This window comes from Ptychodera flava, chromosome 22 (genome assembly GCF_041260155.1).
Source record: "Ptychodera flava strain L36383 chromosome 22, AS_Pfla_20210202, whole genome shotgun sequence".
In the NCBI taxonomy this organism is placed as follows: domain Eukaryota; kingdom Metazoa; phylum Hemichordata; class Enteropneusta; family Ptychoderidae; genus Ptychodera; species Ptychodera flava.
The window spans coordinates 3747797-3891975 of record NC_091949.1 but is presented as its reverse complement, the minus strand read 5'-3'; the positions used below and the strand labels follow the sequence as shown (position 1 = coordinate 3891975).

The following is a 144179-nucleotide window of genomic DNA, read 5'->3' as shown; positions in this document are numbered from 1 at the left end:
AAGATTATAAGCGGGTGTGAACTCGAACTTACGGAAATATTGCACAGTACGGATCACTTCTTATTATTGTCAATTTGTCTCACGTCCATCGCTGTAACCGCAAAAGAATTTGTAAGTTTTCACACTTGAAAAGTCTGAAATCATGGGTGAAAAAAATGTGCCAACAAAAGTATTGATATACTAAGCTTGAGGATTAGCGGGTTTCACAAAATAAATAAATAAAAAAAAAAAAACAGTATAAAAAAAACAAGGCCAAAAACCTAATTTGTCAATTACACACTTGCCAATTTAGTTGCCTCGTCCTTTTTTATTTTACTTTTCAAAAGTGTGCATTTCTTAGTACCAAACTAATCCGTCAAAGAAGACTTGGATAGTTCGCTTTGAACTTTGGAAAACTTTCCTAGCTAACATCAGATTTTCAAAAGAGGTCGTCTAGTGCACGGTTATGTTATTCTTTTTGCTCACTTTATGATTTATTACCAAGGTAAAAAAAAATAAATTGTGCTGTTTCTATGACATGGTTTTCAAAAATAGGATAGGAGGGTCGGCAGGGATTTTTTTCCAAAATATTTTTATTTTTAAATATTCATTTTTCAGGGGTTCAGGGCGATCAAACACTGGCCACAACATGTCAAGAAAAATGTATCATACATATAAAAAGAATAAAACATAAAAACATCCTCGTTCAAGCAAAAATCAAACGCCAAGTAACGAACACGTGATTTTACGGGGTTTTTTTTCTCTTTTTATACTTCCGTGTTTACGTAGCTCTAAAAAGTTTAGGTAAAAAATAGGGTAGGTCGGGTTATAGGAACAGCACATTTTTTTTGTTCGGCCTAATCTTAGTAAACTTACTCTTATTCTACTGTTATTTCCTTAGTAAACTATGAACAATATGTTTAATTCATTTTGCTTCCACCGAAGTTGTCATGGTAACTTCGAATTTCCTTGAGCTTTTTTATAAACATAAATGATACGCCGCCGCGCAGACATTTTTGTCAGTTCTTAATCTCGAAAAGCGTTCGAAAGCAGTCTTTTGCTGTGAGATGAGATTTACGCACGACCTGAACAGGCACTAGTCAACCTTGACGAATTCAACGGCGATACCCAAACTTGATGACCTAGGGCGCAGATAATAAAGGCGACTCCTCAACGACCCAATTAGAAGATATCATATGTGTACAGACAGTACCCGTAATCCACCTCTAATATGCATGCGTCGTCTTGTTAGCGCGTCCCCGCTTTTCCCGGCGAGTCACAGCTATCGATTAACGCAGTACATTAGAAGCGCGCGTTGTTATTGAAATCGCGTTCTTTTTGCCGATATTTCTATATGGCTTGTATTGAGAACGTAGTGCCTTTGTCGGCTCCTTTACTCAGTTCGTCTGCTATCACCAATACGCCGTTATTATCTTCCTATCTCCACACGCGACTTTATGAATTTTTTCTGACAATACGAATAGCCCATGGCAGGTTGAACTAACCGCAGTACATATCAAGTTTCTCGTTGGTTTATCAGCCGAACGTGCTCAGAAACGAGATCCGGTTTCGACTGGGGCTGGCTCAAATTTCATTTTCTCTGTTATTTTTCTGTATTCCGGGAGCATTCCGTCCTCTAGCCGATGGACGTCGCGTCTGCAATTATGACAGGGTTGGAATTGGGACCATTGGAGTTGGTTTATTAACGCCCTGCAGAAATAACGAGGGCATTTACGGCACGCCGTCACGCAGCAGAACTTATCGACTAAATCCTAATGACCTAGACTGAACGGCAGTAAAATGTGACACATCAATATCGATTTATCCCCGGAAAATTGCAATTGATGCAACCAACTAAACCCCGCTGTCTCCGACGCGGTAACGTTGCTTTCGCCATTCCAAGAAGCTGCCAACCTCCCTCACTGCGAATAACCGCTCAGCGTGAGTTTCGAAGATTTACGATTGGGCGGGAAAAGTGACGCGCTGAAGAAAAAGCCCAGACAAAGACAGAACTCGCGGGGACAATCAAAGCGGGTATGAAAGAGCGGTCCCTGTTGTTGTTCAAATGCAAATTTTACTTTAAAATGCGAGACCGGTTAAATCGTTTAGGGATCGGGACGGAAACCCTTTGCCTTCGAAGTGAATTTGAATAATGCTTACAGACACGAATTCGGCTGAAAATAGGAACGGATCAACACAAACATTCGGAATGCCATCAAGACTCGCCCTATTATGTTATTTAGCGAGCTGGCATGATTTATAGGAAGCAGGATGGATGATGATCGATGGGGCAGGGACAGTAGCACCATATACACTGAATAGCGCTGCGTACACGTAGAGCCTGCCACAACCAACAACAGTGATAACACCGCTTGCCGCCGACACGTCACCGATGCGATGGAGGTACGGAATCTCACGGGAGGCGATCGCGTTGTTGCTAATTGAATGGGGCTGACTAATAATTTATATTTAGTACGTTTTATTATTTACAGAGGGGTGGATACAGAGTACACCACGTCGTTGGAGCATTTCTCACTCCGCGGAAAAAAATAGTCAGTGGTCAACTTCGTTATTTATGAAATGGCCTATCGCTGGAACTTAGCATTCATAAAACATTTTAATGCTCAATTCGTAATGGAGTTAGACCATCAAATGACATCGTTGCTGAGGAACAAGGCAAATGTAAAAACAACAAGATTTGAGCGTCCCATGTTTCTGCTTAATTGTTAATCAAGATTAATTTTATAATCATAATAAATATCTGTGCATTAAACAACTTTTATATATTCTGGTCTATGGTTATCCTCGAGGGCAAGCCTTCCTTCATTTTGCCAATTTTATACAGTTGAAATAAACTCCCTTATAATTTTGAGTGACAATGGCCAACTCTTGATGTTGAGATGCAGTACGATTTACTCGCAATACAACTATAAGCCTATATCGCATAGTTACACCATTTACATATCCAGTGCATATCGGGGAAAGATCCAAGTTACTGACAATAGTCACTTGTTGTACGGAGAAAACGACGTTCTTTTTGTAGTAGATGCCCTTTGTAAAAGCCGACAAGGTCGACAAGGTGTTTGAATTCAAAGTTGCAAATACTAACAGTATAACCAGGTTTCCCGCCATTAGTCATTGAAGAGATCATTATAACTTCTGCCGAGCGTTGTGGCATACCCTTCACATTTGCCGCCTTCGCTGAGTCTTTCGCATCGTTGACGTACAATGGTGACGTAGTGCACATTTTTTCGATTCTATGTACGCACATCATTCCTATTTCGTTGGAGGTGCCGTGAAACAGCGACGGAAACATGATTTTTATCTCTTTGCCTTCGGACTCCTTCGGCACAAGCAATCTCAAAACCATTGCCCACGTCATCAAGTATAAGCACGGATCAATGAGGCTATTTCCGTGTGTTTCCAGTCTACTGACTCGAAAGCTGGCCAGCACTCAACATCAGCGTGATAACACTGTGATCTCAGGCGTTTACAAAAAACTCAAGAGTTGTCGAAACGAATGATTTTAATTTAGCAAATTTCGTCAATTATAACAGTCATTACCAAAGTGAAATGGCGACAGTTGCACTTAAATTAATATTTTCACACTTTTAATCACTAAACAATGGAGAGCGAGACAGCCCAGACTTTGCTGAAAATACGAAGATCATCATCAATATGCAGTATTTGTCGAGGAAAGATACTTGGAGACGACAAACTGCCACGCCGAAACCAAATGTTAGGCTTTACAGAAACGTAGCCAAATATCATGCGATGATCGTACCAGGCTGGTGATCGATGCTCTTTTGTCTGTACCGACGCATATCTGTCTAAAGAGCAGATAAGATCTATCTAGAGCTAACGTCCCTCAGATATCAGCGCGACACTTGGCCAACTGAAAGTTCCCGAACCATCAAATGGTTTCTCCTAACCGTGCCGCTGATATCATCTGTGTCGGATCTAAATACCACTCTAGGGAGAGCAATCCCAAGTACCTCTTGATGCTTCACAATGGCTAACAGAGGAAAGCGGATCTGTATCGTATCGTTCACGGCGATAAAATGAGGCCTTCCGCGAGCGTCGAACTCTCGCGGTATTAATCGAAGTGTTTATGAATACTGTTATAATTATTTGATCTGTTCTGTCAAACGTTCAGACTACTACACAAATATACCTTTACTGTGTTCAGAAGCGTTCAGTTATCATTGACCGGCAACTCGTGCCTCTCTCGAAGTAATTGAACCACCTATCAAATCAAAATTGACATTGTGAGGCCCCTTAGAAGATGATAAAAGCAATATACCCAACATCATTCCCTTCATCATCCAAGATTCTGCACGTTACATTCTAAGACCATACCTATTTTTTTCACTTTCTTTGTACCAAAGCTCGATTGCTTGACCACAGATACGTGCCCAACTCTTGATTTTGGTCCAAGGACTTTACGTTGTCGGTAAACAAAACATTAAAAATGAGTATTTAAACTGCATATCCAAACTGTATATTTTCCCATCGATTCATTTTCCTGGAAAACTGCATTTTTAACACCGTCCTATTATCACCAAATGCCCGGGTATAAGGCCAAGTAGGGACGGGCATGATTAATATTCATCCAAGGCTCGCTGCTCCTCGGTAAGGGAAAGTTACGGAAACAAATGCCCCACTGAGACACTATTGCCGCCATGTGCATAAAATGCCCAACTAATGAGAGGATAATATGACCACTGCTCGGCAAGTACCACCTCACATATGTTTTACAATATGTTTATGTATTTAATATCTATTTAAGAGACTTACCATACAAAAATATATACGCTATACATTTCTTACTTATCCGGTTTTCTATATTCTCAAGGATAAATTATGCATCTGTTTCTTGTAAAACTGTTTGAAATCAACATAACACTCATATGCAACAGCACAAAGAGAACTTCTAAACAACACTGTGTCTTTGTTTAAAATTTAGCTTGTCCGTGTTGTTTGCCTTACCTCAGCTTTCCCAATTTTTGGCAAGACAAATAATTATGATATGTCAGAGCAGGAAGCTAAGACAGATAATACTTGTATTCAGAAGGTGTGAAATGACATGTGCAGAGCATCACCCCTACATTAGCTTTATCCCGCAACGTTTTAAAAACAAGGTTTTTTGACTTCGTTGACATTTTTAGAAATCAAGTGCCCCCCCCCCTGCTTTGCGGAAAAAATCATGACCCCCTGCAGCTTTCCAATTTCAGGTGAACACCCCCTCCCCAATTGAGCCTGCCCATCCCTGCCAACATATCAGAATCATATGCTCCCTTACTTTGTTCATCGTCCGTACGCCGACGCGAGCAATGACGTCACGAAACAACACTATCTATAGTATACAAACATGCGAACTTTCCACACAACACTAACAAGGCAGAAAGAATGATGGGATTGTGTTGTGCGCGGGGATAAATATAGTACTTGCGGTACCTTCCTCTTGTAAACATTTTAAATATAAGAAAACAGACAGATATGCAGCAATTGATAAGGAACCGGGTCATGTTACGGGACAAGTACAGTACATGGTGAAATAGTTCGATCTATAGTGCACGGATGAGTGTGAACGTTTTCCATATTCAATGCCCAACACGGGATTTTGTGTTCAGTCTCGTTACTGTAATATTTAGCAACTATTGTTTTTATGTTTCAATGTGTTCATTTTGAACATAACTGGTTCCGTGTCATTTTCGGTTGAGATATTGATATGTTTATTGTTATCCTTTCCTGTCATCTTTTGCTCGGGGTCTAATTAGCCGTGACGATTGGAATAAAAACATGGGTAATTTTCAAATTCATTTCACCGTTCCTTGTACGTGCGTTTGATGTTTGTTAGTATAAACGCTTATGGTGAAGTACCGGCAAAAAGCACAGGGCAAAATACATCGCACGCTATTAATTCTCATGACTGGTAAGACAACTTAAAAGCAATTGCAAGGTACACGTAGGAGCATACCCACACTGTTTACCCATACTGTTGATGTGGAGCGATAGCATTTGAATCATGTCACGGGTAAGAAATCGGCGTTTCGACAGAGTAATCAATCAGAATGAGGGGGAGAACGGGGGGAGGGGCTGACGCAAAAGTACGCAACCCGACCGGTCGCAGCCGCGCTCGTAAATTCTCTTTGAAGTGTCGACCGAAGGTCGCATGGTGCATAGCAAGGTTTCCGACGTCCCGGTGAGACTAGACCGGAACCACAAACACACGCAGAAAAGACATATAAATTTTCAGCGTTGAATTGCCAGCGCTCCATTTATAAGGCAAGTATCGTTTCCACGACCACTATTAATCATAGATAGAGGAGCGGATCGAGTCATTTATGGCGAGTTGCAGGGATAATAGCTAGCCCTAAAGTCTTAAAGAGATTCTTTCAGAGGCATCGCCGTCCAACCAACGACTATAAATAACCGTACTCTCTAACGTGAACCGATCGGAACGGCGCGAATCTGCCGATGCGTAGGTTTTGGGGATATTGTTTGCTTCCACTAGTATGTGGTTCAAGTGTTGTGCTTATATATTCACGAGGTTAACGCAAACAGTATCACGTAACCTCGGCATGAACAGCTTGAACGCAAAGCAGCCGGATTTTTTAAACCAATTAATGCGGAGCGGTCTACGCGGAGCTACAATTTGTATCTATGCCGAACGACATCACTGCGCAGACTATCTGTTCCACAGTATGTGCATGCATGCGTGAAGAACGAAATTGTTAGCAGCCATGCGTAGATTTGTGAACGTAACTGCCTGGCGCGGCTGACGTGCGCTGCATGCCAAGTAGTATAATTATGTCTCCAAGGTCTTCGAAAGCAAGAGGACACCGCTATATGCGTACGGTTTCGACCTTTCACGTCTCTTGTATAGACAATTACTCGACTAGTCTGCCTAACAACATTTGAAAGGAGACATCTCAGCCGTTGCCCGTCTTAATCCAGCTGTTTACCGCCGACTTTCCCAGCTTGCTCGTGAAAATTTCTTCCAACCGTTTTGTGCGTGAGAAAATATTCTTTTATAAAACAAAATTTCGAAAGCAGGATGATTCAAATACTAGGGTTAATAATAGTAATGGAACATTACGAAGACAGCCATTGTCATTGATTCCATCAAAACCTAAAGAGCGAAAAACATATCTCCTCACCTGAGGAACTAAACATTACCTTCCATGTGTTCCTTCAATGCTTCAACCCAACGGTATCGAATGTCGTCGGTGAAATTAAAGAATGAATTAACATCACCTAAAGCGTGCTTGGAAAGCAATCTCTGAACTATATGTTCAGTCACATTTGGTGCGTATGCTTGACGGGAAGTAGTCAAGGATCACAGCCATTTAACACGCTCGTCTTGGCTCGCATTCACATATTAAGGCGACATTCATAAGAGCAAAGGAAACTCAGATCTCTTTGGAAACCCCAGGTCGCCACGAGCAGACCTAGAGTGGCGTCTAACAAACAAGTCGCCCCAACTGAACACGACACACAGATGAAAGTTGTGAATAACAAGTCTGAGCCAGATGTGCTAGCACAGCGTGAAAAGCAGACACAGGAGTGAAAACTGCGTAGACGTTTTTGACCGTCGCTGTTTTTGTATGGAATAAAATATAGCATGGAAACGATATTCCGATGCCTCTTGAGAATGAGAGAGCCCTGGAGACAATATCCATGATATGAAATGGAATAAATATTGACAGCGTCGATGGATGTCGTGAGAAGCCGTTTGCGTGCCACCGTGCAGACTGTGGATTGCACGCAATGTAACCTACATCGTTTGACAACACAAAAGATAAGACTGAATGTTGCTCTCCATCGTGAAACCTTTGAAAGAGGGTGAAACGGGCGGAAACGAGAAAGAAATCCTGGTAAAACATTTAAAATAATATCATCAAAAACAGCAATAAAATTATTACATCGACAACTTGATAACTTGGTTCTCACTTCATTGTTTTGTGAAATCCAATTGAGTTCACGGAATCTGATTGCAAATTTTCGGTACTGACAGTACCTTCAATATCAACGCCTTCAGACACATGAGTAAATCCGCCCATTTACGCCGCCTTGCAACCTGAATGTAAATAGTTGAGATTTCTAAGAATACCGCAGCCGTCGTCTCGTCGTGTTGCACGGTCGAATTAATCAGTTTTGATTGATCCCCGCAGGAGGCATCTATCTTTGCGTCCACCAGGAAACGAAGATCCAACCGACGCACCGGTGCGAACGCGGCGTCTCCATGGCAACCGGCCAGGGAATTACGAAAGGCGGTCGAAAGGTTCGTCTCAGTTATAACGTGATTTCGTGCATATATCAATGCCGTGAACTACTGCTCATTACGATAATTGGTAGACTGAAATTTAATCACCGTAAATTGTACGTACGTAGTCGACCATGAACAACGACAAGAATATTTATTATGGTGGGTGATTGGAAAGTAGGAACTCAACCGCTTATGTGATCACCCAATGTGATTCGTCATCATCGGTGTGTGTTATCCACGTGGATATCAATTATGATGTCATCATTTGAATAAATATTAAAATCACCCTATGTCAAAATATAAAACACGATTAGTGTTAAAGAAATTAGTGTAAGGTATTTTCAATTTCTGTTCTCCTGCAATCTTTAGGAAAGGCTTATACCAAAACATTCAATGTGTCTTAAAAGTGAAAAGATAAATTTCATACGTGTATATGGAAGCGAGTTGTTTGGAGTGTGAAATGGAGTGAAATAGATGAGATATCCGTAGTTTTGTGCGATGTAAACCATAAGACAGTGTAATATTGTCTAAAACCTCTACGTGGTTTTGGTAGGGTACCCTCAATACTTAACCCCTCCCCCCCCCGCCAAAAAGGGGGTAAAAACCAAAACATGGTTGTTGATGTACCATGATAAAACTACGGAGAGGTTCCGAACAAAGTATAGTACGGAGAAACGACAGAAAGAATCAGACTATTGCGAACTTAGCAACACTTATGGTATCAGAAATAGAACTGCAAATTACGAAAATATACTTAAAGTTAAGCATGGATCTTAGGCCAAAGAAAGATATCTGTTTCAAGATATTGAAGTTATTAACTTTATCAAAGCCATAAAATCACTGTCTAAATGACGTAACACAAGTACATAATAAACTGTGACGTAGAGAAAGGCAACTAGAGAGAGGCATGCGGACTATTTTCAAGACTGTGGGGATGGCTTGCAATCTCATTGGTGGTCTGAAAGAGGTAGCAGACACTTATGACACATCTGAGAGAAGGAACAATCTTACAAACAAATAAGGTCAATGGACATACGAATCAATCCGATAAAAGACACTCTCAAGAAATCAGAAAAGATAACTCATTTACAAATTATTATGAGCGGCGAACTCCCTGGTAACAAACCTCCCTGGTATCAAAAGCCATCCTCAGAAATCCAACAGGACAGTAGACACACTGACAAATTTATCAAGGTGGTGGAAACACTTAGAAATTTGTCAGTTCGATGGACAAACTCTCCACTCAACCGGATCAAACTTACAAACACTTAAGGTACAGCAAGATCAATGCGCACCCTCAACCGCACAGTGAGAAAACCAGGGAATATAATTATAGGGTAGTTGGAGCGCGATGATTGCAAGCAATTACTGAAGGCGTTGGCTAGCTCAGAATACATTATGAACGAGGGAAGAACGCCTGCAAAAATATTGATCGTATAACATCGCCAGTTAATGTATTACTGAATTGAGGAAATACGAACGAACAAACTAACACGTGGTGTAATGCGGTTCTTTTCCTGCATGTACCATTTCTTCATGTTTAAAACTTCTTGTTTCAATTTTACGCTTTCCTTTCGTAAGAACAACTAACTTATTTTTTAATGAATTTTCAAATTGTTTTCAGACAATAACTTGAAATGAAGGCCTTGTAAACGTCAGCTTAAGAATATCAGTTATCTGGATCAGATATCTGGCTGCAAGAACTATTTTCTCTATCTCTGACGAACGAACGACTTTTAAACATTAATTGCAACTTTTTATTAAGTTATTTTAAGTTATTTTGCATCCGTAAACATATTGTAGTTCTTAGACTGGAGTTTAGAATAGCCTGATCGTAAAAAAATTTATATGCCGTCTCTGCTGTTAAAAGTATTGCAAGAAAAATGACTATATCTGTATTTTGCTGGTCGATGAACAAAAATAAGTAAACAAACAAAGAAAAGAGTAAAAGATAAATCGTGATTTATTGTGTGATCATTCGATTGTAAACCAGGTAATATACATGTTCATATTATGTTCGCGGTAAACTCATTATTATTCAATGTAATCAAGATATCATATCAGTCGGAGAGCGATCCTTACAGAAGAGAATGTTAAATTGTCACTTTCTCGAACGTGTCTTAATATTGATATGCTAACTGTGTCAAATATAAGCAATAAGGACCGCCCAACGAATATATATGAACATATACACTATCTACTTCCTAGCTGCATATATTTTCTCCGTTGCAAGCACCAGTGATAGCAAATATGTGAAAATAATTGACGATATTTCGGATAGTAAGGCCAGGATGAATAATTAAATTATTCCTCGGAATCACCGCTTCTGCCTCAGCCAATTTGGATTTTTTTTTTCAAAATTGACGATGGCAAATATTTTTAGGATATTTTTGTTGTGCATATAACACTGACTGTATGTAACGCCTCTATTGTTGTGGACAGTTTGTAAAATCTAGACTCCAAGTCATCAATAACAATGTAACTAGTGGGAGATTTGTCTGGTTCAAAAAATTAAAAAATTCGCTCACCACCTCTGTAGCTTGTCAAAACAAATCAGGAACAATACTTTTTTTCTCTGGCCTAAATGGACATTGGACATGAAGCAATACGTTTGTAACCCTGGTCTTTTATATTGATTTTCCATATCCGTTTATATACAGAAGTGAATATATGAACTCTCTATCACATCATAGAAATAAACATTGGATGGCAACACGTTAAAAACCAAAATATTTGAACAAAAATATTAATCAGACAAAATGTTTAGTTCCTATCCTTACGTTCAATGTTCAACCGTCGACGCCGATATATTGTGTAGTGATAGAGAAAGAAATTAAATATTGTATTGTATTGTATTGTATTGTATTGTATTGTATTGTATTGTATTGTATTGTATTGTATTGTATAAAGTCACTCTGTACGATGATTAAGAACAGGGGTGAGAAATATTGATAAAAATGGACTGGCATTTTTCAAATTTTTATTGGAAGACAGATATATTAATGGGAAAAAACTTGGGAACGCGTTCATGATGTGGCGCTTTGATCTCCTCGAATCACCTGGTCTACCTCTGTCGTTTCGACGTGACGTAATAAAAAAGTTCTACTTCTAATACATATCAAGTGGCAGAAAATCACGAAATCTACCAAGTATAAGCGTTAGTGATCTAGCAGGGAATGGCATTCTACTGTTAATACCTAGTTGTGGTTTTGTCTGACTCCCATGACCAAGAAGATGATTCAAGCGAACAATGGAAAGGAGACGGTATTTTCTCTGTGACGTTAGTTGTTCAAATTTTGCAATCTTCAAGGACAGAAACTGCTGTGTTTTCACAGTTATGTCTGTTCAGTGTAAAAACGTCACCAGCTTATTCAAAGCTTTAGAATGGCCATGCTATCATAGTAATGCTCTCATTCTGCCTGTAGCCACTATGATTGCAGTTTTTTCATCTGTAGTAAAAGTGTGAGATAGATACTATGACAACGGCAAATTTTACCCTTAAAATACCTCAATACTCAATTTACGAAGCAAACCCTAAACTAACAGGCAATAATTACTCCAGTAATATAATTTTGTTACATCGATTTGACAAATCACTTGAAATATAATTGTAAGATTTTATGCGTCTCCCTCATACCCTTTACACTTAAAAAGGTCAGCCATTTTGTTGAGTAAGATCAAATTCAGCCAGTTCTGTTGCTTTTGATGGCCATGGACGCAATAATGGCTTCTCATATAGCGACTACAACGCTCGCATGACCCTGAATTGGACCGGAGATAGAATATGGGGGATTAGAAATCATCTGCTTGCAAAATCTTTACAGAGCGGATAAACGTTAAATTTTAGTAATGTTGAGCAAACTATAATGTATGTTAATTTGCGAAATGGTGTTAACATGACAAAGTTGGAAAGAAAATCAACTACTGATATATGACGAACAAATGTAATTAGTCACAAATTATTTTAAACCACTTTCGTCCTCGAAAGTTTCTATATTCAAGGTGTCGTCATCAGTCTCATACATGAGACAAGAAAAGCCACGAAAGATATGAAACTAAGACGTAGGCAAGATCCAACACCTGTAAGTTAAAACGACTCGGAGCGGCATGTTCGTATTGACTACGTGGAATAAATCGGAAACGTTTTGTACGATGGCAGAGCACACACTACGACGATTTGGACAAAAGCAACTGTTTAACAGTTTGTTGTTGTTATTGTTGTTGTTGTTGTTTGTCATTTCAGGTATCAGGTCAGATGACCGAAGTTTTGTAAAATTATACAAAGCTGACGCACTTCCTCCGATAAAATTGCGATAGGATCGCTCGTACAGCTTGTAAGGAGAACGCTAACTGATGCAACATAGTGCTTTTGAAAGACTGAACTTGATGACGCAAAAAATAGGATTCTTTGCCTTGACTGTCAACCTGCTCCTTCCTCCAAAACTCCCCACTTAACTCGTAACATATTTTCCCGTGTTTCCTCATCTACCTCTCTTCCTCCCTTCTTCCGATCTCTTTCTCCTTCCCTCGCTCCCTCCTTTACACACTCTCTCTCTCTCTCTCTCTCTCTCTCTCTCTCTCTCTCTCTCTCTCTCTCTCTCCTTTACTCGCTTCTCTCTTACGCCCTCACTCCCTCTAACACTCATATACAAAAGACACGCGAGAAATGTAAACGACAATCGCTTATTCTCCAGGTTTAAGTAATCTAAGCTTGGAATACGACTCATGCAGGTTTTCGATGCATTCACCACAGAATATTGTATTGTGACATGATTAAAATTTCCAAGAAATTTTAGATAAAAATCGCCCGTGTCATTCGATTGTACCTAGAGAGAACAGTGAACGATCTGGAATTAAAATCATGAAAGGCAAAGTCGCAAGAACATGATATTACCACTGTCAGATAATTTTAGCCGTTTCGATCCTCTCTGTCTGCTGCATCTCCGGCTCGTTCAAAATTTTCGAAGACATGAAAACATTTGTCGTTTTGGTGAAGAGAAATGGATTCGTAATGCTGTACCCTTGGAAAATTTCGCTAACGGTTATGGAAATTACTTTAGAGAATGAACAGATAAGATCAACGACTTTTAGTACGGTTAAGTCGCAGTGAAGCACTACAAATCGTGCTACCTCATGTCACGAATATCGCTACGAGATGTAATTTCTCAGAGGTGACGTCACTGCCCACTGTCATGCTCCATAGCTTACCTGTCACGCACGAAATTCGGCAAGCGTCAGCTGACGTGCGATAATCCTATATGAGGGACGTAGGGTACTTAAACAGTTGCTACGACGTGATCAGCTTACGAGAAAAGCCTCATCGCTGTAAGTTGAGTCGTGTCTTTTGTGGTCGTGTGAACGAGACGGCTGGCGTTCGCGTGGTTTTGCAATTAAAACTGCTGTCAACGACCTTACAGCGGGTGAATTATCGAACTCAGAGCACGACATTGCCTGTACTGTAGAATGTAGTTAAGTGCACACACTGCCCTCAATGGCGCGTTTTCATTTAAATTCTATGTGCAAGGCGTCATCCTAATATGGCCCTTCCGTTACTTCATAAAAATATTTAAGGAAAAGGACATCATTTTTCAGGAGAAAGGAATTATTTTTCCGCTGTGCTTTTATATCTTCAGCGGCTTTACCAGGAGTAAGCACCATTGTGAGAGTCGGAGAATGTTCCACTCGATCAGGTTTCATTTGTTATCCATTCTAAAGTAACGACAAAAAACGCTATGAACCGATGGTCTATCCGCAAGTAACCAAAGGTTCGTGTTTGTTCAACTGTAAACAAGGAACGCAGAGGGCTGATCTAATGCAATATGGTTCAAAATGTTGTTGATGACAGCGTTCATGCTTTTAGAAATAAACAATTGGTGAAAGCGAGCACGGCACCGCACTGCTAGCCAATGAAAACGCCGATTTTGTCGATACTGCTTCGCCAGTAGACGGGCCACGTCACACGTGTGGGCGAGTTCGAATATACGATATTTAACTAAATCGGGACCAATTCAAGTAGCGATTTGTGAAAAGTTGACGGTAACCAGCCAATCAATCAAAGTCGGAGAGGCGGGAGTACGAACGCGCCGAAAATGATAGTCCAGTGACCTCTGATGGACAAACGTTGTGGAGATTCCACGGATGAAAGTTGATGAGATTACCAGATTGTAGGGACCGTAGATAATTTTGTCACTTCTAGTCAAGAGATTCGAACAGTTGAGAGTCTTGAAACGGTATCTATGCGTCAAAGTGCGACAGACATCAAAATCAACTTTTGAACAAGAATTGTCTGCTTGTTACAGTAGGTATCTTCACAAATCCTAGTAGGTGCACTTATTTTTCACAAGTTAATTTAAATTAATCTACACAAATTGAAATAGATTAGAAATAAATGGTTAAATAAATAAATTATAAATGATATTGAACGAAAACAAGTCAATGAGATAAAATCAGTGAAAACAACGAATTAATACATTATCATTATTAGAATAAATAAACAAAATGCAAAGTGATAAAATGATAGACAAAGCTTTAACTCTGAGGAACGACATTTTTTAAATATATGACGGTGTTTTAGTCGGTAGTAATACATTTCGTCAATCACGGAGAAATCGAAGTAGTAAATGTATTATACAGAAAGATAATCTTTCACCAAGATGCAACGATAATCATTGGCATACGAGTCCCTGGGGGACTTTTGGCCTTACGCAGCAACTAGTCCAACAGTCTCGGACTGTGAGGGCCAGCTATTGCCAAATTGACAGACTCTCACCGAAGATTTTCTAGGGTAAGCCAATTAGTCATTTGTAGGACGCCATATCAGTTCATCTGACAAAAAATTTCCGCTCTAAAACTTGCTCTAGGTTTTGTAAATGAAATCGTCTACACTGCTTCAGCCCTAATATTGGCCGATATTACCATACACATGTGTTTGACCAATCTACCCTGTCAGAAACACCGGAAAAATACCAAATTCTGATGGAAATTGGTAAAATTGTATGGATTCCGTAAATACAACTGTTCTAATGCGGTTAGATATCTAAGATGGGTTTGAGATGCCAACGATGTACCTACACAGGGTTACCAAATCTATGGCGGCCTAGTTCTACGCGTGGCCTTCTGGCGTTTCTTTTGTTCTTCATGTAACTAACTGAGTGACTGCTCGTGCAATAGTATGTGTCGTTGATTAATATGCATTATCAACGTTACGCTCTTACCATGACACACTTCCATTCCCTCCCTCCCTCCCTCCCCTCCCCCTCCCTCCCTCATTTACTCACTCACTCCCTCCCAACAAGCTGACCTGTGGCTCCAAGGCTATCAGAGTTTTGGGACTACGGCATACCAAGTAAAGGATCTGAACAATGAACAGTCAGACTCTAACCTTCTGAGGTTATCCAATAAACGGCTTCATTCTAAGACAAGCTTAGTCAACTGACCAATGGGAAAGCTGGGCAGTCAATATAAATCTAGCTGTCACTAACCAGTGTAGAATCTCATACTTCTGCTTCGACGTCCACTTGGCATCTTACAGAGGGCAAATTCGAGTTTCCTCGACACACTCACGTGATATGAATGCAATTACTATTTGAGAGTCGTTTTATCATACTTTTATTCAAACAAGGTTTATGTTATCAAGTCCAGGCTGCCAAAGCGCCAGAATTGCGTCAAGTAAGACACCCAAGAGAGGTGTAGAGACAAACACGGTACGAACCTCCAGGTAAACTGACAGAGTTGAAAGAGTTACTAGATAAGGCTTAAATTTATATCATCCGTATATGCCTGTCAGCTCTTAATAACCATTTGACTCCACACAAACTAGATCATCTTGTCCTCTATGTAGCGTGTAAGTGAAATTCGATTAACAGACTTGAACGAATGAAAGCAGGGCATCTGGGTAGAGATAGTCACAAAATGATGTAATATTTGATTTTTATGGCATGAATATTAAAGGACATGATAAGCGTGAAGGTTAAGTTAGAGAAGGGTAAGTCGGATTAAATGGGGATGTCATCTGAAGCATATTTTCATGATTCGTCGATGGTAAATGTAGAGTGAAGACAACTCTATTCCTATTAAACTGAACGTAGGGATGCTGATGATACCCTCCTTACGACGCCGTAAAACAGTAGAAACCAAGTTCACGTTGATCCTACGGGTTCAATGCGTCAGAAACTGCGCGCAGGAGGGTAATTAACCTCCAGGCTCAAATGATACGATGGATAACTCTCAATTACGGCTTAATGTTATCCATTACGAATATGTATGAGAAAAAACTTAGGGACCGATCCTCATGGACTAGCTCAGATTAACACATTGAACTGGACGCATTGGCCGCCTTTTGAAAGCAAAATTTCATGGAAAATCCTTGTTCTCACCACAGAGTAACATTAATCATGGCTGAAGATTGCAAAATGCAAAATTTTTGCCGTGTCATTAATAGAAGGAAACGTTTCCACAAGTGAGGTAAAATCCAGAACATCACATTTGTATTCACGAGTCTCTATCGCGCAGCAGATAGCCGAACAGAAACAAGAAACGCTAATTAAGAAGGCAGCGATATCTTATAAATCCAACACTATATTGGACTTCATGATATCGAACACATTCTAAAAATAGTGTCCGGTACGGTACCGCCATCTGTATTGCGTTTGATTCGTTAATGTGGATGGCATGGCGCAGAAGCACGATTTAGTGGTTCGACACAACGTTAAACCTACTACGATTACCGCCGCTGTATTTATTCGTCCATAAAGCAGGCGATTGATGCGGACGGCATCAGTTTGCATGAGTAATTTGTACGTTGAGGATATAACATTACAAAGTGGACCGTGCGTGGGATGTTGAGTAATTGCTTTACAGTTACCGACTGCTTCACAACGCACATGTGTGACGACGTCAAAGTTTAAATTCCGGCGTTTAAGTTAGTTGGCGGGCCGACACAATTTTACACCAGGTTGGGTACATTCATATTCACGCCCCTGGATAAATAGAACCAGTTTAATGATCGGGCTTACACTTGCGACCCCTTTTAAGTTGATTCGAAATTTGCGAGACTTGGAGACTTTACATTTCAACTTCAAAAGAACCGAATTCATCTCGAATGCACGGATAAGCCAGTGTTGACTACGAGCGAGAGAAAAAGTTTGCGAAGATAAATTGTCATATTCAGAAGAGTTGCTGTAGTTCACTATTGTAGTGAACAATTTATTCTACAACAATAAGTTTGTGCAATCGATAGCTTTTCCACTCGATTTGTGTACATCGTACTTGTTCAATCTAACCGTGTGAGTACGAACGCGAACATAGAAGACTGGCAATACCGCTTTGTTTATCTTCTATATCATCTATGTCCCCGATCCATTTTTGTCATTTGTTTGACGCCATGGAAATATCACTTGATTAAAGTCTATATCGCCGCAGACTGACAAGCGCAGAATTTTCATTTATGTCTCCTTGTCGCTAGAGTATGCTTCGGTCAGTCGTTAAACACAAGAATATATAGACGTCGTAGACAATTTGTCTTTCCATAAAATGTGTGTTTCGCATTTCCATGACGAGAAAAATGATGGTTTTATTGAGCCTGAAAAAGATGGCGACCATTAAATAGATGACTTAAACAGTGTTTGATCATGACGTAAAGGAAGACTTTAATCCGAGATAACAGTGACGCAATGGCAGCATAGTCTGACCAAGATTTTCCAGGACACAACAATATAATCATCGCTTTATTCGGATGCCATGAAGTACTCGTAAAAGTTCATAAATAAACTTTTGGACACTAATGTGAGCGCAAATCAAAGAAACCATATTCATTTTAAGAACTGGCAATATAAAGACAAATAAAATTTACAAAAATAAACAAACACCTCGGTTTTGAACGCCACATTTGCAAGGTCTGTACATGTTTTGAAAAAAAAACTTGCGCTGAAATTTGCGTGGATGTTTAGCACACAAAACAAATGGCACAGGGTAATGTTCTTCCTTCAGTAATTGCTTGTCGTCTGCAAATACTGCTCTCCAGTCAGTACTAAACTGGAAGCAGAAATTCACCAACATGCATACATCTGTCATACTTGAGGTTCATATCTCCATATTTTGGCCGTACGCTTTGAAAGGTTTCAGCGTAAAAGGAATACTGTAGGCTTTACGCAGGTGCAGCCAACGGAGCTATTCATCGAAAAAGCTATTCCAGGAGCAATTTTTGAGGGCAGGGGAAATTTTAATTTTGCTAGGGCAGGCGACATGTTTTTTGGGTGGTAGGGGAGCAAATTTTAGGGCAGGGCGGATATCGGTTGATTGTCCTGGGGACAGGGCTTGGCGAAAAACTTTTTGAGGGGATTGTTTCCAGGGCAGGGGAAATTGGCAAGTTTTTTTTCGACACAGGGCGAGGGAGCTTCAAAAATTCACAGTGGGGAGGGGAAACAGGCAAAAATAAGCGGGGAGTGGGTAAAAATGAAGTTTGAGTGTGCGAGGGTAAGTCGAATAATTTTCTGTTGGGGGGGCAAATTATGAACAGCTAATTAATTACCCTCTTGACTTAAAAGTAGTCAGTTAACATTATTTGTCATGCACAATATATCTTATCATAGTAAGGACCTTTTTAAAAGTGCATTGTTCGTTGGCTGCACCTGTTTACGTTCCGCCATCAATGGTTTCAAGAGACGAAATCTCTGTCGTGTGATCTACCATTTTTGTGTCAGTTTTTTCTTCTAAATGCTGAATGAAATAGGTGAAATCTATGGTCAGTTTAGATCTTCTCAGGTTGTACGGTAAGTAAACTATATAAATATATCTGTAATGTAGATCTGGCATCTCATTATAAGCATTATTTTATTCACAAGCAGGGCGTTAGAAGAGTTTATGCAAACCATATCACGGAATGTTCAGGTCAATACACAGTTAACTTAGAAAGAAACAAAACAACATAATGACATTAAATGCAATAATCCGTCCTTTCCTCTTTTGTTGGCTCCGGTCATTGTATGTATGTATGTATGTATGTATGTATGTATGTATGTATGTATGTATGTATGTATGTATGTATGTATGTATGTATGTATGTATGTATGTATGTATGTAGTATGTATGTGATGTGTGTGTGTGTGTGTGTGTGTGTGTATGTATGTATGTATGTATGTATGTATGTATGTATGTATGTATGTATGTATGTATGTACGTACGTACGTACGTACGTACGTATGTATGTATGTATGTATGTATGTATGTATGTATGTATCTATGTATCTATGTATCTATGTATCTATGTATCTATGTATCTATCTATGTATGTATCTATGTATGATATGTATGTATCTATGTATGAACGTACGTACGTATGTATGTGTACGCATGCATGCATCTATCTATCTATCTATCAAGCTATCTATCTATCTATCTATCTATCTATCTATCTATCTATCTATCTATCTACATATACAATACATACATATATACACGCAGTCATAGATAGATAGATAGATAGATAGATAGATAGAGAGATAGATAGGTAGGTAGGTAGGTAGATAGGTAGATAGGTAGATAGGTAGATAGATAAATAGATAATTACACAAATTACTTCAAGTACAAAGTAGTTATATCTGTTACTGAAGTTTGATGAATCTAACCATATTAAAGATTGCTAGATGCATGAAAATTAAGTAACATATATAATTACTTTCAAGTTGAGGTACTTTGTGTTATCATTTATAACGCTCTTAGCATCGAGCACTGTAATTTTCCACAAGGACATCAGTAAAGTTATATATATATATATATATATATATATATATATATATATATATATATATATATATATATATATATATATATATATGTATGTATATATATGTATGTGTGTGTGTGTGTGTCATAGGACAACAGATGGCAAAACCCCCAGTAACCATGGCAACGGGCAACATTTTATCGAAGCATGGCGTTGCCCTAAATATCATGTGTTCAGTTGTCTTGCTGACTTTTTCAGTCGGACGTGATATCTGGCCACGCTCACACGATGGTTTGGGTAACGGAGATGATTAACAAATCCAGCCGGCAACATGGAAGGTTTCAGGGCGTACAACTGCCCCAGGGAGTTGCCATAGTTAACGAGTTTTTGCGCTCCCTCTGATCTTTTAATTTTTCGTCGCGCACAGAACGCATCCATGAATTAATCCGTAGTCGTGGATGTGTCTTGGGAGAGACTCTGTTTGATCTTTTGGACCCAGTTCAAAGCAGCCTTATCCAATTTATGGGCCCAGAGACATGCGCATTGCAACGGTACCGTCTAAAACCAATGCGCCGAGGAATCTAAAGACGGAGCGTGTTTCTGTCGTTTGTGAAAATGGATGGATTTGTATCTCAAGGCACTTTTGTCTCGTCGGAAAGTCGGAGGGAAAATCTTTGCTCCTAGAGGAGTACACATATGACATCGATCGCGGAACTTCTGAAATGTGAAACTCAAGGGGCGGCCAGACGTTAAATCCGGTCTTGTTTAGCTTCATCGTCTTTTTTATCAAAGGAATCTCTTCCACGTATCCAAAACCTTAGTGATAGATGTTTTAAAACACTACACCCAGCATACGTCAGTGACACCATTCTAACATTCTTCAAGACATCTCATCGAAACGATACTTCCAAGGTCCTATGAAACGTCTTCCGATTTCAAATCGTGTGCTTTGATATTTGTTGAAATGATGTGTTTTGTGACTTTTAAACAAGTAAAGTTTTAATAATGAGCACACGCTTTGTCCCATGATTCATCTCTTTCGCAAATCTACTTAAATTCGGAACGTGATGTCGAGGCGCCAGTTTCGCGACTTTCACATCAATAGCTTGCTGTAGCCGTCAACACGCGACTCAAATATGCGTCGGAAACGTGTGAAAGAGAACACTACGGAAGCCAGGTTGCCTAGGGTCATAGTAGTCTCACGTCTTTAATTTTCTCCGCAAATTCCAGCTGCTCCAGAAATTTCCGATTAAGATAATTATCCTTACGTCCGGTCTCCATGGCAACTCACCGAGGAAAGCTTTTTCAAGGGAATACGGAATTGCCGCCACGTATTAGTTAGAGTCGGTCCATTATACCGCGTCTACAGGACACAGTGTGACTTCAAATGGACTACTGCGTGACAAATACATTCCGGACAACTCTAAAGGAATCATTTTAAATGCATACATGTGAGTTTTGAAATCTTCTACGTGAAAGATGTGCTTCTGATCCAGAGTGCTTCATGATTAAAAAAATGGGGAAAGGTCTTGGGTTTTATCGATGATTTTCAGATTGTGTAGACGACGAATGCACAAAATCTCACCATTCACAATTGATCTTCACACCAATTCGCTAATTGCATCGCTTGAAGGAAATGCGGCACGGGTTAAGTTTAGAATCTACCATCCTTGTAATCTATACTCGTCGTATCTTCTTTGTAATCGCTTCACCGCCGAGTTAAGCGAAAACTGTTATCATTGACCCAAAGGTTGACCCCAAACACACCATATTCCGACAAGATAACACAATTTATGGCCGCCGTCACTTCTAGCAATTCCAGCAACTCCTAAATTCGTATTCTCAATTCAGTTTTTACTTCACTAATCCCGTTTTACCTCGTCGATACATTTTATATGGTTATAAAGAGTGTTCGTAGGACAGAGCGGCGTGCCATGATGGATAGAGCTGTTCTATCTTTTTTTCCCGCGTATTCGATACTAGGAGTCTTATCATCGTTCACAATACAAGACCCTAGGCTGCCAAAGCTTGGAACGCCTCTGCATCTTGGAAGATGTCAATGACGTCACGAGTGAAGTCGCCATCTTCTTCCTTTAGTTGATCGAGTTTACTTTGTTACTTTCTTTGCCGAAACTGGCGTAAACGTCGGTTTTTATCGAAAATTTTCGGACCTGTAGCCCTGTCTAGTCAGTTTTTAAGTACATGCGATAGTACTGTATAGTCTTACTAACGTGATATGATATCGATTGTCAAAAATTAAAATCATATACAAATTCAAATTTGCATACTCCAATAAGAAAACGAAAATAAACTTGAATGATAGATATTCAGCTGTTGAAATAGAAATGTCATGATAATTTTCTTGTTCTATTTGTATGTAAATTAGAGTTCCAATGGCAATGACCACGTTTTGACCTCTGACCTTAAAATTATCTGTGTCGTTCCAGGAAGTAAGTGATGTGTGCGTCAACCATAAGTAGTCATTGCTGGCTTTTATAACCTTTCGTAATGAGCAATAGAAAAGTCGTATTACTTATTGGCATTGATTTAAAGGGAAACTGTCGTCGGAACTGCGCCTGTGCGAGTTTCTTCTTGTTTACAAACAATGTATTTCGTGCATGATATCTAGATGTACCTCATCATCATAGCTGCAACATTTAAATTATACGATGTAGATTATGACAGACATGTTTTAACTTTCATCAATCACCATCGTACCTTGGGGCCGGGTAGTGTGTTTGCATTGGTTGTATGGGTTCCACACGACCTTTGAGCGCTATTCCGACGACTGTATCTCTTTAAGCCAACTTCATATCGAGTTTTCAAAGGAAAGTGTTCAGAGTTGCCAATAGGGAGACACACGCTGTCTTTTAGGTTGGTATTTTTTCAAGTGTCTATACTGCTGCAAAACTCAGTTAAAGATTGGTCAGAACTTTGAAACTTGCTGAGCTGACTGAGTAACTAAGAAAACATGCCACGAGCACCGTTCAGGAACAGAACTTATAATGTGAAAAAAATGATGACGTCATTTTTTCTGTCGACCAGATATACAAACTAAACAAACCTGAGTTTAGAGTGCAACCAGCTTTTATGTAAGATATGTAATATACATCATACATAATAAAACTTGGCGTATCCGCGTTTGATTCTGAGAAGGCATCACATAACATAGCAAAAACACTAGGTAATAAATATGTTGAATTTATCATCTTGAAACGTCATTCTGCTGGTCAGCATTCACTGTCTTTTCTATATTTGATCGTTGTCACAGGAAAACATCGGGCCACAGAAATAGTGAAAATAGCGTATCTCGTTTTTGCTTTCAACTATCAAATAAAATTTGTAAAACTCGTTTGTCATTCAGATATTTCGAGCATTGTCACTTGGGACGAGGGACATTAAAAACGACCTTTGAACCCGATCTACGTTTTAAATCGGTCACCAAAGACTTAACTCACTGTTACGTATACCCGGGAGATATTAGACGCAATCTTTACCAAGGATTATCCATCATAGGTTTTACAGTCAGTCTAAAGTGGACTTGTAAAAAGAAATATGAGATCATTTATTTGCAAAATTATTTCCACAATTTATGTCCAATAGATTGTGCCTAATAGATTTCGAAACATGGTATTAAATCGCCATATGCCCTTCAAGGTGTTTCAGTAACAAGGTACAAGTATATTATGACTACAGGTAGAACTTTCCATTGAAGAAAATTTTACTAAATACTATCTTCACGGTTTCAAAACTGTTGATGACCGGAGGCCACTTCCCTTCTAAATTTATCACAAAACAAAATTCATGGATGGAGAAACGGATTTTTAATCCGAATAAAACTGTGCCTGGATACAAGTTTGTGCCAGATTAGCAAAAATTCTCGGAAATGTGTAAAATGATTTTATTGCTTTGAAGTCTAGATTTGTTTAATTTTTATGCTACCTGTTTATAAAGATATTATAGTATTACCGGTTAAGTCATGGCCAGAAGCGAAACATCTTAACTGCAATTAGTTGACAGATATCCAGCATATTTGAAGAGATTTGCCTTGCATATTTTTATATTTTATACCTTCGTCCCGTGGTGCACCTGACAGAACAAGTACGATTGCCAGGTATCATAGAAAGTAGCTTGATAGCAAATTTCACGGTTTTACCAAACCTGAAAAATCAACTTTGCGTCGAAAACATACTGACTCATTTGCTTCCGTCCTGTAGATTTTAAAACGAAATGAAAGTTTGTTAAACAGTTTCCGAGCACAAAATATGTTCAATACTTCGACGAATATTAAGTTGGCATCAACTTGTCGCTTTCAGCGACTTGCAGAATTGTAAATTTAATCCTTCATATGGCAGAAGTCTTCTGGTCCGAGTAGTAGAGAGCATTTCCTATACCAGCTCGTATGCAGTCAGAATTATGCCCCTAAGATAATGCTGATTTATAAGATGGCATGAAATGACCTTAGTATTACCCTGCCTAATGTTTTAGCTTTTCTAACTGAAATACAGATGCCTAGAACCCTATAAATACGACGGCTTACAGAAACATATTCCAAGAAGCAAAGGGAGCAAGTTAGATTTAGGGCCCCCTAAGTAAGTTTACCTGGATACCTTAGGAAACGCCTTGTGATACTACCAGCTTAAGAAATGACAGAAACCGTTGTGAATTATTAAGTAAAATCATGACTGCTGTTTCGCAGAGAAAGTCATATTTTCTCACGAAAAGTCGAATACAGAACGCTTTCAGATGTGAGCATGTGCGGTAAACTTTTCATTGAAAGTGTCAATCTGTACTTGTTTACTGCCGTAACGTTCTTTTTATTTATTACAACCACCATTGTTCCCAAGTATCACATTTGATACAACTAGAAATCTTCATTTACTCCGATATCCCATTCGACATCACAGGTTAAGTCTGACAAGGTTTGCCACGCGTGACTTGCTGTTTCTGACAAAATAAGGTTTTTGTCAGTAATGGGTGTCATAATTTTGCTTTCTGGTTTCTAGACATTTAGACTTTACAAATAATTCATTTAAATAAAAATATTTTGACATTTGAGAGGGTAACGGATAAAGAGCATTGGCCTGACTGTTGCACGGAACAATCACATTACAATGTTTTGAAATATGCAATGCTATGTGATCACGTGACAAGGTTCTAGCAAGGCTCGTTATATGTGGATACGCCATACGACAAACACCTGCAATACCGATAATCTTAATAACACTGTTCTGATGGTTACCTTTTCAAAATAATGCAACTTTCCTTCATTTATCCTCAGTCTATTCGGTTGTTTGACTTTTACTATGCCGACCGTCTCCAAATTCATGTCGTTTGTGTTTAGCCCTGCCGTGGTTATACATGTGGTTGGTAACCTAGCAACAGCCTTGGCTATAGTTGGTAACCAAGCAAATTGTATTTGTCATGATGTTGCGTTCATGATGCTAGTTACACCTACAACCACACTTTACGAACCTTTTTAATGAAATTCTATTTTATGAGGAGAGAGAAAACTTTACAGGCATTGGCGTTAACTGTGGCAATTCATAGGCGTTATACTGCACAATGTCTCCTTGCCAGTGTGAGGAAGACAAAACTAGAAAACCAAAACAAAGTACCGTCACATTCCATTCGTTCAATGTCACATTTTCTGTTCGGAGGTTTTATTTCTGTCTGTCCTTCTGATATATTCTGTCAACATTTAATCGTAATCTCGGAAACCAAGGTAAAGATATAAACATAGGGATAAATCAGTCGATGAAATTATTTGTACAAGGTATCTTATCCTTAAGGTTGAATAAGTTTTCACGTTGATGAATGACCCAATGCGAAAATAAGCAAGCCATGTGATGGTAGGCGTACTTGTCCATTTGATGTGCGTCGATTTATCATCAGGACAACCGGGTTGGTGAAAAAAAATATTCCGATAACTTCTGATGGAACCTGCTACATGAAAATGCTTTATTTCTTACAACATCGTAATCGCCAAATAAGCGAGGATAAAATTTCCTGTCATTTCTATTGCATCAGGTTTGTTGAATTTTCTACCATATTCTTGTTGGTACCGAACAGAAAACGACCAAACCATAAAATCCATAAACACACTTTGAAGCAATGTGCTCAACGTCTCTGTGAAGAGCACACCCATCCCTGCTCAGCTAAAGATATCATGCGCCCACACAACACACACACACACACACACACACACACGTATATACATATCTAATTATATATGTGTGCTTGTGTGCTTGATTGCAATGTATGTATGTATGCATGCATGCATGCATGCATGTATGTATGTATGTATGTATGTATGTATGTATGTATGTATGTATGTATGTATGTATGTATGTATGTATGTATGTATGTATGTATGTATGTATGTATGTATGTATGTGTGTGTGTATGTGTGTGTATGTATATATGTATAACTGTATGACTGTATGTATAACTGCATGTATAACTGCATGTATAACTGTATGTATGGCTGCATGTATAGATGTATGTATGTATAAGCTTACCTGTGTGTACAACTGTATGTATAGATGTCTCCACAGTGTCCACTAATACATTGAAATTTCGAGACAGGAGCCAAGGTAAATAGGGGATCGGTATATTCGAATTTCGATCAGCTTTATGTTTAATAATGACTAAATAATTAAAGGCAGCGTTTTATTTTGCCGTATTAATGACAACAATGTTGCATAAAGTCTGTGAAATGTTCCGCTTTACTCAGGAGTACGGCTGAAACATGTCTAAATTTCCCTCCAAATATATAATTCCTTAATGACTTGGGCTAAATGATGTTACCTCAACCGCATTAACGACATGTCTAAAGTATATGCACACTGAGGACTTTTGAAATTTTAATGGTTGAATCGCCGCCTAATTCTCAGCGTGGGATAAAGGTTTGCGATTCCCTGCGGGAGATCTATTTTAGCATCTGAAACGAGCAGTAATCTCTCGATAAGTCATTACCATAGTGCCTTTAATAATGGTTCGTCTGGGGAGTATGGCGGAGTGTTTACCCTGCATAAAATGATATTTCCGTACAGGGAAATTTAGAGATAAAATAAGATGTGCTGGCGACATAAATATGACATTGAGTGAGGCAGTTGCGTACATTCTGTGAAAAGTTGTAAGGCACAAAAATCGAGCGTTGTATCGAGTATCTGCATATTATTCGACGACTGTCTGTGTGTGACGAGAACGCCTCGCTGCCTTAGGCAATATGATCACTGCGTCGTGCGCTCCTAGTTAGTTCTTTGTTGGTTGGCTATTGATCTGCTCTACTAATGCACAGAACATGTGACGTTGGCGCGAATTTTTTAGTAGTGCGCCGATACGTTGGTTGCATTAGAGCAAATATTGCAAATCGAACGATGTCTCTCACAATTGATTCGGAAATTGCAAGAGATTTAATGAACGGAGCTACCGACGTTCCGAAAGGGAAAAATAATTACGTTTAACGAGAGGAAACGATATTGACTGTGAGATATACATAATGGGTTGAAATGTGCCCTGCGGCGATCAGTTGAAGAGAGGACACTAAAATGGGTGGAAATGGTTCTGAGGAAACCGACGGGCCTTAAATACAATCGTAGACAACGTTTAAGAACCTCTCTTGTCCCCTTTGAACTCGATACGCCGCAATATTTCCGACATTTAACTCACAACTGCGTTTCGAAGACGCATCGTTGTCGGGCCAAACCTTTCATACCTTGCCGATTTAAATTTTTTAAGCTATCGCTGCAGCTAATTTGCGATTTTCACGACACGACTCGCTGATGCCAATTGCAGCATTGAGCCGGAAACTATACATCACATAATAGTGAGAAATTATCGAGTCGGATATTAATTTGACGTCAGAACGTTTCAATAATCCGACGAGGACAATGCTTTAAGACGACTGAAATTTCATTTCGTTTTTGGCTAAAATTATGATAACTTACACATTTTCCATGAAATGCGTTGTTATATAATGACAGACTAGCCTGTGACAAGTTCTTTTTCTCTCAACCGTGGTAAACAAACGTCAGACCGCAAGTGGGAGCGGTGTCGGTCACGCAGTCTGCGTGATTACGTCTGAAAAACGCCTGACTTTTTTGCGCTCTTATTAAACGCATGCGTAGAAGTGTAATTGAAACTTGGAAAACTACGTAAAAGCATCGCACCATGGTAATCAGCTAACATCGCTATCGATCATGGGAGGAAAAGGTCTTAAACACGAACGTATTCAATGAATGTGTATTTCAGCGATGTCCCTAGAGGGTAGCTCTACGCTCGTCACTCTAATGAAAGCAGAAAAGCCGACAATACCAAGCCATAAAATTACAATTCTCCTAGGAGATGGAAACGGCGATACGTACGTGCCCTAGTAGCCGCTATGCTCTCTCCTTCGGCTAAACATTACTAACGTACGTGGCGTTGTTAAACACAACATGCCGTCAAATTGAGCCCAGTCGAAAGATAAATGCATGGCTACCCGCTTTAGCGCAAGGAAGACCAACGCTGTGTTTGCTATTGTCACAGTTCGCTGAAACCCGCTGCTGTTCGTGACTAACAGAGAAAACAGGATCGAATCGACGAAATCGTTGATATCACCCACCAAGTAAATTTCAATATTCTGTCACGATGACTCTAGGCTTCTCCACAAAGGACGCAGAATTTCTAGAAAACAAGATAATCAGTCCCGTCAGTTGCCTAGCAACAGAGGATATATTACTCGGAAGACCGAGACCGGTTTACAACGCTCCAGTCTGTTTTCCGGCTCTTTTCGATTAAGCTGTAATAGCGGGTCATCATCTCTCTCGCACACATTCAACGCACGTTGGACAAACGCAGTTCGTCAACCAATCAGAATCGTTCAAACTAAGCCATAGCGTGCATCTGCTTACGAAATGGACCAATCCAAATTATTCTACGTATCAAAGCACTACGGTAACCAAGGGATTAAAGGATCACTTAAGTTTCTTCCGATCACACACTATGGTGATTCAATCGGCGTTGTAAATCATTGCTTCCAAATTTACAGTTGGCGCCTATCACGATTGGTTTGGCTCGTAATACGTGATAAATAAGCGTGTAACGTTGCACCGCTGCCGTCGACAGTTGTTCACCCTATGACAGTGCTGTGTCGTTCCGTCGAAAATGTGCTACAATTTTTCTGACGACCATAAGTCTGACAAAGATGAATAATTAATATTTTTGACAGACATTCCTTCGATTAAAGCCTGTAATTTATTCTCGGCCATGTTCAAACGCTTGCTGAGTGAAATACGTTCAGAGAGTAGCCTCGCACCACGTGCCCAGTTTTGTTATACTGAACCTCACCAAATACCTCATGCATTGATTAAGAGTCAATCATAATTAACACATTAGGTTTTTATTACACTTACATAAAATGACATTTAAAGGTTTGTTGAACTAGCGTAACTGTTTGTCGAAGTACTCTTTTAGCGATACATAGACAGACATGTATCTCAAAACACGTGGCGACAGGCATGAGTCGTGTTTTATTACTCATTGGTAGCTTTTATGGACGAAAAATAAATGTAATGGCGAGCACATAAAATGATATAAAATGCACAAAGTGTAGCAATTTCAAAAAGATTGGTCCCATGATTAATGAAAAGCTATTAAAGATATAGATCATAACTGCTCTCAAGTTCACTGTTTTGTCCCAATCTCTCCAAGTTAATTTCACTTAAACAAAACTCTCTGTGACAAAGAAATAAATTAGTGAGACAATTCGCCATGTCGGCCGAATCTCAAGGAAACAATCCTATCTTCAACACCTTTCTGACCCTCATTGTAGAAATTTAATGGTAATTGCTCTTGGACGGGAGCAACTTAATGCTAGCGGCATGATCCCAAATGCAAAGACTGTCTCTACGACAACGGTTTGCCCAAAAAGTGATCTCAAATGTGCGGAATTGAATTGATATTGCATTATTTATCGGCACATATGTACCTTTCACAATGAATCGACGTAAATGGAATTTACCGACCGTCGTGGTGTTCTCGAAAAAATCTCTGATAATTTGAGAAGTAGACTCCTTAGGTATCAAACCATCATGGTCAAAAACCCTCACACATTACGGTCACGTGGTCAACAATCCTCACATATTACGGTCACATGGTCTTCCGTCCAGCTCGTCCAATGGCAATTGACGTCGACACTTTTGCACACACTTTTGCGATTTCTGCAACTAAAGTGCCCTTTGTTCGTTTGAGCGAACTTTGCAAAAGTAAGTCAATTGCGATAAAAGCTGAGAGCATAGTAGATGTAGTTTTTGAAGAATGTGTTAATATGAGACTTCGTTGCAGAAAGAGGGGAAGTAGGCCTAATCTTAGGGAGTGGGGGAGGGGGTATTCAGAAAAGATTGTTACCATTGGACAACCGGCAATTGATGTGAAGAGAAAATGTTCCGTTTGAAATTAATGCATGTCTACTGCGTGTTGTATTCTGCGTCTAGCGTTTCATGCTCAGTTTAAGTTTGAAGAGCGCCGACTCCTGAGGGTGTTTATTATCTTAGACGAGGTAGACACGACAAGTCTACCGTCTGTGTGTCGCCAACGGCCATGTGCTTTAACGTAATGCGAGCATAACCTAAAATGACATGGAATACCCGGATGTGAACCACAGCCCAAGACTGCCAAGCGTATCGAATGCATGAACAAGGAACGCATATAATACGAAACCAATCAGTGACCTCAAGGCCGTAAACAGAGAAGTCAACAAGTCCCACAGTCCATTGCGACAAACATGGACAAAGGTCGTGGGTATCGTGCATGGGCATACTTTTTTCCACAATACGTGCTTTGCACCGAAAGTATACCCTGCTATTTTGTATTCGATTCGCATACGCCAATAACGAAGCTTTTCTTTACCTTCAGAGACTGCACTGGCGCCAAGAGCTGGCACCTGACCTAAACTATTAATCGGCGAAAGCTAGAAGTATATTTGCTTCTAGCATTTGAGCTTCTGGCACATGTAGACACCATGTGATTATTCATATGAAGTTCTTATAATATGGCAGTGCAATCAAGCAAAGTTCTGATCATTGATTTTGTAAACCCATTCAAGTTCCAGTGAACTACAGTGGTTGAGCGACATAAAAAACACGTAGGTTTGGCATCAAAATGATTGTGGAAGCGGATGGGAGGCGCTTTATGGGTGACATGGCCTTGAAAGCAGGTTAAGCTAACTTACAGAGGTAACTTATCAATTGACAGCAGACGCGTTGTGTTGACCTTTTGACCTCAAGTAGCGTGTTAACGTGTCAAAAATAGCGTGACCGTAGTCATATTTACGTGCAGCCGATGTCATAGTCGTTATCTTTATGATCTGCGGTCCATCACAAATCATGTCGCGTCTCTTTTATTGGCGCTCAGATAATCTCTCCACCTTTTACGTTTGTAAAGAAGCGTTGATTTGTTTTTCAGACTGGATAATACCAGTAGTTACGCTCCAGTTGTCCGAGTCCACCTTCGTGCACGAAAATCGACGCTATAGATGTTGCGGAAAACATAGGCGTCACCTTACCACGCGGGAATGTTCTCTTTATCTCCTGCAACCAGGTGACGGTTAACGTATGTGTTCTGTGCTTTTACCCTCCTGGAAATGTGCTTTAGACGCACGGCTCCTCTTAATCCCGAGGGAACGCACATACGCCGGCATTACCCAATGATCCCATCGGGTATTCTGCTCGTGACGCCGTCGGGTGCGAGTTCAAATCATTGAATCAGTGGAGATTTGCCACGTGGGTTTGGTCCCCACGGACCTCGTATTAAATTGCAGTCCTGGATGGTTGTATATTGGCAACCCTGTTGGACTGAGCGTACAAGTACGACCAAGTCAGCCAAGTGTAAACTCTGTTTTATACAATCAAAAATGTTCAGTCCCATTAGAAATGAACACGTCCTTCCTTGAACGATGTAATTTTAAACTTGAAAAGATATAAATGACACTGCCCTGATTGAGAAAGGTGTTCGAAATTTACCTTGCAACAATTAAAGCAGGGATTTTAAAAAGTGATAATTTCTGACTTAAAGTAACCTTTTTTTCTTTGAAGACGCTTTGGAGGGTGAGATTTGCGCCAAAATGGACCAGGAGCATGTCTTTCTGTCAGTGAATGAGACACAACAATTTAATCCTATTTCTATGATGGACGTGGCCTTCCAGTTCAAAAGAAATCTTGCCTTTTAGCCTACAAAGCAAAAACGAGGATACTCGTGATGTCAAATGTACTTTATTCTATCCTTGGCGATCGAATAAGCTTAGCTGGCAGGGGTTTAGCAACATCACGCACTATTTATCACGAGCGAATTTAGACACTATGTATTTACATGAAACTTTTCGAAGCACATTTCCTGGATGATATCACGTTGATCTGAGATTGCTTCTGAAAGTGAAAAGTATCACGCGTTGAAAAAAAAAAGGTTATTTTAAAATAGCGATCACAATATTCCAAAGGTGTCTGCGATAATAAACATGGATTTCGCAAAAGTATGTAGGCCTATAGGCTTCTGCAGACTGCAAACCGGCAGCTTTTAGTTCACGTTCTCGTCACAATTCGCATTTAGCTTAGCATTCAGGCGACACAATAAAGCCACGATCTTTGCAAACAGGCAGCAAGTAAAATGATTGTATGAACCGGCCCGGCGTGTCCCTATTGGTCTGTACGAGTACGTGGCATTGATACGGAATACAAACATTGCATTGATCGATGACAGTGCAGCTAGACGTTCGCTGATTGGGTTTCAATTCGGGACAATCTCTTGTAGTGACGCAGAGACGATCAGAGATTGTTTTTCTCGGCAGCTCTGTAATTTTCAAAACAGTTCACATCAGATTTGATTTACAACGTCAACAATTGCATGATCTCGAGACATCCTCAGATGTAACAAAGTCATTTTCATCTCAATTGATTGTGTAAAACACCAACCGATCTTCCTTAAAACTGTCCTCTTATTTATCGTTATCCACATCCCTATTTCAAACTACAATTTTGTGTTGACGCTGAACGCAATGTAAAAATACCGGAAGGGAATACTGTTTATTAAGCAACTCTAAGTACCACTCTATCAGAAAATCGCGAAATAACATTTCAAATATTATCATCTAACCGTAATATTAACAAAATGTTCAGCACACTTAAATGCTTGCTATCATTATTATGTCATATTTATCAACAGTTATCAAAAGGCGTGGCAAAATCGTCTTGAGGTACAATAAAACAATCTATCATCGTAGGAAATCGTGACCAGGCATCATGTTGAGCGACGAGTTTCACATTAAGCAGTCGACAACGAGGCAGACAGTGGCAATCATCAGACGTTCAAGGCTTGCGCTGAATTCAACATCCGGGATAGTTTGCCATTAAAAACGTGAAAATAGGAAACTACTAGTTTGATGTATGCACAAAACCTTTGCAATATGAGTCTATCTGTTTAGTTTTTAAAGATCAAAAATAGCATAATGAACGAAGGGCCATAAAGAAACGCTACCTGAACGAGGCTATATTATAGAAGATTTTGAAGATTTCGTGATTTTTGCAAGTAACGTGCCAATATCGACATTTTCTGAGAAGCCAATAGTTGCCTGGCCCGATAAAAGGCACCTTCACCACATTCCAGATTAACCCACGCTATTCTCTCGGTTTTACTGTTCCCGCGAGGATAATCTCGCTCAAACTTGCTCATCAATTTTCCCTTGAGGAAACCGTCATATTTTGGCACGCTTCCAAGTCGTCGGCAAATTTCCTTTAAATATTAATAAATTCAAAGGCGCTTTTCCCTTCTACCTCACGCTTTCTGGAGCATGACATCTCCGTATTTATGCAAGTATCCTTCTTTCAAATAACCGCAATCGTTCTTTGTGCGGACTCTGTATAATTTATGTATGTACAAACACCGTGGAGCCGTGTAGTCTGTGATATTTCAACGTTCCTCCTATAGCAGATTCTCAGTAGCCGTATAAATTATTCGTCTAATGCACGAACGTTGCAACGCTGCTCAGCTCTTCTTAGCGGCTTCCATTAAATTTTCTAACCAATAGGCGAATGTATTGAAGATGCTGCTGTACTATGCAGTATTGAGGATGTTGCTCAAGTATGCAGACTTCTCAGTTAGCTATGTCAAAGCAGGTAATAGATGGTGCTAGCTTCACCAAATTAACTCAATCATTTTTCCTTCTTTGCAAACAACTTCAAGTAAGGATGGCAGGATGTCGTGGCAAAATGGCATACACGCAAAAAATTAGGGGCAACCAACCAGTCAATTTTTAGAAATTACAACCATGGGTAGTTTTACATGTAAATATATAACTATTCCAAAATTAAACTTTGGACGGGGAAATGATGGAAGTTCTCAACTGTCCTCCCACTAAAATTTTGAAAATTCTCGATTTTTTCATCTCTCCCTACACAAAACTCCACTCTGCCCTGCTCACCTCTACAAAAGTTCTCAGTCATCTCTTTACCATATGCTTTCCCAAGCCCATTTGAAAACTCCAGAAAGCAACCTAATCGTACTCCCTGCTCGCTCATTGGCTTTTTAAAGTTGCCCCTGAGCAGTAGAATGGAATTACTCCTCCCGCTAGTGACCGAAAAAAATTGCGCGCCCGCCCATCAAGAAATCGCTTACGAACAGCTTTATTGGCTGCCCCTGAAAAATGTTGGATATTTCGTGACATAATTTACCCATGCTTCGCAATGGTCAGTGATAATTGTTGATCACGTGGTGCCGTATATTGTATACCTTGACAGTTAGCCAGCGGACATAAAGAGCATGCTAGCGAAATGGCAGACATATACAGATAGGAGCGACAGATGATCAGCTGATATTTACAAATTACGTCTATCAAGCACTCTTACAGTTGTAGCTATCAAAACAATCTAACTATCGCGTATCGGAATATTAGCACAACAAATATTTATATAAATATTACAATATAAATCTCTGCAACTTATTTCTTAAAAGGTAGATGGCGATAAGTAAGAGTGTCGACAAAATAGGAAATGGTCCCTAAATTGAAGTTTCACAAGCCAAATAATCGCAGGGAACAAAATAGTGGCAGCAAAAGTTCTTGAACACTGATGGCGCACTTCAAATGAGCGAATGGATATGAACCTGGCAAAGACATGCGTTATCTACGTGGGAATTTGATCGGTTTGATAAATAAAATGCTTTTCTAAGCATATTGAGGAGACACTATTTTTAGGGTGTTTTTTTTCTGAGAAATTTATCTAATTTTGATCCTGGCTTATTATGAAGAACTGGTGTGTTCCTCACGCATCTTTTTCATCTGTTCTGGGCACTGACAACCTGGTGGTTTGGTTTACAAGGGAAACACGTTTTGGAATTTTTTTTATTTTTGAGGTTTTCAGCAATTATTTGCCTATTAATCAGACTTTTGTCTTCAACAGACAAAAATTGAGAATTCTGTATACATTAAAGACAATTAACATTTGGATACTTTAAACCCACACTACTATCACTTTGTAATATATTAGTTGTTTTTTTATAAAATAGAAATATATGTTCTTCTACATACAAAATGCTGAAATGTTACCTGCCAGAGCCTTGCTCCAACTCCAGGGGAAGGTGGAATGAAAAATAATCATATATGTGTGCAGGGATGTAAATAAGAGACAGTAGCAGGTAAACATGTCTACTTCTCAAAATTGAATGCATCCTCCAATCTCTCAACTTCATTACTCAGTTACACAATGCCAAACTTTCAAAATTTTACTGTTTACTTTTGAACTTAGCTACACCACAGCATGTGTCAGAAATGTATGCCAATGATTTATGATTTGTCAAAAAAACATAGGATCACATGCACTCTGTCAGTCAATATTCACTGAGCCTTCTCATAGATGTCTTATTTCATAAAAGAACACTAATATTGTTGTTAAAAAACACTTACATATTGTCAAAGGTTGTTACATTTGTCCATGCTATTGTCATGTATAATAGAAAAGTGAGCCTTTATGTATTTCAAAATTTACATGAGATCAATTTTTGTCAAAAGTAGATGTTGACTCATAACCTAGAGAAATGCATGGCTTAACCCCAAAAGCTGTGAATGTGTAAAACACCGATCTCAAAATATCCTCATTTTCCAAAAATTATCTTTGAATAAGACCCATTAAAGGCTGAAAAAGTGTATAACACTATGATAAATGTCGAAAGTGGCATATAAATTCAAACCTTTTAACATCATTTAGATTTCCAGCCATTTTCAACAAACTAATCATGTGACAGAGAAAATAAAAATTTACAGCAACAAAGTTTGGCCATCGTGTGTTGTACATTCAAGTGAATGGAATCATACTTGTTTCCTTTATGATCAGGATGTGTATGTGGAGGAAATACTGCATTTTGTGTTCTTTTCTGTGGAGCACCATTTTATGAGTGCGGTACCCATTTACTATTCAGCCTGTTAAACAGGTACGTATGGTCCAAAGCAGCAAGCAGTGATACTTCTATACATGTCCTTCAATAAGCACATTTACACAAACCAACTTCCTTTTGAAATATAATTTTTACTATAACCCAAACGGGATTCCAACCCCCACACACTCATGGCAACATCGCCTAGCAGCTAGGCCTCACACAAAACCAGTCGGCTACCGTTTCCAACCCAAAATAACATCATGAAATTAATGCATACATTTTGCAGCTATTGGGGCTTTAAAGGGAGATTATCCCATCTGCTGATGCTTGACTTTCTTGTTGATAAAAATTGCATCTTCCAAGAAATTGCCAATGAATGTCAAGCAAATAATTTGAAGAAAAATTCAGCATTTGCTGCATGTTCATAGTTTCTCAGTTTTGTAGCATTTCAATATTTTGGGGGACGGTAAGGGTGATGTACAATAGACCTAGTGGGGATAGTAAGAAGTGATGGACAATTGGCCTTGTGGAGGGATGGTAAGGGTGATGTACAATAGGCCTGATGGGGGACAGTAAGAGTGATAGACAATAGTCCTGGTGGAGGGATGGTAAGGGTGATGTGCAATAGACCTGGTGGGGGACAGTAAGAGTGATAGACAATAGTCTTGGTGGAGGGATGGTAAGGGTAATGTACAATAGACCTGGTGGGGGACAGTAACAGTGATAGACAATAGTCCTAACGGAGGGATGGTAAGGGTGATGTACAATAGACCTGGTGGGGGACAGTAAGAGTGATAGACAATAGTCCTGGTGGAGGGATGGTAAGTGTGATGTACAATAGACCTGATGGGGGACAGTAAGAGTGATAGACAATAGTCCTGGTGGAGGGATGGTAAGGGTGATGTACAATAGACCTGGTGGGGGACAGTAACAGTGATAGACAATAGTCCTAACGGAGGGATGGTAAGGGTGATGTACAATAGACCTGGTGGGGGACAGTAAGAGTGATAGACAATAGTCCTGGTGGAGGGATGGTAAGTGTGATGTACAATAGACCTGATGGGGGGACAGTAAGAGTGATAGACAATAGTCCTGGTGGAGGGATGGTAAGGGTGATGTACAATAGACCTGGTGGGGGACAGTAAGAGTGATAGACAATAGTCCTGGAGGAGGGATGGTAAGGGTGATATACAATAGACCTGGTTGGGGGACAGTAAGAGTGATAGACAATAGTCCTGGTGGAGGGATGGTAAGGGTGGTGTACAATAGACCTGGTGGGGGACAGTAAGAGTGATAGACAATAGTCCTGGTGGAGGGATGGTAAGGGTGGTGTACAATAGACCTGATGGGGGACAGCAAGAGTGATAGACAATAGTCCTGGAGGAGGGATGGTAAGGGTGGTGTACAATAGACCTGGTGGGGGACAGTAAGAGTGATAGACAATAGTCCTGGTGGAGGGATGGTACGGGTGATGTACAATAGACCTGATGGGGATGGCAAAGATGATGTACAACAATAACAATGATCAATTTCATGTCAAAGACACTGATACCTTAATTTCTGCATTAGAAAATAGTTTGCCATGGTGAAGTTTTGACCTGAAGTTCATTACCCATCATGCTTCATCACACCTTGGCATGAATGTGTAGTGTTTATTCCCATCCACTACTTGGTGTACCCTACCAGTACATCTATATGGATGCTGCCCTCTAGAGACAATTGAGAACACATTATTTCAAGATTAAGGTCATTCACTGCAACTGGCATACATGAAGCACATTTTTGTACTATATTTGGAGACATCAGTTGAATGGGGAAAACACAATGTGACACATTTATGGATAAAATGTTAGGTTTTTTACCTGTATTATTTCTGTTGTTTTATAACATCGTCTGTGTGTAAAATGAAATTTTCACATTGGAATAAACAGAAACATCACAATTCTGATCAAACTTTGCGTTCTAACCAGATGAAGACCATCTTATTGAACATCTCAACAGACGAACCATCTTATCATATGTGCCTTCTGTGTATATTGTAACTGATATTGAGTAACACAGTGGTGCCAAGACAGTAAATCCCAAGCCATTTTTCTACCAAGTACTCTATCTTAACCACACCTGTGGGTATTGATGTCCACTGATAAAAAATCCATCACAACAAAAATTCTTTCCAAAGACAAAAATTCAACTATCACCACAAGAAACCCTGACAACAGGTACAACTTTATGATACAATATCCCCCTCAGTGATGTGGAAAGACTCTGTATTTGTTTAAGTATACACTAACATGCAATGGTTCATGTTATTACGCTGTCTTGCCCCAATCATATGTTCATGAGAGGGATTAGCCGTAGGTTATTTGCATACAAGAACAGTACAGGTGTAAAATCTATGCTGGGCCACTGAGTGAACAGTCGCTTTACAATAAAAGCCGTGTTTTACATTGCATATGCTATGTCCTGTGTGTTCTGTTACAGGTTTTGCCGTGTTTTACATTACATATGCTATGTCCTGTGTGTTCTCTTACAGGTTTTGCTGTGTTTTACATTACATATGCTATGTCCTGTGTGTTCTGTTACAGGTTTTGCTGTGTTTTACATTGCATATGCTATGTCCTGTGTGTTCTCTTACAGGTTTTGCTGTGTTTTACATTGCATATGCTATGTCCTGTGTGTTCTGTTACAGGTTTTGCTGTGTTTTACATTGCATACGCTATGTCCTGTGTGTTCTGTTACAGGTTTTGCTGTGTTTTACATTGCATATGCTATGTCCTGTGTGTTCTCTTACAGGTTTTGCTGTGTTTTACATTGCATATGCTATGTCCTGTGTGTTCTGTTACAGGTTTTGCTGTGTTTTACATTGCATATGCTATGTCCTGTGTGTTCTCTTACAGGTTTTGCTGTGTTTTACATTGCATATGCTCTGTCCTGTGTGTTCTGTTACAGGTTTTGCTGTGTTTTACATTACATATGCTATGTCCTGTGTGTTCTCTTACAGGTTTTGCTGTGTTTTACATTCCATATGCTATGTCCTGTGTGTTCTGTTACAGGTTTTGCTGTGTTTTACATTCCATATGCTCTGTCCTGTGTGTTCTCTTACAGGTTTTGCTGTGTTTTACATTGCATATGCTCTGTCCTGTGTGTTCTCTTACAGGTTTTGCCATGTTTTACATTACATATGCTATGTCCTGTGTGTTCTCTTACAGGTTTTGCTGTGTTTTACATTGCATATGCTATGTCCTGTATGTTCTGTTACAGGTTTTGCTGTGTTTTACATTCCATATGCTATGTCCTGTGTGTTCTGTTACAGGTTTTGCCGTGTTTTACATTGCATATGCTATGTCCTATGTGTTCTGTTACAGGTTTTGCTGTGTTTTACATTGCATATGCTCTGTCCTGTGTTTGCCATGGATCAGAATAACTATTTTCATACATATGATAGACTGGGCTAACTAATGGACATCTGATAGGACATTTACTCATTCAGAATTAACCTTGAACCTATCCCTAGCCTTGGCCAACACTGCTTGATGTAAACTGTCAAGGTGGTCAATTTCCATGCAGTTACATTAACTATCCTGAAATGGCCAAAATTGATGACAAAAATAAAGACAAAAACACAACAACAGATTTATCTGAAAATTGACACTTTCCCTCATTCACCTTTAGCTTCTGTAACTAATTTATTCATAAAACAAAGTGATAAAGATATCAGAATACTTGAAAAATAATCCAACAACTGATTTGAGCATTTTTAACCCTGATTCACTACCAGGCTGTGAGTGCTGGATATATAAAATGTAAAATATATTCTTATCAAAGCTAGTGATACTTACATGTACACCTTTGAAAATAAGAAGTCAACATTTGATTATTACGGTATAACACGCCACACGCTCATTTCATGAAGCAATTCGCTAAAACACATCACGTGATGAGAGAATAGATATGACTAGTCCCTACTGGTTCGAAAAAAATGTCGTCAGAGGGTATTTTCTAAAAACTATTTCCCTTGGGAAACAGTTTTTGAAAAACACCTGGTGTTGTCTGCAGCTTTGAAAAAATGGCTGGTGATTAGAAGAAGAAGGCCCAGGATAAACGAGGAGCCTCAGACTATTTTCTATGTCAATAGCATAGGAACCTGAAGAGCTTATTGAATGCAGAGATTCAAGTGCAACTGATGATGTTATACAGTACACTAAGTACATTTTTGCTTCTTTTTGTAAAGAAATTGGCACTTCTGTTCCTGCTGTAGAAAATCGCCCAGTAAACTTCTCTGGATGTATTGTTTCAGTGCCTATACAACACAACGACATTTAAAACAATAACATAAAACTAAAAGCATAAGCATGTGATGTGTTATAAGACATCTACAACCTGGTCTTTCTTCGGGCCGTAGTGCCCGTTTATTATCCCTTCTGGCCGTGCGTTACCAGCAACACATCGCTATACCTGTCGGCCTATGGCCTTGGAGAATAGTGCTGTGGTTCCCATAATGCATGGCCCCTCAGGGTAATAAACAAGTGCAACAGCCCTCACAACCAGGTAAGAGGTGTTATTATAGCAGCTTGAATACATGCTATGTCATTGAAATAAATAAATAGCTCTCTACGAACTCTGCTACTTGACAGAAATTATGCATTGTACTTAATTATTAAAATAACATTCCAATCATTATATACAATCATCATTTTGTAACAACAATTCTGCATAGTTGTAAAATTTTATGAAAGTCAAGCAGGTACAGAAGAGTATTTACCATTGCTTGGCCATGAGTTTCATGATAGAATAAATACTGAAAAAACAGTATAATTTACAGTGGGCTGCAAAACTGCATGACACAATAATGGACCAAGGGATTTGTCAAATTAAATGAAATAAAAAATCATGGCTGTTACCAGTGCCAATATACATTTAGAGCCATTTCACATCTCCTCAGCAAATCACCAGAAAATTTAACAAATTTTGACAACAAAAAGTATGCACTGCCTCCTCTCTGTCTTTCAATGCTGATGATTTGAACTAAAAGAATACCCACTCAAAGTACATGAAATTTCTCTGATAAAATTTTCAGTGACATGACTGGAAATATTTGAAATTTTACACAATGTTTCTCATGTTGCATTGTTGCTACTTAAAAGATGCTACAAATCGCCTCATGGTTTGCCATGAGGTACCAACTCTACCATCATATGCTCAATAGTAAGACGACAAAACAATGTATCTTGTTACAAAATAAAAGAATGTAAAAAAGTTTCATGGATATCTGCAGGGTTGTGTTAAAAACATGGAAATTATGCATCAAGTTTAGATATTCACACAGCTATTGTTTGGACTTCAACATCATATGGTGAAACCAAGGTAGTGATATAATGGTAAAAACTGTGAAGTATTTATGTTTTCCTAAAAGATTAAGTTTGTATAACAATTTATACAGACTTTATTTATTACCCACCATGGTTTCACAGAAATGACCTACTGATAACTGAAAACAATAATGCTGCAGAGTTTTATATGTATTTTACATATTTTCCTAAATTTGACTTGTGAATTGTCTGAGTTGACAACATTTTATTTGCTTATCACTTTTTTAACAAAGGCAAGAATACTTGATTCTTTCAGTTCATTATGCACTTAAAACAACATATTTGATGACATCATCCATGTTGTAGGTGGCTAAGCTATAAAATATTAGTTTTTACAGATTCACTCACTTCTTGCTGCAATGCAGCTGATGTGTCCTCAATGGTCTCACCATGCAAGGTGAGGCTCATAGAATAAGCACAGCTAAACTTGCCAGCAATGCTGGTTTGAAAGAACCATATTACACTTTGGAAAATTTTCTGAGTTTGTTGTACAGTAAGAAAGGTTACACAGTTGCAAACCTGTCAAGAGAGTGAGATAGCCTAAAACTTTGCAATTCAATTTGGAAAATAGGGAAAAATATTTCAAAAATTTAAATAAAATTTCATTTATGTTTACTTTAGTTGATGCTAAAATCATACTAACTTAACATTGAAGTTTCAGCCAGCCAACTTTGACACAAAGAAGTAGATTTTTGATCTGATCAACAGAATCAACATGCAAAGCACAGAAGTGTTATGATTCAAACCAGGGCATGTTTACTGTGCCTAACAGACCCTAGTTTGCTGGAAATAAGAACTTTCCATGCATATCTGGCATTGACAGTGAATCTCTGATAGTTCTGATCAAATTGATGTTGATGTAACTGTTTTATGATAATGGTACCATAGAATATGGTCTAAAATGATGAACTGTACAATGTTGTTGTGTCCACATACAATCAGAGGCTTATGCACTAAATCTTATTGATGTTTATACATTTTGATAATCACCAACACAGTAAACTAGAAACTGACCATGTGGAATTGTAACTGTCATTACTGAGGTAACAGATGAAAATCTAGCTGGTAGAATAACAAATGGAATCTTTCACAGCTCAAAAGACTTTCAATACATAACACTAGTTTGTTGGAGGTTTTAATGTTGAAAATTACGATTAATGACTGTTTTATCAATGCTTTTCTAAAAACTACAACCCCTTCACTGTTTTGTATAGCAAATTTGCAGTATACTTTAAATACAGTCTCACCATCAGATTGAAACAAAATAACATTTTCATAAACAATAAACAAATAATATTATGCTTTCTTAATTTATTTTTTTTTCAAAACTGAGGCTATAAATTCTATGTGGCTTTTGTAATGATGTAAGAGAAAGGTATACCATGGAGTGAAATTTCCAAATTCTCAGATGAATTTTTATTCTATACAAATAAATCATAAATCAATCAACTATTTGATATGTTTTTCATCTAGTCTTGAATGTACAATAGCATTGGATTCATACAACACATGGAATAACAACAAACTAAATCATAAGCAGCAATAATTTTCTGTTGGATTTCTAAGCTTGCCAAGACTTACGATCTGCAAAGTTTTATACGACATGCATCTGTTGAGTTCAATGTATGCAGTTTTATGAGCCAGATGTAATGACCAGGTATATGAAAAATAAACATTTAAGGAAGTGAAGGGTGACTCCCGTGATTTTATGACAGTGTTTTTGCTAAAGTTTGGGAACACAGGTATATTTTTTATGGTGTGGCAACCCCAGTGCCATTTCTGTTGTCCTCTAATATGATTGCATTGATATACCATAACAAAACCCTAGTAAAAGTTACCTATGACAGCCCTTAACGAAACCACTGTGTTAAAATGTGACATATTGTCCAGAAGGAATTTCATAAAAAATGTGTGTACACTGTAGTAAATGAATTCATTTGTGTTCACAGGATACAAGGGGCTGAGACAACACACGTGGCAGGATAATATGGTTGGAAATATCACTTCCTGCTTGCTATATTGACCTTGCAGACAGGCTAATCAGAACCAGGCACTTTCTGTTTAGTATCTCTAAATACCAATGTTAATTTGCGACTCACTTCCTCAGAGATCGTTGTTACGGATAAACCTGTTGCCTTCAGAGTGTCTGCCATAGTAAATATATCGACACTGTCCAAATGTGCCTGAAACAAAAAAATATAACAAACTAGTTAGTAAGCTGCTCTTTGAAACTTGGAAACTTTCAAAAGAAAACTGAAAACGCACATGATCTCTAGGTTATACCACAGTCCCTCTATCCTCCATCCAGAGGGACTGTGGTTATACAGTGTGGTTTAGCCATAGAATGTCAGACAGCAAAACACTATTTATGGATTTTGGTGCAATATAAACTTTGCTGATTGATTGATTTGGATAATATGATACGGCCCAGCTGGACTTTCTTTTGAACTCTTATTAAACGGTGTAAATGTAACCTCCCTTGAATGTCGGAAAATTAGAATGAACAAGTCATCGTTGATGACACAGTCCCCACTTGTTAATGGGTACTTTGATTACATGTCCTCAGAGAGGATAGAGTCCTCTTCATTAATTAGGTCTGTGATAAAAATACTTTGATACAGATAGCGCTCAATGGCCAAGAATGACCTACATACAAAAAAGACCTACATAAGTATGACATAGGTTAATGTCCTTGTACCAACTTTGAATAAAATCGTTTGAGATATGCCTGAGTATTATGGCTCTGTACATGAAAAAATCGTAACAAAATGGCCGCACGGCAGCCATATTGGATCGTATCACATAACAAATTGACATGCATATGTATGACAGTAGTCAATCTCCTTGTACCAACTTTGAATAAATTCGCTTGATACATGTCTGAGTATTACGGCTCTGTACATGAAAACATCGTAATAAAATGGCTGCCTAGCGGCCATATTGGATCGTATCACAAACCAAATAGACGTACATATGTATGACATAGGTCAATGTCCTTGTACCAACTTGGAATAAAATCGGTTGAGATATGCCTGAGTTTTGGCTCTATACATGAAAAAATTGTAATAAAATGGCCGCCAGGCGGCCATATTGGATCGTATCACAAAACAAATCGACATGCATATCTATGACATTGGTCAATGTCCTTGTACCAACTTTGAATAAAATTGGTTGAAACATGTCTGAGTTATGGCTCTGTACATGAAAAAATTGTAATAAAATGGCCGCCTGGCGGCCATATTGGATCGTATCACAAAACAAATTGACATGCATATCTATGACATTGGTCAATGTCCTTGTACCAACTTTGAATAAAATCGGTTGAAACATGTCAGAGGTATGGCTCTGTACATGAAAACATCGTAATAAAATGGCCGCCAGGCGGCCATATTGGATCGTATCACAAAACAAATCGACGTGCATATCTATGACATTGGTCAATGTCCTTGTACCAACTTTGAATAAAATCGGTTGAAACATGTCAGAGTTATGGCTCTGTACATGAAAAAATCATAATAAAATGGCCGCCAGGCGGCCATATTGGATCGTATCACAAAACAAATAGACTTGCATATCTATGACATTGGTCAATGTCCTTGTACCAACTTTGAATAAAATTGGTTGAAACATGTCTGAGTTATGGCTCTGTACATGAAAAAATTGTAATAAAATGGCCGCCAGGCGGCCATATTGGATCGTATCAAAACAAATACACTTGCATATCTATGACATTGGTCAATGTCCTTGTACCAACTTTGAATAAAATTGGTTGAAACATGTCTGAGTTATGGCTCTGTACATGAAAAAATTGTAATAAAATGGCCGCCTGGCGGCCATATTGGATCGTATCACAAAACAAATCGACATGCATATCTATGACACTGGTCAATGTCCTTGTACCAACTTTGAATAAAATCGGTTGAAACATGTCTGAGTTATGGCTCTGTACATGAAAATATCGTAATAAAATGGCCGCCTGGCGGCCATATTGGATCATATCACAAAACAAATCGACGTGCATCTGTATGACATATGAAGTAATCCTTGTACCAAGTTTGAATGAAATCGCTCCTTGCATCTCTGAGATATCTGCGTGAACGGACGGACGCACGGACGGACGGACGGACGCACGCACGGACGCACGCACGGACATGACCAAACCTATAAGTCCCCCCGGACGGTGTCCGTGGGGACTAACAAAACAAAGATCTGTTACCAGTCATGAACACGTGTGAAAATCATTTTCATAATGAAAGGAAATCAGATGCAAATCTGGAAGATTTGAGACATCAAACACTTCTTCCCACCTAACAATATTATGTCTACATCACTACTCGGTTACATCAAGCTTTATCTCAATGGACATTACATTACCTCATTAATCATTGCCTTGATCACAGTAATCATAAACTCATTGAAAAGTCTTGCAGTCAAAAGGTTGATTGAACACGTATAAAATATCTCAAAATCAGCAGAGATATATAAAAGTAGTTAAAAATAGCGTTGGCAACAATAACCATAAGAACTAATTTTGTAGGAGCACAATCACCATTCTGCCTCTTGTGGCTCAATAACTCAGAATGGCACAGTCCACCATTGAGTGTGCCAAGACTGGGACTGTACAGATGACGGCAATGGAAAACTGTGGAAGTGAACTTTGACAACTACATGTAGGCAATATGACAGCAATGGAAAACTGTGGAAGTGAACTTTGACAACTAGGCAATAAGATCTACCATGATTAGACCTTCTTCACCAGTGTGTGCATTGATCTTGAGAATTTCTATATATTGTCTAAATTGTATCTGGGGTCTGTATGCTCTGTCAGTAATTCTATGATTTACTCAGAAATGCAATTGATCATCACTTGAATTAAGCGATGCAATAATTAATATTCATTGATCAGTTTGTTCTTAATTTTTCAGCTTTTACTTAAAAAAATCACAAATATTTTGAATAATTTTTGAATACAAGTCATTGACAATGACATAGTCCCCACTTGTAATAGGAGTATTAGTCTTGATGGGGCAGGGAAATGTGGTCATTAAGAAGTATCACTGGAGTGTATATGTTGAGATCTATGGGCACATAGGTCTATGTCGTTGTTCCCAATTTGAAACACATGAGGCATGTCTAAGTTATGGTTCTAAATCGGGAAAAAAGATCAGACCTCTAACTGTCTTGGCCAGCCAAGAAATACATATGCGCATAATACTGAGATACAAGATGTGACATCTTAAGGCCTAATATCCTATCAGAATTGGAGGGTATAGATATAAAGGACATAGCACTTGTGGTTACGTATTTATCGACATAAACGTATATTTCGGGTCAAAGGTCATCAAGGTCACATGACATTTGGTCACAAAATTTCTATCCTATAGTTATCCCTATATACCAAAAATCAGACATCCAGCTCTATGGGCTTGCTCAGAATTAGATATACGCATAATTAATGAGGTACAGTATGAAGCATCATAAGGTCTCCCATCATACCATATATGAAGGGTGTACCACTTGTGGTTACTGAGTTATGGAAAAATATGTATATTTGAGGTCAAAGGTCACCGAGGTCACGTGACATTTTGTCAAAAAAATTGTATTGCTAAGTTATCCCTATATACCAAAAATCAGACCTCTAGCTCTATTGACTCGCTCAAAATTAGATATGTACATAATTAATGAGGTACAATATGTGGCGTCATAAGCTGTCCCATCATACCATATATGAAGGGTGTACCACTTGTGGTTACTGAGTTATGGAAAATATGTATATTTGAGGTCAAAGGTCACCGAGGTCATGTGACATTTTGTCAAAAAAATTGTATTGCTAAGTTATCCCTATATACCAAAAATCAGACCTCTAGCTCTATTGACTCGCTCAAAATTAGATATGTACATAATTAATGAGGTACAATATGTGGCGTCATAAGCTGTCCCATCATACCATATATGAAGGGTGTACCACTTGTGGTTACTGAGTTATGGACAAATATGTATATTTGAGGTCAAAGGTCACCAAGGTCACGTGACATTTTGTCAAAAAAATTGTATTGCTAAGTTATCCCTATATACCAAAAATCAGACCTCTAGCTCTATTGACTCGCTCAAAATTAGATATGTGCATAATTAATGAGGTACAATATGTGGCGTCATAAGCTGTCCCATCATACCATACATGTAGGGTGTAGCACTTGTGGTTACTGAGTTATGGAAAAATATGTATATTTGAGGTCAAAGGTCACCGAGGTCAAATGTAAAAAATGTGAAAGAGGCTCCCCACCTAACTATCCAAAATGTTTTTGTGTCGAGTTTGTGTTTGATTCGTTGCAAAAATGTGTTCCTACATTTTATCCGATTGTTTGTGTTAATGAAATGTTTGTTTCGCTTCGGATATTTGTAGGGAGGTTTGGATTAGTGTGTACGGCAATGTTTTGTTTGTGTGGGGAAAGCTTATAGGCGAGACGCAGCCGGACCTATGGTGTTACAATGTTGATAGAGTGGCCCTTGACGCTTGCGTTTCGAAACCCGAGTGTGGTTTCTCATCAGTCGCAGTGTAGATTCTTTCCTTAGTTTGTGTTTGTGAAATTTATTTTAATGCATTTTAGTGGTCTTGCTCTTCGAGTAGCGAGGCAAGTATATTAATTTTTGGATCTCGTTGTGAATCCGTTTGGTGGTTCGGTTGTTTGTTCTATGTTTCTTTACTTCTGTAAATTTTGTTTTGACTAGTGTGTCTTTTAGATTTTTCGAAGGTTTGTGATTTTTTGGGCAATAAGTACCACTGCGGGGTACGGATTTTTATGTTTTATGGATCAAGACACTTCTACGTATCATGATCAATGTGTTTGTTGTCGTACATTTTGTTAAATAGTTCGTGTACTTTGTTTATTGTTTGTTCTGTGTCGTCACTGTCTTGTTGTGTGTAATACTGAATGTTTCGTAATTGCCTTTCGCATTCGTGTACGTAATCTTTTGTGTTGACAATGACGATACTCCTACCCTTGTCGAAGGGTTTTCATGGTAATTTGTCTATTGTATGCAAGCTGGTTTATCGCGATTCTTTGGGCACGCGAAATGATTTGTTTCCTTGTTTGAAAGGGTATCTCTAGAAGTGCGAGTTTAGCAGCTTCAGATAGCTTTCAAGTTTTGTTTTTTGTGTTGTTCGTGGAGTCCAATTTTATGGATATTTATTTATTGTTTTTTTCGGTAGTTCTCTTTTTGGAGAATTTGGTGGCCCTGAAAGGGCCGTTTGGTATGGGTTTTTGTGTAACTCTTGGTACGTTTGTTTTGGCGATGTGCCTTGTTTATGCTTCTTTTCGCTGATTCGATGTGTTTGGTGAGTAGCTGTTTTGCCTTTTTCTTCTCACCAGCGTCGCTGATTTCGTTGATTGTATCGTTGGCTGCCTGGATCGTGTTGTCGATTCGTGTGTTGTTTTCTTCCTGATGCAGTGGAAGATAGTTGTTGATTGACTCAACAAATTTAAAACCACTGTGTCTTTCTTGTTGACGCCACTTTGTTGTAAGAGCTTCGTCTGGTTTATGGCCCGGTAGTTGTGCTCTTACGTTGAATTGCAAGCTTCGTGGGACCACTATTTCTTGACATTTCTTTTTGACATTTTGTCAAAAAAATTGTATTGCTAAGTTATCCCTATATACCAAAAATCAGACCTCTAGCTCTATTGGCTCGCTCAAAATTATATATGCACATAGTTAATGAGGTACAATATGTGGCGTCATAAGCTGTCCCATCATACCATATATGAAGGGTGTAGCACTTGTGGTTACTGAGTTATATATATATTTGAGGTCAAAGGTCACCAAGGTCATATGACATTTTGTCAAAATATCTGAGATATCTGCGTGAACGGATGGACTCACGGATGGACTCACGGACGGACATGACCCAATCTATAAGCCCCCTGGACTTCATCCGTGGGGACTAAAAACTGTGTCACTGCATCCTTTTTGCAATATGAATACGATGAGAAACTATTTTCTTGGCCTTATACATGGGAGTCTATGGAGGTGAAAACTAAAAAGTCCTCTAACACGACCAAATTTGATCGCATTGTGAAACAAATCGACGTGCATCTGTATGGGGTAGGGTACTATCCTTGTGCAAAGTTTGAAAGAAATTGACCTGGGCATGTCTGAGATATCTGCGTGAACGGACGGACGGACGGATGCACGCACGCACACACACACGCATGGACATGACCAAACCTATAAGTCCCCCCCGGACGGTGTCCGTGGGGACTAATAATAAGTGTTGTTAACTTTACAGCACAAGTGAGATCAAGCTGATGCAATGTACATCTGTACTACATGTGTATATGTATATCTGCATAGTTCAATTCTGAAAAGTCAACCCTAATAATATATCTGTTCAAATAACTGTATTTTCGCATATCCCAATGAAATCCCTGTTAGCTTAGAGGTTGGGATAATCAACAGTTTTCTTTGGTGACTATTTAATGAAAGGGCTAATGTTACTCAAACAAGAAACTTGAAAAATATGTGGAATATGAGGAGTGTAGAGAAGTAGAGTAGCTGTTTTTGATATATGCGCATATTTGCTTTGTTAAGAGGAATTGACAATCACTCTTGTGAGACAATTTTGATTAGGATATTGGAAAAGACAGAGCAAAAGCAGTCTCAAGGGGGAAGTGCAGTATTTGGCACAGACTAATATTTACTGTAACCAAACAAATTTGTGTTGACATGTGGATATGACAGGTGAGATTCATTATGAATTTTACACTTCTCATTCATCATCTCCATGGAAATAATCAGCTGTAGAAACTGATAAGAATGAACCCATAGATAGAGATAGATAGGGTACAGTATGAGAACAGGAAGGGGCTTACCTCTGTGTTGACCGCCCTCTTTCACTGAGCCTGGTAAAGGTGTGTAAGGACTTGTAGGAGGGGATTGACTGTCCTCACCATCAAACTAAACACAAAGAAATAAATGTTCAATATATTATTTCAACAGACAAGGTTGAGTTCAAACATCTTGATGTTACAAAACCTATTAGATTTCTTACAAACACAATAAGAAAAACAAAGTTTTCAAAAAGAATCCAAATGATTAATAGAACAATGATTAATCCAGGTTTGAATTTAGAACATGCTAAGTATGGCTTGCAGATTTTGTCCAGTCTGATACAAACAAAATTGTTGTAGTGCAAAGGTCATGAGCATACTATTATTCAAATATTTCAGATTTATTCACACCTTGATTTGGGTCTTCTCCAGTCAGCCGTCTTGCCTCCACACCCCCATCCCCAAGATAATCCCTTCGTGACAAATGCCTAGTACTGTGATGATAATTTTGTTACCGCACCCATAGACTGGACAAACTCTACTAGCAGTATTTCTCATGTGATGTGCATGGTTCTTATTGTACTGCTACAAAGAGGAACTACATGTATGGGTCAAGATTGTGAGCTTTGAATATTGAAGCCCCAGTAGCTGTATCTTTTCACATTTTACATATCCCCACCAATCGTTGGAAAGATGTTTGGGATTCCAGTCAATAAGTCATTTTGTCTTTGAAAATGTCAATATTTCAATCCTTGGTGATGGCCTTGGTCAATTTAATTTCATGTGCTTACTTTATGTGTATTTGTGACAGCTATATTTGAGTTGTAACTCAAAAATTATTTAGTTGTTAAAATCTACATTGTGTGTTCATCACCAATGTTTGAAAAATGTTCTGTGGTCACATTTCAGTAAGCAATTTTACATAAGCTACATTTGATCTCAATCCATATGATCACAAAAAGATACAGCTCATGGGGCTTTAAATCAAATATTTTGATAAAACAAATGTTGGGAAATGCATTCCAGATTATTTTTGAATATGATTTGGCCTACTTGCAAGAGATGAGATAACTACAACTCCATAGTAATTGATATGGAATTATTAGCATACTACAATCATATGTATGAATGGTCCATGCATTTTCAAACATTTTCAAACGTGTGACTGGAAAATACAATTTTGCAAAGTGTTCTTACAGTGGACTTATTCTGTGCATAATCCAGAAATGTAACAATGTACCAGATACATGAATTTGGCTACCAGTATTTATAGCAAACTGGGATTACAAGTAAACTTACTATTTCTTCTGGTGGTTTAATTATTTTCATGTAGGAACCTACTCGCTTCGCCTCTGCTCTTTCTGCTGTTGTCACCGGTTTTGAATCTAAGAATTTCAAATTGTTGAGCCTAAAGATGACAAAAAACCTGGAAGCGAAATGATAGAGTTATTTCTCACTTGAAAGTGACTAATCACATGTTATTTGACGGTGACTGCAAAATAAGATTCAGTTTATAAAATACAGCGAGAACTATAATATAGTGTCGGCTGTTCTTGTCTGAAAACAGCCATTGTGAAAATACCTGATATTACTTTATAATAAAACAGAACTCACAATAAGAATGTGCGATTAGCATGTAAACACTGATATAGGTGATTTAAAATAATATGTTTGGCTCTGCAATAGGCAGGTAGGGCCAAAAGTGTTTGGAGTATCATTACTGATATTAATAGATTAAAATACATAAATTTCATATCCATTTAAATTGAATGCATTTGAGAAACACTCAAAGTGCTTCATTGGTCAATAGTCTCCATTTCCTTCTTTGTATGCTGAACTTTTGAATGAAGTAAATTTTTTCTCATTCCAAAGTTTACTTGATTTTCGAACATGATCAAAAAACGTTATTTTTTGGTCATTAATTTGACATTGATGTAGCAATAGAGATGCATAAGAATACACAATTTTGAACAATTTTCGTTCAAAAAAAGAATCCATTATTTGCTTGATTCATAGACATGCCATATCACCAGCCAGAGATTTTTTGTTTTAAAGAAGAAGGCATGCAAGTTGATCATATAAGGTTCTCTATAAACAAGTAAACCAATTTTATGTAGAGTTCTGTTACATTGTCAGTGCTGGATAACAGGTAAGAATGATTGAAATTTATTCCTCTACTTATGAATGCAGTCACCATCTAGAAATCTAAAGATATATTTTCCCATTTTCTACAATTCATTTGGACACATTGCGTGCTGGACATTTGCATACCAATCACTGTGACTATGGCAGCAACTGTATGTTCCAATAGCAAATATCAGCAAACTCTGAACCTACTGATAAATTCTGAGGCCATATCAATTTTTAAGACAAAAATAGTACTTTTACAGTAACGCCCAATCTGTTAACCCACTGTATCCTGTCCAAAATTTTAATGTAATTATTCAAAATAATGGTTATGAAACTATTATTTCAACTCATATATGTAAGTTCTAAATAGACCAATGTTTTGGCAGAACTTTCCTTAGTGCACTACATTTCAAAATTCGGTCACCTTCTTACAGTGGCCCCATATTAGCAAATTTGGTCCTGTTAATGAGGACTCAGAGATGGAAATGTTTATCAACAGCTCAGTATCCAACATGGCAATCTATTGTTGCTTTCAATGTACACAGTCACTGACTATGAGAACTAGTTGCTATGGTTACCTGTATCGTTGATAATCTTCTTCATCTTTATCAGAGGAAGACAGTTCATTTGGGCAAGCTATGTTTCCAAGGAGACTGAGGTAAGTTAGTGATGGAAGGTTGTCCCGTACCTTGGCAACAAAACCATCAATATCTGTAATGTAACTCTGTTAAGAAATCAATTGTAGAACACTGAAAATAGGATTAACCCACCATCTATCATTTTTATTAGACATTTCTCCTTTCTTGTTACTAAAAAATCATTCCTTCTTCACAACAAGGCTTCTTTGATAAACTGAAGATATCTATAACATCATCAAGGCAAAATATTACAAGTTTAGAAGACTGACCATTATTTTGGTAGTCTTACTTCCTAACATTTCATTTTAATTGTAGCCTGGATAGGATATTACACAATCTATGTCAGGGTCACTGTAGTACTTTGTACAATGTCATCCATCAAGCAACAGACCTGTATCAGCTACCCAAGGTGAACCTCCCAGTATTGGGTGGGTTGTTTTACACATCTGCACATTTTATGACATCAGACCAATCATAGAAATCAGGCTGCTCGAATGTCTGTGGTTTATGGATGTTATAAAAATGTAGAAATGGTTCTGTACAAGTACAGAATAGACTGAACGAAGTTCAGTACACCAGTGTCATTACATGTATTACAGTGTGTACAGTGTATGGTAAAGGGCAGAAACTATACACCTTAACCTGGTAGCAAACAGCAAACAAATACCAGTATCTTGCATAGATTAGTATATCTTATCTTTCAGAATGACCCAATACATCATGAATTACACTATGATCACATGGGATACCACACGCTGCTAATAATGACACATGCCTATCCCTACAGTAGTACATACAGTGAAAGTATCTCAAACACAGATATATATCCCAAGATTTCTGATCTATATTAAAGTAATAAATAGCAAAATGGCAATGCATAGTATCATTGATATCCTGATTAGTCTAATCTACATTAAAGTACTAGTGTATAATAAAGTACAGCTGGTGTTAGTTGTGCTGCAGGCAGCCTGCATGGAGTGCTATACCAATGATTTACAACAGTGGATGTTTGTATCTCCATAATACTGGGGTCACATTGGTATAATGCTAACTAAAGGTCACATGGCCCAGCCTCTCCTGTGGTTGATGAATGACAGAATGTATATTGAGAGAATTATTTCAGAACACTGTAAACAGGTACAAAGCTCAACTGCTACATGCAAGAAATGATAGTGGCAGATGATGTTGTTGTTCTTATTGAAAGAAGTCCAGACACAATACTTCCATGCAATATATTTCATAAAATGTCAATGACACTATTCAGTTGTGGAAACTGTGTCAGTTAAACAATGTTTGAATGAGCAATGAATCATTTGATGGGTCAATCAGATATGAAGGACATCTCAAGAATTCCAATCACATACAATGATGGAATAATCTAGTCTTATTCACTAGAAGGATAAATTTTATAATCATACTTGTACAGCTGTAATATCATATTTATTGATATGTTGTCAATATTACTGAAACAACTACACTCAAAATCACCTTACTTTGCAAAATCAAAGTTAAATACATATGCTGATATTCAGATAGAGTATTAAAGGAGTTAAATGCTTTAATATTTCCATGTGATCAGCAAACACAACTTGGAACTCTAGATACATGCCATGTGGGCGAAGATAGCTAGAAACTTGCAAGACGTTGTGGCAACCTGGAACCAGCCACTTGCCAGTGATATCAAATGTATTATCCCTTTTCCTGCACATAGTGTTCGTTCCTATGAACTCAGCCGGTTTGTGTTGTAACATTACATGTCCCAGACACCACATTTTAACAGCTTGTCAACTTTTAAACTCCTAAACACAAATAATGTTTTTACACTCATTCTGGTTAGATTTACACCTACACAAACATTGTGATTAAAACCAGCTTAAAGGGAGGAAGTTGTCCAATCTGTGGCTGTGCTTATATAGGACCCATACTGTGGGTATGTACACACAACATATCCCAACATCCCTTGTGCAAATCCAAAATTCTAAAATGGCAGCTGTATTGAAAATGGTGACAGCTACTGAAGTAACTTCTTTTAAATGAAATTATAACAAAGTTTATTTAGGCAAAGTCTTGCAGTAATTAGAAAGCTACAAAACTGGTGACCTATAAACAAGTATTAAACACTGAATTTGCGTCACATTTGCTTAAAATTCATCACCACTTTCTGGGAAGAGGTAATGTTTATCAATAAGAAACAAACAGGATGACAAATCCCTTTAATCCTGATAGTTACAGATCATGGTATCAGTCTTGTGTGTCATGATGATCTCAGTTCTACGTATCTTGGTTTTAATCTTGATTATGAATGACATGACTTTGATTTTATATATTGCATTTTTAAACCATGTACATCAAGTGTTAGATCTGACAGCATCAGTAGAACACATCTGTATTCCCTTTCCTGCAGAGTCACAGAAGATAAGAAACATCTGATGTATCATATATATATATATATATATATATATATATATATATATATATATATATATATATATATATATATGATCTATACTGTATATGGGATCTATATGTATAGGATCTATATCTATATATGGGATCTATATGTATGGGATATGCCTGTAAATGGGATCTATATGTATAGGATCTATATCTATATATGGGATCTACCAGTATATGTATAGGATCTACACCTGTATATGGGATCTATATGTATGAGATCTATATCTATATATGGGATCTATATGTATGGCATCTATACCTGTACATAGGATCTACTAGTATATGTATGGGATCTATACCTGTATATGGGACCTATACACTATGTATGGGATCTATACCTGTATATGGGATTTATATGCATGGGATCTATACTGTATACGGGATCTATATTTATGGGATCCATAGTGTATATGGGATTTATATGTATGGGATCTATACCTGAAGAAACTCATCCAGCTATTAACTCTGGCTATTCTAAGCACTGATTATCTAACTGTATGAAAACGAAAGTAATCACATCCACATGTTCAAGTTGGACGCCTTACCACATTCTTACCAACTGTGTAGCATTTGAATGTTCACGTAAACTTAAAAGGATATTTTGTTCTTGTTTAATGTAAGTGTCCGTAAATTGGTCATGGATGGAAACTGGAGATTGTCATCTAGATCATTGTTGTCCAGAATTAGCTCTTCTAGTTCAGGAAACTTCTCTATACCAGAAAGTGTCCTGTCAAGAGAGGTTGATAATTACAGAAAGTGTCCTGTCAAGAGAGATTGATAATTACAGAAAGTGTCCTGTTAAGAGAGGTTGATCATTACAGAAAGTGTCCTGTCAAGAGAGGTTGATAATTGAGGTGGAGCTGCATGTTGCCAACACAGTTTTTTTCAAAGCAATATTTCTCATCATATGTGACAAGGAAAGCCCCTCATAATATATATTTTCAAAAAGCAGCCTCTAAAGTTTAGTATGATGGCAGTAGTTACTCGAAAGTTTAAGTGAGTGTATATTTGGGGTAAAAAACCTCAATTTTGGTAGAAAATTTAAGTCAAAACTTTACGCTATTTTCTGAAATGTAATATTTCACTTGAAAGAAGAGTATATGTAGAAAAAAACGACTATTTTATTTTGCATTATTTATCCTCATTCTAAAATGGCAAGGGTTTAAAGACTGACACTCAAAAAAAGTGATTACAATTATGATCAGCAAAATTAAAATGCCTTTTTATTCAAAATATAAGAACTTTATTGCCAAACAAAACAGTCGTTTTTTATGTAGCATTTAAAGAACATAATTTGAACATTTCAGAAAATTTGACTCTGCCAGAGTCTTTGAATTTTGAAATTGGGAGGAAAAAGAAGCCAGGAAATCGGGTGATTTGCATACATTTGCATAAATTAACACTTCTGTATCACGCAACTTACAACAGAATAAGTCCATTGTAAGAACACTTTGCAAAATATGAATCCAACCAATATTTTAATCTTGGGTTAACAACTTAAATAAAATTGAATGAATACTTACGAAAAAGTGATTTTTGATCAAAATTCGCTGTGTTGGGTGCAGGGCCCCCTTAATTGATTCATTGGTGTTCTGCCATGAATGAAGGCTCCATTTGTTTGACCTTACCCATCAACAAACAGTAATGATCACTTTTTTTATTTTCTTCCTTCATTATTTATGTACTATATATCTTCTATCCAATGTTAAAGTGGGAAGTATATGCAATTTATGAATTCAAAATTGTGAAAAACTGAGCATGGTATCTTACCCCAAAAATTATCTTTTAGAAAAGTAAAAGACAAGACTCAAAATTCATAAAAGTTTTACAAACTCCACAACACTAGAGGGTTATAAAACTATAAATCTCTGAAACGTCGGGTGTAATAATAGCAAATTTGACAAATTTATCATTCCATTCATTCACATTTAACCTTTACTGTTAAAAGTCTTAATTTTATGTTATAGTATTGGGAGAATGTGAAAATTCCATTCACTGTATAAACTTGGAATTAATGGTTTTTTCATTGATTCTCATGAAAAAACTGTCACTCTTCAACATCATTTTATGAAAAATGAAACATGGTGACTCCATCTTTTTTCTTAAATGTTTTATTATTTCATATACCAGACTTTAAAAATCCCTAAGTCAGAAATACAACAATACTTTCAATTTCTCTGATTACACATCCTTCAGCTTGTCAACAGAGCATCTGTACATGTAAAAATGCATTGTTATTGTTTACCTTTGAATTCAGAATTCACTTGTCAACAATAATAACGCAGTGCGTACAAATACAGATGATTTGACAGGCTAAAATACTGGGTATCTCAACATTAATGCAGTGTATACATATACAGATGATTTGACAGGCTAAATACTGGGTATCTCAACATGCACGGGGAGGAGAACAAGAAGCTGTAGTTGACATAAAGAATAAAAATATTGGAAAAAATCCTAAACGCTAAAGCTACCAGCCCTTTAAGGATGATTGAGTCTCTGAGTTGTTACTATCAATTTTCTTTATTTTTTCTGATTTGGAGATTAATATTCAACATTAAATTTATGACAAAACACAGTACTGTATGTCCGCTTAATTTCTCATCTAGAAATATGTATATTTCTCCCCTTTGGAAGCCAGAACTCCTGGACTTCCTGTATTTGTGGCCCTGGCTATGTCTACTTTATTACAAACAAATTTCTTATGATGAGGACTGTAAACATCACTTGGTTATGTGGAAATTTTCCCTTTAACAGTCTGTATCACCTTTTGTGCTGTTTGTGCCTATAAAGCCACAGTAATGACTAATGTGTAATTCCACTTTGTATCACCTCATTGAAACATTCAAACCTTCAGAAAACAAGACAGTTGCACAATTCTCACTACAGTTTGATACTGAGCTGTATACACATTGATTTCTGTTGTTTCATTCCTATGATACGCAATTTACTTGTATAAATTACCTCTTTGGGTGCGTTCACAAAACACAGTTAGGGGGAGGGGGGCTGGAGGAATGCATGGGGGGTTCGAAAATGTTTGGTAGTAGAGGGGGGGGACTTGACAGTTTTGCTCTACCTATGGGCGGGACCTGAAATTTATTGGTTCCCTCTTTTACGATTCCAAGGTTTGGTTGGAAATTCAATGAAATTTAAAAAGATTTTACAGAATTTAATTGTTTTAATGTTAGTCATAATTATACAAGATCTAGAACCAGTTCGTATCATTTCATTACTTTTGTCTCGAAAACTAAAAATGTATGAATTTTTGTTATAAAGCAAACAAGTAGGCCTAGTATCGGGTAGAAGCTGCAACTGTTGATGAGTTTTTCAATACTTCTATGCAATTATTCAGTTTGTTGACAAAATCCTGCATATAGGAATATTGGGTGATAATGGAATAAGAGTCAAGACTGAAAGTATTTGTCAATGATACAAATGCAGGATACATATTAACAGGCTGTATTGGCAAGCTGAATACTGGACAGTTCAACACACTGTAGGGAGTAGAATAAGAATGCAGTTGTATAAACTAAACAAAATTATTGTCAAAATCATCAAAGTTAATACAGCTACTGCCCTGCTACTGCCTACAGGCAGTGTCACTGTTACTGTATACTATAGCAGTAGTGACAGAGATAGCTCTGACTATGAAGTAGCTGAAGACGAGTTCGGGTAATGTGACACTCATGACGGTGAAACATATTTGTACACAAGATCAGGCAAGAAAGCAACACATGGAAGACCAGGAGACTTGAAAGTTATCAGGGATTTTTGAGTTCTGGCGTATGAGATAGGGGTCACCATGCTTGATTTCTAAATTTCCATATTCACATTGTAAAATAACACTATAAGTTTAACTATGCACAGTAAAGCTCTAATTTAAATGAAAAATGTGTGACTAGATGGAATTATTTTAATTTTACCAAAATTAATTATTTTAATTTTACCAAATTTACCATTATTTTACCAAAAATTTCAGCAATTAAAACATTTATTTGATGGAATATTTTAACCTTCAAGTATTGTCAATTTTGTACAACCTATAGGAATTCACAATTTGCATACTCTTTCATGGTCATCATTTTGTGTGCTCTTCAGCAGGTGCCATTGGCGTGGCCAGATCGAGTTGGATTAACTCAAGTCGGCTTTGACAGAAGAATAAAAAAAGTCCACTGATGTCTTTAAAAGTGAATCAATTTGAGAACTTGCCTTAGGAATATGGCTCTACAAACTGCTAATAACAGGTAGTGTTGAACATTTCCGAGCAGAACTGCCAAATAGATGTTTATATTTTCTTTGCGTACATCCCTAATACATATGCAGCTATATGATCAGTGTTCTCCCCAGGGCAATCAGAGAGTGGTGGCTGCCACTCTTCAATTTTTGGTAAACAATAGAAACTTATTACCATAACAATTATTGTTATGCAAAGTGGTTTCAACTCTACCAGAAAATCCTGGGAAGAACACTGATGATAATTGGGGAGGGGGGACTTGAAAATTGTTTAGGGCCCCCAACTAATGGTTGGGGGGCTGCTGGAGGAATCATGATTGAAATCTTTTTCATTTTCAGATCCCCCCTCAATACCCTAAAAAATTTTCAAGTCCCCCCTAATTATCATCAGTGTTCTTCCCAGGATTTTTTGGCCGAGTGGAACGCAGCCTCAGATGCACTATGCAGACAACGTGTTTATTTTTCTAGCATGAAGAAGTAGAAAGATACTCCACTGGTCATGGACACCAATGGTGTTTTCAAATTTGAGAACATACTCTGTTCTAGTACATATAGATCTTGTGAATGAATGTATATGTTGCTGAGCCAATTAAAATACATTGCTGACACGTTTCTGACCGATTAAAATCGGTACATTGACTCACCTCAAAGACTCCAAGTATTGTTAAGAACACTGGTTTCATGATTTAAAATCAAACATTTTAGTCAGCTGGTCTGTGATGGTCATAACTGAGTACTGGTGTAGGTTATATGTATGTGACAACAGAATTATTTACTACTAGTGTTAAAGTATCAATGAATTCAGACTGGATTTGTTTACTGACTGATAGTCTGAATGACAACTTTTGTTGGTCCATCCATGATAAATCATAATTTATCAATGGATATGCTGGGCTTTGACAAGGTCATTTTATTGAAATACACAACCTTTGGTTTTTGAGCTTTATGGTAAAACTCAAACTGTACTAAAACTTTTAACTTATTGCATGTAAAAATGGCAAATAAAAACTTGACTTACCTCAGACAATTAAAACTAAGATCTAACCTCTTGGCTATAGGTCCATATTTATTGCAAAGAAAGTCTGGTATTGTTTCTATTTCATGTGCTACATATGATATCTGAAAATAAACATTGAAAAGGTTATTTTCTTCCAATCTTTATAGTAAACATTTCAGATGAAGCAAATTCAAATTACACCATTAAAATATTAGAATTATTATAGATAATGTAATTAACATGTAAGTAAAGGCCAAGTTTGAAATCAACTGAACACAGTATCTGCCAGACATGGTAAAGCTTACAAAACACCTTACTGTATTAGCATGACATTTCTTGAAAACAAGTACCTTAACAGAGTCAGATGCTGAAAAGCTTATTGGCAAAAACTTGATGAGAAACATGTTTCAACCTTGGGAATCTATCGTGTAGCATAACATACATGTACACGGCTACTCTGATGGACAAATACAACACAACATAGAGATACATAGAGATATGGAAATACATTTATACATGATGTTTCTTATAAAAGTACAAAACACTGTGTTTATAATATCGATGTAAAAGTGTTGTCTTTTAATTCTTTGCACTTTATAAAATTCTAATTATTAATTACATTATTTTGACAATAAAGCAAATTTTTGTACACTGCAGACACTCTTCACCAATCTGTTTATACAAATATTGAAATATTGATGTCTGACATTCAGATCACATTCAGAACAAACTGTCCTGCCTTGTATGCAAGCAAACTTTATAAACTGATGGAGTGATCATGCTGTATGACAATCATGCAGCAAAACTATCAATGTAAACACATTTCGGTAAATCCCACATTTGTCTCAGCTTGGTTTATGTGTTAGTGATATGCAAAGATCAGTGTTAGTGATATGCAAAGTTTATCTATTTCATCTAAGTTTAACTTGAATTTCAAAGTAAAATCAAGCAGGTAATGTTGTAGTTTCCAATCCCTCCCACTTGTGTTTCCTAGTCTTAGAAAATCAAAAACTTAAGTGACTTAATGATCACTTTATCATCTGTAAAATTTTGGCTTGTGATATACGTACACAGAGCTAGAATGGCCAACAAATCAGCTGAAATGAATATTTGTACACATATACTTTCCTTATGTACTCTTTGATATATACAAATATGAGATGAACTTGTCAAATGAAAGTGAAAGAGTGTTCATTTTTTATGCTGTACACTGGACAAATTGGAAAGCTTTTCACTGATTTTGGCTGGAAATTTTACCATCAGAAAAATATTCATTTTTCATCTATGAAGAAGGATACAGCCTCTGTGGACACCCATCTTGCCTTTGCCACCTACAACTTAATATTTTACAGTGCCTATTAGAAAAACTTTTGAACAACTTAGAAAGCACTGAAATTAAAAGTAGGAAAATAATAGGTAGTTAGACAGTCTGGTATAAAATACAGATTGGGAGCTGCTGGAAAATAACTCCCCACCCCCCAAACAATGTTGCCAACCGGTAAAACTGAAAATAACCTATCAATGCCCACAAAGATTTCATCACTTATCTATCATGATCCAAGTCTGTTTTAGTGGTATTAATTTTGGAAGGACTGACCACAATCTACTTCTGTTAAGGTAGGATATATTGTGGTTTTGATAAACACAAACCATAGCAATAACTGTAATCATAACTTTAAACCTCTTTTACATTTGATTTGATGTGCATCCTCCAAGGAATGTCAAAATGACACGGATTTCAAGTAAACAAAGTGCAATGACCAGTGTTTCATCTAGACAGGGGATGGGGGATCCCCCTGTTGACATGCTGGAACCCCCTAGTAATTTGTCAAGGGGGACCAGTCCCCCCCCCCATGAAATGGTGCACTGTCAGTCACACCTTAGAGATAAAAGTAGAATACATGAACTGGTGAAATCCCCCCTAAATTTTCTCAGGGAGGAAAATCCCCCTGTTGATGCCATCCTGGATGAAACACTGAATGAAAGTTTTTTATGTCTTTATCTTCAACAAGAAATATGTTTCATGTCCCTCCATAACACACTGTCTGTTTTATTTACACACAACCACAAAAGATGGGCGACAACTGGCATGGATCAGACTAGCTGCAAAATTGTAGCTCTACGGTGAGGCGGTCGGTGAGTTTTGGTTTTTGCGACCTCGCTCACCAGTAGAGCTACAATGCCGAAGGCCCTGAAGCATACAAAATAAGCACGCTGCACATGGCACGGCATTTTGATGTAAAATCCCATATATTTACTACATTTGGTCATACTGATTTATCACTACTGAAGATTAAACACTATACTACACTAACCTTGTCGTTTATGGGGTTTGCTATTTGTTCAAATACGTCGATCGCGTTCCAAAAACATTTCTTGGAGCCGCCATTACCAACTTCCGGTAATGGCGGCTCCCTGAAACACGCTCAATGTTTATAAAACGCGATCGACGTGTCTGTGCTAATACCAAACCCCATAAACGACAAGGTTAGTGTAGTATAGTGTTTAGTCTTCAGTAGTGATAAATCGGTACGACCAAATGCAGTACATATGTGGGATTTTACATGAAATGCCGCGTCATGTGTGGCGCGCTTATTTTGTATGCTACAGGGCCTTCGGCATTGTAGCTCTACTGGTGAGCGAGGTCGCAAAAACCAAAACTCACCGACCGCCTCACCGTAGAGCTACAATTTTGCAGCTAGGATCAGACATAAGTCCGTGTACGCTGTGGTCTATTTTTTACATCCATGACCTGACATGCCACTGGCCAGAAGAGTAACTCGAAGGAAGCTTTTGAGATGAAACAGTACGACAATATGTTACGTGAGGGGTGTATCACCTGTCACGAGGAAACTAACTAAGCTGTTAGACCAATTCCCTATTGCGTCACTTCTTTCAGAACAAGATGTTTTTAAATTGACAGGCCGACAATTCATGCTTTCTACACGTTAGTATTACACCGAAGCTATACGAACTTATACGAAAGTGGTGTATATGGAAACCGCTTGAGAGACAGACATTGTATAAACCTTACTATTGTACAAAACCGTCACCGAGGTGTATTACACCTCACTCCGTACACATTTCCTAAACTTACTGAGTAACTCCTGAAGGGTCTACAGGCCAGGTCAGCTGATGTCATGATGATTTGTCAGGTGATCAAACGCTTGTGTCTCGGTACATACTTCCAAATGTGTTGCTCGTTTGAAACAACTTACCTGACTCTCAGCGAAGACGGTCACATCATTCGCTTCACTATCGCCATTTTCATTGGCAACTTGCGCTCTTTTGTCGTTCCAAATGTCTGTTTTTCCGTCCGACGTGCTGGCAGCCATTTTCCTCAGTTAACTTTAATTGTGGGGGCGCATTTCATCGCAGAAACCCGGTGCATGAAGTTAGCCTTGGCATTCACTCAACTTTCGGATTAAAGAAATCGGTAACTTAACAGTTATGCGTACCAGTACATAGAAACTAAGACAATATAGATACAACTGCTCTTATAGGTGCTATCGGTCATTCTTCTTGCGTCTTGGAAGATTCCTGATTCATAATAAAGTAACTTATTTTCGGGGGAGCATCCGAAAAAGTATTCGAATTCGAACTCAGTATGACAGTTCGGATCGACGTGCCTTCAAGGGAAATCCCACGCGTGGGGAAATCCCTTACAAATGATCTTATTTCGACCTGCGAGGTGAAAGTTTCATTAACACACAGTTTCTATCTCCCTATAGCCTGGCCCTGTTCAATGAATAACGGCTGTGGCCATGTACTTCTAAAAGTAAGGGAGCCCTCATTATTTACGGCCTGAGGGTTGGTGGAATCGGGATGGGGTTTACTCAAAAAATTCAACTACAGGTGGGTCGCTCAAAATGTGGAGAGGAAGAAGGGGGTACTCAATTTGATTTCTAGACGTTTCGGCACCAAGTCGTTTCGGCCCAAGACGTTTCGGCCTCCCAATTTAATTACGCCACAAGTCGTTTTGGCACCAAGACCCAAGACGTAGTCGGCACCGCTCAAGGCTAAGTTTACCTGTGGCCGGGAACTAGTGCTGGGGCGTAATTTTACAAATCAAAGTACTAAAAAGTATAGTGTCAACTATAAAACATTCACGTACGTCATTTAATTAACATGGTAAGAGACCGTAAGAAAAAGCTTCATATCATTTTCAAATCTGTGCTGCAAGTTTATCGATAGCAATAGCCGCCAACACGGCAAAAGTTTGAAAGCGGTGCCGAAACAGCGCAATTAATGCACATACAAGTACTGGTAAGAACACAAAGGTAACGCTTACGAATATGACGGGTCAGTCAATTTACTAAATAGTTTGAAAAAAAATCGAAACGGATGCCGAAACGACTTGGGTTACGGTGCCGAAATGACTTGGGGTCGGAAATTGAGAGGCCGAAACGACTTTGGCCGAAACGACCAGTTTAATACCCTCAATTTTTGGTGCAAAATAAATTGAAACACCACCAAGATTGCACCAATGCACACATTGATTTTTCAAAATTTTCGATGCGAGAGGGGGACGCCCCCTCTTGATCTCGCCCTTGGGGTGTTCTGACAGTTTTACATGGTAGAAAAAGAAATAGGAAACACCTCTCAGACTGCACCATTGCCACAGTCCAGAGGGACTGTGACCATTGCATACATCAATTTCTTAATTTTTTTCACTCAAGAGAGGGGACACCCCTCTGACACTTCCCCCCTCGGCCTCTCGCGTGTTCTCCCCCTGTACTTTCAAATTCTGCCCTGTCAGATGTCCTGTAGTGAAAACCCTGTCATGATACCCATCAAAATTAAACAATACTATATGGTTGGATACGGTTTAGGCCTTTAATAGAGCGTGAGCTTTTATATCTACATTTTGTTGTCACTTTGAATTTCATTTTGTATATTGGTTTCACCCTTTCCAACCGTCATGAGATAACTGATGATAATCTAGCAGGGTGCAACAGGATTTGAAAGATCTTTACTATTGCGGTAAAACTAAGAGGCAGGCAAAATACAGCCTTGAAGTATAAATTTTACTATTACCCGAACGGTATTCGAACCCCCACACACTCACGGCAGCATCGCCTATCTGCTTGGCTTCACACAAAACCAGTCGGCCACTGCTTCCAACCCAAAAGAATTGGTCACAGTAACGGACTTAGATGTTTCAATTCTGTATGCGACCGAGCAACACGGTGTGCGTGGAGCAGACGACACACAGACACAATACACATATAGTAATCGGAAAAGCACGAAGCTTTTTACTGTCAGAGCTATCAGACAGTACGAATAGAATAGAATATAAAAGAATAGTCCAGACAACTTCCAAAGTGATTGGATGCGACGGTCCGTCTATTGACACACTTTAGGGACTGGTCAGTTTCTTGGCCTGGGGGGGCCGGTGGATTATTTTTTGCCGACGTCAAAAAGTGGCTGACCCCCCCTATTCCAAATTTTGAAAACAGGGTGACCCCCCCTATTCCAAATTTCTAAAACAGGGTGACCCCCCCCCGTGCGCGACAAAGGTAAAACAAAAGATGGACATAAATTATATATATATATATATATATATATATATATAATATATATATATATATATATATATATATATATATATTTATATATATATATTATATTTTACATTTTACATATATTTATATTTTAAATAGTCATTCTATGTTTTAGTGAAATTGTTGACATGTCAGTTGTAAGATAGGAATTTCAAAGTGTCAATCTTAAAGTTTAAATACAGTACATTTTGAATGAGCTGTATTTTGAATGAGCTGTGAATGTATTTCACACTTTCTCTGCTTAACCAGATGTCCTGAACTGTTGTACAGAAATGGATGTCAATCATTAATATCAAAGAGGAAAAAGCAGTGAATCAAAAACTTTGATGGGTGTTAAGACTTGCCAACCATCCAATTAAATCTACTGAGGAGCCATAGAGAGCTTTTTTAGCCAAATCTGATGTGTACAGAGTCTGAGAGGACTTTTCTTGTGTAACATTGAAACCATAAAAGCACAGCTAATAATGACAAAAACTGCCTTTTTTAATTGTTATTTTGTTCATAAAAAACCATCTTTCTACAGAAAACCTATGAAACAAAGGAAAATAATTGCATCAATGAGAAGGAAAGATATCTTGTCATTTTTCTATCTCTAAAATAAGTCACTGTATCAAATATATATTGTGAAATATTTGTGCATGTTGCTTTCTCATACTGAATTCTCACAGAGAGAACAGAAAAGTATCAGGAATTTGTCATCCTTTTCATATGAAATGCAGATTTCATAATGGTACACTTTCACTTGGCAAACATCAAGATATCTCTGAAAGTATGGCGCCCGAAGGGCGCGCCAAAAAATATGAAACATCCTGATATCTTTGATGTATATGCCTTGTATATTAAAGTCATGCACCTGAAGGGCATGCTGAAAGATGTATGATATATTAAAGTAATGAGCTTGAAGAGCACGCTGAAAAATATTGAACATACAGATATCTCTGATGTATGTATGCTTGATATGTTAAAGTTGGGCGTGCTGAAAAATATGACTGATTATTAAAGTTACGCGCCCGAAGGGCGCGCCGAAAAATACAACTGAATGATGAATTTTGTGGCTGACACTAGCATTTTAGGCAATGATGAGCCTGTGTCAAAATTCAAAAACACACTGACCCCCCTATTGGGCATTTCAAAAACATGGTGACCCCCCTATCACCAAGTCAAAAACAGGGTGACCCCCCCATGAATCCACCGGCCCCCCCAGGCTGAAGAAACTGACCAGTCCCTTATATCATTCGAATTCGCCTAAATGCAGATCAAACAAAATCATTGCAGACGTCTTTCATTCTGTTCGACTTCTCCCTCCATGGAAACGTTTTAGACTCATGAAATGCAGACAAACTAAACATATTTTATCCGAGAGTGGTTCGACTTGTTAGTTTATATACGTTAACGTTTCACGTTATTGCTCTGTTATGTCAACTGTCTGTGCTTTGTTTTTTACTCGGATATGCATGTGAGAGTATACTTACAGCGACCTCAAGACGCGTTTCTCTTGGTTTTTATCGATTTGACGACCAATTTTTAGTTATCATTTATTGTACAATGGATATAAAAATTAAGTAATTCAAATATCAATGTAAAGTGACATTCCCGTAATGCGAAGATGACAATCCAAACCATGGGGAGAAAACTAGCAATCGATTCGAAGATATTGTTGATACAACTTATTTGAACAAACGTGTGGATTTTGTGTGCGAATAGCAGATGGAAAAGCTGGCCAGAAAAACAAAACAACACTTCCAAACGCATGGACAGTGTGCGGCATTTGCAAGACTTCAAAGTATAAACCACCTGCAATTTATATGTTGACAATTTAAAAATTACATTGCTCTGAAGTATGTCTTGGTTAGAAGAGACTTCAAAATATTTATCCACTGATCAGTTTTATAGAGTGCATATCCATAATTTAAAAGTACATGACGGGTTTTTACCTCCACTTTCTGTTTACGGGACTTTCCAACCAGTGGTTAAGTTTTAGGGGTCATAAACTCAAACTCAAAATCCGAACATTATCAATTGCCTATGTTTAATTAGATCAGTATCACTCTGAATGGGGCAGAAAACAAATTTTTTTATCAACACGTTTCATGTTTTCTGATGAGGTTGTCAGTGGTGATTTTAAGGTAGCTACACACCTTATAGACACTTTAAGATTTTTATTTTTTCTCAGTTATGGAAGTCCCAGACCCCAATAAGGTATATATTTTCTGAAAGACCAGATACCGGGTAATCCGACAGTGCAGAGTACACAGTCATTATTTGCATAATAGTCATGTGACAAGCGTTTTGCTGAACCTTCCAAAAAATCTGTTTTCTCTCCTTTTAGTGGACACGCTGCACAGTTTCCAGTTGAAATTTATTCTTCAAATCCGTGTCTGCGATTTTGTTTCCGAGTCTCCATTCAAGTTATATGGCCCGACAATTACAATTCCTTGAAAAGCACCTTGATCTAACACCTTTAATTGTGCATAACAAAAAAACAAAGGCATATAAAGGAAATTCCAGGCACGGAATTGAAGGGTATTACCAAAGATTGTCAATGCACAAATTTCAATCGGAAATAGTGCATTTGCTTTTTATGCTTATGGTAACGTAAATCCTTACTGTTCAAGTTGAGTATCGGAGAAATGATAGTGACCGTTGACTGTCATGGGATACTTTAGGCTGAATTCAGTTCACGGAGCACCCTAAAAAGTTCTCCGATTATCTTAAATGCCCATGTAACGAACTCAAAATCCGCTCTAATACCTTCCTCCTGACTTGTTGTAATTTTGACCACCCGCCGAAAAAATGGCCTTATTTTGAAATGGACAGATTTTTCGAGGTGTGTGGTGTGACAAGGTAGGCCTAGGTCTCACTTCTACTTGTCTCTGGTGTGACGTGGGAGATATATATATATATATATATATATATATATATATATATATATATATATATATATATATATACAAAATGTATACAATGTGCCCTCCCGGTTATCACCATAATGGCTTTATGGCAACCTCTGAACTTGGGCACAGAGAGTACGGTTTATATATATATATATATATATATATATATATATATATATATATATATATATATATATATATATATGCTGTTATCCTCTTTTCCTTATTCTTTCCCAATGTTGAACTATGACTTCCAAGTCCGCGTTGTGCCGGATCATCATCCGATGAGGGCGTCCAAGTCAGCTCAAGGGGCATCAGTCAGAGTGGTCAGCGAAAGGCGTGGTCAGTGAAGTCAATGAGTTATATGCAAAAAAAGAGAGAGGGCATTTTACTCTGTGCATTTGAACACCGTTCGCAATATTGTCCTGACAGCAACAATGAAAGTGACAGCTTACGATCCAACAAGTACATACTTTGCATGTCGCTTTGAACACATTTTTCGTCATTACTTCGGCAGAGCTGGTAAGTTGTCGATGTCGTTCGCTTCGAAATTGTATATGTAATATTCAGAGTTTCTTGTGATTAGTAAACAGCGGAAGTTCAACGATCACGGGTGCTGACCCCACCGTGTGTTCTCGGTGGTGTTGCATGTTGGGCAATGGAGCTGAGATACCCCAGGATTATACCATGATTTTATGGGGAAGGCCGAGGGTGTGAGGGACTTGTGCATGTCTTGAGGGACACGTGTGCGAAGAAAAAATGTATTGTACATTTGTTTTTTGAACGTCATATCTCTTCATAAAGGATGTAAAAATGTCTCTGACATAATACTGCAAATGGATGATTGATCCTGGTAAAACCGGTGTCCACCCGTTCGCCCACATGAAAATCTTTACCTAATTCAGCTCAGTGAATAGCTTGGTACAAGAAAGTTGCAGTAAGTGACTGGTAGTTGCCGCAAAATTCCAGTCTCTGTAGTAATGTTCCTCGTTTGATAATACACAGCCCAAGTTAGAATAATGAATAATGATAACGTGACTTGTCATGAAAATTACCCACCCCTTCATCCCTCATACCCGTGTCCTCCCTACAATACAATGGTACAGTCTAAGAGAGAGGTTGGTATGGGGTGAGATTAGTGCCAAAACAATTGTGTTATCATTATTTTATTATGTTTACATTATTTCGTTTTCTCATTGTTTGCATTTTAAGTTTATTATGTTTGCATTATTATTTCATTATGTTTACATTTTTATTTCATTCTTTCATTATGTTTGCATTTTTATTATATTATGTTTGCATTTTTATTTCATTCTTTCATTATGTTTGCATCTTTATTATATTATGTTTACATTTTTATTTCATTCTTTCATTATGTTTGCATTTTTATTATATTATGTTTGCATTTTTATTTCATTCTCTCATTTTGTTTGCATTTTTATTATATTATGTTTGCATTTTTATTATATTATGTTTGCATTTTTATTATATTATGTTTACATTTTTATTTCATTCTTTCATTTTGTTTGCATTTTTATTATATTATGTTTGCATTTTTATTTCATTCTTTCATTTTGTTTGCATTTTTATTATATTATGTTTGCATTTTTATTTCATTCTCTCATTATGTTTGCATTTTTATTATATTATGTTTGCATTTTTATTTCATTCTTTCATTATGTTTGCATCTTTATTATATTATGTTTGCATTTTTATTTCATTCTTTCATTATGTTTGCATCTTTATTATATTATGTTTACATTTTTATTTCATTCTTTCATTATGTTTGCATTTTTATTATATTATGTTTGCATTTTTATTTCATTCTCTCATTTTGTTTGCATTTTTATTATATTATGTTTGCATTTTTATTATATTATGTTTGCATTTTTATTATATTGTTTACATTTTTATTTCATTCTTTCATTTTGTTTGCATTTTTATTATATTATGTTTGCATTTTTATTTCATTCTTTCATTTTGTTTGCATTTTTATTATATTATGTTTGCATTTTTATTTCATTCTTTCATTATGTTTGCATTTTTATTATATTATGTTTGCATTTTTATTTCATTCTTTCATTATGTTTGCATCTTTATTATATTATGTTTGCATTTTTATTTCATTCTTTCATTATGTTTGCATTTTTATTATATTATGTTTACATTTTTATTTCATTCTTTCATTATGTTTGCATCTTTATTATATTATGTTTACATTTTTATTTCATTCTTTCATTATGTTTGCATCTTTATTATATTATGTTTGCATTTTTATTTCATTCTTTCATTATGTTTGCATCTTTATTATATTATGTTTACATTTTTATTTCATTCTTTCATTATGTTTGCATCTTTATTATATTATGTTTGCATTTTTATTTCATTCTTTCATTATGTTTGCATCTTTATTATATGTTTGCATTTTTATTTCATTCTTTCATTATGTTTGCATCTTTATTATATTATGTTTACATTTTTATTTCATTCTTTCATTTTGTTTGCATCTTTATTATATTATGTTTACATTTTTATTTCATTCTTTCATTATGTTTGCATCTTTATTATATTATGTTTGCATTTTTATTTCATTCTTTCATTATGTTTGCATCTTTATTATATTATGTTTACATTTTTATTTCATTCTTTCATTATGTTTGCATTTTTATTATATTATGTTTACATTTTTATTTCATTCTTTCATTATGTTTGCATTTTTATTATATTATGTTTACATTTTTATTTCATTCTTTCATTATGTTTGCATCTTTATTATATTATGTTTACATTTTTATTTCATTCTTTCATGTTTTTTGCATTTTTATTATATATTAAGTTTACATTTTTATTTCATTCTTTCATTTTGTTTGCTTTTTTATTATATTATGTTTACATTTTTATTTATTTCATTTTGTTTTGAATTTTATTTCATTATGTTAACATTTTTAATTTGTAGAACTATCCCACAATCCTTTTAACAAAATGGCTGGTTCCAATAGTTTGACACCGGCTTAGGAACTAGTACTAGAAATTGCTGATTTCCTTCAATCAGCATCCCAAGTTTGTTAGTTGGAATATATGTATGATAGCTTAGGTGCTTGTCAAAATGAACTTATTGTACTCCAACTTGAATTGACTTTTCCTTAGTGTCAGCTAAGGGAGCCTTCAGTAATTACAGGGGGATGGTCCGGGGGAATTTCGCACACACCTGTACCATAAAATGTGACCCTCCCTAAAATGTGACCCTCCCCCTTGTCCAACATTCTAAAACTTGACCCCCCCCCCCACCACTGTGGTATTCTCCCCAGGAATAACTCAAACAGTATCAGCTAATTTACATAACAGTTGGTTCAATTGTTATGTTAGGGACAAATTACAGAGGGGAGGGCTTGTGATTTTGGAGGGACAGTCGCAATTTATCACGCAAGAATTTATGAATAGATATGGTATTTCATACATTTGAGGGAGGGTCACCATTTTTTGTGCAACTATAAGAAGGCAAGATGTGGCTGATTTAGTGCTTCACTCAAAAATATCAAATCATAATATATGGAGTCTATCAGGCAAACTATATTGACAATTTTCCCCCACAAAACATGCTATATATGTATATTATATATGTTTGATAATGTATTTAAATGTACTGTGCTTGAATTGGGAAGTAAAATGTGCATTCGTGTACAAGAAATTGATTTCTGAATTTCATCTAAAAAGTTGGTTCACTATCCATGGTGTCTATGATGAAACTATGAATAGTTTTTTCCAATACAAAAATAGGCAAATCTTTACATTTTTGTACTCTTGATTATTGATATCAATGATCTTGATTAGACAAGAGTGGTTACAAGTCTATGGTTGTTTAAAAAATTTGATTTTAGAATTTCACCAAAATGTTGATTCACTTTGCATGGCGGTCTATGATGAAACTATGAATAATTTTTTTTCCAATACAAAACTAGGTAAATCTGTGCATGTATGTGCGCTTGATTATTTATATTAATGTTTTTGATTAAACTAGAGTGGTTATGCGTCCATGGTTGTGCAAGAAATTTGATTTTGGAATTTCACTGAAAAGTTGATTTACTGTCTATGGGTAGTCTATGAGAGAACTATGCACAAATTTTCCAATATAAAACAGGCAATATCTTTGCATTTATGTACATTTGATAATCGATAGACACTTTTCCACCTGTTGCATATGTTTTTGTCGCTTGTCTTTTATCAGTTTTAACTGTTCAAGGTGTTTAATGTAGGATACCACTGCATCTTCTTTGCTTATGAAACTTGTGGATAATGTGTACGCATTTTGTTGGTGATTTCCTATTCAGGATTTAATATCAAACGGACAATCAAAGTTTTGGCCATAAAATCAGCTTCTGTCAAAAGTGACCCTCCCCCCAGATAGGTTTATAAAAAGTGACCCTCCCCCTTGAACTGTTTTCTAAAAAGTGACCCTCGCCCGCTTCCCCCGCCCCCTGTAATTACTGAAGGCTCCCTAAATTGAACTTCGCCAAACCAGCTTCGAGACTAAGGTAGTGTTGTGTTTTAGAACCTCGAAATGTTCAGCAAATTTCTACACCTCCTGCACTTTCGATTGTGGGATACGCAATGTTCAAAAACTCAACATCCTAAAAGCCATTTCATTTACCGGCATGTGTAACTTTTCTCAACGAGGCCTTGCTCTCGTGAGTAGAACTTTTAGGAACCGTATATCTTGTCAAAATGTGATGTCAAGTTGGACGACTCCGTAGGCATGATGTGATGACAGTTTGTCTCGCACTTGATGATGAGTACGACTCTGAGCGAAAATACCTACTCAGCTCGTCCCTGGTTACTTGTGTCCTCAACAGCCGCATTATTGTTGTTGGTTTAAATTAGATGTAGTTGCAATAATTGCAGCCCACGGACCGTGCGCCAGTTTTATGTCGTCACGGCGTTGGTTGTGTTGTAGCGGTGGCCGGTAGGACTACAATTCCATCCGTAGAAAACGCGGAAATTTTGCACACATCGACTGTGCCCAGAAACGGTCGCCGAGTCTTCCCTTTACCTCATGGAAATGTTACAATAGTCTAGCTGCCTGGTCATCAGCGATGCCATCTATGCTAACGACATTGTCGACAGTGTACATGTATACTTAAAACTGAAAAACAACGGTTTATAAAGACTGAACGAAGCTTTCCTTCATACCCGCCGCCATCTTGCACGTTTCCATGACGATCTCGCCGAATGTGACCACAGACAAGGGGACGCCAGACTACTTTCTATGATTAAACTGTCGTTTTCCAGTCGAAAATACACACCGTCGACCATTTCCTTAGCGTAGATAGCATCGTATCCATCTCCATGGGATAAGAGAAAATTCGCCGCCCGTGCGACCCTTTCTCTTCACAGCAAAATGTCCGCGTTTTCTTCAGGCCTGCGCCACATGTAGATCTCTACACAGCTAACATATCAGAAAAAGCCGAAGCACGGCCTGTTGGTTACTATTATTGCTGCTACTAGCGTCGTTCCTTCTACCGAAAGCACTTGTCTAAAGCAAGTTGCTGGCCTTACTAAGCGCCTGACACGCCACAGATGTCATGGTACTGTTCAGAGTAGCATGTCTCCCAGTACCAGCGCATGAACAGCTGGCATGGCGGCTATGACGGCGACTAGTGTTTTGCCCTTTAACTTAGTACATTTTTATGCTGTGGTACGTCCATGGTTAAACTTTGGTTGACAAAAACGTGAAATAAGATCAAGGGACTTGCTTTTAAGTACATGTAGTACTGCAAATTTCACAATCTGCCTTACAAACTGAAATGATAGCGAACGCATATAACAGTATTTCACACAAACAGGAAAGCGAACTTTCGGCGCTAGGCTAGGGAGATACATAAATTATGATAATGAGATAGATAAACACTGAGAAAACGCTATAAAAAGCTTTAAAAATGCGTGAACGAAATAAAAATGCCGACACAATATAAAAAAAATGAAAGCAAAGTGAGTGCACGAAATAGAAATGCAAACATTTTTAAGTAGAAATTCAGGCAAAATGGGTAAAAGAAAAATAATGTTTAAAAAATGACATTCTTTTTTCATTATGTTAACATTTTTATTTCGTTTTTTCATTTAGTTTGCATTTTTGTTGCATTATGTTTGCATTTTTTGTCATTTTTAATCTTGTTTGCATTTATATTTTATTATGTTAGCATTTTTATGTCATTCTTTCATTTTGTTCACATTTTTATTTCATTTTCTCATTTTGTTTACATTTTTATTTCGTTATGTTTACATTTTTTATTTTAATTTGTTTGCATTTTTATTTCATTATGTTAGCATTTTTATGTCGTTCTTTCATTTTGTTTACATTTTTATTTCATTATGTCTAGAAATGAAATGTAAATATATCATAATAAAAATGCAAACAAAATAAGAAAAACGACATAAAGATGAAAACATAATATAATAATAATGCAAACAAAATGAAAGAATGAAATAAAAATGCAAACATAATATAATAAAAATGCAAACATAATATAATAAAAATGCAAACATAATATAGTAAAAATGCAAACAAAATGAAAGAATGAAATAAAAATGTAAACATAATATAATAAAAATGAAAACAAAATGAAAGAATGAAATAAAAATGTAAACATAATATAATAAAAATGCCAACAAAATGAAGGAATGAAATAAAAATGTAAACACAATAAAATAAAAATGTAAAGATAACAAAATAAGAATGCAAACACAATGAGAAAACGAAATAAAGATGTTAACATAATAACATAAAAATGCAAAGAAAATGACAAAACGAAATAATGTAAACATAATAAAATAATGATAACACAGTTGTTTTGGCACTAATCTCACCCCATAGGTTGGCGCAGGAGACGCGCATAGTACTTTTACTCTATGGTTGGTGGCATATCCCACGCGCACCTTGGTACAGGTGTACACAGGACAGTTCAAACTGCTAAAGAGAACAACTCTGTACATCTTGGGGTCAAAAGTTGTGCTGGAGTCAAAAAACAGGGGTCAAAAGCACAGTGCCCTGTGATCTATTCCGCTCTTGGACTATGCGCCCTATGGACGTGTGTACATATGCCTGAGAAAAAGAAAGTCAGGAAATCAAATGGCTGTATCTTCGACGAAACGAGCAATTATTCTATGCATAGTACGCGGCGGCCGGTACGTATCACTCCACTCGCAACTGTGCTTCACACCATGGACTCTCACTAAACCACTGTGCGTCACTGGATAATGTTTTTACATGCAATTTTGACGCCTCGCAACTCGGTGTCAATTAAAGCATTTAGGTAACGTGACATGAGAAACACTGTGCGTGAAGATTTTGTCAGGCATCACATCACATCATCATCTAGCATCACAATATATGCCAGTAGTCTGCTGTGTATCGTGGGATGCAAGACAGCCTACTGTCTTCATAGCTTTGAAATATTTGCACTGTGACATGACTTTTGCTGCAAATATTCTTTGTATCAATATGGATAAAACACTAAGCATAAGTTTGTGGTGATGCACAATTGTAGAGAGAACATCACATTTTTCAGGAACATGCAAGTTTTTCGCAGAAAAAATTTTCTGTTCTTTTGTTGCTACCTATACTGCGTAGATTTGTGTTAATGTTACTTCCCAATCATAGAGTAGTCAATTATAACAATGTTGTTTACCTTTGGTTTACAACAATTACAAATGCCTGATACCAACATATAAGCTGTATTGGAATATACAAGTATGTTATCACTTTTGGTTCACTTTGTCAAACTTAGCACCATATCAATCAAATTTGTAATATTAATTTTGTGACTTTGCAGGTAACATCAGCCCTTGGAGTGTGATCAGTCTGTTTGAGTCACCATTTTCAGTGATTGTGTATCCACCCTATGACTACATTGCTTGGAGTAAATTGGGAAGTATTTTGGCTCGGTCTCAGGTATGCCATATTTCCAAGGAATTCCATGCAAGAATGCAGCCCTCAAGTTCAGTTCAAGTCACTTACATGCTCTCAAGTTTAGGAAACACTTCTTTCAGTTTTTTCAATCAGGCGATCGATTCTTGTGATGGGAGTATCCTAGCAACAAGATGCATACAGTGCATCAATGCAGATATGTCAACCAGGCAACCAGTAAGAGTACCAAGCTTGCATCGTGACATGTATGGCTCAGCAGTAAATGGTCCAAAACCTGAGTATATGGCAAGATTGACCAACATCCCCTCTGAGACATTTCAACAAACTTACAATGTTTCATACAGCGATACTGACAGGTTTGGACACATAGCTCATCCTGCATATGTCAGGATTGCTGAAGACTGTATCACCATGCAACAAAATGCTTACTCTTTCTTTACTGCAGACATTGCCAAGTACCGGATAAAAATGATAGGAGTCTTGTACATTGAAGAGTCTCTACCTGGGGATGTCTTAACAATCCACACATGGGAGGACAAAGAAAATCCTTGGAAAGTTAATTGTATTATGAGTAAAGAAAAACAAGAAATATGTCATTGTACACTTGAATATCATCCACAGACTTTTCCTAAATTATAATACCAGACACAAAACGGTCTAGCAGTATTACTATGGTCTAAACTTTGCTGTATGGTTACATCTTAGACTGGAAAATCCACAGCTGTAGTCAGGGCTGTACCGTTCCCCTTACAGTCCTGCATTGAGCATGTCCCTGTTCAAACTATATTTCCAGTGTTGGCCTTCCATTAATTATCCATAGCATGGAAAATTTAGTTTCAAAATAATTGTAACATACAGCTATATGATTTTGCAGGATCATTTACTTGCTGTACAAACATTCCTGAAGTAGCTTTAATATCATAGTGTCAATGTCACATAGTAATATCAGTGCATGAGAAAGTGCTTTTACTTAACATCTTCAGAAATACTTGAATTTGATTTTATACATAATTACTTGACAGTTGCACTAGTCTCAAAGTCCAGCTGTTTACAGTAACTTTGCTGTCGTAATTTTTGTTGAGAAACTATATAATTGAAGTTTCTAAATACCAAAAGGAAGCTAGTGTAAAATATAATGGCACACACAATAAAAATACTTAAAAAGCATTACTGCCCTGCATCTGATTCTACTATGTAAAATACCAAACTGTAATAATTACTAATCACACAATGGTGATGTTGCACATGATTATTGTCGTAGCTGTTTTAAATTAATTATGAATAAACAAGTGAAAGTATATACATTTCTGGTTGTCTCTAAAATACTGAGGTAATACTGGATTTTTTCACTGATGATGTTCTATACAATTGGAGTTTTTTGTACAGAAGAATTTATATGGTTAAAAAATTTATGTAGAGAGAATTGTAAAGAGCCTTTTATACTGGAAGAGTTTATTTGTGAAAGCAATATTAAAGTTATTACAGTCAAGGAAATAATGTGTGTTCTGTAAAATGGAATATAGAATGTGTATTTGATGAGTCCAGTGTAGTTTTTGCATTTTAGTGTTTTTTGCAAAGACAAAATGAAAAGATCTCATAATTCTTAGTTTGTGATATTGGCAGGGTATGCAGAAACGAAATCACCGGTGGTGAAAACAAATTTTTGTAAGACTTCAATTTTGAAATTTCAGCTCAACTTTTTAATGTTAAATAGTAGCTTCTAAATTCCTTTTACAGAAATGGTGACGTCTCTTGCGATATCTCCAATTACTGATCATCCCTGGACTGTTATGATAGAGTGGCCAGGCTTACCCTCTGGTATAGCTAGTCCCTTCCCATGATTCTTTCCATACAGACTCTAATGCCTTCAGCAGCGGTTAAACATATTATGTGATTTGTGAATATAGTCTTAATACCAAACCACTCCAATGAGTTATACAATAAATTTGGTTTAAAACCAGACATGCTTATAATAGAGAAGATATGAAACATGAAAGTTAAAGCCCCTCTTTAGCGTTATTTTTATGATTTTACTTTCAAATTCAAGTGAAAATAAGTTTGTGAGAATTAGGTGTGTGTATATACACTTTTATTAGCCATCCGCCAGGACTTTATGTGCTATTTTGAACAAGATAAAGATTACACTGCAATTAAACGGAGCAACCCAATTAATGTGGAAAAGCCAAATACTACTGATGCACTGCACTGAAATCTTCACATGAACTGCACAGAGTAGTCTGATGTAATGCATATAGGGGTGAATGTGAATATTTCCAATTCTTTAAAATGGTGGGAAATCACAATGACCGTGAAAATGTGAATTTACATGTCAAATGTTTCACAAAGGAATGGTTTCCTAATGTAGTAAAAGCCCATATCCCTTCATAAGGCAGAATTCAGAGAAAACCAGGAGAGGATAGGAAGATATTTTGAGGTCAACAAATTTCAAGAGTTACAGCTAGTGGGGCTTTAAGTAATGTTGGTACAATTAATGAATTTAAATTATATCTCCATTCAGACATCCAAAAAGCACAATACATAAATTGGTTCAGCTGAACTAGTCACAATCAGTGAAAGAAAATCAAGGATATGAGAATGTATGGCTACCATTTTACTAAATGGAATTTTATGATACCCAGATATTTTTTTCTTTCAGATCATGTTTAAAATAATGAAGTCTCTAATATGGTGCATGACTATGGTGATTTTTTTCTGCTCTGACAATATTAAATTATAATATTATTTGTAATGTGATTCTCATTGGTTTGTATGGGAACGTGTTTAATTATTTATCTATTTATTTATTTAATTTAGCCCTGTACACATAGGTGACATTGGCATAAAATGAAATACAAAACAAAAGAATTACAAGATCGAAAAAGAGATTAAAAAAAAGTCATCTCGAAATTATAATGTTTCAAGCTTTCATCAGCTCAGATTATGTGAAGTATAAATTTTACACATGATCATGTAATCAAATCTTTGCAACCAATTTGCAGTGATTGTCGTCCACATTTTGATATTGACAAATGGGACATCCATTGCTACCTGTGTTTTGGTAGAGGCGACATTTTTGCAGTGCTTACATCACAGTCATTGGGTGGTGCCCGAAAGTTCAAGCACTGATTTTGAATTTGAGTATCTACAAATGACGCATTTTATAAATTCTGAAAGATTTAAATCGTATGCCATTCGCACTACGCCATAAAACCACAGTCGCTTGGTGGGCTATTCAGCTCTGGGACTATTCGACCCATGGACGAGTGTTCTCGCTTCTGTACACTCGTCTATGGGGCGAATAGTCCCAGAGCTGAATAGCCCACCAAGCGACTGTGATAAAACCATGCCATGCTCAGTTCCACGTCACAGCAGTAACACCTTGTGATTTATGTAAAAGAGGGAGCAGTTATCCTACCGCGAATTTACACAAATGGAATATGTCGATGCGTCACACGCTGTGGTAACATGTGGGAATGAGATTAGGGACTATCCTGCGTTCTCTTGTCGGAGGCAGTTCCTCTTCAAGATTGCATGGTCCACTTTGCATTATTATAGTGTTACATATTGGAATGTGATGCGAGCACTGAATGGTCAGCCTTTATCTTAACAAAAAAGAGCCTCCCAAACCTTTATTACGTACGAAAGTCACTGAGAACACATGGAGGTAGAGGACTGAAGCGAATCGAACTTTGAAGCTTTTAATATATTGCGTTTACGACAACGCCCCCATCGGAAAGTTAGGGTCATATCCTTCCTGCAACGTCACTGTTTCCGGCGTTGGCTAGCAATATAAATACTATTGCGTACACATTGACAGCCACGTATTCGACCAAAATGGCGACCTTCAGGAGGAAAGCGGTTCTCGTTGCTCTGATTTTCTGCGTTGTTTTCACGGACTTGAAAAGTGCTTCCCCGGTAGAGAGACAAGTGGATTCAGGTCAGTTAGACTGGAATATTCGCTCCGAATCGATCCGATTTTGGCAAGGAAACCAGTGTGTCTTTCCGCCGCCCAGTTTGTACAGCCAAACTTTGGTGGATAAACTTCGAGTTTGTAACTTGCCATACAACCCTCTCAACATTATTTCGGATGTATGTATTGCATTCTTTACTGCTAGTAAGCCATTATGTCAAACAAGTATCCCTTCGGTAGAACAGAGAATGGAAGAAACGGAAAATAAGCCCGTTGGAGAATTATGTGACGATATTCGATCGATGATGTTAACTGACGAATGGAAGGGGTTGTTCCATTACTCGACCATCAATATCCTTTCTGATCCGTTAAACCAAAGTTGTGAGAAGTTATGCGGCTTAGGACAGCCCTTACACGGTGTCTGTTCTGCCCTTGATTTCTCTGTGAATGCACGCAGTGGTAATGTAGGAGACACAGCGAATCCTGTCGAAACCCAAACTGGACATGTCCCCTACGGTATGAAACATTTAAAATTGCCTGCAGATATCTCTTGTTTTCCGCAGAGCATATTATATTATTCAAACGTGAATTTCAGTATTTATTGAATGTAATTCTATCGCGAGTAATGAATGCAATGTTATACCCCTTTCCGAAAACATTGTTCTTATCTCTACGTGAACGTTGACTCCTAAGGTTTCAGTCGTTTCATAAATATGCATGCAATCCATGTCGAGGAAATTTAAATTCAAATAAACAATTTACTTTCCTCTTTTATTACATAGGGATGTCATGATCATACTCTGCTACATTCTAGAAATGACAAGCGTTACAGCTCTTCAAGTGCGCCCTAACGTGGAGCTACCAATCTGCTTGTACCGTAGGGTGTAATGCCTGTACCTAGTATACCCTGGCTTTAATATTTCCACCAACACAGCATGAGACTGAGCTTTGTAATATGATGTTGCATGTTCATATTTCCCATTCCTAAAACAAGTATATTGCTTGATGGTGTCTCCTAGAATTTCCACCGTGCATAATCCCTAGCAACTTTGGTTAAATATTCAGTCTACACCAGAAAAAAGGAGAGAAAGAAAGGAAGAATAAAAAACTACTTATTGTGAGCTATCTTTCAATTGTGGATGCTGAGTACTTGTGTAATGTAATCGAAATCAAATGTTACATTACCATCAACACTATTTCACCCATGTTGCGATATTTTCTTTCTTTCTTTACCCCTATCCATAAAACAAGAGAGGGTTCACACATTTAAGCTTGTCCACCATTGATATTGCCCTATTACCACAAGACAAATTACTGATAGAATCTTTCCATTGATCTGTTCCTTGGCAAGCTTGGTTTGTTTGCACTTTGGTGTTTTTGGTAGTTAGTTTGGTACATGTATGCTATTACAGTGGTACTTAGTTTGTGATATGTCAGTGGGTTTGTGGATGACACGTTCTGGCATGTCTTTGCTACCTCCAAAGATATATACATGTATAATATGAGGGGATACATCATAAATAAGGTATGTGACAACACATTTTTGTAATGGGTAATCAATATGTATGACAATATCATGCATGTAGTGAACGTGAATAGTTCATCAGCATTCCAGTTTGTGAGTAAAAATATTTTTTATTTTCCTTATATGAATATATGTGGACCATAATGTACATCTGTCACGTCTGCCTCTATCTTATTAAGGTTTGGCATGTCAGGATACCTGTTATTGAGATAACAGTATAAACCATAGACCCTCGAGTTTCTCAAGGGTCTATGTATAAACCTTATATTAATCAGATACACCTGCCCTCGAATAGTCACGATTTATACAGAAAATGGACATAATATAAGTCACAAGTAAAACTTGTAACAAAAAATCAATTGATACGTTGTCTGTATTAAGTACATTTTATTTGTCTGTTTGAAATATTTTATGTAGATGGTGGTTTAGAAGAACCTGCTGAGGAAGAAGAAAATGTTGGATATACTGCAATTCAACAGCTAGGTGGTACAGGTGTCTATGCTGAACAACCAGACCTTGCAGAGGTTGGACAAACTGTACCTGTCGAGAATAATGACCAACCATTATTGACAAACACTGGCTATGACCAAGCTGAAGGAGATGCTGACACCCAGTTACTAGGAGAGAACCAAGCTGGATACCCACAACCTGGCCAGACAGATGCTGGGTATGGACAACCAGGATTGACTGAAACTGGGCCGGGTCTGACTGATGCCGGGTATGGTCAAACAGAAACTGGACAGGTGATTCCAGGGCAGAACATAGAACAACCAGGCCTTACTGATACTGGATACGGAGAAACAGAAACTGGACAGCTTATTCCAGGGCAGAACCTAGAACAACCAGGCCTTACCGATACCGGATATGGACAGACAGACATTGGACAGCTTATTCCAGGGCAGAACGTAGAACAACCAGGCCTGACAGATACCGGATATGGACAGACAGAAACTGGACAGCTTATTCCAGGGAATGTAGAACAACCAGACCTGACAGATACTGGATATGGACAGACAGAAACCGGACAGCTTATTCCAGGAAATGTAGAACAACCAGGCCTTACCGATACCGGATATGGACAGACAGAAAGTGGACAGCTTATTCCAGGGCAGAACGTAGAACAACCCGATCTTACAGATACCAGATACGGACAGACAGAGATTGGACAGCTTGTTCCGGGAAATGTAGAACAACCAGGCCTTACTGATGCCGGATATGGACAGACTGAAACTGGACAGCTTATTCCAGGAAATGTAGAACAACCAGGCCTAACAGATACTGGATATGGACAGACAGAGACTGGACAGCTTATTCCAGGAAATGTAGAACAACCAGGCCTCACTGATACCGGATACGGACAGCTTGTTCCGGAAAATGTAGAACAACCAGGCCTTACTGATGCCGGTTATGGACAGACTGAAACCGGACAGCTTATTCCAGGAAATGTAGAACAACCAGGCCTCACTGATACCGGATATGGACAGTCAGAATCTGGACAGCTTATTCCAGGAAATGTAGAACAACCAGGCCTTACTGATACTGGATATGGACAGATAGAAACCGGACAGCTTATTCCAGAAAATGTAGAACAACCAGGCCTGACAGATACCGGATATGGACAGACAGAAACTGGACAGCTTATTCCAGGAAATGTAGAACAACCAGGCCTTACCGATACAGGATATGCACAGACAGAAACTGGACAGCTTATTCCAGGGCAGAACGTAGAACAACCCGATCTTACAGATACAAGATACGGACAGACAGAGATTGGACAGCTTATTCCAGGAGATAATGTGGTGCCACCAGGTCAGGGAGAAACTGGTGCAAAACCTGCATTGACATGGACTGGAAACGGATATGAACAGATCCCAGGTGCATACATGCCACCTGATCAGCAAGGTGCAACAGGAGATGGGTATGATACAAACATTATTGGTCAACAAGTAGAAGGGGACACAATTCAACAGCAGCTTCCATATGGTCAGGAACTTCCTGAAGGTGATCAAGGGCAGAATCTTGAAGATTTATTTGACAAAGGGTCAGATAGTGATCGTCCAGATAACATTTTACCAGGCTTTGGAGGACCAAGCAGAGAGCCGGAGTTTACCCAGCCATTTACTACAGGTCAAGGCAGTCTTGCTCGAGGTGATAATGACTTCTCAGAGGACAGCATTGCAGATTCCGAAGAATCAGAATCCGATTTTGACTCTAGTGATTCCGCTGGCAATAGCATACTTGATAATCTGAATGAAATGGAAGGTGGTAAACCAGCCTTTGGACAACCACCATATGTACAACCAGCTGAAAATATACCCCAAGGGGACAGTGTAAGTTATTCCTATGCATTATTCATCTATACTTTCTTGTACCATGAGTGATATCACCACCAAAATTAGCATAATGTTTAATGCAAATTTCTTGCTCCAGAGGTTGTTAGCAATTTGATAGATTTTAATACATTCCACACAGCTGCCTCACAACCAGGAGATACACAACTGATACAAACATTTTGACAAAAGTCTGGATTGATAGTTTTATTTTGGCTCAAAGTACTGAAAAATTGTATTTGACAGAGGACATATTGAGTCAGTCTATCAACAAGCAAAATCAAACAGATAGGGACAATGGAAAAGAGACAATGCTAAATTCTGAATCTCTTTAGAATTTTATTTGACTTCTATGGTGTGGAGCTTTTGTTCTGTGCGTGCATCCATCTGTTGATGAACAAATGACATGACAGTATTGGGTCAGTATATGTACAGTGTACATTTTATCTATCTATCTATCTATCTAACTATCTATCTATCTATCTAGAAAATTTGTATAGCGCCTAATATCCAAAGTTAAACAATGCTCAGTGGCGCTTAGAGTTACAATGAAAATGCTCTCTGGAAGAGGTTTTTATGTCCAGGGGCAAAGAGTTCCAAAGGACAGGAGCTGCTGCAGAGAAGGAGCGGCGACCATAGTTAAACATGATATTTATACATGTAATCATAGCATTGCACTAATCAGTGACTTGGTTATGAACAAATGTAATTACATGTTGAAATAGTCTATTTTGCATTTCTTTTGTTTGGAAATTATTTCAATATGAATATCAAAGTAGACATGTAAATGTACCCTAAAACGTGTGTGCATCAGCTGTTGTTTGCTATGGACTGGCACAATGGTAACAGCTGGTATGATGTGCTGTATAAAACAACTAATAACATTATTTCATTGGTACTTGTACATTCATGCTGACTACCAAATCTGCAAATCATGCTTTGGGCATGTGCTAGCAGCATGTACAAATAGTAACATAAAATTATTGTAATCCAAGGTTATAGAAAGACATCTCTGTAATTTCTTTCATTTTAATCAGGGTACTAAAATGACACTGTATCAAATGAAATGGTACAAAACAATGTAAAGCAAGGCAAGAGGCATATGTTCGAGGTAGAACACGCCTTTGGGACAGATATTCGCACACTCAAACTTTTACAATTCCTTTCTGATACACCACTTGTGTGGGTTCCTTTTAAAGCTCTTGATGTAAGAAACTTTTCATTGGCTTAGTTTTTAGATATTCAAAAATTTTATTTTTTTCCATTGAGTTAACACAGGGGTTGTGGCCACTTTGAATTTTAAAAATCAGTAAATCTTGGGTAACTTGTTTCTCTAGTACCAAAATTTGCACAGTGACCCCCGATTTTTATTCTTGATTTTGAAAGAGAATTGTTAAAAGGGCAAAAGTTTCAAGTCTTTCACTTTTGAGGCACATACTACCTTAATTCCAATGGGCATCAAAAAAATAGAAACATCTACTGAAAGTTAGAAAAGTTTTACTTTTTTTCTTTCAGAGCATTTTGAATGGTACTTTTCCAGTGTACCCTGACACAGCAGTCTATGTCATGTTACAGACCGTTGATGTACTGTATGGGATTTGAACAGACAAAGTTAGATTCACTGTATTCTAATGACTTTACGTTACTGTGGTCTTACCAACAGGGTGGTGATTTCCATACTTACATCAGTGAAGAACCAACCAATCACCATTTCCTGGCGTATTCATTGACAGCAATAATCCTTGTCATGGGTGCATATGTGTTATATCACAATAAACAAAAGGTAAGTGAATTTTTTAAGGTCTGTCAGAATTTACTGTAATAAAATTCGAACGGTATCTGTTGAATGTGTTTGTTCACATTTCTGTGGAAATCAGTGACCTTAAATTTATGGAAATAATATTCCACTTTGTAAAGCACACTAGTATTTGATATTAATATGAATTGAAATTCTTCCTGTGTGATTAACACAATATGTGGCATTGATGTCAGTCTCAGCAGTAGAGATTGCTGACATTCAGCAGGTACTGCTTTTGAATATGCATTTCCATGTGATTATGTATTGCATGATAAACATGTTATGAACAAAGCAAGATTTTACTTGGGTTGGTTAGCATGTGATACCATCATGTTAGCAAGCAAATTCACTGGTCTATGAGCAAGTAGCACCATTTACTGATACTTTGGCTTAGAGCTGTGAATTGCTAGGAGATATGTAGATATAGACTACAGAATAGTGAAATTTCTATCAGAATCTATCGCTAGATTAGGATGGCTTTTATTGTGCCTTCATCACAATTACAATTTCTTAAAGTCCATGTGCAGATGTACAGTTTCAATACGCTAGATTCTTTATTTGTACGTTGCAAACATTGATGTGCTATCGTGTCTGAATGCTTTGGCATGACTGTTAAAAACACACATGCCGTGTAATAGAAAGTGTTAAACTTTTGCTCAAGCTTTCGTAAAGCAAAACCATTGCCTTTCATAATTAATAATAAAACTCAGAGGTTACTGTGCACAGTTTGGGATTAGAGATACAAATTACTAGGTACCTAAAGTTTGATGATATTTCACATTCAAAATGACTCTTTTGGCAAAAATTTAAATTTCCCATTTTCATAAAAATCAAAGAGTGTCAAAACTGTATTTACTCTGTAAGGCTCTAAATAGAGCCCAGACAAACAACAGATCAGAAAAAGTATTGTCAAAACATGAGTGTTCCAAAATCTTTTCCCAACATACATGTACTTCAATACAAGCATGGATTTATATACATGTAGGAATATTACTGGTATCTGCATAGATAGGTAAATACTGGTACTACGAAACTGGACAAGTTTACAACTTTCAATTCCACTCAGTGGATAAAATCCAGTTGATAGCTGTCTCAAACTTTGTCCTTATTGTGAAATAGATAAGAATTTAAACAGTGCTATGAGATCATGGAAATAATTTGGTTCATCCAGATTTCTCACACATGTACAGTTGTAAATAAGACATAAAAACCTGAAATATACTTATGTACACAACCTTTGCACTGGCAAGCTTCTGAACAATTGTGACCATGTACAGTAAATGCAAATGAAATTTCTGTCAATCAAGATCCACATTGTATGGTACACAATGTATTTTACAAATTGTGTAGATTTAAAGCCCACTGTCATCAGTATCATCCTCTTCAATGGTATCATTTATACCAAATCACAAAATCATAAACTTACAGAGCACACAAGTTGTACAATGTTACACCATTGTTGCTAAATAAAGCCTACTTTAGCAACAAGGCAAGTTTTGGTACGCCACTTTGTTGTAACTTTTTCAAAAGAAACATTACCTCTTCCTTGGGTTTTGTGTTCAAAAGGCAAGAAGGCCTAATATGTATCTGGCAGATCACTTAGACATGTACACTCTGCTACCATCTATTCATTGCTATACTACATGTACATGTACTAGACTCACTGATGTCATGTCAGATCATGTACACATGTACATTGTACCACCATCTATTCATTGCTATACTACATGTACTAGACTCACTGGTGTCATGTCAGATCATGTACACATGTACATTGTACCACCATCTATTCATTGCTATACTACATGTACTAGACTCACTGGTGTCATGTCAGATCATGTACACATGTACATTGTACCACCATCTATTCATTGCTATACTACATGTACTAGACTCACTGGTGTCATGTCAGATCATTTACACATGTACATTGTACTACCATCTATTCATTGCTATACTACATGTACTAGACTCACTGGTGTCATGTCAGATCATTTACACATGTACATTGTACCACCATCTATTCATTGCTATACTACTAGACCCACTCATGTCATTGCTATCTCTGTGACATGTATCTTCAATAAAAAACGTGTTTGACCTTACAGCATGAGATGTTAATTTGCAAAATGACAAGTTTACCAGCTTAGTTGTGAACATCAAATAGATTGTAATTTGTCATGTGCATGCATTGCTATTAGTTACATGTGTATTGTGCATGTTAGATTTATAAAGTAGCTGTATATATAAGTGTGATTGAGTTTATTGTCTATCACATGGCTACCAAAACAAGAAAAAATCTGTATGACTCTAAATTTTAGTTTACACAGTGAGTAAACTGGTAACATAACATGTTCTTACACAAATTATTTATGAAAAAGTTTATATCCTTATAATCTGGCGTTGAAAAAGTTATGTATATAATGTACATGCTGGCCGGTGTATTCCAATTCAGTAAAATTTCATGGCATTTCATGTGAATTGTTGATGATTTTCATCAACAGTTCATGTCAAAGTTGTAGCTTTATGTAACTAAACTGTACATGTACAAGTCAATGTATTGAACTCCAAAACTACAAATTGAAATTTACAGCTTTGTGAAGTTTGATACCATCATAAGTTTATTACGGTGACTATGTATTGGTTCTTGTTATTTGATCACATATTACATTTTTTGTGGAAAATAATACATGACATATTTGGCAGTAGGGCCGGAGGGGGGGAGTGTTATCTGATGATGATACACATTTTAGATTCTTTCCCCAATCTCAGTGCACAGTTTTTATTCTTCTATCAGCTGTTCTTAATTTTTTTAATCAAACTTGTATGGTAGACTCTCTCACAACCCTTGGGTAACTCTCTCACAACCCCCTTGGTAACTCTTTCACAACCCTAGGTAACTCTCACAGCCCTTTGGTCACTTCATAGCTTCTAATCTCAACCATACAATGATGGTGCTCTCAATGTTCTAGCTTGGCCCTCAAAGCTGAATGTCTAGTAAAACTAAACCTTGCTAGCTAGGCCAACTTATTGGACCAAGCTACACCATCATAGTGTAGAGCCAACACAGGAAAATCACTTTTTTCCCACTGGTATACACATTGAAATGTAATGAAGTGCTTTGCCATAATGAAATTCCTGTTTCAGCTTACCACTTGATATTCAGTTTATGAGATATCAACAGCTGCAGTGCAGTGTGTGTCAAGTTTCACAATTCATATTACAAGATATCTTGTTTCTGGTAAAGGTTACGAACACAAGTCTCCTACCTACTCTCACAGTAATTCACTAAGCAGCATGTGCATATGCATGGCCTGCTTTTTGTGCATTTTGTATGCGGTGTTGGCACATTTTGTATGAGGTGTTGGCACATTAAAATACTAATGAGAGCAGTACAGTATGCAATTGTTTTTATTTTTGCATGTCACTCATTCACATTCATGTAGACAATGCTATGCATATCTTTAATAGCTCTTATCATTTGCATATTTGAATCAATAAATTTACATGAAACTTATCTTGATTACATAAATATAACATTCTTCAGCAAAACAAGTCCATGCATGATGTTAGCTTTTAACAAAATGAATGCCAACAGAATGTTGCATGCTAATGCATTCATTACCATTTTGGTATTTTTGTTTTGTTTTTTCTTTCTCCCCATCGTAAAAACGCTAGCTTTGTTGCGTCTTTTTCTTCTTTCTAGATTGTTGCAATCATTATTGAAGGCAGGAATCGGGGAAATGATAGGAAGCGAGCCAGTGGAAGTGAATACCAAAAGTTGACCCAAGAGCCATCAGATGCATAAAATGTACTCTTTATTTGTTTGTTCTCTCTTTCCTCACCATTAGATTGTTGCTATAGTAATAGAGGGTAGACAAACGAATGGTAGACGAAGACCGAGCGGTGAGGGATACAGTAAACTGGAACAGACTGTCACTGAGGCTATGCCAACACTTCAAACACCATCCAAAGGTTCAGAACAGTATATATTTTGAGATCATAAAAGACATTTTCAGTATGCAAATGAAAGGTTCAGATTTGCATCTGATATTTTATGTACATACATGGATGAACTGAGGATTAAATGTCATATCATACATAGCGTTATCAAGTTATCATACTGGAACCCAATACTGAACAGCTCAGTGCTGTATCACCATGAGTCCCTTTTGTTCTCAAATTATACACATCACTCCAGTCAGTGACAGCAACACTAGCCGATATGTGTACTGCAGTCTGATCATTCAAGGCATTTTCAGGTGATATCAGAAATGCTTATTTTCAGATTAGAGCTCTGTCATACAAGCACTGTAAGATAGTCTTTTTGCTGCCAGAGTACAGATATAGAAGTGACAGCGTACAGAAAGGAGCATGTATTTAAAAATGTGAAAATGTTCAGTCAACTGCTACCATTTCTGTAGGCACAGTCCCTCCGTAGGTTATCTTTTGCTGTGTTCTGTCTATCAAACTATTTCAGGCTCATCTCTGTGCTGGATTCCTGAAGTAACAATTAGTTGCATAAATTCTGTAGACAAATGTACTCTAGCCATAGTTGGAATTCTCATTTTCAGCAACCTGTTTGTAGCCTCTCTTTCCTACAAATCCTTTGATCATGAAATGATCACTGTTACTATCTTTGTGTCTCGGTATACACATTTATTTTAAACTAGGAATTAAAAAGATGAAGCTGAACCATACATTTCCCGTCTAGGTACATGTAATCTTCTCATAGTTCATCACAACATTTCAGAATGTCAAGAAGCTTTATCTGTTGATTTAGTTAATGATAAGATGCTAAGAGATATGGTATGTCTGTTAGCTTTCTTGGCATAAATCCGTCTATTACCTCCATGCATAAAGTATCAATGTTGTCATAACTTTTGTGATCAATGTAAGAAATCATGAGGTTTTCTCTTAACATGTTCAACAGCTGTAAGTTTGAATTGCTGTGCACATGATTGGGCTATTGCAATAAATTTCAGAGAAGAGACTTTCAAATTAGAAACATATTTAAAGATAGAGCAGGTTACTTCAGGTAGTGTCTTGAAATTGTCTTTCATTATTTCAGCAGCTAATTTCAACTCATGAAAGACGGCAGCTTTGCTACGATAGGTTTACCTCTCTGCCAATCATATAGAGCAAACTATGAAATGTGACAAGTCCATCTGTAAGTGTGACTTGCTGAAACAGAGAACAATAAAGAGGCAATAAAAGCCAGTGCATAGTGAGACATCTTTTGTAGCAATATACTGTTGTACTTTTGGTTTTGTTCTAAGTGTATTATTTTTGTCAATACAGTGGTTGGTTAAAGTTTAGCATTCTTTGTAATAATATTTATTGTTACCAGTCTACTTAATTTTCAGAATTCAATTTATGTTTGTTCATTATTCATATTATTACTCAATACAGCAAATACCAAAACAAACAAGGATACCATATTTAACAATGCTGAAAATCTGCCAGTGTATATTTTGGTGGGATCTGTGCATCAATAGTTTACCTTGCAAAGTCAAGATTGGTACCAATTGGGAGTTTGTTTAGTTTGATTTTAAAATTTCAAGAAAACTACTTAAAAAACTTGTGAGATATTGCATTTTATCTTTTTTGAGTTTAGTACAATTGCTGACTGAAGTTACTGAAACCTCTTATGCATTTTTGTGTCATCTTTAACTGTCAACACTAGGTATTGTATAAACTCAAAGATTCACCTCTTGAGGGCGTATTCCACAAGGATTATTGAGTGTCAGTTTGAACAACCAACTTTTAGAGTCCATACTAAATGATAAAAATCTGCATGTCTTTCATACTGTGTGATTCCAATTCCAGTAGCTGACTCCATGAAACCTGCATACTCAGTGCAAACTTTCTTTTTAGATTTGACTTTATAAGAGTAGAAGGCAATATGGTGATTAAAAAAAATGACATTTAATACTTGGGAAGGTTCTGTGGACATTCAGTTGGATTATTGAACTATCTTGAAACCTGCAACTCTGCCGTGCATTGATAGTTTTTGAATACAGTGTGGTGGTTCTATGTAAATGTTTCATAATTCAAGATATTTTGTAAAGAGTACTTTTGCTATGGAAATGGTTTTTTGGATAAAATAAATTTTGGAAATGGGAAAAATGTCTGGTCATTATTTGTTCAAGGGAGTGTTAGATGGGGAAAGAGATCAGCTGACCATATATCAAGGTTTTGTGAATCATATTATCTATATCATTCTACTCTTCTGAACTTGACTTATTGTGTCATTGTCAGTAATCTTTGGCACTGTGTCCTTGATAATGGAACCATACAATTTGTGCATGTGTGAGATTTATAAGCTTGTAGTACGGGCCGGGAGTTTCAATATATTGACTATAGGATGATTCTGTAAGTGTTCATCAGATCAATGATGTATCAATGTGTTATACACTATTTGGTATGACTTACATTGCTTGACAGAAACCACTGCACTGTCGTTTGCCAAATGCAACATTTTGCATGTATTTCAAGTTTTTGTAATTTTGTACTAAATTGTGTACATGCAATAATTTACTAAGTTAATTAAGTAATACTTGTGCATTAAATCATGAACCTTTGCTTTTTTCTTCGACTTCCTTTGTGATAGAAACTCTGACATCTAGAAGTTCTCGAGAGACTTTAATATCTTAAACATTCAGAAATTACTCAACATACAGTATAGCTGCAATGTGACTTGAAATTGTTATGATGTTCCAAGTTCATCACTATCTTTGTGATGATGTTCCAAGTTCATCACTATCTTTGTGATGATGTTCCAAGTTCATCACTATCTTTGTGATGATGTTCCAAGTTCATCACTATCTTTGTGATGATGTTCCAAGTTCATAAGCATCTTTGCATTCGCTGATTGTGATGCTCATTGATTGAGACTGAGTGTCACTGTGGCAGTCTGGGACCTTGTGTTGGAAAGCTGCTTCAACATTATTGCCGTAGTACGGGTGGAATTCTTACTGCGCATGCGCTGTTTTCCTTTGTGCTTTTTCCTACTATTTGTGAGAATAAGGGAATTTTATACCATTTGACGTAGCTAGTGTATGTGTATATTGCCACGCCATGTTGACTATTGTAAACAAATGATTTACCTATCATGTAAATCACTACAATCAATATGGAAGGATGTAGCATTTTGATTGCAATTGAAAATATTGAGAACAGTGCCTGAAAATACAACACTACCACTATCATTTCAGTGTGCATCTCTATTGCAATGGTATCCATCAGATTACTATTTCGTTTCATTTTCTTTAATGTTTTATTACAATCGGAACGGTAACAATTGCTGTGATAAATTTTGTCCACTTTCTCCAAATTATATACCGGACGAAAATACAAAATAAACCGAAGTGTTCAAGAAACAAAACATTAATTCTTTGGTAAATGTCTTTAGAGTGATTTAAACTTTGTGTGTGTTGATGGAGAAATCAACAACAAGTGTCTGCAGCGACTTGATGAAAGCAACATGGAAAACGACATAAATTCAAAGTCAAAATTATTCAAACATGAATCTGATGCATGAAGTATGAATCTGATGAATTTTTTGAACAAAATAAAACCGATGGAAAATGGTGGCCTATCTCAAGCACATTACTTGAAGCCGTCTGTGAAATCCCTGGGACGTCTAATATTCTCATATTTACCTCTAACAGATTACAACGTAGACAAATATTTCTACTTAAGAAAGTAAACAGGAAACGACTTTTCGTTACGGTATAAAAGGACATAATTGACTAAAATATCATATTCGGCCAAAATAAGTATACGTAAAGGAACACCTTGACGATATTTTTGACATCAACGTCAATAATTACCGAATTTGATGAACTAAATTCCAAATTATTGTTATCAAGTTTTTGTTTGTCTATAGATGTGTCCAGTCCTAGTGTTAGCTTCACGTTGAATATTGTCACAGTGCAGCTGTATGAGTATCACCAAAACGTGTTACTCATCAGACCTTCATAACTGGTCATCATCATGTAAACAACAATGCCTGTTAATGGCAAATAAGAAAAAATATTATGTTACTTAAAAAGTCATCTTAAAAACCATAAAAATACATGTAATTGTTGCTACTTACCTCGTCGACAGCACTATTAAACTTGGCATTACATCCACCAGATGTTATTCCTTACAGCGTTTGTAAATGACTATGCAAAATAAATGACTATTTATGCAGAATAAACGACTTGAATGCTGCAGAATTTTTACAAGGGGAATGAATATCAATCAGAGAAAACTATAAAAGAAAACTCACTATACCTAAACATCTTCAGATGTCTCCTCTGAATCACTGGAAGTATCCGATGCAGGTTGCATCTCGTTCGACCAGTCTGTCTGTGTTTGTGTCTCTTTGTCCACATGATTTCGGTATGATGGCATGTCATATCGGCAATTCCGACAGAAGTATTTTGGTTCTTTTCTATTCGTTGGAGACTGCAAGTATCGTCTCATTCTGTACATAATGTAAAATTTTTATTTTAACCTCTCACATTAACTAAAGATTTGTTACGGCGATAGTAATCAACATTACAAAGACTTTTCTTGGATGGACCTGAACTCTAAAATTGAATTTCATTTCTACGAATACTGCAAATTAGTTTTCAAGGGACGTCACGGTCAATTACAAATTAAGTGATGACAATACAGGCTCCGACAATTTGAACGTTAATAGTTCCTAAACTAACAACATTAACCAAAGACCGCAACGTATAGGAGTAAGATAAGATATTGGACTCAACACACAATTTTACTACAATGCACAGATGAGTTAAGTGATCCGCTCTGCATTATTTTTAATGAGTCTCTCAGTGCTGGCTATTTTCCGTCTGCCTTCAAAATCGCGAATGTTGTTCCGATTTTTAAGTCTGGTGCTAGGAACGATGTCACAAATTACAGACCAATATCTCTTTTGCCACTTTTCAGCAAGATTTTTGAGGGTTTAGTTCATAAGTATATTTACAATCACGTTAAAAGTACTATTCACGATTCTCAGCATGGGTTTCTTCCGCGCAGATCAACAGCCACTAATCTTCTGTCATACAACAAGTTTATTACTGAGGCTGTTTCCACTGGTTTTCAAGTAGATACCATTTACACTGATTTTTCAAAAGCTTTCGATTCAGTTAATCATCAGCTTTTGGTTCACAAATTAAATTATTACGGCATACATGGAAACCTACTCTCTTGGTTTTATTCGTACCTATAGGGTAGGAGATAAAGGTTTTGTCATCGATGGGCACGAGTCTGCGGAGATTTGTGTTCCCACTGGTGTTCCTCAAGGTTCACTACTGGGTCCACTTTTATTTATTTTATATATTAATGACCTGCCCATGTCTATCCATCATTCGACCATGTTTCTGTATGCCGATGATTCGAAATTTTCTCGGATCATCAAAACTGAATCGGATTGCAGGCTACTGCAATCAGATATTTCTCTTGTTGGTAATTGGTGCAAAGCATGGAAAGTTAAACTAAATCTTAAAAAATGTTTTGTTATTTCATTCTCCAACAAGCGTATTCCGGTTAATTCCAATTATAAGCTTTATAAGCAATCAATCACACGTGTTGATGTCATCAAGGATCTTGGTGTTTATTTCTCCAAAAATCTAAGCTTTGTACATCACATCAATTGCACAATCAAAAGAGCACATCAATTGGTCGGTTTTATTAAACGGACTTGCTGCGACTTCACTAATACCACTGCCATCAAAAGTATTTACATTGCACTTATTAGGAGTATCCTTGAGTATTGTTCGGTAGTGTGGTCTCCACACCAGAAGTCGTACATTGATAGAATTGAACGCGTTCAGAAGAAATTTATTAAATATCTTTGTTTTAAGGAGGGTATAGAGTACAATGCTGATAACTATTTTATACTATGCTCTTACTTTAAACTTTTGCCTCTTTTTATTCGTCGTCAAGTTTTAGATCTCTGTTTTATTCACAAGTGTGTCAATTTCATTACCGATTGTCCAGATATTAATAGCCCCTTCAATTTCTTGTGCCCCCAAGGCGTCTCAGGTCTTCTGACCTTTTCCGGATACCAAATCACCGCGTTAACCTGTCTAAATATTGTTTTTCGTCTCGGGCAATGTCACTTTTAAATAGTGTCTATCGTTTTGATATTGATTTGTTTACCAGTCTTAGTGCTTTTAAAACCCAAGTGTCATCTGTTTTATTATCTCTTGCTGATAGTCATTTTGCTACCGAGAGTTTTTTATGTTTGTCAGTCTCTGTTGTTACTTGTTCCGTTAGTGCCTTTTTTCAGTTAGTTTCTGCATGTTGTAATTTGTCTTTTTCATGTTTTAATTTTTATCTGTTTGCATCCTGTTATTGGGCTATGCCTGTTGGATGTCAGAATGAATAAATAATAAATAAATAAATAAACATCAGTTATTACGACAGGGGGGCCAGAATTTTTTCTTTGGGGAGGGAGGGAGAGGTTTCACTGGTAAGAAAACTAACCATAGCGAGCGTCACATATAACAAGCCTAATAGGGAGGAGTGTAACTTTTACAGACGCTAATCCAATGGCGGTAATCCCGCACTATGTAAAATTCCTCGGACTTGGTATAAACGACAAACTTTAAATGATAACTTATAGGCCTGCGATACGTATAGAAGATGATTCCGGTCTGCCTGATTTCATGAAATATGAAATTCATGAAATATGAATTTCTGTTACTCCTACGGTTGACCAACACGTTGCCTTCACTATGAATTTGTCACAACTTTGTTATATTAGCAGAGTGCGCGTGATTTGCTGCCGCCGACGTCACAGAAATTTGGACAAATTTTATCTTTATGCATGTCTTTACTACTGCACCAAGCCCTTGACATGCGATGCTTACAGTTGTAATCTGAACATCAGACGTATCAAAGAATTTATTTCACAAGGACCGTATGAGTAATTTTCCAAAGTCTCGTCAAATTTTTAGGACAAACGGTGGAACTCTGACGTCATACCGAATTAGCGAGTAAATGAAATACGTAAATGCTGAACAGATAAAGATAACAGTCCACGAAACATCTTAATAATTAGTGTTAGGAATAACCATGTCATTCCTGATGATTTCTGCTCAACATGAACCAATCCCCCCTCCCCTGGTCATCATCTGTGAAAAATTTCCTACGCTCTCCGGATTTTCACAGTTTGTTTGATGCGATCACATTCTGAGTATTCAGGATATGTCATAAACACAAAATTGCATCACTTGAATAACGTGGGCTTTGTCTTAACCAATAGTAAAATGACCTTTCTACATATGCGATTCAGATTAATTTTTACTTTATGTCATGCCAAACAATATTCTACAGCGGAACCAATTCATTATTGGAGTAAATTTTGTTTTACAATGGGAAAAAAGACAGTAACCTTTGTAAGCATGAAATACTTTAGTATTGTCATGGAAAGAACTTGTTGAAGATTTAACATTAAAATTCCACAAATAGGCGAATTACAAAATAAAATATTGAAATTAAAATGTGATTCAAGTAATAATGGTTACAAGAATTTCATGATTTTGTAATTCAGTCGGGCTGGCTAACGATTCATTATTAGCAACTATAGACTATAGTCTATAGAAGCTATTGGGATGGGTATCCGTCCGGCGTCCGTCGTCAGTCTGTATGTATGTATGTATGTATGTATGTATGTATGTATGTATGTATGTATGTATGTATGTATGTATGTATGTATGTATGTATGTATGTATGTATGTATGTCCGTTTGTGAGGCGTCCGTCCGCTCAAATAGCTTGAGAACCGCAGTACTTACTGATTTGATATTTGTTGTGTAGATGAAAAATATGATTTTGAGAAACTGTTTTTTAAATTTTTTGATATTGTTGAAAATATGCTAATTAGCGCCAAAAAAGGCGTTTTTGGTAAAAAATCTTCTTCTTCATAACCGCTAGTCAGACAGCTTTGTTATTTGGTATACAGGTCCCTAGGGATAACCCAACTTAGATTTGTTCAAATTGTGATGAAATATGCAAATCTGTATTTTTAAGGAATTTTTTGTCATTTTTGGTCAAAACTTTATTTCATCAAAACCGCTCGTTTGACAGCTTTGATATTTGGTATACAGGTTCCTACAGATGAACTAAATATGTTGTATTGAATATATGACGAAACCTGCAATTTGTATTTTGGTGCAATTTTTGCCATTTTTGGTCAAAAAATGTGTTTCTCAAAAACTACTTGTCTGATGCCTTTGATATTTGGTATACAGGTTCCTAGGGGTTGTTTTAGTGTGTATTTTAGTGTGCTATATTGAAATTTGATGAAATCTTCAATTTTTGTATTTTTGGGTCAATTTTTGCCATTTTTGGTCAAAATATGTGTTTCTCAAAAGTTACTCATCTGATAGCTTTCATATTTGATATACAGGTTCCTAGGCTTTATCTTAATGTAATATATTGAAATAATGTTGAAATCATCAATTTTGTATTTTTGCAGCTAATTTTGCCATTTTTGGTCAGGCCATCCTGAAATGAGCTATCAAAGATATCCACCTTCCTCATCAATACATGTGTCACAAAAAGTTATTCTCTACATAACACAGCGGAGCTCTGTCAACTGTTGGGTCGCTTGTTTTTTCAAAACCGCTGGTCAGACAGCTTCAATATTTGGTTTGCAGGTCCCTAGGATGACCTTAGTGAGATAATTTCATACAGTCAGGAAATACTTAATTTTGTATCCATGCCTATAGTAGCTTCAGGGACTTTGGCCCTATGTTTTTTAATTTCGACACTTCTCGATACATTGGTGTCCTTGGCATTTTCGGGGATTAATAATAAAATGACGTTTTGTTAAAGTAATTACCCGTCACATACTTTAATTTACGTCAAATTTTATAGCTTTAATGTGATTAGCCTACCGATGTCAAAAACATCTGACAGGTCATCATAGAACATGCAACTGAAAACTATTTTGTGAGACCGAGGTGAGATTATCTGAGAGAAAATAAATTAACTATCTGCGCTTGCGCAAAAGTCAAGTTTCACCTCAATCGTGACGGTGAGTATATGCGACGTCTCGCTTCAAAAGCCGATACGATGGGTTTCCAGGCAACGTCGTGTTACCCCACCTTCTATAGGGCGACACAACGATATCCTACAAAGGAATCGCTACTATGGTTGAACGTCGTATTACCTCGTTTAGCTCGATCTGTTGACGTTTTGTAGCCTTTTTTCTGTGAGTTTTCTTCTGTGAACAGTTTTTCCTTTATGTTAGTCATTAACAAAGTCTATTCTGAAATTTCAGTATTTTTTTTCAGTTTGTCAATATATACACAGTGAAATAACATTGAGAAAAGGAAAAGACAACCACAAATTGTTATGCTGTGAATAATGGCAAACGTTAAAGTCTCGCGTTAACTGTTGTCATTGAAACGAGAAACACCTGTGGATATAGCGAAAACTATCATACAAATGACTTCACAGCGACAAGTAGTCGGAAAAAGAAAAGTCAGTGGACTGCCTAAAAGGTTCTCAGTAAAACTATCGATTTCACTTCAAAATGTTTTGTAAACTTTGGTTGTTCGAACTGCGATGTCATGTTTAGAAGAACAATGATAATCATTACGTCAAGACTAATGACAGGGTAAACGATACAAGAACTAATTTTATTTCGTTACACTAATATGGTAACGATATATAATGTCATCGATTTTACTCTCATTGCAATGGTTCCAGGCTTTCAGGATAAATCTGACACAAGAAACCTATTTTTCAATAATTGTGATTGTTGTGAACAGTGACTCGTTGATCGTCTGGCTTATGAAAACGACCAAGTAGGTGTTGAAGTATTTCGTGCGTGGATACGTAAGTACAATGGTATCCAAGCAGTCGTCATCCGGGACACTACAAGCATATGCATACCCGTCCAACGCTATTCTCCATTGGTCAAAGTAAGGACGAGCTAGGTGATGTGCGATTCAATGTTTTCCTTCGGCTATTAAATATTTTCAGTCATTATCGAACGAAGAAGTTTATACTCTCTGTATGACTGTCCAGTATTTTGAGTTGTCGGAGGTAAGTTACAAGGCATATTACTTATTATTCAAACAAGTTTGACGACTAGCCCCGGTGTTTGTGAGTTTCAAACAATTCTCGCCCATTTCATAGTTGACGCCTAATCCATTTGACAGTAAAATATGCTTAATATATCGTAAGCGAATAAATTTTCTTCTAGTGGTTTGATTTACACTGTCGTAGGCTATGGTCAACAAATGGCATTGGGTACATTCTGCAGAGCTGTATTTCTACGCAGTCAGAGTCTCCAGGTTTACAGAATCATTGTCTGTTCAATAGGCGTTGATCCTTTAGCTTATGTGTATTGTTGTCATGTAAAGAAGCACCAATTGCTTAGCATCGGTTCGTCTCTTCCTTTGTAGAAGTTTTATTGACGTTGCAAAGGTCATCCGTTCACCCATTCTAACAGTGACCCTTTATAAACCAGTGGTTTGTTTATGTCGCTCATAGGGCTTACAATGTAAATATATATAGGGCATTATACTTTTAAATTCGAATATATCATGATTAACACTGCACAGTTTATGACTTGTGAAATCCTTACAGCAGTGAGAAATGTATAACCGTGTGTACAGATATCATGATGTTTCTACCAAAGTGTCTGATTAGAATGTACGGCCGTTTATCAAAGTGTCCATTGTGTTTCATCAGTGCTAACAATTTGATAATGTACGGTTTTGCACACAAAATATATTCGATTCGGTGCTTTCAAAATCGGAAAACATCACTATCTTACGGAATTGGCGCGCTGATTCCGAAATAGCGCAGAATCCAATAGTGTGGTCGCTGCCCAATCATGCGTGAAACCAGTTTTTGATTTATACCGCCTGTCATTAAACTTGTTGTCCAACACTCACACGACCCGATTTCAAACGTCATGGTTATTATCCTCTCATAAGTTTTACACCACCACACTGTACTGTCCTTGGGTTTGCTCATTGTATCCGTGAAATTATCTCATGTTTCTTTGTCGTCGTCGTTGTCATCTCCTCTCGTATTGTCCCCATTACGTTTGTCAAAAATCAATTTCATATTTCATATATGGCCATTTAAAGACGTAAATTGAACTAACACGATTGGAACTAATTTGGGATAATTGGATCTGTACATTTTTCAAATTTCTCAAAAGTGTTAGCTGCCCTGTAGCTGAATGTTGCGATATTACAAATTACTCATAAATACAAGTGTGTAACTTAAAAAGAAAAGTAGATAAGGTTCCATTTGCAGATTATATCGACATTACTTCACCATCCAATTATCCCAAATTAGTTCCAATCGTGTTAGCTTTAAGATGTAGAAATCTAAAAGTAGATATACTTGTTTTTCGTTCATTCTTGAAAAGTGACCATGGGAGCGTTTGCAAGTTCTTTTGAAGGCTCGCAAGCAGGAGTAGTTCACACATACACTGATTCTACACAGCCTGATTGGCTGACAGCCCATGCAAAGGCTTGTAAAAGTAAGTAGTGCTTTATCTTAACGTCTGACAGGATTTTCAGCCAGCAAAGAGCAGCTGAGGTTGGAAGTCAACATTTACAAGGATTTATATAGGCGTCTTGAGAAACAAATTTTGTGTAAATATAATATGAACAAAATGAGACTAAATAAAGTGATGACGATTCTATTACCCCTGCTCTCTCGCTCTTGCGTGGTTACTGATGAGGCATGTGTACTTTCGTTTGACTTCTAAACCTATCTGTTAGATGCGGCGCCCTCTATTGAGTTGTCAGTGTCGAGGGATCTCTCAGCAGCAAGGTACAGAGAAACTCCAGAGAAAGTTTAAACCAGCAAGGTAGCCTGTGACCCAGCGAAAGGTTAATATCGCAAACCGATATCAAATAAATAACAGACCTTTTGCCTTGTCTATTAACTATTCCAGTCTAAGTTTGTCGACAATGACTGAAATATTTTCTGTCACAATTGTTTTTTTTTTCCTTCAAATTATAACTCATTTTTGTGTTCCCGGCGTTCAGTGGACTTACCAGATGTTGAAAGGCTGTGGTCAAGATTCCAATATCTTGGTTGTGATGATAGGGGTGTGTTGGATGAACCAACACTGCAGCGTAAGGTCAAAGACGACGTCTTCTTGAAACAGGTGAACACACTTCGTGTCTCAATCCTTATGCATGACAAATTATAGCAGTAAGCTGAGAGAATGAGAGAGAGAGAGAGAGAGAGAGAGAGAGAGAGAGAGAGAGAGAGAGAAGTTACCTTATTTTAGTAGCACGAACAAACGCATATAGGAGTATTAATTTTATTCCATGTTCAGAGCAAGAACAGTGCTTTTATTTTACTTTTGCTTTTATTTTTATTCAGTACTTCATTCTGTTGTGCGGAAGACTTTGTTGTGACGAAGTTTTGATCAATCGAATTAATTTTCTCTATTTCTCAGATTGTTCGATATTTTCCAAGAGATCGAGAAGGAAACTTACATTTTCAAACTTTCTGTAATGCCATGAAATGGTTTGAACGACCCGATCCATTTAGTGAAATGAATTCACTGGAGATCAAAATAAGAGGTACACTTTATTTGCTGTTTGTCTAGATCTGTTTGTCTGTCTGTTTGTTTGTTTGTTTGTTTGTTTGTGTTTGTTTGTTTGTTTGTTTGTTTGTTTGTTTGTTTGTTTGTTTGAGTGAGAATTCTGCCAACAAAGTATGTCTATTCTTCCCTCTGTTTGTTTGAAAGTCTCGCTTCAGCAATCGTGATAACTATTGGAAAATGATTTGGACATATTTTGTATCCCATACATATTACGTGACATATTTTGTATCCCATACATATTACGTTTACTGCATAGTTGCAAGAAAATAATTACATCCCCGTTTAGCAACGGATAGTGAACAGTTCGATACTAAGGCCATATTGTCTTACAAAGACAGTGTATACCATGAACCATTCATTTCTTCACGGTATAGCGAGTTTCATTTGACGTGACGCTGCGTGTGTATATAATATTCTACCGACAATCTCCTTGATACATGATTGTACAATTTCTGATGCCATGTTTACAAAGTGGTGAGAATAGAATCCTTAGAAAGATGTAAACGGTGAAAGATAACGAGACGGTTACAAGAGATGATGATTTTATTTTCAGCTATCTTTAAGACGCTGAACGGTGAGGAACCGGTATCTCAAGATTTACTGACAAATATTCTCTCAAAAATATATGCTGGTGAATCGAGAGTAAGTACGCAATATTTGCACCAATTTGGTTTAACGTACACAAGTGTAATAGCAAAGAAATTGGTGGCGAGAATTTGCTTTGAATACAGGAACCGGTGGTTCGTTTCGACAACGAATGGCTAATTGGACAATGAAAGAAATAAGAATTAAAAAACAAATTGAGCTTTGCTAATTGCACAATGAAACAATCATGTAACCATGAAACGGTCACATGTTGTTGAAATGGACTTTTTATCACTATTCAATTTTTCAGGAAGATCTGAGTAAAAGATCACAACTCTTGATGTCATGTATAGATGACAAGAAGCAAGGTAAAGATTGACTTTTCAATTTATTTCTATGTATAATAAAAACAGTAAACTAATTTTATGAGCGTTTCTTTGGTTCAGTGGTTTTCGTTTTGACTCCAGAACAAAGCATGTTTAACAGGTCAACAGAATGCCACATTTTAAGTGTCAAGCGTCTTTTGTGCCAAGGAATCACAATGTGTTATCACTTGGTCATTTGATTTAATGATAAAATGACCAGAGTACGACAACTATTACGGAGTATTATTTTATTGCATGGCTGGTAATGATTAAGAAGCGGTGGGCATTATATTGTGTCCTGTAATCTGTGGTACCTACTGACAGCTAAGGGTTTTTTTTCCAATTTACTTAAAATTCTTAAATTATGAAGATAAGTATCCAAATTACGTTAATCATTATCATTATGGAACCGAAATGCTCAGGCAGAATGATGATGTCATTGAACATAATAACAAGAAATACAACATAGAATCTAGTGTGAGGCATCACACTTCTTATATATGTTATTAAATGTAAGCATTATCTAAATATTGTGCTATCATATGACAAACGAGTTAGGGATTTATTTTTACCATGGGATTGGATGTATGATTACAGGTCTAGTCTTCTTGTTATGTACATTATGTAATGTAATGTGTATAAGACATTACACTCCGTGATGCTATACTTTCTGTTTCGAGATTGTAAATTCCAACTCTGTTCACAACCCCCGAAGTTTTTCAAGCTGGACGAGTTTCAAATTCTCTGTCTTGGTATCATAATAAGGCTATTTTGTTATTTCATTCGAGAGTATATCTGACCACTTAGGCGAACCATTGTTGAAAAACAGATGGAGAATTTTTTTACAACCCGTAAGCGGCACCTGAAATGTGGCACATTTTTGGGTAAATGTCAGAATCAATCTATTACAGCGCCACCAGCTGTTACTGTATCATTTTATTGTAACTTGCAAATTAACCCGAATAATTTGCCTATTAATCCGACGTTTTGGGTTTCGTGAGCAATATAATTTTTGATAGATATTTAAATGTCACAGGTGTGTTCCTTTTTGTCCATTCTGCTTAACGTTTATCTGATTAGTGTAATCAAGGGAGTATCTCCTGCGCCTCTGTATAAGTTTATTTGCCTATATACTGCCTTCCGTTTTACCATTTTCACAGCTTGCTTTTTTTCATTCCTAATATAGAGGCTTGCCTATGCAAATGTGACATTTAGCTAATGTATCAGTTGCAACTTCAGCATAGCTAGCGCTGACATTTACAGCTTGATCATCTGCAGTATCTTTTCACCGCCTACCCACCCTGACCCAATATTTACTTGAATGTTGCGATTTTTGTCAGTAAAATATGTATCTTCGCATGATTTGTTTTACCTTTAACTATCAGTGTTATTTAGTATATTTTTAGACATTTGTATAGTTTAAGGTCTCCCATGGGAGAAAGTTCTATCGTAACTCAAGTTTTGTTTACTGAAGCTTTTCATGATTAAAGAACTTATCCTGTGTGTACCACGGAAACAAATGTGTTGTCTCTCTCCTAATTTGTTTATTCATAGACAGTAGCGCCCCCTCTACTGTCTATGGTTTATTAACCTGGTGAGCATTTAATGAATATAACCACAGAAACTTTTATTTCAACAAATATATATTATGGTGCGTGTTTCATTTTGAATTTAGGTAAATTTGACGAAGAGCAGTTTGTAGCTTGGATTAAAAAATTACCTCAGAAGTCAGTGAAATCAATATTGGAATTTACTGTTGTTCCTACTGAGTTGAGAGAGTATGCGCAAGGCAGGATGGGAGCCCCAGGAATGGACAACAGATACAGACCAACCAAGATTGGGACATCAGAAATGTCACTCCGCACTGTGGCTGAGGTAGATACCAGAATATTTGTAATTATATAGCACGCACACATGCACGCATGTACACATATACGCGCGTACATATGTATATATGCATATATGCGCGCGCTCACACACACACACACACACACACACACACACACACACACACACACACACACACACACACAGAGTCTCTTATCACCTCTAATTTTAATGATCTGTACATATGTATAGGAACCGAAAGGGACACGTGACCCGTCCGGTCGGCCGACCAATGGCGTACTTTTTCAAATTTCCTACAAGATATCTCAACGTGATTGGCTGTACTTCGCTAACAAACTAGGCTTTACCGAATTGGAAGTGGAGAAGATCAAACGATGGGCACCTGGCAGACATAGGGATCAGGTATTTCTTTTTTATCCCATACCATGATCTGTAGGCCTAAGTTATTTGTCCATGATATAAAGTGGTGACCGCAATGTCTGTTTGACGACAAGATACGTCAGTGCACAGTTACTCTGCCGTGATCAGTGATACTCTAGGAACGATTGAAGACGACCCAGTCATCTTTCAAACAACAACAAAAAAAAGAATACAAACCTCCCAACTCATATTACACACATTCACTGTTGTAATCTTTTGGTGGCAGGTATTTGAACTGTTACAACGATGGGTAGAGCGTGATGGAATGTTGGCTACGGTCAGTGCCTTGGAAGAAGCTCTCGTGGATAGTGGTATGGCTGATGTGGCGCACTCCATGCACGCCATGTCCAGAACAACACTGAACAAGCCCATCTGAGTATTCAGTTATTTCAACCTTTGGTCGCAATATCCCGTGTAAACTGGACTAACGACTTGATTTGTTCTGAGTCGATGCATTTTTTAAGACTTTGTCTCCAAGGGTTGTCCATGAAAGCCATAATGTGCTAGACTCTTCAGAGAGCAATTGCACACTTCTATCTTTGTCAGCATTCATTTCATTTAACAGTGAAGTAAAGAACGATACTGCATATTCCATTCACATTGACGCCATGTTTACATTCTACCTGCGTCAGGGTCGAAGAGTGGACATTACCTAATTTCTTTTGCCTTTAAAGTAAATTATAACGTTTTATATCTCTCTTCTTCCCCAAATACACCTGCCATCGTTATGTCGTCACATGGATTACATATTCAGTAATTCTGTGTATACCCTACTCACTATATTATGTCGACAAGGCTAATTATCTGAGGAGAAGAATAAACAAAAATGTGTATGTTTTACAGGACAACAATAATAGAAATATAGTCGAAAGTTGGAGCGATTGTTCATCTACCAGATACGATGAGAATGTGTGTACTTCTACGATACCGCCCCCATCCCGATGATGGAGGATCTGTGCTGTACCTATACTGGCATGCAACCTCAATGAAAACTTAATCGATATTTTAGTGAAAAAAATAACCGGTCTTACAAAAATATGCTGTGTCAGCGACTTGAAGCGTAAAGATCAATAATGCTATTAATTAAGTTTCCCTGCTGCCAATAAAATATAATGGCTTTCATTGAAAATGTACAAATACGAATCTATATTACGTAATAAAAGCGTGAATTTCTCTACACAACATGTAAGTGACGTAATGGCTTCTCAGGACTCCTTTTGGTACTCTGTAATGTCTGTCACGTGACCTGCATGGCCTGCACATGGGTTGTGGCATTAAATGTGTCGCTGTTCCTGCACTTTGTATCTCTTTTCTTACTGTGTTTATAACCGGGTGCCGGACCATCAATTTTACTGAAAATGGATTGAGAGAGTTGTCAGTCCTGCAGTGTTCACTTGCCTCGGACATTAGTTTATTTTCATTAATCATTTATACACTCATTTATCAATATACTATCGAACACTGTAACACAGTTCATTTCTCGTCTTTTGAGGCGGAAAGACTGAAACAGATGTATGTGAACTCGACAACCTGGCGTAGCCAAGCTATTTATGCAGCACCTTTCCCTATAATTGCAACACATGCAAAACTACCCTTGAATTATTCAGTTTATGACATTGTAATTCCATAGTTACATATGGTGTATTAGCTAAATTGAAGAGTCACAGCAAATATATCCATAAGGCGTACGCAGTAAATTTCACTGCAACACGATTGGAATTAATTTGGGATAATTGGATAGGCGCAATTTCTCAAGAATTTTAGAAATTTGTCTAATATTACCCCATATTTGCTTATCATCTTTAAAATTTTATTCAAAATTTATGATGCTGTTGAAATGTTATTGGTAAGAATCAGCGCATGATAGTATCTAATGCAATATTGTTGAAAACATAGGAACAATATTTATATTTGAATGAAAATGTGCGAGCTAGTCTATGGTTTCTTCATTACTGAAATACTAGTACTAATCTCAGTTTGTCACTTTGCCTCGACCAAAATGAAGAATTTTGATTGCTTTACAGTTAAGTCAGTCAGGGTCATTTAAAATGTGCCCTGACTCAATTTAATGTTTATGAAGCCTTAAATACACGAAAAAGTCAGGGGCATTTCAAAAGTACCCTGACTCAAAAGTCGTCAATTAGAGAAATTTTAAGCATTTTGTCTCGTTTCTTCGATACATTTACACAAAAATCAACATGTTTTCATAAAAATGAATCCGATGAAAGAGGTATGCAATAATCATTGTGTTTCGTTGTTTTTTTAGATGAGAACAATATTTCAAATTTTACACTATTCTATCATTTTGTAAAATTTCGGCTGTAAAAATTTCGATTTCGTTACATTTCCTAATAATTACTCTCATCCAATTTTCCCAAAATAGTTCCAATCGTGTTCTGCATGGAAGTACGTGTGAATATCCCATTATCAGAATGTTGTCACAATTAAAGATCACTTCCATATCGCGTAGCCAGGTCAGCGGTGGTTTCCCCAAAACACGGCCACTCTACAAAGTGTAAGTGACCCGTGCCTAAAAGTAACATTGCCTTCGGAATTCTGGATAATATGTGCGGTTTTATTGGAATTTATAACCAACTACCGTATCAAGTCTTTGTTCTAGGTCTGCCAACAACCACCATATCAAGTCTTTGTTCTAGGTCTAACAACAACTAACGGTATTTAATAAGGATTTTGACAGTTATAATCTGCTTAATTAAAAAGTCTGTTCGTAATCGACTGATCAAAAACATTATGGCCCCACGGTCACTCCTGACCGTGACTGTTTGTGGAGTAACCGGGATGACCCAAATTTTTTCCAAAGCGAAACATAATGTTGATAACATGTTCAGACAAAATATATATTGTGGCTCATTTTAGAGTTACCTGATAATTGTTGTCAAGAAGACAAGACGGAAAATACCAAAATGTTAAAGAAGGTAACTTTGAAAAGTTGTCTGGCCGAGCATCCCCGCCGCGATAATTTTCTTTCATACCGTACGACTGATACACCTACGACGATATCAGTAAACCAAAAAATTGGAAATAATTTCGATCTACCCGGTCATTAATCGATCTGCGGACAAAAAGTTACATCCTACCTTTATTGTCTCCAATACCTTTTGCTTTCTCTAAATATCTGCCGTGTTCTGGTAAGTTGACAGCACGTAGCTGTAACAATCGATAGTTAATTAGATTAGCTTAGCATGGTCATGTGATAAAGCCGATCCACCATCTGTCGTTGATAAAATAGACCCTTTTAAAAATACAATCATGAATCACAATCAATCAATCTAAATTCAATTTCCAGGGGAAAACCGGTGTTTACGACAGAGTAATTTTCTTTCTTCAGTAAAAATCAACTCTCTTCAATAATTTCAGCATACTTAATTCTCAGACAATTGTAATTGGTCTTTTTATGTGGTTATGTCACTCAAAAAGATGAGTTCATTTGTGACTTTTAAGCCTGTCACAACAATGGTTTGGCCCAAATCCATTGTTATCAATAACAGTTATGGACCTGTTTACAGGGAATTGGGGTGAGCAAGTCATCATCAGCGATATAGCCAGGTACTCTTGTCATAAATGTTATTTATAAGTAGCCTGACAAATATGAGTTATTAATTAATAGAAACGCAGCAATACTTTTTTTCTGACTTTACATGACAATTGATACCTGCCAAATTGCACACATGCAATATTTATGGAGAGGTCATACATAATTTGGTTACGCGTTTTTTGCCAACATTGAAGTCTGCCATTACGTTGTATGTATCTATTAACTGACCGTCTACCATCATCGTCGGAGTGTCTGCAGCTGTTTCAAGCAAAAGTAAAATGGACGGAGACGATATGGACGGGGAATGTTCGAGATGTTGTCGATGTCATGCAAAGCTCATCAGCAAGCTAGGAACCTGTATTACCTTGACATTGGCTCTGCTAGCATATATCGCAGTGGGTGCTTTGATTTTCGTCCAGCTGGAGGGTACACTTGGCAAGACTAACGAACATTACAATAATCTGGACATCATTGTAGAGAACTTGACCTTTAGGCTGGACCAAGAGTGCGCTGAAAGCAGGGAAAATTTCACCACTCATGTCAAACAGGCGTTACAAGAGGCACGTAATGTGTTCCGCGAGGTCGACAAGGGACCCAGTGGAATAGACTTGTGGAATTGGCAGTCAGCTACTTTATTTTGTGTTTCTGTGGTTACAACCATAGGTAAGAACTAAAGATGTTGAGAAACCTACAACTTATCCCAGATAATCAAATATTTAACAATGTTAACGTGACGGTAATATCCCAACACAATTATTTTGATACATGCATATAGCAATTCGGTTGGATTTAACACTGGTATTCTTGGTTTTCACTCTCTCGGTGTTCTTCTCCAAATGAAATATCTCGTCACATTTTTGTTAAAAAGTACATGGATCAAGTTTAAGATTTTGATCTTTGAAGATAACCTCGGTATCTTGGTCAAAACGAACAGATTTCGTTTATTCTCACAACACGTGTATATTCGAGTGACCAATGGCATATATGTAAAATACATGTGTATGGAAGAACAAAGCTTATCATTCATTCTCCAAGAAAACATAGAAGATTCAATTAGGTATGTGGTTGCTAAAACTGAGATATAACTAATATTTGTATATCAACATATTTCTGTTTGCTAGAATCACGATGTGTACGTACACATCGGTGGTAATATTTATTCACCAGCAGCCTTGAATCCTGGACAGTAGAACCGGGTCGCTTCTATGACTGTTGTTCATATTTGTCGCGCCTCTTTCTCTGTATGTTTTGTGTTGTTAGTGGATATATTCATGTGGATAAAATATCAGCCTTTGCGGTTTATGTAATGACCAGCATATTGTATCCTATTTACGACGATACCTTGGCATGACCGTGCTCTGACCTAGGTGAATAAATATTACCACCGATGTGTATTTGAATGAGATGTCGCACATAAATGTAAAATGCACTGTTGACATGAGCAGCCTTATTAACGTTCACTTTAAAGTTGATCGTGACTGTTTTTAGAATAATGTTCAAAAAATACAACAACTAAGTTTCGAATCAAAAATTCAGATACAAACGAATATTCAGTAGTGAAGAGACAACAATTATTGATGTCGTATTTTTATATGTAAGTAATATTTGTACATGATACTTTTTAACCTTGGGTACAGGTCACAGTATCTCATTAGGGGACGCTTGCATCTAAAAAACAGTGCATTTTTTTTGGGCTCTTTCTGCACTGATAATATGCAATCTAAAGTAGTTATATCAGATATAATCAGACATTACATAACGCGTAGTCAACAACTTCAGATACCAATAGCTTGGCCGGTACTACTTTATGCCAAGTAGCTTCAGTTATTTTCTTATTTTTAACCTCTCTACTTGACTTTGAACATACAAATTAGAGAGTGTTTGTAGGGGTAACTAAGACCACAGGTACACCATCCCATTGTGTGCATGTATATCAAATTAGCAAATCAGAATTGAAATTAGTCTTGCATGGTAGTTCCAATTATAGATCCTCTATGTTAAAATTCACAAATAAAAATTATTTTGGAAATGTATGCACCTATTGTAATATTCTGAGACAAGCGCAGTTGACAAAGGAGCCAGCTTTGTTAATCTGCAGAGTTTGTCCTAGAAATCTCCCAAACACCACACTCACTCATTTTTGTGAAACACACAAACACTTGTTTGATTCAAACTTTAAAAAAAACATTTATTGCATTACCTGGGTTTAAATAAAATCATACAGTACCTGAGATATAAATATGGTTGCATGTTGATATATTATTACAAGCGATCTAATGGCCGATATAGCTCCATTGTGTTTATGTAGAAAATAACTATTTGTGACTCATGTTGATGAAGAAGGTGGAAATCTTTGATAGCTCAATGCAGTGGCCAGAAACAGTGGCTAAAACAGCTGCAAACTACGCAATTGAAGATTTCACCAAGGTACTGAGTGAATGTGGAGATTCAAAAAATACCTGAGATAAATAAAAACGGACAAATTCAATAAGAGTTTACCTGAGTTGCGTAGCAAATGTTGGAGATCACAGACAATACCTGCGTTAAGTAGCAAATACTGGAAATGCAGACAATACCTGAGATAGTTCATACTGGATAAAAACAGACTGACCTGAGTTAAGTAGAGCACAGTATCTTGGAAATACAGACAATACCTGAGATAAGTAATAATAAAGGGCAAAACAAAATAGACTCTACTTGACATAAGTTGAAAGGGACATAGCAATACAAAATAAAAACTGAGATAAGTAAGAAATGACAAATTCTGACCATGAAGGAATAAATATTGTATGGACATTAAACCTATACTTGTCCAGTTATAATTCACTATATTGCAAGGATTTGCTTAGATACCCAAATAATGATGAAATTTCTTATTCAGGTGAGTACTGTTGTAAAATTTATCTATAAAGTTGCACATGAATGAATGTAAATTCACATAAAACCATATTATGACACTGTCTACAGCTAAATATTTCAAATGTAGAAATTAATGTAGTACTGTGTACAAAATTAAAATTGCATTAACAAAAACCAAGATAGCATGGAAAATCATTTTGAAAGTTCTAACATGATCTAAGAAAAGTTAAAGAGTAACAGTGCTAGCTATACGTTAGTGCAGACCTCACTTTTGTAAAAAAAATTAAATGTGCATAAGTTCCTGCAAGCAAACAGATCCCATACAACCTGTCCCTTCAAAAGAGTTTTACTTATAAATCAATGCATTTTTGCATTTCTTGGTGTGTAGCCAAAACAGAAAAAATATTACGTCACAAAGTGTGACAAACTCATCTTACTTTTATTGAAATCAAGGAAAATAAACTTTTTCTTGTAGGTACAATTCACATTTGACTGTAAAGAGTACACTGCTGGTGTGCTTCAAGGTATATCCAGTTACTCATGCCTAGACCATGTTTCTGTATGTGAATATGTATATATCAATTTGCCAAATTTTGTAATTTTTGATTGGCTACAGCAAAGACAATCACATTTTATAGTTCAACAAAAGTACAACAACAGCCCAGTTGTATATACTTCTAACCTAGAAAATTACAAAAGCTACCTGATATCTATCGGGACAATGATAGATCAAAGAGATGAAGTTGAATCTTCAGAATGTTATGCTGAGTTAGTTTAAAAAATTGAAAACAAAAATTGCTAAATTGCGTCGAGTTGGTGGATTGCAACTAACAAACATATTTTGTGTAACTTGACAACATACAGTAAACACACAATGTTTTGTTACAACTTTCAAATTGCAAAAATCATCATTTTTCAAAAAATTCGCTTGGTAGTTTTGTGCGGTATCGCAACAATATAAACCATCATGACATTGACCATTGACAGATAGATGTATATCAATTTTCCAGTAGACCATGAGAGTCAGATAGAGTTCGAAAAAAGGAAGTAGCTATGCGAGTATTTGTTTAACTTTGTAATGTATAAAACTGTAGGAGAATAGTTGCAAGCCATGAGAGAACTGTTCCATTGCCAATAAGCATGTTCTCAAATGTATATATGTGCATATACGTGTACATACACATACAAAACCGAATACTAACTTAAAAAAGCAAAGTCTATTTCTATCACCAAGTAATTTTACATATGTCTGAGCATGTAGGTGCTTACTTTCTGAACCACTGTACACCATTTGTTGTAAACTAATAGGATTGCATTGCTTTGTATGTGGAAAACAAAGTAATTGTACTGGGGAAACCAACAAGTAAAATTTACACTACCTTACCAGGGCACTAGATTTGAAAAAGTGTCACTGCATAATTTTTTTTGTACACAGGGATAATAACTGACTCTTGGGGGGCATTTAATGGTAATTCCTTCATTTATTCTACCGACTTTTTTTCCGACAACCATATTTCTTTGTATTTCAATTTCTCCTCTGCAGAGAGGTTTTTCCAATCTTTGAACACTTTCTTAAAAAGCTGTCGTGCCCAACAAAATGTGGACTTATTTTTTGTCTTTTCATAATTTCTGCTCTCTTCCTAAATGCAAAGTACTGTGCTGGATTACGGGGTACACGTTTAAACTTTTGAATCTTTTTGAGAAAACCTTCCCTTCCTGCAAACTTCTTTCTTAGACAATTTCTTCCTGCGATCTCTAATGACAGATAACATTATCTTTGTTCGTCTAAAATGTTGGTCATATGAGGATACCTGGACTGAAGGTGTTCCCTTAGCCATTGAAGTAATATCAAATAAATATCGTGTAAAAGGCAGTCGCAAGTTCCCATTGATACTTTCAAAAATGAAAGATGCGTCTAATATGATATGTTTCCTACGCATGGCAACTTTTAATGCAGCAGGCATGTTCTTGAAAGTGAAAGAAGATTTATTTACCAATACATGGTATGTTTTTCTTGATCGTCCCTTTTGCTTTCCACTGGGAAGTGACTTTCGAACAATTCCACCATGTCTCACAATTAATTCTCTGAATGACTTTTGAGTGAATTTTTGGGTGCCATGCTTTGGAACAGTACCAACAATAACAAATACCATATTTTGGAAAATTGGCAGAATTCCACCTTTTGCACCCGACGTTTGGCAATCTTAAGGTCAATACCTTGTTTCACTTTTTTCTTACTAAACACACACACACACACACACACACACACACACACACACACACATACGCGCGCGCGCACACACACACGCACACACACACACACACACACACACACACATATATATATATATATATATATATATATATATATATATATATATATGTACGTATGTATGTATGTATGTATGTATGTATGTATGTATGTATGTATGTATGTATGTATGTATGTATGTATGTGTGTGTGTGTGTGTGTGTGTATGTATGTATGTATGTATGTATGTATGTATGTATGTATGTATGTATGTATGTATGTATGTATGTATGTATGAATGTATGTATGTATTCAGGTGACCTAGTGATATATCCGTCATAAAAACAAAAAACCAAGGCTTTATAGTTTATTTCTGTTGCTGCATTATATTTTAATGACATATTAATTTATATATTCGGGCGTTACAGTCGTTGTCGAGTCATGGTTTCTGATGTTCAAGGTCTTTTTTTCACTATGCCAACTACTGTTGTCAATTGTTCAGTTGTTCACAGATATTCAAAGAAAGTGAGGTACAAGGTACAGAGCCTTCATTGGTGAAGATAAAGCAGAGGATGTATGAATTGACTATGTACACCTTTACTTTCACTGATACATCTACACATTTCCAATCTTTAGATAGTATCTCTTTAGCAACATGTGTAAAATAATCCTACACCGTTGAGTTATTAGTTCTAAAACTGACAGACCGTATCAGGTTTATGAGTAAAGCTCATGACATGCGTACGTCTTTTCATTAACACCCCTAGAACAACTTATTAGAATCACCGAATGATGATTTTTTGAACACTTTCATCATTTAACATTTCCATGTTTGTATCTGAAACCATAGATAGTGGAGAGGAATACTCTACACTGAAATGTATGAACATTGGCACTATTTTAATCATAAACTCATTAAAGTGTCAAGAAAATCGTTATTATATGCTAAAATTACCTTGAATATATATTTGAATGTTTATGAAAGCAGCTTTAAGAATGGTCACAGTGCTTGTCATAAAGGTGTAACAGTACAATTCTTATCATTTATCGTTGGTAGTATTTTAATCCATTCACAACAATGTGTCTCTAACTCGTCTTCTTCCAGAGAAATTTGTGCTCCGAGCGATAATTGTGTCTAACTTGTACCAAATACAGAGCAAAATCATGATGGCGTTCTATTAGTTTATTTTTAATTTATTGCATATGGAAATCGTTCTGCTATTAGTAAGAGATGATTATAAATAACTGGAGCACTTGTGTTCCCAAAAAGTACATCACGAAGGCCAGGTCTCAATACAAGAAAAGATACTCTTTTTAGAAATTAAAAAAATTCGTCCAAGAAGGTGTCAGAGAATACTGCAAGTGGATGTTGGGTAGTTGGGGTGTTAGTTCAGACTCTGTTGGGTAGTTGGGGGTGTTAGTTCAGTCTCTGTGGGGTAGTTGGGGGTGTTAGTTCAGTCTCTGTGGGGTAGTTGGGGGTGTTAGTTCATTCTCCCCGTGTTTAAAAGCTGCTATCAAGAATGCCCTGTTTTTAGCTTATCCATGGTGGATCAGCTACTTTTCAATTTAGTCTAGTTGACCGACTCCCAACAAGAAACTTAATTGTCCCTTACTTTGAACATTAAAAAAAGTTTCCCAGCATGCATTGTTGGAGGCATAGATAATACCTCTGTATGTAGGTAGCGTGAGTCATTATTTAAAGTTCAACCAGTTACCGGTTAGACTAAGTGACCTGCACCACAGCTATAAACCAAGTACGTGTACCTTTAAATTTTATGCTGATGTACACCAGTTTTTGTCATTTTAATGAATTCACTCGAACGCATTTGTCGACCTGAATGAGGAAGCATATTGCACGGAATAAAACATTTTGTGTGGCCTATAAATAGATTTACCAAATATAGCAACTGCTGTAAACCTCGAATCAACAATGAATTGATTTCAATATGTTACTCGTAAATTTGTTCCGTTACACAGTTTGCAAAATGTTCGAAAGTCTAGAATTGAACGTTAATCGACACACAATACATGTCTCATAGATACTAAGTAAACACATGTGAAAAAGTTGGGTTTATTTTTACTTTGTGGTGGTCGAATATATACTGCCCTTCGATTTTTACGACTAATCGGATTTCATCAGTATTAAACAGTTATGAAAGGTGACAGTGCAAGTTATTAATTAATACATTGATAACAATGTTAATGCATCTGCAGTGTATAGGTGGTCATTTTGTTGGATAGTTTATTGTTGGATTATTATTGTCCTATCATTCATTTTCAAAGAATGCATATATTCCTTTGATATAAGCATGACATGATTGTATATAACTGGAGCACGTCCAGTTCCCAGTGAAGCACATCATTAAGGCTGGGTTTCACAACAATCAAGAGCCTAAATTTTCCTATTCTCTACATCAGCGAGATTTCACACTGCAGATGGAAGTCCATTACAAGTCCTATAGACAAAGTCCTGTGAGATTATCTGCCATGATATTGAGACAGATCAATAAAGTAAAAAAAATGACGTTCCGCTAATAAAGTAATGTTTGTTGCCAAGTTTTCATCGTCCACAATTATACAGCTACCACTGGAATCAAATTTAGATTTGTTCAATATCTTTGATATCACTCGAAATTCATAGTAAACACACAGTGACATCAGTTTCCTGACGTTTAATTAGAGAGATCGATTTTTCATACGATGTCAGTCAGTTTCATCCATTGATTGAGCTAACATAATCTCTGGTTATGTATCGATTTTATTCCTCCTTATTGAAAGGGGTTGTCACTGTTAGTAGCTGTTATTTTCAAACCAACGCCCTTCGAATCGTGCCTTGCGGTAAAACCGGTAAATGCAACTAGTTTGGTTTAATTCTTTGTAGAGCATTTTTCAGTAGATTGATATTTTCAGTAATTTTTTCGACAGCAAAAACTCAATCGTACAAATAATCCTACTATTCCAAACACCTTATTCCACAACGACAGTACGTCATCGGGCATGGCCAGCCAATATTCCATCGATAGTACGTCATCAGGCATGGCTAGCGAATTGCCCATTGATGAAAGTATTTATTGTGTGAGATATTAACACACAGCTCGATTGTTACTGTGTTCGGACCATCGACTTATATTATTCGAAATTCATGAACTGGAATCATTAATATTCAGTGATAAAAATTAAAATATAACGGGGTATAAAAATAATCGTACAACCGGTCCACTGTTTTATAGACCAGAACTTCGTGTGCTCAACCTTGCATCGAAATTATATTTTATCATTACTACGTTGTGATGCTGTGCGTTGATTCCAGTTCAAAATTAGAATGTAAAAACCGTAGTTTTTATAATAGAGAGCTGGTTTCTATGTAGGTGATTTTTAATACTTTGCCAATACTCGTTTCTATGTAGGTGATTTTTAAATACTTTGCCGATAAATTTACAAAATGCCCCTGGATGAAAACATAGTTCGTCTTCAATCCGATCATTTGCATAACGTCCCTGGACAAATAATGGTGGTACCAGTATTCCTACGATGTGTATTACAGGCGTATGGAATGACACGAAGCATGCAAAGAACAAAAGTCAGATGTATCACGTTGGGAAAAGGCCAGTAAAATGATGAAGGGAATTTATTGGTTTCGTTTAGTGGGCTTACGTAGCCAGCGTTGCTGACTATACGAAACAAATTTGTAGAGGGGATGCAAACTGGTTTATCCTTGTGAAAAAAGTAGTCTATGAACCTCACGTGTAATCTAATATTTTAATATAATGTGATATGATATAATATAATGTGATATGATATAATATAATGTGATATGATATAATATAATGTGATATGATATAATATAATGTGATATGATATAATATAATTTGATATGATATAATATAATGTGATATGATATGATAAAATGTTATGTAATATAATAAAATGTGTTATATCACATTCTATAATATAATATTATATATATATATATATATATATATATATATATATATATATATATATATATATATATATATATATATATATATATATATATATATATATATTACAGAAATTGTCCTTGTCCGAGTTATCCCTATATCGTTCATGATGATAACTCACGAGGATAAGATTTAGTTCATGAGCATAAGATTTAGACACTCGATCTGCATGTCAGCATTCCCCCTTCCTTTGCTACAATGGTTGACCAGCCTCCTCATATTCGCTTGTTTCCAGGTTACGGCTACTTGGCTCCAGTGACGGTGGCCGGCAGAAGTGTCTGCATATTGTATGCTATTGTTGGAATACCTCTTAATTTGCTCTTTCTTTCCTATGCTGGAGACGTGCTGGCAGTGCCCTTCCGACTTGTTGTTACTATGTCTTCAAAATGCATTTCAAAGACTCGCAAAGAACTCGTCAGACGGATATATTGCGGCAATGTCGACACAGGCTATTGCCCAGGTGGCGCTACTGATCACGGTCGTCATGAATACACGAACTGGGTCCTCATGGAAACTGGCATCGACCGACCACGTCATCAGCAGAGAGATTTAAAACCGGGTGGCAACCATGAAGATGACCAGACATCAGTTGTTGTTTCTGTTGCAACAGAAACAGAAGTGATTGCGAACGATGATGGTGGACGTAGCATTCGCAGCGATGCCAATGGTGACGATGACGGCGATGCCAATTCTGACGATGACGGTTGTGCCAATCATGATGGTGACGATGACGGTTGTGGTGACGCTGATGATGATGATGGAGGCACTATCGACGAAGGAGACTTTGGGGACGAAGACGTTGAGGATGGAGTTAACCCTGTTCCAACAGAAGACAAAATGCATATACTGAAGTGTAAAAAAGATGAAAAATCCAAACACTACCGAAAACCAAGCGAATTAAAGGCTACAAACTCGGATAATAATGTCGATAAATTGGTGGTAAAGTCTGCTGCCATATCAAAAGACAGCATGGAAAGTGGATGTCATCATCAGACTCTGCCAATCACAAAATTAAAAGAGACAGTGATTAATGCCGTCGAAGCAGAACGTAGGCGTTCGGGCTGGAAAAGACAACATATAAAACTCCTATCCCAAGAACAAGTTCAAGCAGTAGACGAAGATTTCACGGTGCCACCGGTTGCATTTTCCATTTGTCAACATTCCAATGACAGGGAAAACGTCCCGGTGTCCCGAAGGAGTTCCGATGAGACTAAGTCTCCGACAGCGTGTCAAATTTATATCGAGGAAAGGAGAAGTATTGGGATACAGACCAATAAAGAGGAAAAAGTACCGGAAGAAAAACAGGATAAAGAATTAGAGGTTCATCCAGCAGTTGTAGGGATTACTCTGTTGGTTTATGTGCTAGGGGGCGCTAGACTGTTCAGTGCCTTTGAAGGCTGGTCGTACTTTGACTCTGTGTATTTTTGTGTAATAACAATTACAACGATTGGTTTTGGCGATATGTCGGTCAGTCAAGATTTCTCCTCCAAATCTCGCACAATCGGTTTTGTGGTCATTACCGTATTTATAGTGCTCGGACTGGTTCTTCTGTCAGTCTGTTTTAACCTGACACAGAAAAAGATAGTTGAATTCGGAAAGAAAATTAGACGAGCTATTTGTAGGTGTTCCTTTAGAGAAGAATCTGAAAAATGACACTGCGTCATTTCAAAGGAGATTTACGCGAATCTCAAAAACCATATTGGTTGTATTTCGGCTACAGCTCCTGTTCAGAATCTCATTGTGGAAAATATTCCCAAAATGAAAGGCAAAGTCCATCTATGGATCAGCAAGGATAGAAACGTCTGGATAATGTGGGAAAATTCTCTCAACTTACATTGATAAAAATATGCATTTCATTCCTGTAAAGACTAATAGGGCCTATGTCAGAGTTGACAAGGTTGCAAAACCGGTCAAGTATCAAAACTACATCTCCATTAATTTACAAGTGATTTCATAAATATTCTCTTGTTAAAATATGTTCGTCATGGATGAAAGAAATACCAACTCACATATTGTTTTACCCAGTCATAACTTAACTGTCGATTTTCGACGATGAGCGACTATCAGCATCACCTGTTCCGTTCTCGGCAATTTGAACTTTTGATGGATAATATTCAGTTCGAGCTCGTGATATACGTAATATTTCAATTAAACAAAACATATTAAAAGAACAGATTGATAGTATGTAAATTCATAGACATATGAATATATAACCAAATGTAACCGTTATCAGAATATTTAAAATCCAAAATTTTATAGGCCATGCTATTTATGTACATGTTATTGTTATGTAGGTCATCCAGTGCATATGTCAACTAAGGACAGTTGGCTTTATTATGATACAAAAATAAACCTTATGTACCAGGCAAAGGCGAGAACGCTAATATTTCTTTTGTTTCAGAATATGAAAGAAAAGTAACAAATCAAAGAGAAAATTCCGCTACGACTATGAGATAGAGTTTATGAACATTTTCAGTTACTAGATTTAAGCATGATCAAATATATCATTCATACAAGAATAATTAGCAACAAACGTTGTTATCGAAAGAAGATCATATGTGGTTTCCGCAGTGACGTCATTACTCTATGGGCGTGCATTGGACATTTACATAAATATAGATATGTTGATGTCTAAAAATTTCAGGACACTACAAAACTTGACACAACACTAACAAAGCCGACAGATATTTAGTAAGGCGCTTTAAATAAAATTCTTTGTTTGCCGTACACTTGCCGGTAAGTTTTCACAGAAACTTAAGAAAACAAACACAATGTTAACATTATTATAAATCAAATATATTATTTTTCAAAGGAAACCAAATAAAATAAATTGAGCTTATGTTAATACATTGTGTTTTTTCCATGTGCTTGTTTTTTCCCTGGTTGGCTGATGGTTTTTCAAAAATCCAAGGAAGGCAAACAAATAATTTTCTTAAGGTTCCAAGACAAGAAATTGACCGTTTTTAATCTAACAATTCTCTGGTGGTTAATAAGCTCAGAACCCCTGTAAATTATACATTTTCTAGAAGCCTAAGTATAGGGGAACATTTTGATAACCATAGGGTCACCATTATTTACATAATCATCGCGTGACAGCTAATTTGCATAACCTTTCAAATATCTGTTTTCCCTATGTTTTGTCTCAATACTTCAAAATATCTCACTCAAACTTGCTGGAATGCAAGCTATCACAACGCTCTTTCAAAGTGTGTCTCAGATTTTTTATATCTTGCTTAGTTTTTTTTCAGCACAATTTTAAAGAAATCAACCAGGGTTAAATTCACCGCTCTGGAAGTTTTTCTGGCATAAAATTGTTTAAGAAGGTTTTAAAAAAATCTGAGACACATTTTGAAAGATCCTTAGAACAGCTTGCACTCACACAAATTTTAGCCACATATCTCAAAGCATTGAAACAAAACATTGGGAAAACCGATTTTTTAAAGGTTATGCAAATTACCTGTCACGTGATAGTTATGTAAACAATGGTGACACTATGTTAAGTAAAATGTTCCCCTATATCAAGGCTTTCCGAAAATATATAATTTAAGGGGGGTTTGAGCTTATTAACAACTTGAGAATTGTTAGCTTAAAAAAGGTCAATTTCTTGAATTGTCTTGGAACATTAAAATGGCCTAAAGAAGATTTATCATTTACATTATCATGGTCACAAAAGCAATAACCAGAATTCATATATCTGCAATATTATTGAGTAAGCTGGCTTCTGATATGTCGAACTTTTTCAAGTTTAGCATATTTGCATAGTTTGTCCTATGTCAACTGCAATCGCGATAACAGATGAAATTTACTTTATTTATTGAATTTACGAAAAGTTGGAAATGGAACAGTTATATCAGATATGTTGCATATAATATTTTCAAAAAGCCACAATTATGCTCATTTTTGTTTTAGAAATATGGGTTTACAATAAAACAATAAATGAAGAACATTTTTCAATATGAAGATAAATAAATACTTATAGGCGTAATATTAAATGGTCTTATACACGTGGTGTCATATTGAAATTCTCATTATCCATTAGAATTAGTTTTGATAAAACCAGTTCTTACAAGTTACGGGAAACATAGAGTGTCAAATTGTTGAATTGTTGGCGTTAACCCTTTGAGCACAAAAGACAATTTCTGTTGCTTTTACAAAATATACCCCAGTCATTTTTTTCAGATTTTTGCCAAAATTTTGAGAAAAAAGTGTAGCCATTGAAATGTGATGTACATTTGCTCCAAAATTATCAAAACAAATACAGAAAAAATCATAAAAATCGGTAAAATGTTGCACTACCATTTTGGTGGGAAAAATTACATCACTCAAAGTTAAATAGTCTTTTGAGTAAACCAAACCTACGGTGCTATTGATGAAACAGCACCGTCAACAAGGTCTTTTCGCGACACGACATTTAGCTTGTTTTAGACGCCCTTCCGTTATCAAGTTAGAGTCGAACAATCCCGTAATTGAACAATGTGACAATACGTCATCATATGGTGAAGACGGTACTATCATAGTTAACCTAAATTATCATGCGTCCAGACATTACAAAAAATAAAATTTTGCCTGTCAATGTAACAGTATTAAACAATATCTTTCGACGATATCTGGCTAGTCTTTATTGTCTTTTAAACGCATTTCCATTTGTAAAATATAAGCTTAATTACCAGTAGCGTTAAACTCAACATCATTTATTTGATAAAATTCTCAAATTGTACTGCTTTTGTGTCTATATGAATACGGCTATCACAATCCACATTAAATGTATTTATTCCATGGTTAGTGTAACCTTTAAACTGAAAGCCTATTTTCATTTCAAATGGCAGCTATTTATACATTATACTCAGTAATTTATAGTGTCAAGTTGATATGCAATTAAAATGAAAATATACGAGACATATCATTTGAGCATTTGATGATAATTGTGTACTTTAAGTTTTATCAGATACAATAAAAGCGATATATTGAAAAAAAAAATGCAGTCGTGAAAATGGAATCTTAAATGATGTAGTCTGAAAATTTGCCACTGAGAAGAAATGACCGACTCTCAGCGACATTAATGAACATTAGGTCCGCGGAAGACTTCAAACGATGTGGCTCCTTTGAATACAGAGACAGCTGTACAGAACATATTCTGGTGGAGAATCAAGTTAAAAATAGCTGATTAACTCGCTTCGTTGCGATGATATATAGAAACATCTGTACTGTGGTGTTTTGAAAGTTCCCCGCCATTTGCTTCGGTTAAAATGACTAAGAATGACGATCTTATCGACCTTGATCGGATTTTTAAACGTTCGTTCAGAAAAATCTAAATGTACGTGAAATACACATCAAATTCACAATCAGTTTTTACCAAGAGCATTGAGAGAGAGAGAGAGAGAGAGAGAGAGAGAGAGAGAGAGAGAGATAAACGGTAGAAACACAAACATGCAAGAGAAGAAATTTGATCCGATTTATTGAGCGATTTCGGATGAACAGATACACGGATTCAGTAATTCAGTAAAATGATCAGAATGGAAATTGGTGTTGTCAATCCAAGAATAATGGACAATTGCTTATTTTATAGGTGCATGTCATGAGATGTTACAGTCTCGCATTTCATCATGTACAATAATTTTTGCACCTGGTACATTAGCATACAATTCAACCAATTATTCCTTGAACTGATTGTGTAAAATTAACACGACTTTGAACACTGACACGTGATCTAAGAAATAGTCATAAGGTTTTGCCGCACAAACCACGTTGGTAGACATGGTCAGAAGAGATGGAGTGTGCATACACAGTGAAAGGTATGATGAATTTCGGTCACTTTAAATGAACAACGCTGGAATGCAATACATCAACGTTACAAACTCACAACCTCTGAGCAATTTGACCTTTACTATTGGAATTAGCTGAAACCTTGACTTTAACTTCCGGTAAGTGACTTTCTTGTTTCCAGGCCAGTGTCTCGTTTCAGCCGAACACTGATAAACTTCTCTGGTTAATGACGGTGACGTAATCGCTTTTTTCCTGTGCATAGTATCACAGGAACAGATATGATAATATAAATTAATATAAATAGGGATTTATTGAAATTCAAGTAATGGATATTTCAAAAACAGACAAAACATTGTACATTATAAGATTGCTGAATATTTTCTCCCTTTTCATCGATTTCCTAGTAAATTGCTTGTTGTCAACGTCAATGCCAACAGAAACTGACATCTGCCTGTCACGTAAATCAAATTTTCAGATTACCATAATACGAGGGCTCATTGTACCAGTCCGATTCTACATAAAGATATTTTGTAAGAAACTCGAACGCGTAACATAGTTAGATTCAGACTATAAGAATTTTATCTGACTTAAAGATTACCACTTGAGATTTGTATATTTAAAGTGCATATTTGGCCTTAACCGACTCTTTTTGTATTAGTAATGGTACAACACTGCTTCAGTGAAAGCATAAAGCGATCGTTTCCAGTTTTATCGAGGCAAGCCCAGCCATTCGTTCCGATTGGTTTCTGCTTTGTGCTCAAAATTTGAATATTGGAACGTAGCATGTGTCTAAAGAATGCAAGATTTAAAAGCCTTAGCTCCCCCATTTACAGGTCACAAAGCTTCATCATCATAATTAATTACTTTACCAGCTTGATTAAAAAGTGAACAGAACCCCCGAAAGAAGCCATATGATTTATCAATTTCCACTTTGCCATTTTACATAAGAACTTTAAGACACTTGATCAATATACGGGCGCATTTAAATACTGGAAGGAAGGAAAAGGACCGTGTGCCTTCTATTGTTTTACGCCAGGTCTTAATGACGCCGCAAAGGCCCTTTTTCATAACTTTTAACAAAACCACTCGTAGTCGCTGTAAGTATGAAACTCTCGACTTAATTGACCTGTCAATAGTGATGTACAAAACAAATTTGTCATTGAGCCTAGTGAATAATAGTATATGTTAAGACAGGTGAACCTCACTAAAACAGATTTACACCTTTATTGTCTGCAACCTAATATCACTCAGTATCTCTTGCATGTAAGATTAATAGACACAGTATTCACCTTATTACTATTTTTGTTCTACTCAACAAAGGCCTCTGACTTTGTCACGACATATCATTTTTCTCTGCCCTTTGTACAACCAAGATATTAAGTTTTTCTGCGTGGCGGTTCTGACCAGTCTGGTAAAATATTTCAAAGCTTGATATCTTAATGCACTGCCAAACTTCTGATGATGGAGAGTGTTGACAGGTGTAGCTTTAAAAATGAAAACAAAAACCGCATAAATGATGTTACATTTGAAACGAGCAATGATCTGTCGAAGACATAGTATAGTGATCAATAACCATGAAAAGTCATAGGGAAAAGGAACGTCTCCAAAAGAAAGAATAGTTAGGATATAGTCCACATTTTCTATAAAACTACAAACAGTAAAGTGTTTCAGTTCATATATAAAAATACAAACAGTAAAGTGTTTCAGTTCATATATAAAACTGCAAACAGTAAAGTGTTTCAGTTCATATATAAAACTACAAACAGTAAAGTGTTTAAGTTCATATTTCATTGTATATTCAGCCCCTATTTTTCTCTTCACAAGTAATGCAATAAAAAGAATCCTGCAATATTAACTGGTACCTTCATCATCATACGTCAGTCTCTCCTTTCAACAACATCGTCAATGCTGATACCATGACCTAGTTCTTCCCACACAATGTAACCTTCATCTTGTGTCATTTAATTCGCTACATAGTACTTGACAACTAAGACTGCCAATTTTTCTAGAGCATGTTATCACAAATCTGGCTTCAACGGTAGCTGCAAAGGTAACACTGTTCAAAGTGATGACGTCATTCTAAATGAACCAGAACAATACTCAGGTTCAACCTGATGGCGACCCCTGATCAAATAACGTTCATCAACATGGTTTAGTTTTAAGGGAGCCGTCATTATTTACGGCCTGGGGGGGGGGTTCGGAGAAATTGCTTTCGAAACTCCAAAATTTCGAGTAACCCCCCTGCCAATCATGACGTGTTTGAGTAACCCCCCTCTCTGCTACAGAAAATTTGAGTGACCCCCCTCCCCCAAAAAAATTTGGGAAAGTTAAATATCTATACAGTAAAATGGATTGCTGCTGCGACAGGCCCTGTACAGACCCTGATTAAACCCTGTGGTATAGGTCTTTGTCGGAAGGAGGTTCCAATTGCTGTGGCAGGGGCTGATGTACAGGTCTGTATCCAGTGCTCTGGTGACATGCAGTTATTCTGTAGGATTTTTTTTCAAGAGGGGGAAGATGTGGTGCAAAAGCACCACAAGAGACCGCATAAGCGGTCGCGGGGGGAGGTCAGGAGGGGGGTGTCCCCCCTCCTGCCATTGAAGCTTTTGAAAAATAGAGATTAAAATGGTGTTATTTGGTGGCACTTGGGGAGTATTTTTTTCGTATAAAAAACTCAAAGGAAAATAAATCTGAGACAGTATTCCAAAACTTATATTTCAGTTCACTGATTTCATCTATATTTTTTGAAACCGAAAAAATAGCGACAGACATACATTTATTCACATTTATTATTTATTATTATTTTCCTGCAATAAAAGATGGGTTTGTTGTCAAGGCATTCAACTTTATAGCATCAGAATAAGCTTGCTTTACACATTTTCCCCTATCAGTAACCTATACAATGTAGAATATAGAAAGCAGACGTTTCTCATTAATGATCAGGCAAGTATATCAATCTTTAATCAGGAAATACTGAAAAATGTACTCAGTACTAGCCTCTAACATAAGGCTTGCCACGTCGAATAGCTGATCATTCTCGTCTGAAGATCACAATAACGTGAAACACATAGTGTAATGAGATTTTAGTTTCTACTTGAAACCACCTGTATTATGATTTATATATATATATATTATGTGTGTGTGTGTGTGTGTGTGTGTGTGTGTGTGTGTGTGTGTGTGTGTGTGTGTGGTGTGTGTGGTACACAAATACCGGGTATGAATATAATATCTTTACTATTATTGTTGTATTAATTCGTAACTCCACTAAATGCTTCAATACATGTCAACAAAATTGAGTAGCCCCCCCCCCTTTCTTGTTCTCCACTTTTGAGCAACCCCCCTTGTAGCTTTCGATTTTTTGAGTGACCCCCCTCAGATTCCTCCGACCCCACCAGGCCATAAATAATGACGGCTCCCTAACTTGGATTCAATTGTTTATAATCAAATTGAATGCAGGAGTTTTAAAAATTCGTCCATACGCATTTGTTGATTATCGTATATGCTTTCTTAAGATTTGTCAATGGGTGGTAAAATCTGCCATGAAATTTAAAAACGAAAGTAAACCCTAGTCCTGTATATTCATGATTAATTTTGAGTCCTTGTTAAGTATTATGTTAAAATAAAGAAAGCTTTCTCATAAATTGTGCGACGTTTTTCGGTCTTCAAAGGGAGAAAGTGCACTTAGGGAATTATTGCTTGCGGACATTTTCAATTTTTGTGTGTGTACAAAGTGTCTATAATTATTGACGAATATGCATTTTATTTGGTTCATCACATCTCATAGCATAAATAATGAGTCTGGTAATAGACATAACACAATTATCAACACGAGAAAGTGTGAATCATCAAGCGATATCTCTCAAAGATGTAAATGGTTCGTAAGATAAATTTGATATCCGGAAGTACCTGACAATGTGTACCAAAATTATCTAATCTAATCTAATCAAAGTGGTAGGCAGATGAATGATGGAATCTTCGCTGTCACCACAAGAAGTAGGGAATTCTTGACGTTGTCATGTCGTCACGAAATAATTGGCTAATACATAGACTGGGATTTTCCAAGAGAACTTCACCGAGTTTTATTTTCAGAGATAATTTGAAGAGCAGAATGAAGATATGATGCAATTACTTTTGTAAAAAGGACTGTAACTGTTATATGAACCAAATAGGTCTGGGGATAAAAAAACCTAAGACGACACTCTTGGTTGTACACTTTCACATGACAGTGGATGCTTCTTGGGCAGTCACTCTCTAGGATTCCTGTAATTGCCTTGTCTTGCCAAACTTTGATGTTTTCCATGTCTTTGATAGTGTTTAGATTCTACTGAAAGAGCAGAGATTAGTGTGGCACTGTTTCAGTAAGAGGCCACGCTGTTCATCTCTTAGTTGGTATGTTACATTTTTGGCAAATGATGCGGCTTAACTACATTAACTTGGTTCCCAGAAGTTTCGTTTTTCATCATTTAAATACAAATCATATTGTTCAATAAGTGAAGAACGTAGCAAGTTAGATCCAAGAGCAAGATTTTACCATTGTCATGGCAACTGTAACGCGTTCTTTTACTTGTAATATTTTGCTCGTGGGTGAATTTTTCTAATAATCAGGCTTGTTGGTTCGTGATTTACGACGCAAGTGTCATCACTTCACACTGTTGTGCATGGTGACCATAACTAAGTCTTATCACGTGATATAAAAATATTGTCGAAAAAAGCTTATGTTTTACACAACAAAAATTTTAGTTGATTTTCAAGTTGTTGCACTATTTTGTGTACCTTGTCCTAACAATTAATACTGCTAAACTTTGCTAAATTTGTTTACTGTTTCAGTATTTCCTAGCTCCATAAAAGCTTTATATAACCTTCACATACCTAAAGAACCATGTAAAGTGAGGTGTTTTCCTAATAGAGCGTTCTCGGAATTATGCTTGACATGCATATTAAAAACAATTGTAGGGAGACAATTCTAATCTCTAGCACTTTGAAAGTGATAGGTGTCATTCCTGATAAAACGACTTTTTATGCAAAACAAGGCGTTCGTCGGTATTGCCAATCGTAGTCACAAGCTGTTTCATGCAAATTGCGAAGCCTAAGCACATATAAATTAGCAATGCTATTTGTGAAATTGTGCATGGAAAACATGGTAGATAGCCCGAGTATGTCAAATGACCTGCGATAACCCTGATATTTGCATGTAATTAATAAGTCATTCGTTTTTCTCGCCAAGTGGATTGGATGAACCGATCACATACGACCTGTAACCGATGTTAGTTGCTGTACGTTATCACCAGTGCCGACAAAATGGGGGTAGAGACGGACCATTCGCATTGTGATCGATGTAAACACAAGTCAAAACATCTAAACAACCTACGTACGTGTACCATTCTAACGGCAATGTTAGCGCTTTACCTTGTTATAGGCACCTGCACATTTCGGCAGATCGAAGGCGTGAATGGAAAGTCAAATGCCGTCTACAATGACATAGACACTGTCATACAAAATTTCACAGACTGGATGAACCTTTTATGTGAAGCAAGAGATGATAATTTCACAATTTTGTCAAGACGGGCATTTCGTGAATTTCGCAGTTTGATTCTTCAAGAAGCGATAGGACCGACGGGGCCAGACCTATGGACGTGGACGTCATCGTGTCTGTTCTGTGTTTCTGTAATATCAACAATTGGTAAGTTACTATATTTTTCCTCTCATACACTAAACGTAATTGGCGGTAGCTATTATCAATGTTCCATGTTAATGAGTTCTGTTACGAAGATGACAGGGACTTTCTCGGGTCAAGGTTTTACTTGATTCACCAAAATATTATTTTTTCTGGTGGAAAACTGTGCCTAGAAAACGAATGAGATATTCATGTCACCTTGCTAAAACCGCAAACAAATTAAGAAGGAAAGGGATAATGTTCAAGCTTTAGGCGTTTAATATGAGTAACCCTTTTCGGTGTTGACTTATAAGTTTGAATCGCGCGCATGTAAATGCGTGTAACATTTTTAAAAAATAGCGCAGGGGTAAAAGCTCTGCTTGAAACACCAAGGAAATAAAAACAATCAAACACAGTGACTCTCTTATATATTCTGTGCATCAAATATTGAAACATTCTTATTGACATTAAAATATGTTACAAATGCAATTAAGTTGAAACACAATTTATCTAGTGGAATTTCTATATGATCTGTTTGAATTGACACAACTTGACCCCAATAAACGCTTTGATGCAGGTTTAATAATGTATTCATATTTCAAAAAAGACTGCTGAGAATTTAATAGATAAGGAATAACGACTCGGTGGTCTGTTTTTTGCGGTATGATTGATTGATTGCATTGAGATAGAGGTCATTTGGAGAAAATCGGCATTTACATCTTACATGAGAACTGCTAAATTTTACAATTTTGTAACCACCCTGATGAACAAAGAAATCGTTTACAAAACATCGTACGACATCAAGCCTTCGTAAGTACAAACTTTCCCTATTTTGCCTGGATTATATGACATTTAAAAAGACGTGGTATACTGTTTGTTTATTTAAAGCGATGCAAATATCTATTCAGCTATCCCTGTGCATGGTGCAATAGTAAGGTAGGTTCCTGGTGAATACCTATAATTTATCGTTATTCAAATGATCCATTATAACAAGGGATCTATAATAATAATGCTAATGTCTCGCTTATACAAAATGATGGGTATACAGATTACCCGCATAGATACGCCTAAATCATACAAGTCACAGATCGTCCGAGGTTTTCGAAGAAAGCACGTATCGTAATTACGTCATGTCAATAATGATGGAAACAGTGGCATATTATGATATCATTTGTACAGATTAATCTTCATAAGACCAATTATGTAGTTTAATTTTCATAAAATCCACTATTTTTCGGATTAATCCAAATTAAGCGATAATTGCGTTTCGACGAAACCAAATAACGACTTTTCCTGGCGTACTTGTTTTACCATTTTACCCACAACGGCAATCGTTTGTCTTGATTAATCTTTATATTATCTTAATGAATGATAATCACTGACACTCTCAAAAGTGGAATCCTTATCATTTTTTTCTACTATGATATTGGAAGTCGTGGATCAAAGAACCGCACATCTTTTTGACTTACGAAAAAACGCCATTTTTTTTTCAGTTTGAAAGCAAGGTAAAATGGGACGAAGACGATGAACCGGCAACGTTCAAAGACTTGATGATTTTGTAAAGTAATAAGTAAAGCGCAATTAGCTTCCTTTGTTCAATAAATCAAGCATGTCATCAGCACTGCAATGAAAACACAGTTTTTAAAAATTTGCTATGAAGACACATTTAGCACTTGATTAATTGTTTTAATCAAGTGCTGACAGAACGTACAAAACATTAAGTCCTTCGTGTATCATGTTATTAAGTCATTTAGTTTAATTGCGCTTGATTATAGCGACTGAAATGCATTCACTTTGGGACAATCGTCGTGTCTGATATGAACGGCAAGTCAATACCATATCAGTTATCGATCTATGTAATTGACATTTATTTTGTCAACATGGTGACGTGAATTTTTTATGTATAGCCGTCACCTCATTTAATGGCCATGACCCTTTAGTGTTATGCATGCCAACGGGTCGGGACGGGTCATCAGGGCATGCCGATACGGGTCATCAGGGCCTGTTAATATGTAACGCACCAAAGAGTTTGACCCAACTTATCACTTACAACGTCAATGCAATAAGAATTTGAACTTTACCCTGTAATGACAGTTGTGTTCACTGTTTCAGCAAATTGTGACAACGTATACAGCCCCGACTGTTTTCATTATGCTTAATATAATTAAATTAATTATAGAAATTAACTGTCAAAGCGACTACAATCATGACCAAATATCGTCTGATATTTCTCTACGTATAGCGTATTAACTTTTAAAAAATATCGGCAATTATTAAATATTTAATGATATTGAAATTAACGAAGTGACGTATTCGTATTGTGGTCTTGAACAGTCTCTGATAAAATTGAACAACAATATTGTGAAGTCTGGTTTTCCTACATGAGTGTATTCATTTCAAACTGCAAATTCACCCTAACTTTTCTCAAACAAAGTTTCGTAAAATGGTGATGTTTTTAACAGTCATCAACAATCATAATGTATATCACTGCTACTTTTAATTTTCCAGAATTTAATTGATATTGTTGCAAAAGTCTCCATTCTTTGCTTGACTTGATACCAGTATATAAAAAGCTATGGCGCTTTAGAAATAGTACGCCTTTGCTGAATGCAAACATATGATTTCGTTTGTGACCCCTAATGATACAAAATGGATTTCTCGTGATGACACGCCAGAGTGTACATTCGCTACAAAGTTATATATCTTTTCTAAACTTACATAACTATTATATTATCATCATTATACAATGGTCACTACTTGGAAATTTTCCCGCCAGTCTTTGATCGTTTCTTAAGATTAAACAAGATAACACCATGGAATATCCCGTTCTCGATATATCCCGTTCTCGATTATTCTCATCGAAATTTTAACTTAATTAATTAATTAATTAATTAATTAAAAGTATGACGATATCTCCTTCTCGTAAGATCTTGAACCAACCTTCACACGCCTTGGCCACGTTAGGGACATTTCGAGATGCAATCTCTGCAAGAGAGGGCGTTACACTATGTGTGTTTATGAGAGATTCAAACGAGAAGCCTCTGTCGCGATGACTCGGCAATACCAATAGTGTGACGTCACGATGAAGTGGGTTTGACTTCGATGAACCCATATTTAACATGCAAAGGATACAGGCTACTGTCACTGTTTACAAAACCTACGTTCCGAATTTTCACAAGCATCATACACGTAATGATCACGAAACATAAGCTTACAGAAAGATTGCACCACGAAACAAACTTATACTTATTCTACTTTAAAATTTGAAAAAAAAAATCATAGATATTTTAGGAATTCTTCTTCCTACACCAGTACTAACCATCTTTTATAGTATTTTGGTCACCTCATACCGTCTTCATGTTTGATTTGAGAGACGCAAGTTGTGACATTTATAGACGTGAATATTTGAAATTCAGAAAGAAAGAATTATACAAAATTTATTATAAAACAAATACTGGCAAAAAACGACACACAAAACCATAGGCATAGCTATGGGGCAAGCAGAACAAAGAAAACAAGACAGTTTTGTGGAAACTTCTGGAAAGGAAACCGTGCCTGGAGTGCACATGTGTAACAGGTCTTCCTTTATTTGCTTTGCAAGTCAATATTACATTGATTATCGTCGTTGAGTATCACTTTGTCTTTTTCAAACCAGATTAATTGTTTTTGTGTTATTCAGTCTTAACACTGTTTCTTTTTTCTGAATCAGGTGACGGCTACTTGGCCCCTGTGACTGATGTTGGCAGAGCGGTTTGTATGTTGTATGCTGTGTTCGGAATACCGTTAACCTTAGTCTTTCTATCTCATGCGGGCTATGCCCTAGCCATGCCGCTTCGAATCTTATTTGTGCGGTTTTCAAAGTTTGCATCGAAAAAACCTATGCAAGATGCCGCTTCAGGACGAAGATGTTCTTTTAAAAACATTAAAACTTCAAATGAACTCGAAACCAACCGGAACCTTGACATTGGCTGGAATATCAGCGAAAGTCCAAATGAAGGACGCAGTCGCGATTGGCTTACAGATGTGGCAATGAATTCTGAGGCAGAAATAGTTCAAATAACAGGAAGCAGTGTGAAGTACCGAAATGAAGCTCAAGCAATTGATGATGAACAATTATATGATTCTGAAGCGGAGTTGTCTGATCAATATTCGTTTGTGTCACCCAAAACTCAAGCTAAATCAACTTCTAATGGAAAACAAAATCTGACCTTTCTATCTGATATAGAAATGGCAATGGGCAAGGATTATGAAGTCGCTAACCAGGAATTTTGCATGAGATTGTCTTCACCGAACCCTGACGTCAATAATTTTACATCGACTGAAAGTGTAATGAAAAATGACCGCCACGTTATCAAAGACAGAGTAGTACGTTCGAATTCACATCCTATGATTGCCAACCGATGTCGCAAAGGCTTATTTAATTTTGTGACCGAGGGAGGGCGTATATCTAAAGTACCTCACAAATTATTTCCGGTAAACAGAGATTCTGTCACCAAAGGTGTCGCCATCGATACGCGAAATGTAGGTGTTCAAGCCGATCTGAACCCTTCTGGCCTGACACGACACGATCATAGTGGTGAGCAAGATAAAGAAGTTCCCCTAACCATAATAGTTTTGATTGTTATGGCATACCTATGTCTTGGTGGCTTATTTGTACAATTATCCACAAAACTCTCATTTTTTGATTCCTTTTATTTCTCCTTGATTACTATGACAACCATAGGTTTCGGTGATCTGGAACTGAAAATAGATTTCTCTGAACCCAAAGAGAAACTGCAGATGGTAGGGCTGATGCTATACACCATCTTTGGACTTGTAATATTATCAGTATGTTTCAGTTTATCACAGAAAAAAATCTTGTCAGGAATGAAAATTCTACATAGATGGTCCGACAAGTGTGGCTACTGCAGAGAACGGTGATAGCATACTATTCGTATTGTTCATACGCTTTGTGTTTGCACTGGAATTCGTTTATCGTACGTGCGTTCATTCATACAGACACTATCGTACGTGCGTTCATTCATACAGACACTATCGTATGTGCGTTCATTCATACAGACACTATCGTACGTGCGTTCATTCATACAGACACTATCGTACGTGCGTTCATTCATACAGACACTATCGTACGTGCGTTCATTCATACAGACACTATCGTACGTGCGTTCATTCATACAGACACTATCGTACGTGCGTTCATTCATACAGACACTATCGTACGTGCGTTTATCGTACGTGCGTTCATTCATACAGACACTATCGTACGTGCGTTCATTCATACAGACACTATCGTACGTGCGTTCATTCATACAGATACTATCGTATGTGCGTTCATTCATACAGACACTATCGTATGTGCGTTCATTCATACAGACACTATCGTACGTGCGTTCATTCATACAGACACTATCGTACGTGCGTTCATTCATACAGACACTATCGTACGTGCGTTCATTCATACAGACACTATCGTATGTGCGTTCATTCATACAGACACAGTGTACTCTTCTACAGGGCGGTCGCCGACACTTCCACCTTAAAACCGTCAACGATGACCCTAAATATGTGAATTCACTACAAATATAGCGCTTTCTTCTCACAAGTGATTGTCACGTTCTTGTCCAAACACACAAAGTTTAGCTTTCACATAAACAACGGCGTTGTGAGTTCACCGACGGTGTTCCAGGATGTTTACTCTTTCCCTGCACGGAGACAACCAAACTGTGTTAATTTTCTTGTTATACAATTCACAGCAGACTGTGTGTATTAAGTGATACATTCATTAAATTAATTGGAACCAATAAATACACTTCAGTTCTGCACGGTATGACATGGCCAAAACAAGAAATCCGCATGATGCATGATAATTGTACTTTTTGATGTACGTGATTTTATATCATGATCCCTTGAGGGTCAAAGGTCACGTAGGGTGCGAACCATTCTTCATATTTTGACTCTTTGTTTACTCAACATCATTAGGAATTGATAACTCTGGCACTCATATCAAGCTGATTAATAAGTCATATTTATTTTAATGTTTGGCAAACATGACAGCATTCACGTCCTTCATATTCGATTAATTGCTTATTTTATAAATTGTACAGCGTACTTGTATAACTGAAACGTCATAAATTTTTATTTTTTGTGTGTACCAATTTGTAATTGTCCTGTTGTCAAATACTTCGCGCAGAGACGCATGTGAAGAACGCTTACAAAGAATTTTTAATAATAACATTAGTAATATGAAGTGTTCTTTAAATGCCGGTTTGTCGGTCAACTCCCACTAGTTTTATTTCTAATGTTTATTCTTTTAACAACTAAATTGTTCTTGGAAAACGTTAAAGTTTCGGAAACCATCCTTGGAATGACTGAGTCCGAACTGACTGGGCAATTGTAAGTTTTTTAGATAAGTTTCTTCTCTTTTATATATATATGGAGAGAAATGAAGTGGTAAACTAGAGACAATTATAGATTCTTATCAAAGATTACACACGTTTAGATAGAGTTATCGTTTTGTATCAAGCACTTTATCAACAGACACAAAGAAAAGAAAAGTAGATATAAAACCTCTCATTTTCAAAGAGAAACATAGTGATAAATCATGCAGCTCTGTATAGTGTTCTACTTCAGTTCGTATTGGAATACCTTCCATTATACTCAGTCTCACCATTTCCTTATCTTATGTTCTTTCTTGAATACCTTGTTTGAATTCAGCGGAGGATAAATTTTACCGACTTAGATTACAGGAGGGGTTCATGAATTGTTTTTGTTCCATCACGGCATCATACCTTTCTTGTGTTATACCTATTATTAAAACTAATATGGACATATTCTCGACTTTTTATTTTATATTCTTATCCACATGATAAAGCCTAAGTGGTGATGATCGTCATAAATTATTTGAAATCAAAAACAGTGGGCAATAAGATAGTGAAAGTTCACAGTTTGCGCACCTCTCTTCGTGCCAAGTTTTATGCACGTATATTAAAATCCAAAACATGGCCAAAATGTGATTTTACTGGCCAAATATTCGGTACAATTGTCAACATCAGCAATAGCTTGGTTTGTACATTCTCCCTGCTAAAACGGGTACACCAACACACGGAATAAAAAGGTCTCGGGACAATGGCAAGCATATTATGTACGGATCTCTGAAATTTTAGAGGTGCTGACAAAATTACAGTCGTTTAAACGATTTTGAAAACCTCACATTCTTGCAATTTTTGGAGGACTCGTTCTTATCATCAGGTGCCGCCAACTGGTAAATTTTGTCAATTTTACAAAACCGTCACAAAATGTGTTTCGAAGGCTGATATACTGATTTTACATATTATTGAACTTGGCGTAAAATTTGAAGGGGAAAGTGGAGCTGTTCGTAACAGTCCTCCCAGTGACACATATGCGGAAAATATGCCCTCCCACTGAATTTTGTTGCCCACTGCCCTCCATTATCAATGGTCTGCCCTCCCACTGAATTTTGTTGCCCACTGCCCTCCATTATCAACGGTCTGCCCTCCCACTGAATTTTGTTGCCCACTGCCTTCCATTATCGATGGTCTGCCCTCCACTGAATTTGTTGCCCACTGCCCTCCATTATCAATGGTCTGCCCTCCCACTGAATTTTGTAGCCCACTGCCCTCCATTATCAATGGTCTGCCCTCCCACTGAATTTTGTTGCCCACTGCCCTCCATTATCAATGGTCTGCCCTCCCACTGAATTTTGTTGCCCACTGCCCTCCATTATCAATGGTCTACCCGCTCCCATTCCCCACACGAGTTCAAGCTCCGGGCCCCACTGCCCTCTCCCCACTACTGAAATTTCCGCCCACTTATTTACTAGATTACATATAGTGTTTTTCTAAAAACACAAAAGAAAGCTAGTGTTCATTTTGTACTGAAAGCTATTTTCTGGTACCCACTGTCAAAAATTAATTCTCCATCCACTTGTAAATATTGACTTTTCTACCCGCCCGCTGATTAATTTTTAAATTTGCCGCCCGCTGAAAAAGTGAAAAAGTTTGTGGAACGATGTCGAACTTTGACCTGGCTGTGTTCAGAGCTCGTATAACACCTGTTTTGGGGATTTGCATATGCATTGTTTTGGCTGCTGTTGTGATTTTAATGAAGAAAAGGCTCGCTGTGACGTGTTGGTATTCATGGTTCATGTTTACATCATATCCAAACAAGGTTTATCGAAGTTAATGATTTGTAAAATGAGTTTTGAAGGCTGCAAGAAATAGTTAAGGAAACCTGGAACATACATAATATGCCACTTCTCATCATACCTTTGATCAAACCACTAAGGTTCATTTCTAGAAACAAATATTATTTTCGGAAATATTGTTCTTGTTATAATATGGATACACCATATGAAGGGAAATAAAACTGTGATATCATATGCGTAGGAAATATCTTATTAAAAATGATTTATTTTTTTGCATCAGTAGTCAGTATTTACAAGACCACAAGTTTGCATTTGAACCGGAAAGCTGCCCAAAGTAAACCATTCATGACTCTCCCTTCAGAGTGGCCTGCCAACACTTTTTTCCAAAACACCTGTCACTGGTCAAATCGTTATCAATTATGACCGTTTCAGCAAAAGTGGGTTGGAGACAGCTTTTCTTCTTCCTCCGCCGGATTTAAAGCCTTAAGAGAGATAGAAACGCTACTGGTACCTTTTGTTCTGTTTAATGTACAACCCTGGTGACTTTTGGACGAGCTCTGGTGAGATCCTGACGAGAAATTGGTGACATTTTGTGATAATTTTCAAATATTTCATGCGTAGTTCTTGACATTGAGGGCGCCCTTTCAGCGGCCCCAGAGCTAAGGCACTGACTAGTAAATCAATACGGGAGGGTACAGAATGTAAACCAGAAACTGTGTCATAAATGTAGCATTGTTGATGTGAAGTTCATAGTAAATGTAACTGATCCATACACAGATTGTATTTCTGATGCATTTACGGGTATAAAGCGCCGGCAAGGTTGATAAACAAGGACAAGTCCTGCAAATTTCATAAAACTATTGTGAGTTGTATATGTCGGTTCAAAGGTGTAAATTTCAAATGTCGGCACTTTCCCTATCTAGCCATGCTGCAAAAAGTCACTATACATTAGTTAACATAATGCACAGATACTCGGGAGATCAGAGCGTCATTAATTATTTTTCTTTATTGAAATGGTTGTAACACGTCTCTGTGTAACAAAGAAGCAAAAATTGAGAATACATATCCAAAGATGTTTTCCAACTGACAATCCACTCGTCTTTTTACGTTTTTAAAACACAGCAAACTCAGCTTCTGTGCATTACAAATGCTCAAAACTGCCCTCACTTTTTCCACATGGGATCATCTCCTATACCCCTAGGCAAACTATTGAAGAGAGCAAATCTACTCCATGGCCGTCGGCCGGACTTCTTACAAATTGTCTCTTGGAAATATGATGGAAATTTGTCCGTATGGTCTTTCCTTACTATCTGCCGGAAGAAAGAAAACCTTGTCGCAATCGCAAACCGCAAAGAGATGGCTTGCAAATACGTTTGTCGGAAAGAGAGATTTATTTTGCAGGCCATACTAGTATTTGCCGGAAAGAGAGATTTCTTTTGCAGGCCATACTACAAAAATTATCCATTGATATTGATCGACTGCTTGATATTATCAGCATTAGAATTTAGTAAAGTTAAGAGACACGCGGCTGAACATGCATGCAATGTTGCTACGAAGTTCTGAAGAGCCTAACACGTGTCCTGAACGTTCTTTTTTATTGATAACAACATACGCCCTGTGTAAGTCAGGCTGGGTTATTTAAGGTGAGCTTATGATAGACTGTGAATAATCGGAGGAGATAAAAAAATGATCTTGTAATCAAGATCAAGTGATTACTGAAATCACTGATTTCAGTAATCACTGAAATCAGTGACGCTTAACAATCTGGAATTGAGAAGTGGAGTACATAAAAGACAGAATGGGCTTTTATTGAAGCAGGTTATCATGTATCCCAACTGTATTATTACCCATTACGTCAAACAGTATGTGGCTAGCTTTCATGTCTGTCGCAAATTCTATCAAAAAGTCCGTGTTTACGTGGATATTATTGTTTCTTCCCGACAAGTGTTGCTTGGCAAATTGAATTCTTCTGTGTCGTTCAAACGTCATCTAAAAACATACTGCTAAATCGGTGTCAGGATTTCTCACTGCTAAACGTACATACTCGTACCGAAGCTTACGTCTTTTCGACTCTCATGCTATGTGTAGCCGATAGATTTTATCCGACACAATTCAAACTATATTCTGTAGTGAAGGCTATACTAGCAAGAGCATTATGCATGCATATATATATATATATATATTTATATATATATATAATATATATATATATATATATATATATATATATATATATATATATATATATATATACACACAACTGAGTTGATCAGGATAATCTAAAATATTACATTTCCACTACAAATTGTTTCGTATAGGCTGCAGAGCCGCCTACACTCATCGGGTGGCTGTCGATCACAGCCACCCGATGAGTGTAGGCGGCTCTGCAGCCTATACGAAACAAATTTGTAGTGGAAATGTAATATTTTAGATTATCCTGATCAACTCAGTTGTGTATTTAGCTCTACTCTAGTATTGAGCACTCTACTCCAGCTGATCTTGAACTAAACAAGTATATATATATATATATATATATATATATATATATATATATATATATATATATATATATATATATATATATCAGACAATAAATAAGTGAACATTTTTTCAGTGCTGTCCTTACATCAGGTTTCTGAGAAGACAATATTACAGAAAAGTCTAAGATTTTACAGTCAGGAGACACAGAATCCTGTCTTATCCCTCTCCTGGGTAATATAGGAGTAATTTGAAAGAAAGGCTTTACACAAATGTATTTATACTTTCCTTGACTTTAAGTAGCTTTATTTCTCATCTTTCAATATATAGTATACATCAACAAAGACATGGTACACAGTTAACATCCAATCAAGTAAGATTTAAGCCAATATTATTGGATACAGGTAAATAACAGTTCACTGAATAACCGTGGTCTTGCATCTAGCACCCCAGCAATCAACATATGCATATCTACAAGCCAATAAAGATTTAAACTTGCCAAATATTTGTACATTAGCCATACCCAACATGTACACTGCCATACCCAACATGTACACTGCCATACCCAACATGTACACTACAACTTGCAATTTGTCACATGTATCTTCTTTGATTTTAAAAGTTACTTTTACCAAAGATATGCATAAATAGTGAATTGTGAGTGGACTATATGTAAATTCACTCCTAATTCACACTAATCCAAACTAGTGTCTACTGATTCAATACATCAATTTTACACTTGTACTTGTGAGCAGCTATGAAAATATTCAAACTACCAACACCATCAGTGAAATTGTTTTTATTCATGATGGTTCTTCAAATTCTCTGAATCTACGTAATCTTCATTCTTTCAAACATGAATGGGATTAACTTTACAAAACATGAATGGGATTAACTTCACACTGTAAAAGACAATGATGTACCATAGTGAATTCTGACAACACATCTTATTATATCATGCTTTCCAGACTTCAAGGTGAAAGCATTCCTGTAAACATTTATTTCATCAATCACATGGACTGTACACATTTACTAAGATGGATGTCTCAAGTTCAACTTAGCCTTACATTTACCTATAGCAGTATGTTTACATTGAACAAACTGGACACCGTATCATAAACTGTGTTCACTGGCCACAGTACTTCTGCAAATAAATCCCAATGCCTGATTATTTATACACTGTATTCATTTTCAAATGTCAAAAAGTACATGACAAAATCAAGGCACCTACAGTAGACTACACGTACTTCTGACATAAAGTAGAGGAAACACTGCCTTGAATGTGATCACCTCTTTCTATTTGCTGCAAGGATACTGAATTCTTACTTTAATCTGAAAGGAATAAAGAACACATTAACAAAACAAAAAAATAAATTAACAGATCATGAAGTATCTCTGATACTGCCTACATCTTATGTATGTCATTTTCTTTGAAATGCATAATTACTTCCTACTACTTTCAGCTTACAGGTGAGAAATAGAGATCAGTAATCTGCCATCAGCGAGTGAATGGCACTGTCATGATGTACTAGTATCCATAGACACAACATTGACTCATTCTTAACACGTTTTCTACTGACTATGCAATCACCTGTCTACTGATTTATTCAAAACCTTGGCTGTTTGGGAAACAATGCTCATTTTTTAGAGTCACTTTCACACTCCAATTTTTGTCTAACTTTATTGCCTAGTAGTATGATTTGGGACAGTAGACGCACAAAGATGGTAATCATTCTTTGTCATCTTGTTTTCCTTTAAAGAAACAACAGCATAGACTCAAAACAACAGCATAGACTCAAAACAATGGACTACACTGATCGGAGCCAGTGAATGGCACTGTCATGATGTACTAGTATCCATAGACACAACCTGACTACAATTCATTCATGAATCATAAACTCAGAGCCATGGTAGGAATATGCATTAAGTACCATAGATATATAGACTTCTGTTGCTTCAACTTGGCTATCAATTTGTTTCTTGTGACCATGTTTGATTGAAAGGTAAATTGTTGACAATTTGCCATGGATGTATCATGCTATGTAATCCTACACTTTGACCTTGAACCACTGGTAGTTTACTTTTGTAGAGCAATCAAATTGGATGTTATCATGTAATGTTACACTGCAGTACATATTGCAATGGATGGTGAAAGATTTGCACTTTGCTGTGATTCACAGATATTAGCCAATGTGTTGGCACTCCAAGGACACTTGATTGTTTTAAATATGGTGTTCATTAGAGAAAGATTTAAAATTTCTAACAAATGTGAAAGTCTAATTATCTCAAAAGCAATTAAGTCAAATCTAGGAAGCCTTGTCATTACCGGTACAAGTATTATAAAGTTTGGAAAACACAACATGGGATTTCCTAAAAGTTTGCATAAAGACAAGAGTAACTGGGGATCAAGACTCATTAACTTATTATCCTGTAACACCCATTTCCCAGTATATAGATAAACCCATTGCATTTGAACAATGGGGTTGTACCAAAGTGGGGTATTGAAAGGGGAATTCAACCTGTTCACCCCTTAACTCCCTGTAAACAAATCTACAATCAACCTTTTGACAGAGGATTTGGGCCAAACTATGGTGGCAAAGGGGTTAAAAGATAAAGTCTTTGGAATCAGCAATCAGCCATAGTCTTTCTTGTCATCATTTTTGAATTAATGGAATTGATTTCTGACA

The 144179-nt window shown here is 36.9% G+C and overlaps 5 protein-coding genes and 1 long non-coding RNA gene across 11 annotated transcripts; 5 read left to right on the top strand and 1 right to left on the bottom strand.

The window, feature by feature from the left end:
• Nucleotides 1–40010: 40010 nt before the first annotated feature.
• Nucleotides 40011–64412, bottom strand: LOC139122484 (leucine-rich melanocyte differentiation-associated protein-like). Of its 2 annotated transcripts, none has more exons than XM_070687883.1 (7): nucleotides 64245–64412; nucleotides 61048–61148; nucleotides 56397–56523; nucleotides 53280–53419; nucleotides 51871–51997; nucleotides 50614–50698; nucleotides 40011–43929 (listed from the first exon to the last, which is right to left on the bottom strand). In XM_070687883.1, the coding sequence occupies exons 1-7, from the start codon at nucleotides 64359–64361 to the stop codon at nucleotides 43850–43852; spliced, it is 777 nt and encodes a 258-aa protein (XP_070543984.1). In that variant the 5' UTR covers nucleotides 64362–64412; the 3' UTR covers nucleotides 40011–43849. The 2 variants fall into 2 exon arrangements, with proteins under 2 accessions (XP_070543984.1, XP_070543983.1); XM_070687882.1 differs by having other exon boundaries at nucleotides 53280–53414; nucleotides 56392–56523; nucleotides 64245–64404.
• A 5404-nt stretch (nucleotides 64413–69816) lies between these two features.
• On the top strand, nucleotides 69817–78896 carry LOC139122483 (uncharacterized). Of its 2 annotated transcripts, none has more exons than XR_011549480.1 (3): nucleotides 69817–70006; nucleotides 77311–77429; nucleotides 77851–78896. It is a non-coding gene; the product is annotated as an uncharacterized lncRNA (long non-coding RNA). The 2 variants fall into 2 exon arrangements; XR_011549481.1 differs by lacking the exon at nucleotides 69817–70006 and adding an exon at nucleotides 76388–76663.
• Nucleotides 78897–81157: 2261 nt separating this feature from the next.
• Nucleotides 81158–93097, top strand: LOC139122482 (uncharacterized). Of its 4 annotated transcripts, none has more exons than XM_070687880.1 (4): nucleotides 81158–81342; nucleotides 83258–85170; nucleotides 86834–86953; nucleotides 90820–93097. In XM_070687880.1, the coding sequence occupies exons 1-4, from the start codon at nucleotides 81240–81242 to the stop codon at nucleotides 90964–90966; spliced, it is 2283 nt and encodes a 760-aa protein (XP_070543981.1). In that variant the 5' UTR covers nucleotides 81158–81239; the 3' UTR covers nucleotides 90967–93097. The 4 variants fall into 4 exon arrangements, with proteins under 4 accessions (XP_070543981.1, XP_070543982.1, XP_070543979.1 ...); XM_070687881.1 differs by having other exon boundaries at nucleotides 81172–81342; nucleotides 90675–93097; XM_070687878.1 differs by having other exon boundaries at nucleotides 81190–81831; nucleotides 90675–93097.
• A 7757-nt stretch (nucleotides 93098–100854) lies between these two features.
• Nucleotides 100855–107967, top strand: LOC139122480 (uncharacterized). The gene is made up of 9 exons (XM_070687877.1): nucleotides 100855–101028; nucleotides 102371–102484; nucleotides 102999–103120; nucleotides 103418–103544; nucleotides 104121–104209; nucleotides 104463–104520; nucleotides 106193–106392; nucleotides 106597–106767; nucleotides 107012–107967. The coding sequence occupies exons 2-9, from the start codon at nucleotides 102376–102378 to the stop codon at nucleotides 107159–107161; spliced, it is 1026 nt and encodes a 341-aa protein (XP_070543978.1). The 5' UTR covers nucleotides 100855–101028; nucleotides 102371–102375; the 3' UTR covers nucleotides 107162–107967.
• Nucleotides 107968–110499: 2532 nt separating this feature from the next.
• Nucleotides 110500–123691, top strand: LOC139122479 (uncharacterized). The gene is made up of 2 exons (XM_070687876.1): nucleotides 110500–111004; nucleotides 119670–123691. The coding sequence occupies exons 1-2, from the start codon at nucleotides 110620–110622 to the stop codon at nucleotides 121085–121087; spliced, it is 1803 nt and encodes a 600-aa protein (XP_070543977.1). The 5' UTR covers nucleotides 110500–110619; the 3' UTR covers nucleotides 121088–123691.
• Nucleotides 123692–130440: 6749 nt separating this feature from the next.
• Nucleotides 130441–136036, top strand: LOC139122478 (potassium channel subfamily K member 18-like). Its single transcript, XM_070687875.1, has 2 exons — nucleotides 130441–130877; nucleotides 134560–136036. The coding sequence occupies exons 1-2, from the start codon at nucleotides 130496–130498 to the stop codon at nucleotides 135768–135770; spliced, it is 1593 nt and encodes a 530-aa protein (XP_070543976.1). The 5' UTR covers nucleotides 130441–130495; the 3' UTR covers nucleotides 135771–136036.
• Nucleotides 136037–144179: the final 8143 nt, after the last annotated feature.

Bases quoted from the DNA above. Each gene is read 5' to 3' on its own strand.
- LOC139122482 (XM_070687879.1), top strand. From the start codon at position 81,240: ATGGCGACCTTCAGGAGGAAAGCGGTTCTCGTTGCTCTGATTTTCTGC. The intron at 85,171-86,833 runs GTAAGTTATTCC...TCTTACCAACAG, and splicing joins ATATACCCCAAGGGGACAGT to GGTGGTGATTTCCATACTTA. The intron at 86,954-90,819 runs GTAAGTGAATTT...CCTCACCATTAG, and splicing joins TATATCACAATAAACAAAAG to ATTGTTGCTATAGTAATAGA.
- LOC139122480 (XM_070687877.1), top strand. From the start codon at position 102,376: ATGGGAGCGTTTGCAAGTTCTTTTGAAGGCTCGCAAGCAGGAGTAGTT. The intron at 103,545-104,120 runs GTACACTTTATT...TTTTATTTTCAG, and splicing joins ACTGGAGATCAAAATAAGAG to CTATCTTTAAGACGCTGAAC. The intron at 106,768-107,011 runs GTATTTCTTTTT...TTTTGGTGGCAG, and splicing joins CTGGCAGACATAGGGATCAG to GTATTTGAACTGTTACAACG.
- LOC139122479 (XM_070687876.1), top strand. From the start codon at position 110,620: ATGGACGGAGACGATATGGACGGGGAATGTTCGAGATGTTGTCGATGT. The intron at 111,005-119,669 runs GTAAGAACTAAA...GCTTGTTTCCAG, and splicing joins TTCTGTGGTTACAACCATAG to GTTACGGCTACTTGGCTCCA.
- LOC139122478 (XM_070687875.1), top strand. From the start codon at position 130,496: ATGGGGGTAGAGACGGACCATTCGCATTGTGATCGATGTAAACACAAG. The intron at 130,878-134,559 runs GTAAGTTACTAT...TTTCTGAATCAG, and splicing joins TTCTGTAATATCAACAATTG to GTGACGGCTACTTGGCCCCT.
- LOC139122484 (XM_070687883.1), bottom strand. From the start codon at position 64,361: ATGGCTGCCAGCACGTCGGACGGAAAAACAGACATTTGGAACGACAAA. The intron at 61,149-64,244 runs GTAAGTTGTTTC...GTTTATTTTCAG, and splicing joins CCGTCTTCGCTGAGAGTCAG to ATATCATATGTAGCACATGA. The intron at 50,699-51,870 runs GTAAGTTTACTT...CTTTGTGTTTAG, and splicing joins TTAAACCACCAGAAGAAATA to TTTGATGGTGAGGACAGTCA.